The sequence below is a fragment of the Pseudorca crassidens genome, chromosome 15 (genome assembly GCF_039906515.1).
Source record: "Pseudorca crassidens isolate mPseCra1 chromosome 15, mPseCra1.hap1, whole genome shotgun sequence".
Lineage (NCBI taxonomy): Eukaryota > Metazoa > Chordata > Mammalia > Artiodactyla > Delphinidae > Pseudorca > Pseudorca crassidens.
The window spans coordinates 6442589-6580271 of NC_090310.1; the positions used below are offsets into that span (position 1 = coordinate 6442589).

Sequence of the window (137683 nt, forward strand, 5' to 3'; positions counted from 1 at the left end):
ATACTATACAGCTATTAAAATGATACTTATCCATTCTGTGTAGCAAAATTTTCAATGTTAATGATATGATATTAAGCTTTTTTAAGTAGCATGCATTATTTCACATCAACCACATTGGGCTTTTCTTTGTGGCAAGGAACAAACTGAGACTCTTTTGTTGGCAAGGGATTTATTCTAAGGACACACGGGGAAGTAGGGAGACAGGATACAAGAGCATCTGCAGCAAAGTCAAGTGGTGCAGAGAATAAAACTTTGGGACCTGAGAGTTATTCAGGCTGTCACCTCCTTATGCTGTGGGTTCTCAGCACTAGGTGGCTGGGCTCCCTTCTGTGAGCCCTGCCATGTGGTGCATCAGACCCTCTTGGTCTTTGTTTCTATAGCTCAGTTGAGTTTTCTCTACTGAAACCACTGCTTACCCATGACACTCACGGCTTTGTGGCTTCTGTCACCTAATGCCTTCTGCTGACTGATTTCTGCTTGGCCCCAGTTTTCTGTGTGTCTCACATTTGAACTCCCCAAGAAAGGAGATCTAGTTGCTTTAGTTCCCTACTGTCCCATTCATCAGAGCTCTCAGACCAGACCATCTCAGCATATAAGCTGTGCTTCCATCAAGTGCCCAAAACTGTTCCCATCAGCTGTGGTCCAAAAAGTGGCCACACAATATGAATGTGGCAAGTGCTTCAAGTACACCAGCCACATATCCAATACAATCATAGTTTTGAACCATGTTTAAAATAATAAAAACATATACATATGAAAACAGATAGGAAAGGGATACATTAAAACCATCATAGTTGGGTTACGATGGAGGGATTACAGCTGATTATTTTTCTCCATTTTGCAATTTTCATTTAATGATACTGTAATTGCCTTTTAGTTTTCAAATATTTTTTAAAAAGTAATCTCTTCCAAGCAATAGGAGTCATGCAACCAAGCTATTAAGTTCAGTCTCTCCCCCAAACTTGCCTTGGAATATACAGCAAAGTCACAATCATTAAAGCCTGTGGTCACCCTTGTTCAGCAGGCAGAGTATTATTTCTGCTTTATCTTGCCAGGTGAAGGCCATAATTGTTGTAGGTTGTGAAAGCACCTTGAAGGCATAAGTGTCTGTTATTATTCTGAAAACTTCTTTCAAATCGCTATAATAGCATATCTCACATGAGCAGAACATAGAACCTGTAACTAGCTTGGTTGTAGAAAGACGTCCTTCATCCACACGCCAAGTATTTAAAAATACCACCCACTCAATTGTCAGACATCTTCAGGGCCCGAGAGAAACTACCACGGCAGTTTTGTGAAACCAGCCACCGCTGGCTTCACTTTGACCTTCCTCTGTGTACACCCTTCTTTCAGCTCCTCTGCCACAGACATACAATTATTAAGTATTATTATTGCTTGGTAATAACTATAATTACTACAAGGACTGCCAGAGATGAAAAAGGAGAAATCGAATTATCAGATGGACTGGTGTCAGAACTGGACAGTCTGTTTGTATCTCGAAAGGCCTGAATCCCTTCTCCTTCGTTCCCAGCCTTCACACGGGGCGCACAGGCTGAGGGCGGAGACCCCAAAGCGGGAGATGGGACCACGGCAGGGCACGGGACTGGTCCAGCGTTCGGGAACCGAGATTCCAAAACCTCCCGCGCTCCTAGAGAGGACACGGAAGCGCGGCGCAGTCCCGGAAGACGAGGTGCTGACACACTTCCGGCCTTTGTGACTCATTGTGTCTGTGTCGAGGCGTCAAGAGGGCCTAGATCCGTGCGCGGCGCCCTTCGGCCGGCCTGAGCCCCAGAGTCAGCTCCCCTTGCTCGCCCAGCGCCCCTAGGCCGCTCCCGGGGCTCACGGTGAGAGGTGGGGCCGGCCTCTGGGGGGGGGCGGGCGGGGCCGCAGGGGTGTGTGCGTGGGGGTGGGCTCTGCAACTGAGGCCCCGGGGTCCCCTCCGGGCGGCCGGGGCGCAGCGTGAAGCGAGTCCGTGCCAGCGTCCCCGCCCCAGGCCAGGCCGCCCCCTCCCCACCGCGGGCCCAGGCGGGGAGGGGTCGACGGTCCTTGGCCGGGGGTCCTGGGAGGCCGTCTGCGGGCCCCTTCCGGGCCCCTCTCCTGCAGTGTCGTCATCGTCGCTTGACGTTTCTGAGAACCGGGTCGCGAGCGAACCGACCCCTGTCTGAATGTTCTGCTCTGCTTTCGTCGCCATTTGCTTTGATTCCAGTGAGAGATTTTTTTTTTCGGGGTCCTTGCAGGACCTCGAGGTGAAAAATGCGGAAGGCTGAGAGAAATGGACACGTTTCAAGGTGCCGCATACGTGTTTCCAGATCACCTGCTTCTCCGCACCCCACCCCCACCCCCGAGCGGTGATTAAAGAGCTTTTGAAACCTAGTCAGAGTGGGTAAAGAAATGATTCGGGTCTGGTAGAGGTTATATGTACATCCCACTCTCTTTCAGCTTTATGGACTATTTCGAAGGCTTTTGAAAACGAGCTGTCCGGTAGATGAGGTGGATTTTCCACTTCTGGGTAGTAGTTATTCTGCCTGACTTGGAAGGGGTGAAGAGTGAAAGGAATTTGTGGAAATTGCGCGGGGCCGTTAGGAGACTGATTAACTGAGTGACCTTGGATAAGATAAGACACTTCCGCCAACTCAGTTTTGTCATCAATCAAATTAACTAGGTTTTCTCCAAAGGCCCTTCCAACTTTGAGATAATTTGGTCAATGTAATTGAAAAATTCAGCTACAGTTCAGCCTGACACTGACCCCCTGCCCTCCGTTTCTTGCAGTGCCTCCAGTACTCAATAAGATACTTTCATCATAGAGAGCAGCTGTTACATGGCCTGGGACCAAAGAAAGCATTTATTGTACAGACTATTGCTAGGCGGATTGGAGGTGGTCAGTAAATAGTTGTCGAATTGAATTGTGGAGGATTCATTGTAACCAGCTAACAAAGCCCTGTTACTGTATTTGCCAGCCACGTGTGGAGAAATAGCTTTATTACTTAGGGAACCATAATGATCATTTGCCCCAGAATGTTTCTCCAAGTTTGTATTGTCTCTGAATTACCATGCACGATGCTTGTTCATTATTTCAGGCAGTCTTCACCAATCTTAAAATACAAACAGGGAAGCTAGCTACTTAATATCATAGTCTTTTGCTGATTCCCTACTTGATCTAAGCATTTAAATTTTTCCTAACTTTATATTGTATCTAAATACAGATGAGTGTTATGTTAAATGTTGCCTTTTCATTCTGAGTATCAGTATTCTTTGGGTAGCTAGTTGTCTTTTAAAGGTAGCTTTTTCATGTTTTAAAACGTCTTAGAGCTCTGTTCAGAAATGGGTGGGAGGCAGTTTAAACTTTGAAGACTATGCCCTGGAAAAGATACTGGCCTGTTTAGAAAATAGCCTTTGAAATAAACTGAGCTTGTAACTCCAAGCCTTTTTTGTAAGAAAATCTTTCGTATTTACCTTCGGGGAGAACCAGGTACTGGGGGTAATCTTATCTAAATCGGATAGTGTGTCAGAATGGTTTTCAGCTCATAGGGACCCCAGAGGTAGTTTTCTGCTCCTCTGTTCCCTCCCCCACCCCGCCCCAATTTGACAGATAAGGATACTGGATGTCAGAGAGGTTAAATAACTCACCCAGGGAGGGACTCACTCTTATTCATGGGAGACTAGAATTCAGGTGTTCCACCCTGTGCTACTTTCACTATTACAGGATTTCTCCTGTTGCTTAATCTTTTCAGCAGGCTGAAGATTGGAAAGTATAGTTACATCTCTTAAGTTTATTGAAAAAATTTAAAACACTTCTCTAGTGCCTACTAAATGCCAGAGACTGTTTGAAGTGCTTCATATATGTTAACTCCTGTAATCCTCACAGCAGCTCTGTGAGACAAATACTGTTTTTTAACCCAGAGAAGAAACATCTGTACTTAGAGTAACTAAACCTAAAATCAGCTGGTAAGTGGTGATGCAGCTTAGTGAAACTCTTCCACGCCTGTAATTTGAGGGCAACTTTGAATGCTATGTGAATGCGCCAAAAATAGTAACATTCAGTCAAGTATTTTTTAAAAACTAGTGCTTGCAAAGAGGTCATACTAAGTGTAGGTCTAAGAGGTACAAAGACGCATACTCTTAACAATAGTCTAGTCGAAGAAGACGGCATGAAAAATTAGATTACCAAGAAAGAACTTGAATAGCAAATGCTTGGTGGAGACCATCAGGGCATAGAGTTTAGAGAGAGGAGAAAAGATTGTGTGCGCAGATCCTCTGAAACCTAAAATAAAACCCAGCCCTTCCGCCGCTGTTGTGACTTTTCTCCTGCCCAAAGTAGGAGCAGAGAAATGTTGGGGGGGGAGGGTACCTGTCAAAATTGGGGGGAGAGGGACTGTGGCCGTGCCCTCATCTCTGTCCCTTTAGGTCTCACTTCCTCCTCAGAATCCCTTCCTGTTGAGTCCCACTGACCCAAGGAGCATCCTACTCTTCAAAACTGGCTAAGATGTGGGCACAAATTAAGATTCCTTTCCTTTAGTCTCCTTAAATGCCTAAGATGGAACAGAATTTTCATAAATGAGATTTCTGACACCAGACTAGATGCCACACTAGCTCTGCTCAGTTGTCTCTTTTGAAGGTCCCACCTGGTTAGAGTTTAGATGATTCCCACTTGCGTCTCCTGCTGTGTCTCCTTAGTCACGCAGCTCTCCAGTGAAAACTGGATGGCAGGTGAGGCCCATTCCTGAGTGGTCATCCTTCATAGGCCTTCCTCTTCAAAAGAATCCGTGTGTCCACAGAAGCCCTTCCTTACCCCACACGTTGGGACAGAATGAGTTTGGTATGATGGTTGGAGCTTGAGCTGAGGGGTCCCACAGACCTAATCTCAAATCCTCGCTCTGCCATTCAGTTGCTCTGTGACCTTGGGTATGTTATTTAACATCTGTAAGCCTTAGTTTTGTCGTTATACAGTGAGGCAACAATGGTGCCTACCTCCTGAGGGTGTTGTGTGAAATGCCTGGTGCATGGAAAGCACTCGGTTAACGTTGGTTCTTCCTGTAATGCCTACTAGAGAGAGGCCTCTTGAACAGATGAGGGGCACGTTGCATTTTAGCTTAGCTCGAAGGATAAGTAGGATTTGAAAAGTCAGAGAAGACTGGGAGTGAAATCCCAGGCATTATCGTGGGAGAAAAGGATGGTGTTCAAAATACAAGACATATTTAGGAAGTACTGAGTAGACTCATTTTGCTGGATGGAAAAGGTTCATGGCAGGGGAGGGAGAGAAATTCATGGGAAATGAAGCTTGATGGGGAAACTGGGACCAGGTGCTGGGGAGTATTGACTACAAGGCTCTAGAGTTTTATGAAGAAGATCTGAGAGCAAGGTGGGAGGTGAACTGTGGGGAGATGACGGCAGGGCACCAAAGAGAGGAAGCTGGCCTCCATGGAGCTAGACAGAAAAGTAAGTATGAACAAAGAAATACTTCTCCCTGGTGCCTGGAGACTGAATGCATGTAAGGAGAGAGGAGTCAAGGAAGGTGAGATTCTGCGCCTGAGTGATGAGATAGATGTTCCTGGGCTGTCTGATCACTAATTGCCACTAAAGGCAATAAGACGGCAGGGGGCGCTGTAATGGCTTGAGTTGTTCTTTTTTCTTTTCCTTTTCCTTTTTTTTTTTTTTTTTTAATATTTATTTATTTATTTGTCTGAGCTGGGTCTTAGTTGCGGCATGTGGGATCTAGTTCCCTGACCAGGAATTGAACCCGGGCCCCCTGCATTGGCAGCGTGGAGTCTTAACCACTAGACCACCACGGAAGCCGCTGAGTTGTTCTTATTTTTTCTGTGCTGTTCAACAGTCTCCCCAGTTCCCTAGAAGATAAATAAACAAAAGTCCTTGTTCTTGAGGGGTTTAGCTGGGAGGTGGAGATAGGAACTGCAGCTCAAATAATGATAATACAAGGAGAGTAGAAGTGCCTAAGATAGGAACAGAGAAAGTACCAAGGGTGTTCAAAGGAGGAAGATATCTTATTTAATTCAGAATGTCAGGAGACAGTGTACATCTTGAAGGGTGAGTGAAAATTTGGCCAGTAGAGGTGGATAAAGGTGGGAGATTGGTCCCAGCAAAGGGGTGAAGATGCAAAGTCACACCCTATGCTTGGGGAACATTAATGGGCCCAGTAGGCTAAAACATAGGGGATCACTTAGTAGTGATGGGGGTGGAAAGTAATGGGGGTGGAAAGGTCGAGTGGGGTGTGTTGTTTGAACACTAATCGGTAGATGTCAGGGATTCATTGACAGTAACTGAGGGGAAGGAGGGAATGCCTAGAAGCATACTTTGGCAATACTAAGTTGACCTTGGTATGTTGTTCGTATTAGAAAGGGGAGAAATGGACGCTAGAGAAAATGTATGGAGCTAAGGCCCTAGTCTCGGCAGGAGATGTGGAGCCTGGATTAGGGTGGTGGAAGACAGTTCTGGGAGGCATAGCTGGAAAAGATAGTCTTGCTTTTCACTTTTCAGAATGAAATAAAGAGACTAAGCCTTACAGGAATTATTCAGCCTCCAGCTGGGAGAAAGCTAGCCAAAGGAGTGATCTCTTGGACTCCCTACTCGCTGCCTCTTCCTCTCTGGGTCCCAGCTCCAGGGGGGCTGTTTCCTGGAAGCTGCCTTGTAGCTGTCAGTCACTCCTCAGGGCTTCTCCAGCACTCAGGTTGTAACCTCCTTAGAACTGTTGGCACATCTGCTTTGTACTGTAATTATTTGTGTAAAAATAGGAATGGTGCTTCTCATCTTTTTATTCCCATCAGTCTAGCAGGACACTTTGCATACTGTAGATTGCAGAAATGGTTAGGAAATTGAATACTCGTAACTGTAAGGACTTTCCAGGTAAAGCTGGTCTGAAGTTAAAAAACAAAATATATTTCCTGCAGCAAGGTGGGTGGAGTGCAAAACAGGTCTGAAGGAGTGGATGGGAAGGGCTAGAAGATGGTTTGCAACAGGACTTTTACCAGTTTAAAATCATTGGAGAAATGACTTAATTCCCACAATGTTTTTACATTTATGTAGTAAGCGTTTTTGAATGTAATATTCTTTATTGTTATTATAGACTGCTATTTTAATAAGGATTTCTGGTTTTCATTAAGGACCAAAGAAAGAGGAAAAAAAACTAATCCTGTGATAAATCTCAGATTAAAATCATATTCTTTGCGATTAGAACAGTCATCTCCAAACTTTTCTGGTCACACGTCCCTGTCAGTAAAAACTATTTAGAAAAATTATATACATGTACCAGTGTTTTGTATAATTAAAAAAATACATTAAGTTGTGCTATTCTAGAAAAAAATTTGTGCTTTCAACGTACATGATCCGTTTTCCATCAAAATTACTAATAATTTTTCAGTGAGAGCCATGTAATTAAAAATACTTTGCTAGTTTAAAACTCTTGGCTTATCTCTTTGTTATAGAACAATTGGATGCTCTGTCTCTAAAAGTTGAATTTGATGCTTAATTTTGATGGCCGTAGAGGTGGGGAAAAAAAGATGCTTCACAAAGATTTGTCAGTTCAGATGGAAGCGACACATTGTTGCCTCTGCTCATCAACTCATGATTGAGCCTATCCACCAACCATGTTAAATTTTTGTTCTTGAAATTCAGCTACTTTCTCACTTATCGGTTGACTTCTTAAGTTTGATTTAGTTCCACATTTGTTTTTACCTTCTGACCTGGCTGAGTTAAAAATTGCTGTGCAGGGCTTCCCTGGTGGTGCAGTGGTTGAGAGTCCGCCTGTCGATGCAGTGGACACGGGTTCGTTCCCCGGTCCGGGAAGATCCCACATGCCACGGAGCGGCTGGGCCCGTGAGCCATGGCCGCTGAGCCTGCGCGTCCGGAGCCTGTGCTCCGCAACGGGAGAGGCCACAACAGTGAGAGGCCCGCGTACCGCAAAAAAAAAAAAAAAAAATTGCTGTGCAGTTTTCTTGTTTGTGTGTATTTGCATCGTTAGTGTTTCCCTAATTGTAGTTTCTCTGAAAGAATCTTTAAAGCTGCTTGTCTGTCTTTTTTTTTTGAGATGTAATTGATATGTAACATTATATTGGTTTCAGGTGTACAACATAACGATTCAATATTTGTGTATATTCCAAAGTGATCACCACAGTAAGTCTGGTTAACATCTGTCACCATAGTTACATTTTCTTTTTTTCATTTTTCTTTTTATTTTATTATTTATTTTTGGCTGTGTTGGGTCTTCATTGCTGCACACAGGCTTCCTCTAGTTACAGCGAGCGGGGGCTACTCTTCGGTGTGGTGCACAGACTTCTCATTGCGGTGGCTTCTCTTGTTGTGGAGCACGGGCTCTAGGAGCACAGGCTGCGGTAGTTGTGGCACACAGGCTGCGGTAGTTGTGGCACACAGGCTCAGTATTTGTGGCTCACGGGCTCTAGAGCGCAGGCTCAGTATTTGTGGCGCACGGGCTTAGTTGCTCCAAGGCACGTGGGATCTTCCCAGACCAGGGCTTGAACCTGTGTCCCCTGCATTGGCAGGCGGATTCTTAACCACTTTGCCCCCAGGAAAGTCCCCTACATTTTATTTTCTTTTGATGAGAATTTTTAAGAACTACTCTCAGCAGCTTTCAAATATGCAGTACAGTATTATTATTAACTGTAGTCACCATGCTGTACATTACATCCCCAGGACTTATTTTATAACTCGAAGTTTGTGTCATTTGACCCATTTTGCTCACACCCCCCCCACACACACTTGTCTCATGTGTGACATGTGGCAGTTCAGCATTTAGACCAAGTGAGTTTGGTAATGTCCATTTGTACATTAAATATGGTTTATTTTTTCTCACTTTTAAAATATAAATAGACATTTTGATATTTTCTTTCTCTGTCCAAAGTGGATTATCTCGTACTGACCAAGGCACCTGTAAAAATAATAGAAATAGCTAGATGGTGGGTTAGTAAGTCCTGGCCTTCACGTTTGGCTTGAGTGTTGACTGCTAGGTAGGTAGCCTCCTGCTCCTGAGCAGATCACTTGAGTCGTCCGAGCCGCAGTCATGTCATCTGTGAGATGGTGCTCCAAGCGTGTTGTGGGAGGGGGTAAGATGGCTAGCGTGCTGCTGAAGCGGGTGCCTGGCACCCCACTAACATTCCGCTCTCACTGGGCTTAGCATGTAAACACATGATGTCATAGCCTGCCCTCCTCCTGGAGGGACGGTGCTCAGGCAAACACCCTGAGGGGGGAATTTGCCAGTTGGAAGTTTGTTTGCAAACCTTAATATCTAGAGTGACAGGGAAAACAGTGTGGCTCTGGAGGCTTTTTTTTCCCCCTTTGCTATTCAGAGGCATTTTTTAAAATTAATTAATTAATTTATTTTTTGGCTGTGTCGGATCTTTATTGCTGTGCGCAGGCTTTCTCTAGTTGCGGCGAGCGGGGGCTACTCTTTGTTGCTGTGCGCGGGCTTCTCATCACGGTGGCTTCTCTTGTTGTGGATCACAGGCTCTTAGGTACGCGGGCTTCAGCAGTTGTTGCACACGGGCTCAGTAGTTGTAGCTCACGGGCTCAGTAGTTATGGCGCACGGGCTTATTTGCTCCACGGCACGTGGGATCTTCCCAGACCAGGGCTCGAACCCATGTCCCCTGTGTTGGCAGGCGGATTCTTAACCACTGCACCATCAGGGAAGCCCCCAGAGGCATTTTTAATGCCTTGAGGTGTAGCCTTGTATGAAATATTAACAGCACAGGTCACTTTTCATAAAGGTACCAATAACTTTTTTTTTTTTTTTTTTTTTTACTCCTCCAGGAATAGTACAGAAATAGATATCAGAAAACATTTCCCAGGACAGAAAGGAGAGCACAGACCCTGTTTGGATCAAGTCAGGTCCCTGAGCCTGAATGATGACTGCTGAGTCAAGGGAAGCCACCGGTCTGTCCCCCCACGCTGCCCAGGAGAAGGACGGCATCGTGATAGTGAAGGTCGAAGAGGAGGATGAGGAAGAGCACATGTGGGGGCAGGACGCCAGTCTGCAGGAGTCTCCTCCTCCCGACCCGGAGATCTTCCGCCAGCGGTTCAGGCACTTCTGTTACCAGAACACTTTTGGGCCTCGAGAGGCCCTGAGTCGACTGAAGGAACTTTGTCACCAGTGGCTGCGACCAGAGATAAACACCAAGGAGCAGATCCTGGAGCTGCTGGTGCTGGAGCAGTTCCTTTCCATTCTGCCCAAGGAGCTCCAAGTCTGGCTGCAGGAATACCGTCCCGATAGTGGAGAGGAGGCTGTGACCCTTCTGGAAGATCTGGAGCTGGATTTATCAGGACAGCAGGTAAGAAGAGGGGAAACCTGTCATGTGTGAGCAGCACGTGGACTTTGAGACTGAAGCAGAGAGAAAGTTACTGACTTAAAGTTCGTATTAATAGTCCTTGTGGTGCTTTGATCCTCTTCTGCTTGGATATTAAAAAGTATATTTTAATATACTGGTATATTTAGTGTCTTTTTTTCACTTGTTTAAATTCCTGTTTAAAAAGTGATTTACCCACAAGCCCACCCTGTTTGTCCTCAGGTCCCAGGTCAAGTTCATGGACCTGAGATGCTCGCAAGGGGGACGGTGCCTCTGGATCCAGTACAGGAGTCCTCGAGCTTTGACCTTCCTCATGAGGCCACCCAGTCCCATTTCAAGCATTCATCTCGGAAACCCCGCCTCTTACAACCACGGGGTAAGAAGCAAGGTTTCACATGGGGGGAAAGAAGCAAACTATTCAGGATGGGAGTGCCCTCTCTGTGTTGCTAAATGCCTGTAATAGAGAAACATGTTTATTTCTATTGTCATTATTACTAAACATCAGAGGAAATACAACTTACAGGCCAATTTCAGGCGTTAAATAATGTTACCAAGGAGGTAAGTGAGATGTGCATAATGAACTTGGGTGGACATTATATTATTTGTTGAATTGTTAGTATTCTGGATGTCTAGCAGGTTTTTTTTTTTTTACAGGAAAGTCCTAGGAAGAGATGAAATATAGCCAACACCCTAGTATGTCATAAATTATCTTTAAAAGGATCATTTATCAATTCATTTTATTTAAAATGTATAAAATACTGTGTAACATCACTCTATTTCTAGGTTACTTTCAAAAATTCCAAAGAATGGGAAAAGGATGGAAAAAATATTTTGTTTTTGGTTGAGGAAAATGAGGCAAAAAAAATCACTTCAGGGTCATATAAATAAAAATCAGTTGAATTTTTTTTCCTTTGAGGGAAATATTAACAATATTTTTAACCAGCTTTAAAATCAAAATTGATACCTAGAATATCAGTAAAAGAAAAAAAAATAACATGCTAAAAGTATGGTTGTTCAGCAAGAGTTGACAAAGGCACAGTCCTTAACCAGTGTGTTTATTTATGATGACATTCAGGATAGGAATATTAGAGCTTAAGGAAGTATTGTCTTCCGTGCATTCTGCAGGATAGCCAGCACTCGTAAGCTGGAGAAAGCCTTGTGAGCCAACCAGTGCGCTGTGATGTTTATCCACCACTGTCCACCCAGTCCCGTTAGGTCCTCGTAGGGTTTGTGAGCTCTCTCCACACTCCACCAGGTGAAGTCAGGAAACGGAGGAGGATCTTCGTGGTTTTAAGTGCCAGATTAGGGCTGATTCAGGTTACCAGAGTAACAGCTTTCCAGACCCTGGAACATACAGTTGTTACGTCGTAAATAGTTCTTGAAGGAATTGAGGCATATGCACTTATTCTCAGTTTCTCTTTGTGCTGCTCATCTTCCAGAGCGTTTCCTAACTCTCAGCGGGTTAAAGTGCTAGGTACTTGATCTTTTTCTACATTTTGCTTTAGCTTATATTATTGCTGTATATTCTGAAATAGTTACAAGATTTACTAATTCCGTTTCAAATTAGTTTTTCTAGTATCTTTGCAGCACAGTAACATCATCTGTTCACCAGTAACATTTTCAAATCTAACATTACTTGGCACGGGAGGATTTTGATTTTGCCGCTTAAAATTTTTCCAGTTTTTCTTGCACGTTGCAGTTAATGTGACCCTATATTGTAGACGTCTTTTATTAGATGAGTGTCAACCCAGACCCTTATACATTTGTAAATGTCTCATTGACATTCGAACCATGTGTATGTTTTATCCAAAAACTGTGGCTAAGTGAGGGAGAAAAGTAGAGGGACAAAAAATGGCTGAAACTTACCCAGAAGTAAGAAGAGCCCCTTCCTTCTCTGTGTTTCAAGATATTACTACTAAAGATTTTTAAAACTGTTGCATTTTCCACAACTGAATGGGATTCTGAAGTCCTGGTATACTGTTTGTTGGACTGGAGAAAATTAAATTATGAGCCAGACTTGAATGTGGGCTGAGTGTTACCTACTTTTGTGGCTGAGAGTAGGAACCCGGGTTATAGTTCTGGCTCTGCCCTCTTAACAGGATGATGTTACGCAAGTTGTTTACCCTATCGGGGCCTCGGTTTCCCCTTCTTTAAAATGAAGGAGTTGGACCAGGTGATTTTAAGGGCCCTTTTATGACTCCTTGTTACTCCTGCTTAAGAACAGAGATCTTGGGAAGACACAGATCATGCCTTTTCTTTCTTCCATTCTCTGTAGTTCTCAGTTCTGAAGTTAAACACTGAACATTGGGCATGCTGGTACAGGAAAGAGGGTGCTCCTGGGCCCTTCTTTGAAGGGAGGCCCAGAGCAGAGCTGGCTTCACTCACAGCTCCTTTCTCCTCCCTCAGCTCTCCCTGCCACCCACGTTCCTGCCCCTCATCATGAGGGGGGTCCCAGAGACCAGGCGATGGCATCTGCACTGTTCTCGGCAGATTCCCAGGTGAGCTGTGGGCCCCTCTGCCCTCCTGAGTCCCTTGCATCTGCCTCTTCCTGGAGCTCTTTCAGCGGTCTTCACCAGGACACTGGCTCTTGACGTCCCTGCCCACAGAGTAGCTCCACTCCCACCTGTCCACTAGAGCCTGGCGTGGTCACCTTTTCTTTCCCAGCATCCTGTAGGTTTGCAGTCACCTCCGTCCCTGACTCCAGGTTCGGGCAGTGGGACTGTCCCTGGACTTTGGGAGAACTGAGTGTGGGGATCTCGTGTTATTTCAGGCAATGGTGAAGATCGAGGACATGGCCGTGTCCCTCATCCTGGAGGAATGGGGATGTCAGAACCTGGCTCGGAGGAATCTGAATAGGGACACCAGGCAGGAGAATTATGGGAACGTGATTTCCCAGGGTAAGATGGCTGCAGGATTATTGTCTGATAAGATTGTATTGCCTCTTTTTCTGTTAGTTCTGGGATCTCTGGTGTGGTAGAGACTACTGAGCCCGTTTCTTCAGACCAGATAGAGAAGGAGAACAATTTGAGTTTCTTTAATCCCAAAAGCCTGGTACTGGGACTTCCTGATTCCAGGTGGATTTTTTACCTCTAGGTATTTTTTGCTGTTTGAAAGCAGAAATAATTTTATGTTCTGAATCCCCACCTCTTCAACTACTCTGTCACCATTGAGGATTCTGCTTCATTCCCTGTGGATACAACTAAGTGCTTTTGTCAGGGGAGTGTCTGTATTTCCTATTATAGAGGGCCAGGTGAGAATTGATCATCAATCTAATCCTAACCTGGGACCATGTTCCTGAACCTACACTGCATCCTGCCATGGGCTTTCAGTCTTGCTTCCTGTGAGCGCTGCTCCACAACAGTTCTGTATAATTCCATGAACTTGCACCTGGTCAGGATTCCCAGATTCCAAACCTAATGGTGATCTTCTGTGAAGAGCTCTGGCTCCTGAGTGTGTAGTAAGAACAAAGAAGTTCTAAGAGGCATCAACCAGATAAGACAAGGTGACACAGTTGACAGACAGTCCCATTTGTCTCTATTAGGTCTTAACCCCTGGGAGATAGTACTGCAGGAAGCTCTCAGATCAGTCCTGTCATAGGAAGGCCACTTCCTAAGACTTCTGCCTGGGGAGGGCAGTGGTAGGGTGAATGAAGGGAAGTTATGAAGAAAGGATGTTAATACAGAAACCTCAAGTTTTGTTTTGAACCATAGAGGTAACTGGGGTTTGTTGTTTCTTAGTACTTGCTCTTTGGACGAGGTGAAAATTAAGCCAAAAAACTGATCTCTGTTTGTGAGCCGGGTAGTACCCACCCCTTGCTAACTTAAAACAAAGCAAAACAAAACATTGGGAACAGCCGGGGAACTATCCAGATCATCAAGGACCTAGGCTTGGAATTCAAAAGAAGTAGACCAGTTTCCTCTTCCTCATGATCAGGTCAGTATTTATGGTGATTTCATCACTCAAGTCAGGGGTTAGATACTCAACTCCTTCAGTGATTGCGTTGAGATAGTGCACACTCACGTGGAAAGGTTTCTTAAGGCCAAGTAAATAAAGAATAGATTTGGGATAGTTTTTTTCCTAGACAAATGTAAACATATATAAAATAGTGTTTTTGTACTGAATAATTTTTAGTCTATACTTAAAAAACAGGGTGGCACACAGAATGTAGCAGTCCACAATAAGAATATATTCCAGTGTTTTAACAGGCAGATTGCTAAAATCAGAGGATCAGCTTTGCATTCGTAAGATCTTGTCTTATATTACGTCCTTTGTGGGCTGTCTCCGGAATTGTTTTCAGTCTCTTTGTTCTCAGTAGTTATCAGTCGTTTGTCAGTGCAGGTTTCAGTTACATGTACTAATGCCCCAACCAGCTTCTTCACCCTCATCCCTGTTGCTTGAGCACTGTCCGCTCTGTGCTGCTCTCCCTGGTGGAGAGAAACTAGTTTCTGTGTCTGAAGTCCTGCGTAACCTGCCAGGTTCAGCGCTCCTTGTTTTGCCTGTTAACTATCACCTTGTCAATAAAAATCTCACAGAATTGGCAGAGTATTTGCTTTTTTTAAATTAATTGCATTCCTTTCTTTCTGGTAATACCACTTATCATTTTCTAGGAAAGACCTGTCCGTTCTCTCTTTTTTTTAACTCATAAATTCTTAATTAGAACTGGAACATCATTTTTTTAAAAAATTTTTTTTTTAGCCTCACAGCATGTGGGCTCTTAGTTCCCCAACCAGGGATTGAAGCCGCCCCCCCTGCATTGGAAGCACGGGGTCTTAACCACTGGGCCACCAGGGAAGTCCCTGGACTATGATTTTTTTAATGTGTGTTTATTCTTTCAGATTAATTACTGGGTGACCAAATTATAGAACCATGAGTTGTGACCTCTTACGTTCCTTAATTCCTCACCCCTTCCTTCTTTCCTCGCCTGGTCTGTTCCCTCTGCTCACTCCCGGCCTCTCTGCATGCTCCCTCCATTGTCCTTTCCACACTTCGCCTGCCCTCTCATTTCCCAGTTCTACTCCCTGTTGTCCCTAGGTTTTTTCCCTTTTTTTCCTACTATTTTATCCCCAGTTAATATTGTGAGGTCATTTTGCAGGCAGGTAGAAGCTTCCTGGAAAACAGTGTCACTTGAGTAACCCACATATTCAAAAGAAAAAGATGCTATTTGTATTTTTTATTTATTGTGTCAGGTTGTGAAAACAGGAATGAGAATGAGGAGTCCACCTCAAAGGCTGAAATTGCAGAAGACTCAGCATCACATGGGGAGACCACAGGAAAATTCCAGAAAGATTTTGGAGAAAAACGTGACCAGCAGGGCAGAGTAGTAGAAAGGCAGCAGAGAAACCCTGAGGAGAAAACTGGAAAAGAAAAGAGAGATCCAGGGCCAGCTACAGTCAAGGAAAAAAAAAACCCCAGCACAGGAGAGCGAGGTCCAAGGGAAAAGGGTAAAGGACTGGGGAGAAGTTTCAGTCTGAGCTCAAACTTCAACACCCCTGAAGAAGTTCCGACAGGAGCGAAGTCCCACAGATGTGATGAATGTGGTAAATGCTTCACAAGGAGTTCAAGCCTTATTCGCCATAAAATAATCCACACTGGAGAAAAGCCCTATGAATGTAGTGAGTGTGGGAAAGCCTTCAGTCTTAACTCAAACCTTGTCCTGCATCAGCGAATCCACACAGGAGAGAAGCCTCATGAATGTAACGAGTGTGGCAAAGCCTTCAGTCACAGTTCAAATCTCATTCTGCATCAGCGGATCCACTCTGGGGAGAAACCCTACGAATGTAATGAGTGTGGGAAGGCCTTCAGCCAGAGCTCAGACCTCACTAAGCATCAGAGAATCCACACGGGGGAAAAGCCCTATGAATGTAGTGAATGTGGAAAAGCTTTCAACCGAAACTCATACCTTATTTTGCATCGGAGAATTCACACCCGAGAAAAGCCCTATAAGTGCACGAAGTGCGGCAAGGCCTTCACCCGGAGCTCGACCCTCACTCTGCATCACAGAATCCACACCAGAGAGCGAGCCTCTGAGTACAGCCCTGCCTCCCTCGATGCTTTCGGAGCATTCCTGAAAAGCTGTGTGTAAAGCGAGAATTTGTCAATAAGCCATTTCCCCTTTTCGTTTCTAAAATTATTTCAGAGATGTGTGCCCATGGAGGGGGGAAAAAAGCCTCAGCAGGTTAAAAAAAAAAATCACACTAGTGGATCCTTACAGGTACATCAGCAGTGTTCTGCCTTTGCCTAGTCTGTGGGCATGTAATTCTTCCACAGCCCCTGCAGGAAAATGCTAGTCATAGGGATGGATAATCCACATGCTATTTCCACACAGGATAGAAGCACACACACAGGAAAATGTCAAGCTTTTCAGTAATGAGGAGACCTTTAAGGCGCTCTTGAACTCTCCGCAACCACAGTACATAATTGAAAGACTAAGATCGGCTCTGTGAAAATGACACTGAGGTTCAAAACCTGCTTGCCGCAAACACGCCCTACTTGGCCAACGTCTTGCTGAACCTTATTTCTCAAAAAAGAGGGACAGTTTGAACAAAAACTACATCGGCACATGCTGCTCAAAACTAGTTGTATATATACGGTAAGTTCTGTACAGTCGCTGGTAGCCTACCAAAGCTATAGAAATCTAGGACTGCGCTGTCAGTATCAAACCAAAGATTTCTATCTCTTCCTGAAAGAGAGGGCATGCGCACCAGTCTACAGTTCCAAAGGACGGCTGCAGATGTAGATGGTTCCCTCCTCATGACTGAGATAAATCTTACTGAAATGGCAACCGTGATTCAAAACACTTCTCTCCCTTCGCGAAATCCCCGAATTCCCTAAAGCACTATCGCACTCCTAACTGCGTTTCTCCACAGGTTAGCACTTGATTGCATACTGTCTTTGAATCTTTTGTTGTTCCGTGTGTGAAAGTTTTCATCACTCCCCAAAAGAGATGCTTCTCTCGTCGGGGGATATATTTATATCCCCGACAGCCCTGGACACAGTGCTGACCACATGAGAAGTGCTCATTAGGCCTGACTTCTAGCAGGATTTGTACATTCATGACAAGGCCTGTGAGTCACGAGTACCTGAAATACGGTAGCGTGGCCCAGCTTGTGAGCCCGAGGCGTGGCTAAAGCTCTAGGGTCGCATGCTATTTTTGTCCTAAATATAAACGAAGGGTGCTGGTCAGCTGCCAGCATAGACTATCTAGACACGGATCAGAGAGTAAATACCATGAAATGTCAAACGACTTTGTTGTCATCCGTCATCTTAACAATGTGAACACTTACTAAAGCAAAGATGGCAAAGATCTTAACCAGAATTTCTTCAGTCAGCTGCTGAACAACGTGATGATTTGGGCACTTTCTGAATCATTTGTAACTTTAAAGTTCAAAAGATGTGATTTCTGTTGCTTTTCAGAAAAAGGAACATTGGAGGGAGCACTTTTTTTCCCACACCTTCCAGAAACTTGTAAAAGACATTTGAGATCGTTAGCTGGCAATTACTAAATGTCCGTTGCTCTGAGAAGCTCACCAACGTGCTAAGATGTGGCTTGTCGTATTGTAGTCATACCGCACAATGTCTTTTGTGTTTCTCATCACTAGAGACTGAGGTGAGGTTATGAAACTTCGATCTTTCCCATCATCTATGCAGAATGATGCATTAGCTTCTGCGTGGAAGCCAGCGACAGACCATTTTCAGGTGCACACACAAGAGACCCAAGCAGCGTGGGTCACATAGGAAGTCATCAGGGCCTTGGGTAGAGATAACTGCTCGTGAGAGCGTGCAAATGATTGTAGACAGCCCTGCAGGGACTTAGAAACAGACTAAGAACACACCTGAAGACTAGCCCCATAATGGGAGACCCCTCACATAGAGTTTGAGATTTTCCGTCAAGAACTAAAACTGTCACTCGTCACTGGTTTGCTAGCCAGCAACCCAAGCCTGTGAGACAGTGTCACTTCACGGGGAACCATGGAGGTGGGGGCAGCTGTGGCCTCAGCTCCGGGCCAAACAGCACTTTTTCTCTGGCCTCTCTCTATAACTTGGAGCAACTTCCAGCCTCCCAGTAGCTCCTAAGCAGTTGCATCAGTGTTGCCTGGGGGAACTTTAAGGAAGTCAGCTGGTGACCAGAGTATTCTGTCCATCCAATTTAAGAAAAACAGGAGAGATACTCCAGAAGAGCACACCTAAATAGCTTTTTATAGTAAGGGAAGGTAGAAGAAATGCTTTTAGGAATTTTTTTCAAAGAGTGAGACATAGTGGTGGTCGCATAGAAAACTGCTGATGCTTTTGAGCAAAGACTTTTGCTGCCAGGAAGCAACTGAAAGCAGTGAGGTGCTTAACTCCAGACACCGATCGAAGCACCGACTGTTGTGAAGAGGGAAAGAACACTGGTCAAGTCCACCCACATTGGCTTTTTTATGCGGACATGATTCAGCCATCATTTCTTTTTAATGGAAGTTAACTATAACCTGTGCCCCACATTTAATTCTCATTTCCTGGAACATCGTACTGACTGTGGGATGGCCATGGGCGTTGCTCCAGATCTTCAACAGATGGACTCCTTGAAGCAGCTATTTGAAGACAAGTTTTCTGAAGAAAACCGGCTACCACTGTTTATTAAAACCATCTGCATTGCATTCATTTATCAGCTCTTCAGTGCAAAGTGTAATAGAGTCATGGCCCAAAAGGCTTACGACATCTAAATTAGTGCTCAGGATAGTCATTTGAAAGTTCTCGACTGGCTGAAGTACGTTAACAGTTTAAGTACTCTAGTTAACTGTTAGCATGCTAGTTGACCCAGTGGAAGTTTTTGAGGGGTTTTTAAAAATATACCTTAACCTTGCCAGGAAGAGAAGTAAAAGTCTTAAAGTTGTGGGGCATTTGTTTCTACTTCATCCTGGCAGGCAAGGCTAAAGCCTAAGACTACAGATGTATGAGGCATCTTGATATGAAAGGCACTTAGTATTTTATTAAAGGCATAAAAGTGAAACTTTGCTAAATATGTACAGAGAGGTTGACACGTTTGGTACCTAAGACAATTCTGTCTTACCTGGCGTCGGAGAAGTCATCCCAGGAAGGAACCTCTTGAATATGATAAATATGGCAAAGCCTTTAATCACATCTCAGCCCTTAGCATCAGAAAGCTCACACTGTAAATAAACATTATTAATATTATATGTGAGGAAAACTTTCATGTGTAGCACTCATTGCTTTGGACAGAAAATGAATTCCGTCAGTATGTTCCAATCATGTATTGAATTTCAGAAACACTGCAGAGGAAGCTCAATCTTAACTCCAGGGGATCCACAGAAGAAGAAAAAAAATGTGGGGAAATGCTAAAGAAATAGCAAAATGTACAACTTCTGACAAAAATTGTTAATGTTGGGTACTTCTATATATTTTGTATGACCATAATGTCAGTGTCTGTGTTTTGTACCTCCAGCCCCTGTTGTTATTCTGTATATTCCCTGTAAACAGTTAATGTATTTTTATTTTAATGTATTTGACAGAACACATCACTCCAAAAGAGCAAAGTTTTGGAGTAGTGAAGAAGTTGATGTGGTCATAGACAAAAAGTCAGTTCACAGAACTGAGGAAGGGGAAAACGAGAAAAAAACCTTCATAGTTTGGTGCTTATCAAGTCAAGAGCTTAGGAGATGAGTGAAATTGCTAGGAGAGACAGGCGACTAGGGCAGTAAAATGGAACAGTTCTAGAAACATCGGCAGCTTCCTGAAGTTGACCAGGAAGTTGACCGCTTAGCTGCCAGATCACCATTTCAAGCAAGGAGAATGGGTTCTCTGAGCTTGTCGGGGGAGAAAGAAGGTCTGCCCCCGTCAATCAAGAAGAGGGCATGTCCTGGGAGGGCCAGTGGGGCCACTTACCTTGACCCAATGGTGTGAAGCGTAGTCCTGTTTCCTCCACTAACTCTTAAATTTCTGTGTATAGAAAACTTGGGATAGGAAAACACCAGGATGGGCTCTTCCCTGGAAAAACAGACACACAGGCATCCAGTCCCTGGGATTGCAGGAAGGCTCGAGAAGCATTTTGCAATATTCCTGTCTCAGCTGTCTCCTGTGTACCCTCCTTGCTCCCACTCACTTCCCCTGGCCTGTGATTATTAGGAGAGGGGCTTGTGACGATTCATAGCTAGGAAAGAACTTTTTTCTAATTTTTATCCTAGAGTTGATCACCTTTTATTGCAGGGTCTCGACGTCCTCATCTAAAGCTAGCTAACCAGGTTCATCCTACCATCCTCACGGAAGAGTCATCGTGTGAATTGGAGTAACAGTATTAAAACGTAGTCACACAGTGACAGCAGTACTTACCAGCGGAGCCATGTGTTTGTGGGTCCCACTCTGCGCAGCTTCTCAAATACTGATGAGGGGGCTATGGTTCCCCAGCTGGGAAACCACGTGAAGGTCTGCAGATTGCAAAGTGAAACGTAGAATCAGAGAAAAGGAAATTAAGTGGTATAAATAGATCTTTTCCTAGAAGTTAGAGTAGATTTTTATTTCAGCTACTACTGGAGAATATAATAAAAAGTATTATTTGAAAAGTTTCCCTAACATTTAGGTTTCATTTTTAGAATGGACACACTACTGTACATTGAAAAGTAGTTACTTATTTTGCTATTCAAATTAATTTTTTATTATATCTAAAAATGAAATTATCTGTTTTACTTTTCAGAGCTTTGTAAAACAAACTTGAAGTTATAGGGAGGTAAGCCATCTCCAATTCTGCAGGTCAAACAAAAGTTTGGGAACTGTTTTGGACATCCCATAATACAGAATGTCTTAACATGAGAACTTAGTTTCATATTGTCTGGTTCTGTTTAACAGTGGATACCACAAACCTCATGTTTTTCTCTTATCCTAAAACAGTGGAAGGTAAAGAGTGGGCATTAGGTTGACTTCTGAACAATGGTCTGCTGTTATTTTAACAGGTTTTTTGTTTTTTCTTTTAATCGTTGAGATTCTCACCTCCATTTACTAAAGAATCATGACTCACTTCAAATTACATAGTAATCAGCAAAGTTAATTGGTCTTAAAATTAAATTTTCTCCCTTCAGCAAGGACTCATTAAGCAGCCAGGCTGAGTGCATTAAGATACAAAGAGTAAGTTCTGTGAGGGATTGAAAGGTGATGCTGAAACTGGGATTTCATTCCAGTTTCAGATGCGGGTTTCAAGTTCCTTTGGTCCAGGGAAGGGACCGGGCAGCTGCCCGAGTCGCTATTGTTTAGTCTCCCGACAAGGTCAGGTTTGCTAGGAAGGAGAATGCGGGGGGAGGGTTGTAGGGGCCAGACTCCCAGCTGCAGAAGAGTGGTGAGGGAGCCCTGTGGAGGGATAGAAGAGAGACTGCTGGGCGTGTGCTGGGGGCCAGTGCTCGCCTGCCTTCCTCATCCCCCTACCCCCACTTCAGCCACTTGACAGAGTAAGGTTTTAGTCCGCCGAGCGAGGACAAAGCGTATTAGATTTAGAGGTGCTTCTGCTGGTTGCAGGGGTTCTTATGTGAGAGGGCTGGGCAGGGGGAAGCAGGTTTGTGACGACACAGGAAAATCTTTTTCTAAAAATCTATGAGTTTAGGGGCAAGGGGCGGGATATGCAAGCAAAATCAGCAATTATTTTAACATGAACATAAATATTTTTATTAACTTTTAGTTAAATAGAGGTTATTACACCCAGGTCAACACGATAACCCTAAATCTATATAGAGAGCTAACTCAGGCATTGTCTTGTTTATTATCTAGACTGGGTAAAACAAACCTTTCCTGTTTTGTCAGTTCCTAGTTTCTTAGTTTAGAATAAATTAGACAAAAAGAAACTGACTTGTCTTTGTATATCCGCAGAATTAAGTTATTGCTGTTAAACCTGGCCTTTTCAGTTCCCTGGTCTTTGAAGCGTCCAGATGCTTGGTAGATGTTCAGTGAATGATTTTTAAATTGAATTTGTTCATTTAAAATCCTCATTAACATTTCTAAAATGGCTTCTTTCAGTAAATAATGGAATTTTAGAGGAAAAGTGAGGGGTTTTTTTAAAGCTAGGAAACTCCACTGAAAATAGTCATTTGATTGAGCACTAAAGTTTCAGTCATGAGAAATGGCAGCAAAATAAATTGGTAATGCATTTATAGTCAATGGTCCATTTTAGGAGGCCGATGGTGTCTGACAAATTTTAGAGTAGTGAGGTGGGGGAAGGAAATTGTGGGGATTTGTAATAAATATTCTCTTTATGTTGTTTCTCTTCAGGATCATGGTAAAACAATAAATTAATCATCTCTAGGTGGCAGTAGTTGTGATGTTTGTTTTTTGTTGCCCTTGGTTGCATAAAATGCGTGTTTTGGGTAAAGAAAAAAGTATAATTTCAAAGTTAAAAACTAGAACTGACACAATCCTCACCCAAATGACACGTTGTAGGTAATTTCACAAGCGCTTAGGTAGCTTCTTGGCAACAATGAAAAACCATGGAATAAAGTTGCTTTTTTTTTTTTTGAGGTACGTGGGCCTCTCACTGTTGTGGCCTCTCCCGTTGTGGAGCACAGGCTCTGGACGCGCAGCCTCAGCGGCCATGGCTCACCTGGACGCGCAGGCTCAGCGGCCGTGGCTCACGGGGCCAGCCGCGCCGCGGCATGTGGGATCTTCCTGGACTGGGGCACGAACCCGCGTCCCCTGCATCGGCAGGCGGACTCCCAACCACTGCGCCACCAAGGAAGCCCTAAAGTTGCTTTTTAATGATCCCCCAAAACAATTTTTTCATAGGATGGAATAATTAAAATAACCTTTGGAGACTGGGATTGACATATACACACTACTATATATAAAACAGATAACTGATAAGTACCTACCATATAGCACAGGGAACACAATGGCCTGTATGGGGAAGGAAGCTAAAAAAAAGTTGATATATGTATAACTGATTCGCTTTGCTGTACAGCAGAAACTAACAACATTGTAAATCAACTATACTCCAATAACAAAAACATACCTTTGACCACTTTATGAGACTTAAAAAATTGAACATGCTAATAGTAGGAGCAATATGTAAAGTTGATATTTTAGACCTTCAAACTATGAACTCTAACCTAATAACCTTGTTTTTGCATAACTTACTGAAACAAAATGTGATTTTTTTCACTTTGTCTCATTTAAATAATTGATTTTTTTCCACCCTATTTAGAAACCAGAGAGAAGTGCAAAGTGTTCTGTTTTCCTCTGCTCTTCAGTTTCCTTATCCTAAAGGAATACTAACCCTTGCCTCACTTGCTTTCCAGGGCTATGGTGAGATAAACAAATTTTTTAAAAAGTAAAAGTGGCACGTGTGAAAAAGCAATGTATTTTTACTTAGGTATCACAACCAAATCTTAATTCAGTAGTACTAAACCCTATACTGTCCAACAATCTTAGCCTAGTTTCCCTGAGAGCAGAACCTGAGGTCAGGGCTCGTGTGCAGTTGATTTATTTTAGGAGATGATTTCAGAGAACAGCAGGGTAGACAGAAGCTGGAAGAAGTCCAGTGCATTATTGAACTTGGTCACTGCTGTGGACGACGGGCCCTGTGAGAGATTCTGGTCCTGAGTTTATTAACGGCTGGGTGTGGAGAGGACCAGAGACTCCAGCGTCCCCAGTGTAGACAAGAGCCCCAGGAGTCGTAAGGGTCAAGGTTACCTCCCAAGAGCATCTCAGCCTTTCACTGTGTCCAGTTCAAACCCTGGTAGCTTCCTCCTCCCTCCATTCCTGTGCCTTAGTTACAGAAAGCTGCCCGGGGAAAATCTGCAGACATGGCCCCTCCATGACCCTCGCCCCTGCTAGCCTACCCTCCTCTCTGCCGTAGTCTTGGGGCCGCTGTCCGGGTGTTCCCTGCTCCCCAAGCTCCCAGGCCCACCATGGCCTCACCTCACCCTTTCTCAGCAGACCCCCCTTGTTATGCTCTCCCAGGGGCCTCAGGCCATCTCGACGCCTCGCTGTCTGGTCCTCCCTGCTCCCTGGAGCCCCTCCCCTGCTGCCTCCGAGGGATGTGGCCTTGCTCTCGAGCGCCTCCAGCCTCCTCCTCACCCCTCGGTACCTGTTCTCCATTTAAATAAGCACAAACTTGTAGCTTTAAGGAGCAAAAGCAAATTTTTCAAATCTTTGGTTTGACTTTGACCCTTCCTTTTAGCTACCAAATTCCTCTGCCACGTGAACCAGAACTGCTGTTTTCATCTCTTCACTGCTGATATCCTCCCTCTTAAAGCCCCTGTAACTCAGTTCTTTTTTTTTTAACATTCTTTTTTTTGTGTGTTTTTATTTTTTGGCCACGTTGTACAGCATGCAGGATCTTAGTTCCCCAGGGATCTGCCCCCTGCAGTGGAAGCATGGAGTCCTAACCACTGCACCACCAAGGAATTCCCTTGTAACTCGGCTCTCATCCCAGCCTCTTAGATGGCACCATTAGAGGTCACCAGTGTTCTTGACAGAGCCCTTTCTCTCGTCTTCATTCTCCCTTACTTTTCTAGAGCACTTGACATTTCCTTGAAACCTTGTGAGTTGTTTGCATTGCACTGCCCATCAACTCCTCTCTCTCTTCCTCCTTCACCAGGTCCTGAATAATAACAACCATGAGGTTTCCCTAATCCATACATCAACTTTGTAGAGACAGTTGCCCCATTATACAGATGTGGACACTGAGGCCCGTAACGTGAAGCAGCTGATCCCATGCATGAGTGGCAGAGCTGGATTTAAAGCGAGGTGTGTCTGACTCCAACAATCAGGTTCTTTCCACTACTTCATGTCCTTTCTGAGCTCAGTTATTCTCCCACCTGCATACGCCACCTCTGTGATCCCACAACTACGTTTATGGAGCAGCCTAGCATAGTGTTTACACACGCAGGCACTGGAGCCAGTGTGCCCAGGATCAAATCCTTCATCTACCACTTACGTGCTGTGTCTTAGTTTCCTCATCAGCAAAATGGACATAGCGTTATAAGCATTAAATGAGCCGTTACATGTAAGGCAGCTACAGCAGTGCCTGACCTATGTGTTCCAGATATACTAGCTATTATTTCCTCCATGGTCCTCTCACTCTTTCCTGAATATTAATTTACCCCTCACAAAGGTCTCCCTTCTTTAAGTGAAACATGCTGGCAGTGTCCTCCATCCCATGAGTCCCTAAAAGACATTACCTTGAAATCAGGTCTTTGTGAAAATTTGGGACCCGTGACAGTCCCCGATGTTATGGACAGAATTTCACATGGCCTCTGAGTCTCTCAAACTGTACTAATCCCTACTCAATTCTTTCCCCTGCCCCAATCCTTCTTCAGCTCTTGCAATTCCAAATCCTCCGGGGAATGGTATTTCCTCTGGAGTCATGGGCATTACTGCACAGGTTTAAGAGGCCTTTCTTGTCCCAAACTATGCACATCCCTTCACCAGTAGTCACCACCACTGCCTCCAAGTCTCAGGTGTCTTTGGCACGGCCTCCACTCCAGATGCTTGAACACACACGTGCTAGCACGACTCCCCCCATCTGGATCATCTGTCATCGTGCGCCCTGCGTTTGGGTCTGGACTCCACATTTTAAAAGAGAGACAGACCAACCGCAGGATGGTAAAACCCAAACCACCTCAGATGTGCAATAGAGGGTTCTGCCTGGTGAGGAGAACACGTATGAGAACTTGGCCTCTGCCCTCAAGCATCTAAAGGCCTGTCATGTACAAGAGGCCTTCAGTCTGTCCTGCATCCTCCAAGAGATCAGTCTAAATCCCTCTCAGCAAACATTATTGTCAGGCCATGTGCTGGGTGTCAGGAATAATAAAAAAGAAAGAGGCCCAGCAGTGAGCAAGGCAGGTAGGTAAAGCCAGCTCTTCCCAGCTGTTACCAGGACTTTGGACAAATTAGAAAAAGGCACCCCTTCCTCAAGACACTTGCCTGCCTTGTGCTAGTGAGTTGTGATAACCGTACAACTCCTGATAAGAGGATGACTGGTGGCCCCAGGGTTCTGCAGGGCCCAAGGTGCACACCCAGAAGGAATGGCCCTAGTGGAAGACGCTGGGAGAAGGAACCTCATTGCAGAGCCAGCCAGAGCAGGTGTCTGCATCGAATCAGGTCAGGTATGACACCCAGGGGTCCTGGGCAGGAAGGGATTTTGCAAGGGGGAGGGCTGGGCCAGATGCCCTTGGTGATCTCCTTCTACTCAGAGATTATGCGATTTTTTTCTGGGTTCTTCCACCAACAACGGGGAACAAGCCGGCAACCTGCTCTTGTAAAAGCTTTGGCGGGAAACTTTACTGTCTCTTGTTAAGAAGGCAAGTGGCCCTCTCCAGAGCAGGTAGGACAACAGCAACAAAAAAGGACCTGTGATGGGCAGAGCCACATCCTAGGACAGGGCGGTGGGGAAGGGCAGTGCACTGACATTAAAACGGAGATCAGAAATAGTATGGTAGCCAAGAGTTTTGAAGATGAAAATGTCCTTACTATTGGTACAGGTAATTACAAAGCTGGTTCACTCTCATGTGATCCAAATGCTTTAAAGTTCTCAGAGCAGGTTATTATTATGCCCATTTTCCAGATAATTAAGCTGCGTCTTCAAGTCCTCCAAGGCACATTAGCAACAGCGCTCCAGCTCTAAGATATGGGGTTGTCTAACTACATCACCTTTATTCTCTTTTCATTTTCTTTAGCTGAATGAATGTCTTTGCAGCTTCCCAACAGGCTGTACAGGTGGACTCCCTCTGGGAAGAAAAGAGGGAAGTTTTCAGAGCTGTGATGGGTAAGGGGCTTGCCTTATTCTAAAAGAAACGAAGGTTTGATCACCCTCTGCTGGCCAAGCATAGTGATGGCAGCAAAAGTAAGTGATGACGAGACTGAGCGAGGAAGATCCAGAAAGCAACCTTTTTGGAGAGAACCATGACCACCCTGCTGGAAGAGGAGGGAGGAAGCCCAGACCTGCAGTAACTAGCGTAGCTTTTCCCTTTCCAGACCTCTGCTACAAAGCGGGGTCTTTTTCTTTTTCAAACCAAATAATCTTTCAAGACAAAAGACTTCGTTGTACAGCAGAAACTAACACAACATTGTAAAGCAATTATACTCCAGTTAAAAAAAAAAAGACAAAAGAAAACCGAGTAATGCAGAGAAAGTTAAGTGGGAGAGTATGGAGGTCATTTAAATGAGGAACCGTGGACTCTCAGAGGGTCATTATACACTTCACATTCCAAGATTCAGAAGCAACTTTCAGACAAGATCATAGAACTGTTGTAGGTGGTTTTTGGGACAGTCACACATGGTAGTTTCCAAATATTTTGAAGGGCTGACAAGAACAACTACATGCATTTTGTGAGAGAAAATGATCAATCAAGACTAGGATCAATGTGGGACTTCCTTGGCGGTCCAGTGGTTAAGACTCCGCGCTTTCACTGCCGAGGGCCTGGGCTTAATCCCTGGTTGGGAACCTAAGATTCCACAAGACTTGTGGTGCAGCCAAAAAAAAAAGACTAGGATCAATGAGTTGAAATTACAAGAAAGCAGATGTTTGCTTTTTGTTTGTTTGTTTTAATTTATTTATTTTATTTATTTTTGGCTGCGTTGGGTCTTCATTGCTGCGTGTGGGCTTTCTCTAGTTGCGGCAAGCCGGGGCTACCCTTTGTTGTGGTGCGCGGGCTTCTCATTGCAGTAGCTTCTCTTGTTGCGGAGCGCGGGCTCTAGGCGCGAGGGCTTCAGTAGGTGTGGCTCGCAGGCTCAGTGGTTGTGGTGCACGGGCTTAGTTGCTCCGCGGCATGTGGGATCCCCCCGGACCAAGGCTTGAACCCGTGTCCCCTGCATTGGCAGGCGGATTCTTAACCACTGCACCACCAGGGAATTTCCCTAGATGTTTGCTTTAATCGAAAGAACTTTTAGCAAGTAGAATTCTCCAAAAGGCGGGAACTGTCCTCTAATAAACTCCCTGCCACAGAGCTTTGCATGTTAGGAGACATCACATTGTGCATCCCCAAGATGACACGTCACTTAGTCACCATTTATTGGTCTCGTCTGTATTATCATGGACCGTGTATTATTATGGACCATGTCCATAGTTATTTGTTTACATATCTGCCAAGAGCTACGTGTATTTTTCATTTTTCATTTTCTCCTTGTGCCTGAACCCAATGGCTGACACATTGTAGGTTCTTGGTTAGTGTTTGCTGAATGAATTCATTGGAAGAGTATGAGGTTCTTGTAAGTCTAAACTGTTCTGAAGAAGAAATGCAGAGCCACCAGCCACAACGGCTAACTGTTCCTTCGTCTGCTCTCTTGTGGTTTTGTCATATGGCCATGGTTATATCAATAGATGATAATGGATCATGTAAGTTAACTTATTTGACCACAGTCTGATTTGGATGGGAGCATATTGATCTTTTTAATCTGCTGAGATATAGTAAGGACACAGGATTGAATTAGAGCATCTGGATTCTACTCTCAGCTCTGCTACTAATTAGCTCACTAGTGTTCCTCGGAGCTGACCTCTTCAGGCACAGGTGGGTTTCTTCATCTGAAAACAAGAACTTAACCAGTTTTTCCCTAAGGTCTCTCTTGCCATCAGTATTTTGCAACTCTAGGCCCTCTGCTGTAGAAACAACAATGGGCTTGGAACGGGAAGGATTTCCTTTAAGCCTCAACATCACAACTTACTGGTTGCATGACTCGGCAAAGATCCTTTTGTCTAAGAGGTTGGACAGAGCGCTGCCAAGGCATCAATACATGTGTGGCTCAGAAATTCCTGGGTGGTCCAGTGGTTAGGACTCCGAGCTTTCACTGTAGAGGGCACGGGTTCAATCCTGCAAGCCTCACAGTGCGGCCAAAAAAACAAACAACAACAAAAACAACAATGAAACGTGTGGCTCATAGAACTATGCAGGTTTCTGAGGTTTCTGGTTTCCCCCTCAGCCTGAGTGACTCTGTTCTATCTAGCTCTTGGCCACATTGCAAAAGAGCATGTGGGATGGGAGTTGTGACTATTTTTTAGAAACAATCTGCTACACACATTTATCTTCAATTTATCAATCCTTTGAAACATAATCCTGAGAATACTTACCCCTGTGAAATATTAAAATCTCTGTTTTATAGATCAGGAAACATGGGCTCAGGAAAGTAAGTAACTTCTCCAGTGTCATATAAGTGACATGTGGGAAAGTCAAGATCCAAACTTGGCTCTTTCTTCAGAGTCTATATTTTTAAGCCCCTTACTGCCTCTGAGTTAGAAGAAGTCAGGATAATTGTTGTGTTTAAGGCACTAAGTTTTGGGGTAGTTTTTTATGCGGCAATAAAGAATTGAAACCAAGTGCTTAACACAGTACCGGCCCACAGTAAGTACTCAGAGGAGGTGTGTGGAGGGAGTGGTAATGGTGAATGAATGCCATTGGGGCTGGAGGTGAAGGGAAAAACTAACAGGAGTCTGGGGCAAGCTGTAGGTCATCCAGCCCCAAAATTCACTCTGCAAAACTCCTGTCCTCCCCATTCCCAGGGCTCTCCCACTTCAAAGCAGCACAAGATGATGCAGGAAGTGGCCGTTTTTGAGCAACTCTCTTAGAAAGTCCTTCCTTGTATTGAACTTTTCTTTCATTTCCATTCATTGCTCTTAGTTCTGTCCTCTGGGCCCCAGAAGACAAACTTCATTTTCAAGTGATGACACTTCACAAATTTGAAAACTAAGACTGCTTTGTCTCTCATTCTCCCCTTGTCCTCTCCTACCTAAGGTAAGAAAAATTCTCCAGATTCTCCTAGGTGGAATGGCATGGTGTTCAGGGCTCACACCTCCTGATGATTTCATCATTTCTGGATGATCACTGGGTTTTGAACACTCCTCTTAACGTTTGCCACCCAGAAGGGGCCCATCTTAGACGTCTGACCAGTGCGTGGGGGAATGAACGAAACAAGACTGACTGTGTGATAACTGTTGAAACTGGTCAGTTGGTACATAGGGGATTCACTGTTGATCTTTTGTATGTCTTTGAATTTTGTTTTTTAATTTAAATGATCATAGAAAACATCAGGGAAAAACGTCTCATCTCTACAAATTTATGGTGCATTCAGACACGGTATTCCCTGCGCAGGCACGTTGCTGTCCCTCAACATGTGTGCCTTTTGAGGGACCAGCCAAAAGCAAACTCAGTGAGGGCCAGATGGGGTGGGGCTGAGATCGAAAACATTGAGAATCTACAGTCCCGTAACCTGCAGTTGAGCAACAGCGGCGGGGGAAAAGGTAGGCAAGGACCTCTGTACAAAGTCCTGCAGCATCAGGAGCTTCTGGAAGGCGGCCTCAGAGACTTCTGCCCAGGAAGTTTCGAACCCGCAAAGCCCCAAGGGCACAGCTACTTCAGGTGGATGCCGCCGGGCATCTGAGTGTGATAACTGAATCTCGGGCTTCGTGGGCTAAGCGTGGGGCTCTGTCCATAAATGGGGACCGAGTTCTCACGCGGTGACCGGCCTGAGGGTCACAGGGGAACCGGCCTCTGAAGTCCACGAGGAGGACCAAGGCCGCCGCGCCGAGCCCACGCCTCCCCTTGGCCCGGGGCGTCGGGGGCGGGGTGCGAAAACCGCCAAGACTTCATCTGGTCGACCCCTCCTTGGTTAAAAAAAAGAAGGAATGGGAAACAGGTCCCCGCCTGTTCACGTTGCGAGGCCGCCTCCACTAGTCACTTTCGCTCCTCAGCCTCCCGAGTACCCGAGACACCGAGATGCCAAAAAAGACCTCCCAACTTCCTAGAGGGGCCTCTGCGGCCCCGCACAGCTCTCCGTGGGCGGGGCTATGACGCACTTCCGGCTGCGTCGGCGGCGGTGCGCGTCGAGGTGTTCCAGCGGCCCCAGCGGATTTTACTCACGGTAAGCCTCCCGGTCCCCGGTTCGCGTGGCGGGCGGAAGCGGGAGTGTCCGCCGAAGGGTGCGGGGAGATACGGGTGGGTTAGGCAGCTGTGGCCTGTGGGGACTCCCCAGACCGGTCCTGGGAGGGTGGTGGGAGGAGCCCCCAATCCCTGCCCAGCCCCAGACGGCGGAGGCGTTTGCTCCCTTGAAAGCATTCCCCCCCCACACACCGCGCACACCCCCAGGGGTTTAAAAAGGTGAAAGTTGGTTTCTTTCGTGTTCCAGAGCAGTTTTTCTCTGCGCTCCCTGAGCCGAACGGCCCGTCAGTCTGAGCGGGGCTGCTTTCTCTTTTTCCCTGGCTCTCGGTAGGCGGTCCGAATTAAAGGCTAATTGATAAGAATTCGCCCGAGGGGGTTGGGGACCTCGTGTGAGAAACTGGGCCTCAGAAGTCCTGGGTAGTATCTGTTCCAAGGGAGGGAATAGGGAGGGCTTTGTTCAGGTTAGAAAGCACGTATCAGGGATCTGCTCCAGTTTGGAAACACATTTTTAGAGGACCATTTATTTATAAATAGTTTGTCAAGAGAAAGGTGATCTGGTGAGTGAGGTACTTGGAAACTTCTTATATAAGGAGCAATTGAAAGAACTGTGAAGAAAAGAGAACTGTTTTCAGGTATTGGAAGCCTACAACGGAGAAAGTAAGTTTTGGTCTAGGACCAAACTAGGATCAGTGAAGAAAGAAGATAAAAAGTGATGCAGAATTTGGCGCAGTTTAAAGAAAACCTGTAACAATTAGAACTGTCCAGCAGTAGAAATCTGTGCCTCATGAATTATCAAGTTTGCCTGCGTAGGAGTTTTCGGGTACAGAATGAGTATGTCAGAAGCATTCTAGCATTAATTGGTAAGTCGTGTTAAATTGTTAGACTGTAATAATTTGGTTTATTTATGCCTCACCTTGTTCTAGAATGGATTTGGGGCACTTTGATAAGGGCATATAAGCTTTGGGAAATCGGCATAAAAGAGGGGGAAAAAACCTCGGAACAGAACAAAGGCCTCTGCTTGTAGTAGACCGTGAACTTTTCCTTGATGGGCCTCTCGTGCTAAACATTCTAGCGAGCTTAAAATAGTTCACTGTGGATGAAGACAGTGTGAGTAATGAAGCCTCTGTTTTCTATTCACATGCTTTTTTATTTTATAAGCACCTTATTAAAAATTCGAAAGCTAAGACCTTGAGGGCATCCCTAAATGAACCTTTAGACAAACTCTGCATGACCAGTGTGGTCATGACCAATACTGGCTTTGCTAGAGGCAGACAAGAGACAAGGAGATCTGAGAGGCAACAGGGGCTGAAATCTTTGAGACCTTGTTGGCCTTGTGATGATTTTGGCTTTTAATCTGTATGACACACAAAGCCTTGAAAGGTGTGAGCAGAGGAATGATGTGATCTGAGTTGTATTTAACAGGCAACAGATGATGGACTGGTGGGACACAAGTGCTGGAGGTAGCAAACTCTGAATCTCTTAGTTGTAGAGATTTGCTCATGAGTTGTGTGCATTCTGTGAAGGAGGAATTGGGTCCCCAGGTTTTTTTGGTCCGGAAAAAATGGTGGAGTTGCCATTAACTAAGATGAGCAGCTTTGGGTGAAAGATGGGAAGTACAGTTTCAGGCGTGTTAAACTTGAGATGCCACTGGACATGCTGGTGGCAACGTCAAGTGGGTAGTTTGTTATGTGAGTCTGGAGTTCAGAAGAGAGGTCCAGGCTGCAGATAAATTGGCGGCTGTTGAGTATATAGATGGTACTTAAAACCACGTGACTGGATGAACTCTCCAAAGAGAGTGAGTACAGTTAGGAAGAAGGCTTCAAGCACCCAGCCCTCCACTTGTCTGTGGCCTTGCTGAGGCATGAATTTGAATTGTGGGCACTGCAAAACTGGTGTGCTAGAATAAACCACTGAGCTACTGAGCGAGCCCAGCCAGTTGCCCAGCAGCAACATCTAGGGAAACTTTCTTCTTTAATTATGACTGTGTATGTGTTTTGCAAAGGCGATTGTGTGATATAGTGGCATCTGTGAGTTTGAACTCGCCAACTTCTGGGAACAGATCCCATGTGAACATGATACAGGACACTCACTGTTTAATGCCTCCTGTGCTGGGTTATAACTCCTAGTGTCTTGCAGAGTTTCCCAGGCTGGATCCCAGAAGCTGAGCAGTCTTTCCTGTTCTTGGGGTGCCCTCCTCTGAAGAGAGTGGGAAATTTTGTAACCAGTTATGTTACAAAGTTATTCCAACACTTAGGAGGTCCACTTGAAAGGATTTCTAAGGAATGCTCCCAGCGCTACTACATCTATATTTAGGTTATTTTAGCCTTTGGTGCTAATGCCTTTATTTTAAGAGACTAGATGACAGTGCTTCCCACCCCCCCACCCCCCGCTCAGTTTTCAAGTAATTCTGAACTTGGGAGCTTTCAGTAGTGTACTGGGTGCAGAGGATAGCATAAACGAGTGTTCAGTGCTGATGCTGGTCCACTGTGTTGGAATACCTGTTGGCACCTCATAGGATGCTTCAGAATTTGGGTACAGTAGAGGGGAGTCCCAGCTAGCATCCCAAGAGTTCTGAACTAATTAGCAGCTGATAATTATTGACTTTCTCGTAAAAGCAAGGTTACGTATTGAGGTTTTATTCCTAGAACCCCACTTCCTATATTTTTTTAATTACCAAAATTGATTACAAAAATAAAGGGGAAGAGTCATATAAAATACATGCTTTTAATACATATTTACTAAATGTGTGAAACTAAACATCTGATATAAAAGCTGTAACATAAATGTACCTTTTTTGGAAGGTCCTGCATGGGCTGGAATTGCTGCTTGTTTGTTTTTCTGGGTTTCTTTTTTTGAAGGGCATGGAATTTGGGCATTAGAAGTAAAATCTATTTTATTTATTAAAAACTGCTTATGATTCCTTTGGAGATTTTATGATTTTCTGGCTACAAAAGTAATAATACCCATTATAGAAAATGTAGGAAATAAAAAAAAGACTTTAAAAAATTGAAATCATTCGTAATTCTGTAACCCAGAAATATCACTGTTTGTGTTTTTATCTTTTTCCTTCATTGTGATTGTGTGTATATTATGAGTGTGTGTGCAAGATGATATTTCAAGTGCTCTCAAGCCAGATCCATGGAGATTGACACGCATGTTAGAAATTAGCATACTCAACTTTTTAAATGCCTTAGCTTTAGATTATCTGCAACTCCTGTTCCCTCGTCTTCAGCTTTTATAAGCCATTTATACATCCTTTTTATGTTCTCTACCATTGTTATCAATATAATTTCATGTAATGAACACCCACATAGATTTTTTACGTGTTTGGCTCTTTCTTGAGACTGCTGGAGTTTTCTTGGTCTAGATTATTCAAATTCAGTATGGGAACACCTATGTGACAGGAAAGGTGCTGCTTAGAGTTTGAAAACATGCTCATCAGGAAGGCCAGTCACAAGTGTGTAAGATTAATTAACTTACGTAGTTTTCTTTCAGAGTACTATATTTAATGAATGCCAAGAATGATAGACTGATTCTGTTGTCTGTTTACTCACTTCTTTTCCATCTCCCCCACAACTTGAAAGCTGTGTGAGTAGGCGTGTATCTGTTTTAGGCATCCCTGCAGTCCTAGCATCGAGCCCATGGCAGGTATTCAGCAAATGTTGAGTGAGTGGATTTCACTTTTTTGGCATATGAAGAAAATGGAAGTAATTATATTTACTATAGATGTTTTCAGTATTCTAATGTATCAGCTGACAGATATATATAATATTTAAAATTTAAAAGAAAAAATACTCTTAAACATCTTTTGTATTGTCTATTGTGGTTTAATTTTTCCCTTCAGTTTCCTCTCAGCAGTATGTGTCTCATCAAAAGAAATACCTCTGAAAGAACGTAGGTTACTTTTAGTCTAATCTCTTGTCATTCCACTGGTCTTTCTGTGAAAGCTAAACATAAATGGCATTTTAAAACAAGAGTATGCCCTGCTTAAAATGGGTCAAGTGAAGCTCAAATTATATCACTAACTATGCTCAATCATTTAAAAATATGCTAATTAATTCCAGGCTTCTAACATGATTCCTGGTTATGCTAACTAGCCTGTCATTTGACTAGTAAATTTTTAATGCTGAAGCTAAAAGTTGTAGGTTTAGACAGACTTCATTTGGCCAGTAGATGGTCTGTTGAGATCTCAGGAATTGTAAGATTCTGAAACAATTTTTGGAGCAAAGTTAATTTAAATTTAGTTTTAAGCTTACACCACAGTGCTTTTTTTTTTTTTCCCAAATCGAGGTATAGTTGATGTGCAATATTATGTAAGTTACAAGTGTACAACATAGTGATTCACAATTTTTAAAGATTATACTCCACTTATAGTTATTATAAAATATTGGCTATATTCCCTCTGCTGTACAGTATATCCGTGTAGCTTATTTCTTTTATACATAGTGGATTGTACCTCTTAATTTCCAGCCCTATATCGCCCCTCCCCCATTCTCTCACCCCACTGGTAACCACTGGTTTGTTCTCTGTATCTGTGAGTCTGTTTCTTTTTTATTATATTCACTAGTTTTTTTTTTTTTAGGTTTTGCATATAAGTGACAATATACAGTATTTGTCTTTCTCTTTCTGACTTTTCACTAAACATAATATCCTCCAAGTCCATCCATGTTGTCGCAGATGGCAAAATTTCACCCTTTTTTATGGCTGACTAGTATACCATTTTGTGTGTGTGTGTGTGTGTACACGTACACACCCCACATCTTCTTTATCTGTTTATCTGTTGATGGACACTTAGATTGCTTTCATATTTTGGTAATTGTAAATAATGCTGCTATGAACATTGGGGTGCATGTATATTTTTGAATTAGTGTTTTCATTTTCTTCAGACATATATGCAGGAGCGGGGTTGAGCCACAGTGCACTTTTTCAGAGAGTGGAGGCAAAGTCAAATCAAAATAGGATATCCTGAGCTGACTCCAGAAAGATATTTGACAGTCATTGTTATATGGTAGTTTTACGATGGCCATAATTTCCACAATTTCCTGTGCTAAAGGTGTGGCTATAAAGACCAAAAAGCATACATACTTTTTCTTTTGGTAATTTTATGGTAACCATATTTTCATAGGTTTAACGTGTAGCCCTAAAGAACCAGAAACCCAAAGGAACCAGTACTCCTGCTACACAGAGCCCCATTTTAGTGACACTGTTTCTGGAGTACCTATATGATGACCAAGGTACTGGGCATGGCCACAGTTCTGGGCCCTAGAACTCCACAAGAGCAGGGGCCTGTGATTGTGAAGGTCGAGGAGGAGGAGAAAGGGAAGCGCCTTCCCAGCTTGGAGACATTCCGCCAGCGCTTCAGGCAGTTTGGGTACCATGACACCCCTGGCCCTCGGGAGGCCCTCAGCCAGCTCCGGGTGCTCTGCTGTGAGTGGCTGCGGCCTGAGATTCACACCAAGGAGCAGATCCTGGAGCTGCTGGTGCTGGAGCAGTTCCTGACCATCCTGCCCCAGGAGCTCCAGGCCTGGGTGCAGGAGCACTGCCCGGAGAGCGCTGAAGAGGCCGTCACTCTCCTGGAAGATCTGGAGCGAGAGCTGGATGAGCCAGCACAGCAGGTAGGCTGGGGAGACCTTTTACTCTGTGAGGTCGGAAGCGTAGCAGTCCAGGCAGGAGCGGGTTTGTTCACACACTGAGAATAACTGAATGGACCTTCCGCTGAGTTAGACCATGTTTCCTCCTATTTTTCTTCTGCTGTCCTATATGGAATTAGGGAATTACCCTTGGGAGTTGAATGGGATGGATGCTTTTCTCTTTCCTAGAGGTTCTACATAGCTGTCCTGAGGTTTTCTTTTGTTCTGGTTCTTAAAGTGAGCTGTGCACAGACCCAGCCATTCCTAATTGTCTCTAGGCCTCACCGCCTCCCAGTGAACAGAAACAGTGGTGGGAGAAGATGGCATCCTCAGGAACAGTGGAGGAATCCCTGAGCAGCCCGCAGCCACGGTCTGTGGAGACCAGTTACAAATACGAGTCTTGGGGGCCCCTCTACATCCAAGAGACTGGTGAAGAGGAGGACTTCACTCCAGAGCTGAGAAAGATTCAAGGTAGGACCATCTGTCAGGCCCCCACTCGGTGCCCGGGCCTTTGTGGTTGAAGAAACACTCGTCCTAATTCCTGGTTGTGAGGTGGCCCCCCTAGGCTGACTCAACTGGTCTGGCTGACAAGGCAGAATGAGTTCCTTTCCTCCCTCAGGTGTGTCTCAGTCAGTCCTGGCGTGGGAACAGATGACACGCTCGTAAAGGGAGAGTTGAAGTGAGTTTAGTAAGGGGACTGTTCATGGAAGCGAGGACAGCTTGAATGAATCAGTAAGAGGTGGTGCTGGTTCATTTGTTAATGACTTAGTGAACCTGCTGTGATCAGTTCGGGATTATGCAGAAATGGTCCTGGTAATTTCTTTTTCAACTTATGCCTCATTAAGCTATTTAAAATGTTTAACTTTTCTTAAGTTATTTACTTCCCACACATAGTTCATGGCAACTTGAAGGGAGATCTGTACGTGTAGCCAAGTGACTGCTCATCATAGGGACTGAAAGGGATTTTAGCTGCTGCTTCAGTCAGCAGTGGACAGTGAGGAGGGGGTGAGCCTAGAAGCAGCTGGTAGCAGAGGAGGGAAATAGATGGTGGGTGGAGAGAGAGACAGGGACGAGGAGAAAGTGGCTTAGAGGAAAGTACCTTGTTGACTGAGGCTTCTGGACTTGCGGAGGGATGACAGTTCTCAAAGGGAGCCCATTTTTCAGTGTGAATTTCTCTTACTCCCCTTTTCTGTGTATGTGGATGGTTAGGTGGATTTTTTTTTTTTTTTTTTTTTTTTTTTTTTTGCGGTACACGGGCCTCTCACTGTTGTGGCCTCTCCCGTTGCTGAGCACAGGCTCCGGACGCACAGGCTCAGCAGCCATGGCTCACGGGCCCAGCCGCTCCGTGGCATGTGGGATCTTCCCAGACCGGGGCACGAACCCGTGTCGCCTGCATCGGCAGGCGGACTCTCAACCACTGCGCCACCAGGGAAGCCCTAGGTGGACTTTTAAGAGGTGTGACTGCCTCGTGAAGTGCTCTAAAAAAGCTAAACTGCTTCAGTCTGATTTTGACAGTTACTTTATAACTAAGAGAATGATAAGACATAGCCAATGTAGGTGAAATGATGAGAATTAAACCCTCATGGGAGTTAAGTACTGTCATTCAAATTAGTAAGGATCTGGGACTAGAATGATTATAAGTGGACCAAACGTTCTCTTTTATTGCTTTTATATTCAGCTTTTGTGAGAATAAGGATTTTGTGAGTTTGCCACTAGCCTCTTCTCCCTTAATTATCCTTTTTATTTTCCTTTATCAACTTTGACCCTTCCACAGTCTTTCTTTCTTGTTTCTTTCTACCTGAGCATCACCCATCTCCTTTGCTGCTGTCTCAGTATGCTTGGTTTTGCCTAATTGCCCTCTATACCCGAAGTTCTCCTGGCAGAGAACACCATGTACTTCTCATACCATGATAGCTTCTGGCAGGGGGCTTGCATGAAAGTTTGGCATCGTAAACTAGATCTGATAATGACTTATTTGTATTAGTGTGATACTGTAACTTCATAGAGCAATATTTGGTTACCCCTTAGAATCCATCAGTGTCACCTGGTGATTCTATTTCTCATTTAACAGTTTCTTCTCAGGACAGGAAACAACTGACATGTCCTTATTCTACTTACTGTTTCAGATCGTAAGTCGAACACCCAGAATGAGGAATCAACAGATAAGCAGGAAAGTTCTGAAGAATTTCACGCAGAAGGATTCAGAAGGGATTCTATTCCCATGATTATTGCCAACAAATGTGAGGCCAGGTTAGAAAGGCAGTGGGTTAACCTGGAAAAGGGAAGAGGAACAAAAATTCCTCTCCAAGACAAAGGTCCCTCAAAAGGTAGAGAAGTAATGACTAAACCTGCCCCAGCAGAGAGACGTTACATATGTGCTGAGTGTGGGAAAGCCTTTAGTAATAGCTCAAATCTCACTAAACACCGGAGAACACACACTGGGGAGAAACCATATGTGTGCACCAAATGTGGGAAAGCTTTCAGCCACAGCTCCAACCTGACCCTTCACTACAGAACACACTTGGTGGACCGGCCCTATGACTGTAAGTGTGGAAAAGCCTTCGGTCAGAGCTCGGACCTCCTTAAACATCAGCGAATGCACACTGAAGAGGCTCCTTACCAGTGTAAAGATTGCGGCAAAGCCTTCAGCGGGAAAGGCAGCCTCATTCGACACTATCGAATACACACTGGGGAGAAGCCGTATCAGTGTAACGAGTGTGGGAAGAGCTTTAGTCAGCACGCGGGTCTTAGTTCTCACCAGAGACTCCACACTGGAGAGAAGCCGTATAAATGTAAGGAGTGTGGGAAAGCCTTCAACCACAGCTCCAATTTTAATAAACACCATAGAATCCATACCGGGGAAAAGCCCTATTGGTGTAATAATTGTGGGAAAACCTTCTGTAGTAAGTCCAATCTTTCCAAACATCAGAGAGTCCACACTGCAGAGGGAGAAGGGCCTTAACTGTCAGGTATGCTCTCTTGATGGTTTTTGTTTTTTTAACTTCAGAACGTGAATGCTAGGGAGAAAGCCCAGTAATTGCAATGTAAACTCGGGGGTAGATTTCGTTTCACTCGACGTCGAGGGGACAGTGAGAGCTCAGGCGGGGACACGGCGGGTTCCTCACCTTGCCCGCTGGCTGCAGCAGGGTCCCCTCACCGCACTTCAAGTCCCATAAACCATGCGGACATTGCCTTTTGTATAGTTAAAGTGCTGTGTATCTGGTATAATTAAGAAGGAAACATTAAAACTGTTTAACTGTTTTAACATATATTCAAGAATTATGATTTGTAAAGAAATGAGCCATGTTGAACACAGTTTAATCCGATTCAGAATAAACTTAAAACATCTTGTGATGCCTCAGGACTATTTTATTAAAAAATTGTATGTTAGTTATTCAACACTATTCTAGAGAGGAAACTTCCTACTGGTTTTGCTTTTGGAAAATTTGGATTTGGGGTAAATAGAACTTTCAGTGATTGTGAGTGTGTGTGTGAGGAAATTGCAGCAGGGTGTGCAGGGTAGCTGCAGCTTAGTCTTCATCGTGCTTTTCCTGCATACAGAACACGTTTTTCCAGCATTTGGGAACATTTTGGCAGCCTCATGCTTTTGGGGCATGTATACTCGTGTCTCTGCTGAAGTCTGTGAAAATCTGACTCCTTGAGAAGCTTCCTACTAAATTCCAGAAGCCAATAATACACAATATGATTACCTTAAATCCATCCTGTTTTTTTCCCTGTGACTGCAAACTCTTTGATTTAAGGTATGGCTTTTGGCCAGTTGGTCCTCCTGTTACCTGGAAACCCAACAACTTCACTCTTTGCTCCTATCATTTGCTTATCTTCATATTGTGAGTTTTTTCCACCTCTTATTAGTAGTCACTGAAATATCTCTTTGTCTGCTGCTGCAGTCCTAGTGGTCACGCAAACCTGACATGCCAGGATTGGGGACAGCAAGAAAGTGTCATGTCTAGTACCAGTTCTGATCGCTGGAAACTGCCTCGTATGCCATCCTGGGATCAGATTAAACTACAGGTAATGAGTCTGTGCAGCAGCCAAAATATTAGGGCGGTGGAGGGGGGGGGGGTCATTACTGAAAAAGAATCAATAGTGCTTGAAATCTGAAGGGTTCTTACTGTTCTGGTGGCCTGCCGACGATCTGGACGTCCCTGCCAGCTCCTTTGACTGGACGTTTCGTGTGAGCTATCCTGTTTGTATATTAACCGTCCCGGAGGCCGCAGAGAATTTAGTGATTAGGTAGCAGCTGGCTCTCTGTAGGGCCCCCTCCGAAACTGCTCCAGATGAAGGCTGAGCCTGCTGAGCCCTCGTCCTCCTCTGCTGAGAGTGGACTGGGCCCCCCATCTGTCCTGCCACTCACCTTCCTGACTCTGCAGTGGTAGTTTCTGATGGGTGTTACTGTGACGCAAAGGTCCACATACTTCCTTTCAGCTCCCATTGGTCCATCTGCGAGCTGAAGTCTTCCTGTGGTCTCCTTGTCTCCAGGCTTTCAGCCTTATTCTTTGCAGACCCCTTGTCTAGACAAGTCACAGCCCGGGAGGCCACTTCTCCCTCCATGGAAAGTTGGTGCCAGATAGGCTGCTCACAGCTCTGCCCACCAGATTCCTTCCCCTCACTCTGGCCTTTAGGGCCACTCCTGAACAAGGCCGTGTGAATCAGCACATTTTTGGTTCACACACCAAAATATTGAGCTGATCCCTCTGTGAAACACAAACCCTCCTTGTTCCTTCCACCAAGTCAAAGGGGAATGAATCCACAGGTGTGAGCAGAGGGAGGCAGCAGGTCAGCAAAGGTAGGAAACGTGAGGCCTGAGCCTCCTGCTTACACACCTTGGGACTTCTGGACCTGCTCAGGTCGCCTGAATGACTAAATCGTGTTGTTATAAATCACAGTATCGCAGTCTGTATGTATTGGGGAAGGCGGGGACGGATCTTGAGGAGAATGAGCATTATCTTGAGAGGCATGTGCCTCAGGTGAGATTTTTGCATGGTTTCCAGGCAAAAAGAGGCTCCTTTCCTGTATCAAGGGAAGGGAGGTGCTTTTGTTAGGCCAGAGGGCTTGGGAATTTAGGGTTCCAGGTGCTCAGGCACACCTACCCAAGTGTCACATACATCAGGATCCCAGTCTTTCCCGATCAGGGCCTGGAATTTTGGCATCAGTGACTTGGTGAGGCTTTTCATTTAGCCACCTTTGCAGTTCCGCCACCCTGACAGTTAAATCCTGCGCCTGGTTTTCAGGCCAGTCTGCTCTCAGTACACAAGGTGTGGTTCTCCAACGCTGCCATGGAGGACTTCCGGCTGTCACAACAGGCCCTGAACTGGTAGTTGGCTGACCCAAGTCTATCATTTCCTTTCTTCAAAGCTTGAGAGAGAGAAGCTCTGCAGCCCTTATAACTGCCACTCTCCCAGTAATGCTTGGGTTATATAGAACTATTGCATAAGCTGATGCTTTCCCTGGTACCTGTACCTCATCTCTTGCCAGAACTAGTAGGAACAGTAGCAGCTGCCATGGGGTAGAGCGCCAGGGGTTGCCACCGTTACCTTTATCACCAGGCTCCTTTTTTACCATCTGACCAGCAAGTGACGCGCTCCAGAATCCCATCCCGAGGGCTCCATTTCTAGGGCACTCCCACTACCAACTGTCATAGTTCGGATTTCCTCTAAAACAGAGCCCAGGACCAGGGCATGGGGGCAGATAGGTTACTTAGGGAGATGACCAGAGGAAGCAAGGGGAGAGAGAGGAGGAATAAGCCAGTAAGAGACGCATTATTGAGCTGGTTCTTCTGTAGGCAGCCAGTGCTCAGGTCTGCTGGGGACCTTCAGAGACGTGAGATCACAAATGGGGGAAGCTGGTATACCTGACCTCTGCTCAGTCCCAGTTCCCCTCTCCCATGGTTAGGAGACCAGTTCCTGCTTGGCTCCAAGAGAGTGGTTGAGGACCCCTGGTGGGCTGGGAAGGACACTGTCCCAGGGGGCTGCGAGGCTGGCTTGGTCTGAAGATGCTTGTGAGTGTTGCCCCATAGGCCACACGCGGACACACATTTAGACACACACAGACACACATGTGCACTGGACCCCTGGCTAGGGCTGCCAGATTCAGCAAATAAAGCACATGTAGATTCCAGGTAAACAGTATATTTGGGACATACTTCTTATGCTAAAAAAATTATTCAATGTTTATCTGAAATTCAGATGTAACTGGGCATCTTATCCAGCAATCCTACCCCCAGTGTATGTGAACAGCGATGCTTCCACCTCTCTGTCTAACCTAATACAGATAACAAAAGCATAAAGAACCAAAGGAAATATAAGAGAAACTTATAAAGAAACTTATAAAGTACTTCCAAGGACACTGTCAAGAAAGTGAAAGGACAACTCACAGAATGGTAGAACATTTTTGCAAATCATGTATATATGATAAGGCACTTTTACGTTGAATATATTTTACAACTGAGTAATAAAAGAGACAACCAAGGGCTTCCCTGGTGGCGCAGTGGTTGAGAGTCCGCCTGCTGATGCAGGGGACACGGGTTCGTGCCCCGGTCCCGGAAGATCCCACATGCCACGGAGCGGCTGTGCCCGTGAGCCATGGCCGCTGAGCCTGCGCGTCCGGAGCCTGTGCTCCGCAACGGGAGAGGCCACAACAGTGAGAGGCCCGGGTACCGCAAAAAAAAAAAAAGACAACCAATTAAAAGATAGGCAAAGGATCTAAATAGACATTTCTCCACAAAAGATACAAAAACGGACAAGTACATGGAAAGGTGCTCAACATAGCTATGAGGGAAATGCAGATCAGAACCACAATGAGACCACACCATACCCAGTAGGATGGCTATAATAAAAAAGATAATATCAAGTATTGAGGATGCAGAGAAATCAGAAGCTTATATGCTGCTGGTGAGAATGTAAAATGGGACAACCACTTTGGAAGGCAGCCTGGCATTTCCTCAAAAGTTTAAATAGAGTGTTTGAGAAATTGCTACCCTAGATATATACCCAAGAGAAATGAAAACATTTACACAAAAACTTGTATACAGGGCTTCCCTGGTGGCGTAGTGGTTGAGAGTCCGCCTGCCGATTCAGGGGACACGGGTTCGTGCCCCGGTCCGGGAAGATCCCACATGCTGCGGAGCAGCTAGGCCCGTGAGCCATGGCTGCTGAGCCTGCGCGTCTGGAGCCTGTGCTCTGCAACGGGAGAGGCCACAACAGTGAGAGGCCCGCGTACCGCAAAAAACAAACAAACAAAAAACTTGTATACAAATGTTCAAAGCAACATTATTCATAATAGCCAAAAAGAAGAAAAACCCCAAATGTTTCCATCAGTGGATGAAAGAAAAAACAAAATGTGGTATATGCATACAATGGAATATTATTTAGCCATAAAAAGGATGAAGTGCAGATTCACATTACAACATACATAGATGAAACTTGACGTCATTGTACTAAGCAAAAGAAGCTAAACGCGAAAGGCCACATATATGATTATGAGTCCAGTTATGTGAAATGTTCGCAGTAGGCAAATCCATGGAGACAAAGTAGACCGGCAGTTGTCTAGGGCTGGGGCAGCTAGGGGGAAGTGGGGAGTGACTGCTGAAGGGTATGGGGTTTCTTTTTAGGGTGATGAAATGTTCTCAAATTGTGACGGTTACACAACTCGATACTAAAAACCACTCGATATGATGTATGGATTATTTATCAATAAAGTTTTTTAAAAACACACACAAACTCAAGCAAACAAATACAGAGCCTTTGCCGAAGGGCCAGCCTTGGTGGAGCAGTGAAGGATTCATGCTGAGGAGACCCATGGATGCCCATACAGGCTGCTGCTTAGTAGAAGATGCACTGGGGAGTCAGATGTGAAAAGACATGAAAAGATTCATGCCAGCAGTTACCCTTGCATGTAATAACTGTAGGGAAATTTTCCATCAGTTTCAACTGGATTGAGGATCAAGACTTCTGTGTGAGGGCTTCCCTGGTGGCGCAGTGGTTGAGGACCCACCTGCCAATGCAGGGGACAGGGGTTCGAGCCCTGGTCCGGGAGGATCCCACATGCCGCAGAGCAACTAAGCCCGTGCGCCGCAACTACTGAGCCTGTGCTCTAGAGCCCGTGAGCCACAGATACTGAAGCCCGCGTGCCTAGAGCCTGTACTCCACAACCACAGGAGCCACCGCAATGAGAGGCCCGCACACGGCAACGAAGGGTAGCCCCCGCTCAGCAGCGAGGACCCAGCACAGCCAAAAATAAATTTATTTTAAAAAAGTGCTTCCCTGGTGGCGCAGTGGCTGAGAGTCTGCCTGCCGATGCAGGGGACGCAGGTTCGTGCCCCAGTTCGGGAGGATCCCACGTGCGGCGGAGCGGCTGGGCCCGTGAGCCATGGCCGCTGAGCCTGCGCGTCTGGAGCCTGTGCTCCGCAGCAGGAGAGTCCACAACAGTGAGAGGCCCGCGTACCACAAAAAAAAAGGAATTCTGTGTGAGAAAACCGCCTCCCAAATGATGATCTGACTTTCAGAATGCAACCCTTTCTAGATCTCAATGCCCCTCGCTGTTCCTGGGATGTGGCAAACACGGTCCTCTTCAAGAGCCCTTTGCAGCTGCTGTTCCTTCTGCTTGGAATGCTTTTCCCCTGATATGAACATACTAGGATTTTAGCAACCAGGGAAAGGAGGGAAGGACACTGCAAACAGGGAACAGTACCAGCAAAGGCAGGGTGGAGAGAGTATGTGGCACACTCTTGAGAGAAGGTGCTGGTGGGTCCTGGGGTGGCTGGTGTGTGGAGAAGCCTTAATGGCAGATCGTGGAGTCAGTGACGGAAATCTGTGACAGGGCAGTGTGACAGTTCCTGGATAGGTGTGAGACATGAAGAAAATGGGGCGGGGCTACCCCCAGGGAATCGTGCAGCTGCTGGGGTTCGGTGTTTCCATGGTGTAATTAGAGCAGATAAGTATTACTAAGAAATTCTGTGTTCAGTTTGGGGTACATGACAGGTAATGTTAGTAGCTTTAAAAGCAACTTTTTTGTCACTTGCTACTCTTCATGATTCTGATGGTGCATCAGCTTCTTCCTGCAGAAGAGACGACATAAACTTTCTTTTCACTGGAACTTTTCACCTGGCGTCCACACTGTGACAAGGCAGATGGGGGCAGGTGGGGAGAGGTGGCAGTGGTATTTCATGGTTCTGGACAGTCTTGTCTAGACGATGCCTGCCTGCCCCTGGCCTTAAGTATCGTGCCGCACAGAACAACATGCAGCACAGAAATTTCTGGGCATGAAGGTGGCGGTGACTGTAATGTCGACATAGTCTGGGGCGGTATCCAGGGGAATATGCTGGAGTCTTGAGGGAAGGAGAGGTCACACCCTGCTGACTAAAAGAGGAATGGTTGTCTGTATTTACCAACCCACGTTCTCAACTCAGCTTTAATGCCGTTTCCTCAATGAAGCCTTTCATGACCACCATGTGCCTCACCCCTCCCCATGGGGAACACAAGCTAGCTTCTTTTGATTCCCCCGTTTCATTTGTAAAGAGAGAGTACCGTGGTGTAGTTAAGAGCCCAAGCTCTGGAGCCAGACTGCCTGGGTTTGAACCCCTGCTCCACTGCACTGTGTGTCTAGGTTTTCTCATCTGTAAAAAGGGGGGTGTTGGGCTTCCCTGGTGGCGCAGTGGTTGAGAGTCCGCCTGCCGATGCAGGGGACGCGGGTTCGTGCCCCGGTCTAGGAAGATCCCACATGCCACGGAGCAGCTGCCGATGCAGGGGTTCGTGCCCCGGTCTGGGAGGATCCCACATGCCGCGGAGTAGCTGGGCCCATGAGCCATGGCCACTGAGCCTGCGCGTCCGGAGCCTGTGCTCCGCAACGGGAGAGGCCACAGCAGTGAGAGGCCTGTGTACCGCAAAAAAAAAAAAAAAAAAAAAAAGGGGGATGTTAATAGGACTAACAGCACGTATGACTGTGTGACAATAATACTGACTGTATTGAAGACGGTCCGTGCTGGCGTGTAGGTGAGCGGTCAATAAAGGGCAGCGGTCATGATGGTTACCAGCCTCTCCTGGGGTCTCACTCTGGCTCTCATTAGGCTGGTGCCTCCTTAGTGCAGAACAATGGGTGGTTCGCCTCTGTGCCCCCCATGGCACTCGCTGAGCTGCTGGCGAAGAGCTTCAAGGATCAGTGAGAGGAGGTCTGGGGGCGACTGTGATGAGGGAGGGCAAGTCCGGGCTTTGGGCTCCAAAGCCTCTGAGTCTCACTGCACCATTTATTGTGCCTGGAGAACTCCTCTCCCTTCTCTCCTTCCTTTCTTCTTTCCTGAAGAAAAGGGAATAAAAATGGGGGAAATAATAGTACCTACCTCGCAGGATGGCTACGAGGATTAAATGAGTTACCAGCTAAAATGCTTAGAACAATGCCTGACACATAGTAAGTGCTCCGTGGCTGTTCCTTCTTACTACTTTTCTCTTTTTCTTGGTATATTTTTTTCTGATTATGAACGCCATACTTATTTATGGTAGAAAAGTGTGAAAACATAGGAAAACCCCCCACCATAGTGAGGGAGTCAGAGGTATGAGCAAACAAGTAAAAGATGGAGGAGGGGGGAGATGAGCACAATAATGAACACGTGTACAAGATGCAGAGGCAGCTCAAGGAAATGATGTACTTGGTGGGGGTGGAAGGTGCCGTCCCCCACGCCCTGGAAACACCCCACGGACAAGGTGAAGCTCACATACGAGGAGGTTTTCAAAGATGAATAGGAGTTTGTTAGGTGGACGAGGCAGGGAAGGGCATTAGCATGTGCAAAGGCACTGGGGCATTAAATAGCGTCTGCGCCACCGTCACTGTAGTTGTGCATCGCTCCAGTATAGTGTGTATGGGAGGGCAGGAGGGTGGGTGCTGGGGTGAGAGGGGTGCTAGGAGGGGGGACGGGGAAGTAGGCAGGGCCAGGAAGTGAAAAGCCCTGTGTCATGATGAAGAATTTGGACTTCAACCTGGGGGCTGAGAAGGGGCCCCTGGAAGGCTTGGACGGGCTGTCAGCCAGTTAGCATTTAGGAGTGATGACTCACTCTTAGCAGGACAAATGGTTGGAGGGGACTTTGGGAGCGAAGAGACCTACTGTAAGGCTGGTGCCAAAGTCTGGGAACAAGTCAGATATGGTCTAGGCCAATGCAGAAGTCCCAGGAATGGGCCAGGCAGGATAGGGAGAGACGTGGAGGGTGAGGAGTTGGTGGGCAGCAGTGCAGCCAGAACAAGGCCCAGGTTTGGGGCTTGGCTGACTGGGAAGTTGACGCTCTCAGCAACCAGAGGAAGGGATACACAAGGGAAACTGTGCTGTGGATGAAGGGACTAAGAGTCCTCTGTCATTCCTGAGAAACCACTCTGGCGACCATGTTTATCTGCATATGCAGAAAATGGTCCATGGGAATTTGGACTCATTTAAAAACTCTTCAGTTCTTCATTATTGATATATTTTAAATAATGTACCTGGGGATGTGTGTGTATGTGTAGCTGATTCACTTTGTTATAAGGCAGAAATTAGCACACCATTGTAAAGCAATTACACTCCAATAAAGATGTTAAAAAAAATAAATAAAGACAAGGTTGTAAAAAAATAAATTAAAAAAAAAATAATGTACCTGACTGGGCTTTCTTTTTATTTTTTGAAGTGGAAAAACACCTTAAGCTCTATAAGCAATTTATGAAAATGAAAAAAAAAAAGGAAATGTCTTTGGGGAGCTTTTAAAAACAATCTTTTAATTAAAAAGGAACGGTTTGTTAAGATGTTCTTCTCCACCACCACCCCGTGGCTCACATTCCTGTCAGCTGCAGGGTTCAGGTAAAACCAGGCTTTTCCTCTACTTGGAAACTTAACATCCTCTCTCAAAATTATTTCAGTTGGAGCTCGGACAGGCGTGACTTGGGGTGGGCGGGGGCATCAGGAATGAAATTGCTTTTGCCAGGACTGATGATATCCTTCGGAATCACTCCACAGGTGAGAAGGCAAAGCTAACCGTGGAAGGCAGAAGCTTACAGGGAGACAGCATGCAGCGCAACTTAATTTCCAGCAGTGAGAAAGCTCAAGAGTGGAATCACCTGCTTTTGCCTGGGGTAACAACAAGCCTCCCATCCCTAAAGACACCACAGAGACCCGAGAGCCGCCCGCCAGGATACTACTGTTTACTGTCTGCGCTGAGCGGAGGTTGAAGGCCGCCTTGAAACAGGCCCTCTTGGACTCTGATTTTCACTGGCTGGAGGTAAGGAACTGGAGCGGGACGTGGGAACACCGTGCGTGAACAACCTCACAGGCAGGATGTAGGGTGTGTTCGGGGCCTTGTTATCATCTTGCTATATGATGTGACAGAGATTCTTTGCTTGACCAAACCTTACTCAGGCTCCCGAACCTTTTCTTAGGCCCCTCTGTGCACTTCCTTGCAAAATCCAGTTCTAGCAAGAACCCTGCTAAGTCAGTTTAGCAAGAGTTCCGCATCCTTCACGTCTGGTCCCCCTCAGTCAGTATCTAGTCAGTTACCTCATCCTGCACCATCACCCCAGGGTGATGTCTGACCACCCTGGCCTTTCTTCAGCAAGAATCCTGCAAGTCAGTTTAGCCAAAACCCCTCTTACCCCTAAAGCTTCCCCTTAGAAGTTTTCTATCCACTGACTTCCGCCCTACTCCTTAGCTATAAATTCCCATGTGGCCATGTTGTATTCAGAACTGAGCCCAGTTCTACACTGAGGCCTCTTTTCCCCTATTATAATAGTTCTGAATAAAAATCTTTTACCGCCCTACTACCCACCTCTGTTTTCTCAAACATCTGGTTTTCAGATGTGTGAAGAGCAGTAAAGGAGAAGGCTGTACAGATATGTAGACACCAGCTCAAGGAAAGCCTGGACTATATGGCTAAGGAGTTTGAATTTTATCCTTTAAGGAGGGAGAAGACATTGAAACTTTTTGGTAAAGGAGTGACAAGATGGTTGTAGAGCTTAGGGGAGATTAACCGGAGAAAAAGTAAAGGTATTAATCCATTAGGAGATTATTTATGTGATCCAGAGGAAAAGTCATAAAGACCCAAACTCTAGGGTTCGCAACAAGGGAAACAAAGAGGAGGAACTAGGAAGGAGATGGTAGAATTGTAACTGACAGGACAAGGCAATTGCCTGGATGACGTTTGCTCTTCACAGCGGCCTCCTGACCTCACATCCAAGGCGTCTGGGCCATGCCCTAGGCAAGTTCAATTGTTTTCTCTTCTGTAAGATGGGGTTAATACTAACACCTGCCTCACACACAGGCTGCTGGGAGGATTAAATGATTTAATATATGAACACCACTTGGGAAAGGGCCAGGAAGAGTGTATGCCACGTCTCCACTATTATTACCTTCACTGGAGACCCCACCGCCTCCATGACTCAACTCTGAAACCTTCCCCTCTGACAACAATCTGTCTTTCCACGTCTTGCTTACTGACCCTGCCCAGGACTTGACACTGGTCAGATGTAGGAGGATGAGCATAATTAAAGAAAACTCAGAAGTTTAGACCCTGAGAGGTTTACAGAAAATTTGGGGCAGCATGTGGGGGAAAAATCATATTTGGTTTGAAGCAAATAATTTGCAACTTTAAGAGGCCCAAGTGTAAATGCCCCGCAGTGCGCTAGAGACCCGAGACTGGAGCTGGAGAGCGATCAGTACCCCACGCGCAGTTAAAATTTAATTGAATAGAGGTTAACAGTCGAAGCCATGGGAATAAATGGGTTCCAAGGATAATGGCATAGGAAGAGACCACCGATACAGTGACTGAACATTAAGGAATGCTCAATTAGGGACTGAGAAGAGGAATCATTAAGAGAAAAAGGAATGAACAATCAGGAGAATCAGGTGAATCGGATATTGTAGCTGTTTCAAAGATATTTTTTAAAAAACATATTTTTCACACAATGGCCCTGCTCAGTCTCAGGGAGCCCCTGAGATGCTCTGAGGAGTGTCACAAAGTCTTCTAGGGGCAGGGGTAGGGGTCGGGGTTGGGGGTGGTCAGAAGGCTGAGCCCTGCTGTGCAGTGACTGTCCATCACCCAGCAGTTCTACCTGTTCAGGGGTCTTTCCCAGAGCTTCACAGTTGAACCTGCACATGAGCAGCCAGGCTCAGGCCCACCCCAAACTGTCCTGCCTGGAACCTCCTCTCCTTTACACACGGGTCTTATAAGGCCTAGCTCAGGTTTCTCTCTTAGAAATTTCCTCCATTTTCTTACTATTTCTTCCTTCTCAGTGTAAATGTTTAGGCTCTACCCTCAGCAATTATACTTTATAGGTCTGACTTGGGGCTCAGACACCTGCATAACTAACAAGCAGCCTCGTGACCCTGCTATGATACTTCATGGTCTACACTTGGTCAATCTCAAGTCTGTGGCGGGCGTCAAAGAAGAGCCAAAAATGATGAGCTTCACGGTAGTTTTAAGAAATTAAAAACATATTAGTCACAATATATGATCCAAAATTTTTCAGAGGTCAGAATTCCAGACATTTCCTCGTCTTTTCCATCAGACTTTCATCTCAGCCTTCTCCATGACTGTAGCCTTCTACCAAGAGCGAAACCAAGAAATCTCAATATGCCTATTGGGTTTTTTTTTTTTTTGGGGGGGGCGATTTTTGGCCAAGCCATGCCGCTTGTGGGATCTTAGCTCCCCGACCAGGGATGGAACCCAGGGCCCTGGCAATAAGAGCACCGAGTCCCAACCACTGGGCCACTAGGGAATTCCCTCAATATGCCTACTGTTACCCAACATCCAAGTATGCTCTTGTCAAGAACCCCATACTCAGAAACACCTTTCTAGTTTTGGTTGCTGGTGTTAAGTATCGTGCAACACAGAATGCCATGCAGCACATGAAATCCTAAAGGTGGGTACGAATGTGTAAGCGGCTGTGTAAATGAGATAGTCTGTGGCAGTGTGTAGAGAAAAGGACAGAGTCAAGGGAGAGAGGTCACAGGTTTGAGACTAGAAGACAAACAGCTGTCTGTAAAGATTCCATTTACAGTCACTAATGTTTCTTGTTTAAACCGAAATAAATTTGGCCCCTGCACAAAAACACACTCCATCTGTCCTTCTGAAAAACTATTCTGTTTAATAGTGCATTTGATTTATGCTACAGGATGAGCAGGATTTGGAAAATATAATGAAAGGTCATCCCTTCCGCTGGGAAAACTCGGAGAGCTCCATCCTAAGCCAGCAAGGAGCCCTGATGCCAGGCTCAGACCCGAGCTCCCTCCTCTGGGCTGTGCTCTCTGCATTCACACTTGGCTGTTGAAGTCAGAGGTGGGGTCGGGAGAGGTCGGGCTGCTGGGGCCAGATGTCAGAGGTCATCGGTATAAGAGGGCAGGGCAAGCTGGCTGAGCGAGATCCTAAAAGTGTCCTTAGTTGTTAGGGGTTTAGATTAAATCACTTTCCATCACAGGAGTGGCAGGAGGAAAAGGGAGAGGAGAGGGGAGGGAACGAGACAGAGGCCAGTGCTAAATGCTTTTGATCCTTTCCCTCATGTTAGACTCACTGTCACAAAAGGGAAGAGTGAGTTCTCCACCCATATCGTCAGACTGCTCTTGGAAACTTGGTCTTGCTGCTCTAAGAGCCCTGAAGGATATACAGTCACTATAGAAAACCTCTCTTGGAATCTTCCCCCATGCCCAACAAAATAACAAATCCCTCAGCACCAGATTCCCATAATTAATGAAGTCAAAATAGCACATTCCTTATCCAAATTTAAAGCTGGATTAGAAGCAGTGGCTTTGAAATACAGCCTCCATTTCCCCTTTCTAGCAAACATGACCAAGAACATTCTTTCCACTTTCTTCTGTGCTGTCTACGCTGATTCCAATTAGAGGAATCCTTGGAATTTTATTCCTATTGTGCTTCCATCCCCACCTTGGAAATGGTGTGAGAAAATGGTCTAGTGCAAACTCCCTTCCCAAATGGAAGGAGACTGGTCCCAGAGCTTCCCTCTACTCCCAGCACTTAATCTGCTGCTTGCACCCTAATTTTTCAAGGCTGGTGTCATTCCTGGGAAAACTGACTAGGTTGCTAACCACTGTGCCAGGATGATTTGCCCAATATGCCCCATTCTCTAAGGCGAAAGGATGGAGTCGGAAGGGACACGTCCCAAATTGTTCATACTTATATAGTAAGGCAGGAGCTCTTGAAACTTAGAGGAAGTGAGGAAAACAGGCGTGTGGCTCTCTTTCACGTAGACTCTCTGATATTTAATTCAGCAGTAACTCGGAGAGAACTTTTGCTCACTCCCATTACATTCAAAGGCTTCTCTCCAGTGTGAATTCTCTGGTGGCGAACAAGAGCTGAGCTGTACCTAAAGGCTTTCCCACACTCACTACATTCATAGGGATTCTCCCCTGTGTGGATTCTTTGATGCTGAATAAGGCCTGAGCTATAGGTAAACTTCCCTCCACATTCCATACATTCATAGGGCTTCTCTCCAGTGTGGATCCTCTGGTGCTGATAGAGGTGTGAGCTCTGGCTGAAGGCCTTCCCACACTCGTTACATTCATAGGGCTTCTCTCCAGTGTGGATTCTCTGGTGATGAATAAGGGTGGAGCTCCTGCTGAAGGCCTTCCCACACTCGTTACAAGCATAGGGTTTCTCTCCAGTGTGGATTCTCTGGTGGTGAGTGAGGGTGGAGCTCCAGCTAAAGGTTTTCCCACACTCATTACATTCATAGGGTTTCTCTCCAGTGTGGATCCTCCGGTGGAGAATAAGAGCAGAGCTGCAACTGAAGGTCTTCCCACAGTCGTTACATTCATAAGGTTTCTCCCCAGTGTGGATCCTCTGATGCTGAATAAGATGTGAGCTCTGGCTGAAGGCCTTCCCACACTCACTACATTCATAGGGTTTCTCCCCGGTGTGGATTCTCTGATGCTGAATAAGGTCTGAAGTTCGATTAAAGCTCTTGCTACATTCATCACACTTATGGGGTCTGTCCCCCACAGGAAGTCTCTGCTGGGAAATAAGGTTGGAACTCACAGTGAAGCTGTTCCCCAGATCGCTGTATTTCTCACTTCTCCCTCCCACGGGGGTTCGCTTTTCCTCAACTGTCACTTGACCAAAATCCTGTATCTTCCTATTCAGTCTCTCTCCAGAGGAGCTCCCCAGCTGCCTCTTCAGACTGACTTCTTGTTCATAGGCTTCTTCAAACTTAAGACCCTGAGAAATATCCTTTTGGAATCTTCCCAATAGCACCCCGTGTGATCCTGTATCTTCAGAAATTTCTGGATCATGTTCAGTTCTGGTCTCACCATCTGGCACAATGCAAAACACAAATGTCACTTGTTCTTTGTGGGAAGAAGAATCAAAACCAGAGACAGTATAATCACATAATGTTCACAGGCTAAAAGCACATGACTCTTATCTGTGTGCAAAGAGGCCTACCCAGGCTGTACGTAGCTAAGGCAGAATAAGAGAACCGGGCCAAGGAAACAGGGAAGGAGAAAGGCAGGAAGGAAAATCGAGAAAAGAGGTGGAGGTGGAAGTATAGAGAAAGTTGGATCAGGCAGAGGCAGGGAACCAAAAACAGAAGAGACAGGACATACGGTTTAATGAAGTGACAAAGTCCTAGAGGTCAGAGACTGAAGATAACCTGGGAGATGGTGACTGCAGAACAGTTAGAGGATGAAGTGGGGAGCAGGTACAAGAAACTAACCACAGACGGTGTGAAGAAAAGTGGGAAGGTGATGAATACAAAGCGACAAGGGTGAAGCCCTGTAGCCCCAGGAGAAAAGGACACTCGGGTCTGTAGTCGTGGCACCTATATGCCAAGTCCATGGAAACAGGCCTGAGACAGAGGTCAGTCCATCTCTGGGCCCCAGGCCTAGAAAGCTGTGCTACGATGTGAGGCTATGTCAACAGTTTCCAGGTTTGCCTTCGCTATTTTCACTGCTCTGGGGTTTCGAAGGGAACTTCAGGCACAGAGGACAAGGGTAAAGGGTCCAGACTGTTAGCATTTTTAGTCTGTCAACATTGTAAGAATGAAGGCAGGGCAGTGAGTGTTAGGGACAGAAAGAGCTGTTATCTCCCTCACCTGAACAGGTACCTCTCAGGACCTCTCTGCTCAGTGCCCTTCAAACCCAGGACCCTTGGCTCTTCCTCTCACTGCAGCCCAGAGATCATGTCAAAATTCAGAAATGGGAATCCTGCTCACAGGGAAAGACATGGGACAAGGTTTATCCTGTTCATACCAAATGGCCCCAGAGCTCAATCCCAGACCCAGGATCTGCAGGGGACAGAGAGGAAATGCATGGGGAGTTCTCAAATGGGAGTCAGGAAGACCCCCTGGTCTTGCCCAGGAGAATGTCCTCACTGAAAGCAGGCGAGGGTAAAGGAATGAAGAGTCCACAGACAACAGGTTAAGAAGCTAACTGCTCCCTAATGCAAGTTGAAATTTCTACAAGAGCAGCAGTTACACTAGGTCCATCCACAAATCAACAGATCCCTAAAGGAAGTCCGACAGAGAAGGGGAGGAGCTAGACAGAGTTCCAGAATGTTCACTTGGGCACTGAGCAGTACCTCACATGTTTAGGGATCCCAATATGTAATCTTTTGGGAAAATCTCTGGGTTATATGTTAATGTTAAGTCCTAAGAATAACATGGAAAAAAGTGCCAGATTTAAAAAGAAGTATAGAATGAAAAGGCCAGGGCTCAAGTCCTGCCAGTCACTAGCAATATGACCGTATGCAAAGCATAAGATCTCTGAGCTCTCTTTCCTCGCCTATAAATGAGGCTAATTCCAGCGACCTCAACAGCTGCATCACTGTGAGGATTAAATGAGAGAGTATCTATGAACACTCTTTATGAACTGCAAATTACTGTACAAATGGGAGTTGCTACTATTGTTAGAATTTTCTGAGACTCAGTCAGTCCTTAGCTAATGATTTTCAGTGACTCAACTATTACTAGCAAACAAGGAGGCAGAGAAATGCCAAGGGAGTTTTACTGAGGAAGCATCACTCCTTACCCAGGGAGAACACGTTCCCGTAATTCTCCAGCATCACATCCCTATAGAGGTCCCTCTGAGCAGGCTCCAAACGCTTCCACTCCTTCCGGATGAAATACACAGCCACGTCCTCAAAGGTCACCAACTCCTGAAACAACATGTTCTCCCGTGCAATTTCAGGCTGCAGGATGGGACTGGCAGAGCCAAAAGCTAATCGGGATGGGGCTGAATAACGCATATTGGGAAGTGGGAGAGGAGGTCAGAGTGGAGGAGAAGAGAAGAGAGTCTGAGATAAAGCGAAGTTCCACTGTGTAGCAGGAAACGCCCACAGTCCTGACAGAGGGAATTGTAGGTTCAGGGCACTGAATGGGATGTTGCTACACAAAAAACTTCTGCAAAATGGGAAGGGAAAGAAGGATAAAGAAAAGCACAGCGTACCTGGGCCTTGGCCTTTAGCAGTGCAGCTGCCAACATCTCATCCCCCAGACTGTCCTTGTCGGAAAATGCAGGAACTTTTGAGGAAGGAAGAGCTGAGGACAATTAAAGGGTCCATGAGTCAGTCGATCTGCACTCGAGCCTCTCGACCTACAGAGAACTCACAGGTCCTGGGACAACCAAGGACCCACCCCCTCTTACATTTCTAAGTTCACTCCTTCTGCAGCTACAGGAGGTGCTTACACTTACGGCCAGCACGCTCAGCATGGGCCTTCCTGCCTGAGGAAAGACGCCCAAAGCCCTGGTGACCCAGGCTCTCTGGTCTGCCCCAGGTCCTTTTCTTTCTTTCCAGTCACTCTACTCTCCATGACATCTGCCCAGAACTACTGTTAGTGATTCGTGTATTCTCGTCCATCCTCCCAAGCCTGGCCAGAACACAGCTATCCTGTTCATGTCCCTTCCATCATTCTCCACATCTCAAACTCCTGGACAAAATTCTTGACCAGAGGAAAATGGGCTTCATCTCAGCCCTGACTGAAGACACAATGCCCACAACTGTTCTCTTTTTCTCTATCCCCAGATCAAATCTACACACTACAAATGTTTCCTGTTATCTGTGCTTGATCGTACATCTTTTCCTGTAATTCTTTTTTTTTTATTATTTATTTTGGCTCCGCCAGGTCTTTGTTGCGGCATGCGGGATCTTTAGTTGTGGCATGCGGACTTCTTAGCTGTGGCATGCGGACTCTAGTTCCCTGACCAAGGATCGACCCGGGCCCCCTGCATTGGGAGCATGGAGTCTTATCCACTGCGCCACCAAGGAAGTTCCAAGCTATACTTAACTAATGGCTTCATTCCGCCTTTCCCCACTAGGCGGGGAGCTAGTGAAAGGCAAGGACTATGTCCTATCCAGTCTGGATTCCAGAAGTTAGCCCAGCACTTGGTGAATGAGGGATTTCAACAGGTGATTGCTGAATGGCTGAATAAAAAGACGAGGGAACCCTGATTCCTTACCACTCTCAAGCAGGGCCTGAGGTTCCTGAGATACTCGATCAGCCTGAGTTTCCATGGGTCGGGCTTGAAGCTCGGATCTCTGGTCTCCTATTTGCAGAGTCAGCAAGAAGCAGGTTTTGAATGAGAATGAGGAAGCACTGTAGAAGGAAAAGTTCAAGGTTCAAAGATAATTATATATATATATATACATATTTTAAATTTTATTTAGTTTTGGCTGCATTGGGTCTTCGTTGCTGCGCGTGGGCTTTCTCTGGTTGTGGCAAGCGGGGCTACTCTTTGTTGATGTGTGCGGGCTTCTCATTGAGGTGGCTTCTCTTATTGTGGAGCACGGGCTCTAGGTGTGCGGGCTTAAGTAGTTGCAGCACGTGGGCTCAGTAGTTGTGGCTCAGCGGGCTCTAGAGCGCAGGCTCAGTAGTTGTGGTCCACGGGCTTAGTTGCTCTGCAGCATGTGGGATCTTCCTGGACCAGGGCTCGAACCCATGTCCCCTGCATTGGCAGGCGGATTCCTAACCACTGCGCCACCAAGCAAGTCCCAAAGATAATTTTTAAAAACCCTCTTGAATACAGACAGGGGAACTAGCATTTCAGTTAGTACCAGAACAGCAAAGAGGAAATGTAGCAACTGGGATTAGTCTTTTAGGTCAAAGGCCAAAGTTCCTGGGCCACATCCCACTTTAGGCTCCCCCCCAACACTGAGTGATATTTCTCACAACAAAAAATGGGGAACATGGGTGCCAAATGATGCCATTAGCAGAATGAAATATGAAGCAACTACACAAATGAAAAATATTAAAGTGAAAAAGAGTGTTACACACAGACTGCAAAATGTAAGTTATCATATCAACTTTTAAGAATACTTGGAATAATGGATAATGCTAATGTATACAGATTTTTTATTTTATTTTTGGCTGCACTGGGTCTTTGTTGCTGCACGCGGGCTTTTCTCTAGTTGAGCGCACAGGGGCTACTCTTCATTGCGGTGTACGGGCTTCTCATTGCGGCGGCTTCTCTTATTGCGGAGCATGGGCTGTAGGCGCACGGGCTTCAGTAGTTGTGGTGCGCGGGCTCAGCAGTTGTGGCTCGCAGACCCTAGAGTGCAGGCTCAGTAGTTGTGGCGCACGGGCTTAGTTGCTCCACAGCATGTGGGATCTTCCCGGACCAGGGCTCGAACCCATGTCCCCTGAATTGGCAGGCGGGTTCTTAACCACTGCGCCACCAGGGAAGCCCTATACAGATTTTTTTTAAAAACCCTCATAAATGTTAGAATTAGTAGAAGAAAAAGAAATTTACTGTGGTAAGTTTCTAGCTGTTATATTAAATGTAGATGCTATCCTTAGAGGAAGAGGGGCCATGAAAAAGCACCCAAATAAGAGAGACCATGGGGGAGTTTCCATAAGTTCTGTCTTAATTTAAAAACCCTGAGGAAACAATACCTGTCCCACAGAACCAGGGCAAATAGCTCAGATCTATTAAATTAAGATAAATTCAGGAACTCCCTGGCAATCTAGTGGTTAGGATTCGACGGTTTCACTGCTGTGGCCTGGGTTCAATCCTTGGTCAGGGAACTGATACCCCACAAGCTGTGTGGTGCGGCCAAAAAAACAAACGAACAAAAAAGATAAGTTTTCTGCTTCCAGTCTCAGTCAAAGGTGGGATGTTATTGAAGGATTTAGTCCCTTTTTGTGGTCCTTGTGTCGTCTCATCACAGGGGTGGGTGTATATATTCGCCAGGTTCTGAGAGACTAGTCCCAGTTGCTGTGTTTCCTCTCCCCAAGAAGGTAGCAGCCAACCTTCTTTTTTATCTCCCTTCTCTCATAAGAGATTTCCTTGGATCAGAATGTAAGTCCCTGAAGCAAGAACCAATGCTTTTTAAAAAGCATAAGATTATTTATTACTCCATTTTTGTCCCTACTAAGGTCCCCACTCCCCAGTTGCTGTTCTCTGTGGCTCCAGGGAATAAGATGTAACATTAGTACCTAGACTAAGGTTTGGATCTCAAATACAAGTTTGTTTTTCACAACTGAACGCTGTGGCAAGAATCAACAGATGGAGAATGGGTGCCGCAGCTGCTAGCACATCTTTACACTGAGGCAAGAACAGGGAAAACCCCTGGATTTTGTCTGCCTCCCTCTTTGTTCATTTGCTCGTGTAACAAACATTTGGTGAGTGCCAATTAACAGTGCAAAGCACTACTGGAAGGAGTTAGAAAATCAGCAATGCAAAAGGTATTTGCTTCATCATTACAGACTATTGTATTCACATTAAGGCATAAAAAGGGGAGGGGCCCTAAGTCACCCAGAGTTCAGAGAACTCTAGTCTTTGGGCAGCAAGGGGATGTAGAAGGCCCATCACCAGTGCCATTACACAGTGAAAAGCAATGAATCAGGCATAAGCCAGACCCACTGACAATCAAGGTGACACACCCTCTTGCCACCATCACCCTCTTGGCTGGGGCCCTTCAACCCTTTCTCAGAGCCAGCCATCTTTTTCTGTCAACGAACTTTACAATCTCCAGGATTGGTTATAAGCAGGCACCCCCAACAAATCCGCTCGCAGTCTAAACTCTCCTTTAGAAAAGAAGGGAAAGTAAGAGGCTCTGACTCCGGAGAAGAAAGCAACACTCCCTCCTCCCAGCTGGGTTAACCAAAGTTGGAACTCAAACGGATATTGTTGAGAACAAGTCCCCGGTGTCTGGATCAGTAAACAATGTTTCTCATAGAAAGAAAAACCTCCATTGTGCCCCAGAGCTTCAGGTCCTGGCAGGGCCCTTCCCCTGCTCCACTGCCAACCCCACTCTCTGGAGTGCACCTGGGGACTGGGAAAGATGACCTGGCAGTGAGAACAAGTCATGGAAAGCTTTACCTCCTGGATTCTTTCCTTCCTTCTCTGGAGTTGGTCTCTAAACGGCCAGAGTAGCAGTTACTGGGAACTTGGCAGCCTCTGTTCAAGTTCTTGGGAATTCTGACTTTAGTTGATGCCAATGCTGTAGGACTAAGGAAAAAAAAAAGGCATTTTAAATGTTTATGTAAACTTCACTTCTAATCTAGATATTTAGAGATAAGAGGAAAAGAGAGGGGACATACGCTAATAAATACTGATTAAGACCACAACTGGTATTTGTGTTGAACCCTTAGAGCTGAAACAGAAGTCAAGGTTCTCCAGGTCAACCTCCCACCCAGGGCAAGAAACACCTTCTCAAGTTCCTAAGGTTCTGGCAGCTAACTTGCTAGACACTCTCAGCTGCTTCAGCAGGGAGTCTGTCCCATTGCTGCACAGCTTAGCCATTAGAGAGGTCTTCGGATGGTAAACTAAAAACCTGCCCCTTGGACCTTCACCTCTCAAGAGGCTTAGTGCCCTATGGACCTTCAATGATAGAATCTTCTCCTTCCACAAAATTCTCCACCAAACACCTGAAACCAAATGATGCCCACTCCACAAACTTCTCTTCTTGGGGGTAAATACCTTCAGTTCCTCTAATTATCCCACAGACTTCAGGTTCAGCATCCTGCTTATCCTCTCCTGGAGTTTACACATGCCCTTCAGAATGGAAACACCGGTCGGTGTTCAGTCCCACTTGAAAAGCGAATCAAATCAGGGATCTATTACAACTGGAAATGGGACACAGTTGTACCACTCTACGAAAAAGACTCGATTTACTGGGCGCCAAGGGGATTATTTCTGGAATCTGAAGAGTTTTAACTGCGCACACTTCGTTGAACTCATTCTCTGGTCCTCAGACCCAGCCCAGTAAAAAATCGACCCTCTCTCGTGCCGCGGGCGCGGATAACTGTTAACTGTGTTAACATCAAATGAAAGCGTCTCGAGGAAAGACCAAGTTAGGGTCGTTGTCATCAGCTGTTTTAAAGAGAGGAACGCCTATCCAGCCGTACCAGAACTTTAAAGTACTCGAGTTGGGCGCTGTCACAGAACCATAACCGCAGCCCCTTTCCTCCCGCGACGCAGGGCCCGCTGGGGGGCGGGGTCCCTGGGGAAGCGGAGTCAGGACCAGAGCCTCCCGGCACCCTGCTCCGGGAGGGCCTGGGGACCCCGCGGGCCGCAGCGGCACGGACACCACCCCTTCCCCGGCGACCACTGCCTCCGTCCCACCGCGAGCCCCGGGGGCGGCCGGACTCACCCTGGGGGCAGGGACGGGAGATTTGGGGGGCCGGACACCGACCAGGCCCCGTCGGACCCTGTCACAGACCCACACACCGGGGACAGAACAAAGAACGGAAGTTCCCTCCGTTTCGCTTCCGGGTCGGTCCTATTCACCACCACCACCACCACCACCACCTCCCCCGGTCCCCCAACATCCACTTGTTCCTTCTAGGAAAATGGAAGGTCTTCGCCTCTCGGTGGTTTGCTGATTGGGCGCAGGGCCCCAGCACCGACGCGCCATTCCAGGCCTGCCGCACCGCCAGCTGCGACTCCTGCTGGCCAGGCCGGGTGGGGCGCCGCGCACCTGGTCCTCAGGGCGCATGCTTGGCCGGGGCGCGGAAGGCGGGGCGCAGGGGGCTGAGTGGGACCTGGCTGCGATCCCACGTGGTCTTCCGCGGGGCCGCCGAAGGCTGAGCCTTGCTCACCGTGTCCGAGGGATCTGAGTCCCAAGACGACACGCAGCAAACAGGAGGACGCTGGAAGGATTCAATATAGAACATTCACCCTTACTTGAAGTTTCCAAATAAACCAAGTTTATGCTTCCAAACAAACCAAGTTTTGTGTTTGTTTCATGTAAAAATGCCTCCTTTAAACTACTAAAATCTGAAGAAAACATTCCGGCCCATCAGAGAGTTCACATGAGCACAAAACCTGTACAAGGCAAGCAAGTAGAAAAGACTTGGGGAAGTTACCGATGTAGATCCATCCAGATCGTAGAAAACTGGTGAAGCCCCATCACTGTGAAGAAGGTGTGAAACACGTGAAATGCTTGGGGGAATGAGGAGCGAGGCTACGTGGCTCGCTCAGTTTCACTCACTTTTATGCCCTCACAGGAGGAATCCTGGTAGTGAGAGAATCAAGTCTTTCAGATGATATACAAAATGAACTCTTGTGATCTCCTGATTTCCCTTATGGTCCTGCCTCGCAGTTGATCTCAATTTTTACTGCCTCCAATATTTATAGTGCACCCATTCAGCTCTGCAACGTAACAGACCTTACTCTCCTGGGACTTCACTCTAAGGACAGTAATCTAATCAATTCCAAGAAAATACGGTAAGTGCTAAGAAAAGGTGATGAAGAGCAGGATCCTGTCCAGAGGTGAGAAGACTTTCCAGCAGTGATACAGGCTGCTGAGGGGAAGAGAGAGTGTTATCTGCACAGGCAGCAGCCAGGGCAAAGTTCCCGAGGTATGAGAACAATTCACAGGTAACAAAACTTGAGGGTGGCCTGAGAGGTGCAGGTGTATGACCCATCTCCAGTCCTTCCAGACCCCAGTGAGAATCTGAGCACATACTTGGAATAGCCAAGCCATTCAGTAGTCTCAGTTCCCCCCCTCACAAAGGCATTTTTTTCTTTTCCTCTTCTCAATACCTTATTCTTCCACTCCTCTCTCCAGGACAAGAACAGAGATGTAGGAGGAGGCAGTGGCAAGGAGAGGAGGGAAGGGTGGAGCAGAGTGATGCTCCTCAAAGTGGGATTGTATGTTTTGTAAACGTTCACCTAATGACAGTCTTCAGGAAACAGCTCTTAGATTCCCAGCACCGTCAATCCGATCAACTCTATTACTCTGGGGCCTAGAAGTCAGTTTGCAGCCGCCTGGTTTAATTCCCAGCAAGTTCTCAAAAGCCCTGCTATTAATGCTTTTCTTGAGTCTGTGGACCTAGAAGTGCCATGAGTCACGGAGGGGATACCCAAGGCAGTCCATCAAGGTGGGGAAGAAAACAAACTTCCATATAGCTTTAATCTAAAAGCAAGGAAAGAAAATAGAGTAAAAAATGTAAGCCTTGGTAAGCACAGCCACTGAGGCTTGATGGGCTCTGAGTAGTGTGTTCCTGACCTGGCTGGAGCCCGGGGCCCCCACTCGCCCCCGCCCTGCCCCTTCCTATCACCTGGGGCCAACGAAATGACCATTAAGAAGTGATGCCATGGGACTTCCCTGGTGGTCCGGTGGCTAAGGCTCTGCCCTCCCAATGCAGGGGGCCCGAGTTCCATCCCTGGTCAGGGAACTAGATCCCACATGCCACAACTAAGACCCAGCACAGCCAAATGAATAAATAAATATTAAAGTGATGAAACAGTCCATTTGTCCTAAAGTAAGCTGCAACTGTGGCTTTGCAAACAGATTAGAACAAAATTGTATCTATCTTGTCCTGTATCGCAGAAGAGACTTACACAAGAATTTATCTCTGAAGCCTAGAATTTGGCTTAGAATTGTTCATATCTCTATTTCCTCTTGAATCAGATTTGGTAGGTTAATTTCTTCTATGAATTTATCTGTTTCATCTAAAACCTCGAATCTTCCGGTATGATATTATTTGTAACATTATCTTATCTTTGAAGTATCTAATTTTGAGCAGTTTTCAAAGTATGTTCTGTGGACCTGTGTGGGTCCCTGCGACCAGGTGGTCTGGGAGGTCAAAACTGTTTTCATAAGATAGATTTTTTTGTCTTTTTCACTGTGTTGACTTTGCAGTGATGCTACAAAAGTAATGGTGGGTGAAACTGCTAATGCCTAAGCATAAATTTCAGGTAATGGCACAAAACTGAACTATTATATTCTTCATTGCCATGCATTCATAGTTTTTTTAAAAATCCAGTTTCATTTAAGAATGTCCTTGATGAAGCAGTAAAAGTATTGATTTCATTTTAAAAATAATAAGCCTTATCAGAGGTCCATAGAAGGAAGGGTACTGGTGGCTGTATGTGGGTCTCATGTCAGACTGTAGCCGTTTTCAGACAAGGATATGAGGACCTGGGGGAGGGGGCATAGGGAAGGGGGAGGGTGGAGAACACACAAATCTTCCCAAAGAGTGTGAGGACACAGCCAGTTCTGAAAGAATCAATTCCCAGATCCTTCTTTCTTTTTTTTTTTTAAGTTGTTTCAAACTAGCTTATTTAGGGGTTCCATTTTCACTCCTCAATAGATTTCATGTATTTCTCATATGCTTCTTCACTCATTAGGTCATCTAGTTCTGAAGGGTTACTGAATGTCATCTTGATCAGCCAACCATCTTCATAACAAGATTTGTTGACAAGTCCTGGATTTTCTGCTAGAGCTTCATTCATTTCTGTTACATCTCCTGATAGAGGAGAGTGGAGTTCTCTAGCAGCTTTCACACTTTCCAAAGCACCAAATTCCTCGTTTGTTCAATTTTGTCCCAACTTCAGGCAGACTACAGTAAACAACATCTCCCAAAGCTTCCTGTGCAAAATTTGATTCCCTCGGTTCCCACATCGTTTTCTGTTGTTACCCATTCATGTTTGTGAATTTACGACCCGACAGCAGAGCCGGGCCAGTGTGCCACGGCGACAGAGACGGTGCACAGGCTGCAGACCTCGGCCCTGCACAGTTCCCACAGCTTTCAGTGCCATGTTTGCCCCAGATCCTCATTTTCTATCTGTTCACGTTTAAAACTGCTCTCCTGGAAAGCATCCCAGTGGCCAGAGCACCCTCTTTCTCGGTCACCTTCCCCACCTGGCAGAAGATAGGCTTCTCGCCCCCAAATCTTGCAATGGTGCATTGCCTTCAGGGTGTCAAAACTTCTGGGGTACCAAACAAAAGGATTCTTTGGGAATCTTGCGGCCAATATATATATATTTTATTATTGGAATAAAATTGCTTTACAATGTTGAGTTAGTTTCTGCTGTACAATGAAGTGAATCAGCTATATGTATACCTACATCCCCTCCCTCCTACCCCCCCACCCATCCCACCCATCTAGGTGGTCACAGAGCACCAAGCTGAGCCCCCTGTGCTATACAGCAGTTTCCCACTAGCTATTTTACACATGGTAGTGTATATATGTCAATCCTAATCTCCCAATTTATCCCACCCTCTCCTTCCCCCACTGTGTCCACACACCCATTCTCTACGTCTGTGTCTGTATTCCTGCCCTACACATAGGTTCACCTGTACCATTTTTCTAGATTCCATATATATGCGTTAATATGTGATACTTGTTTTTCTTTTTCTGGCTTACTTCACTCTGTATGACAGACTCTAAGTCCATCCACATCTCTACAAATGACCCAATTTCGTTCCTTTTTATGGCTGAGTAATATTCCATTGTATATATGTACCACATCTTCTTTATCCATTCATTTGTACTTGGACATTTAGGTTGCTTCCATGTCCTGGCTATTGTAAATAGTGCTGCAATGAACATTGGGGTACATGTGTGCTTTTGAATTATGGTTTTCTCAGGGTATATGCCCAGTAGGGGGATTGCTGGTTCATACGGTAGTTCTATTTTTAGTTTTTTAAGGAACCTCCATACTGTTCTCCATAGTGGCTGTATCAATTTACATTCCCACCAACAGTGCGAAAGGGTTCCCTTTTCTCCACACCCTCTCCAGCATATATTGTTTGTAGATTTTTGATGATGGCCATTCTGACCGGTGTGAGGTGATACCTCACTGTAGTTTTGATTTGCATTTCTCTAATAACTAGTGATGTTGAGCATCTTTTCATATGCCTCTTGGCCATCTGTATGTCTTCCTTGGTGAAATGTCTATTTAGGTCTTCCACCCATTTTTTAATCGGGTTGTTTGTTTTTTTGATATTGAGTTCCATGAGCTGTCTGTATATTTTGGAGATTAATCCTTTGTCCTTTGCTTCATTGGCAAATATTTTCTCCCATTCTGAGGGTTGTCTTTTCATCTTGTTTATGGTTTCCTTTGCTGTGCAAAAGTTTTTAAGTTTCATTAGGTCCCATTTGTTTGTTTTTATTTTCATTACTCTAGGAGGTGGGTCAAAAAAGATCTTGCTGTGGTTTATGTCAAAGAGCATTTTTCCTATGTTTTCCTCTAAGAGTTTTATAGTGTCTGGCCTTACATTTAGGTCTTTAATTCATTTGGAATTTATTTTTTGTGTATGGTGTTAGGTAGTGTTCTAATTTCATTCTTTTACATATAGCTGTCCAGTTTTCCCAGCACCACTTATTGAAGAGGCTGTCTTTTCTCCATTGTATGTTCTTGCCTTTGTCATAAATTAGGTGACCATATGTGTGTGGGTTTACCTCTGGGCTTTCTATCTTGTACCATTGGTCTATATTTCTGTTTTTGTGCCAGTACCATACTGTCTTGATTACTGTAGCTTTGTAGTATAGTTTGAAGTCGGGGAGCCTGAGTCCCCCAGCTCTGTTTTTCTTTCTCAGGATTGCTTTGGCTATTTGGGGTCTTTTGTGTTTCTATACAAATTGTTAAATATTTTGTTCTAATTCTGTGAAGAATGCCATTGGTAGTTTGATAGGGATTGCATTGAATCTGTAGATTGCTTTGGGTAGTATAGTCATTTTCACAATATTGATTCTTCCAATCCAAGAACATGGTGTATTTCTCCATCCGTTTATGTCATCTTTGATTTCTTTCATCAATGTTTTATAGTTTTCTGAATACAAGTCTTTTGCCTCCTTAGGTAGGTTTATTCTTAGGTATTTTATTCTTTTTCTTGGTACCCCAAAACTTCTGGGGTACCAAACAAAAGGATTCATTGGGAACCTTGCTGCCAATATCAAGTAGGTGAATAAGTCCTTTGTGATTCAAGTGATTTCCTATTATTTCCCTCCAAAAAAAATGAGAGGAGGCCAAGGCCATCGCTGGTGATAGATCACAATATGATTTTGGCAGATAAAATTGACATTGTTATAACTATATTCCTTTCACCACTCATCTCACTTAAGTAGGGAATTCCCTGGCGGTCCAGTGGTTAGGACTCGGCGGTTTCACTGCTGGGGCCCAGGTTCCATCCCTGGTCGGGGAACTAAGATCCCACAAGCTGTGCGGGGCACGGCCTAAATTAATTAATTAATTAAAAACCAAAAGTAGCAGGGCGATCAGCTCCGTACTTTGCGATGACCTAGAGGGTGGGATAGGGAGGATGGGAGGGAGGCTCAAGAGGGAGGGGATATGGGGACATATGTATGCATATGGCTGATTCACTTTGGTGTAGAACAAAAACTAACACAGTATTGTGAAGCAGTTATACCCAAATAAAGATCTATTAAAAAAAAAAAACCCAAAGTAGTAATAGACATAATATTTCATTCCAGTAATAAGTAATGCCCATCTATTGAGAAAAACAAGACAGTTCCCTCCATCTCACTGAGATAAATTCTAATAAAAATAACTTTTTGTTACTCATAGATCAGATTTGTTATACATTTCTTTTTTTTTTTAATATTTAAGTTTTGGCTGCATCGGGTCTTAGTTGCGGCATACAGGATCTTTTGTTGCGGTGCACGGGCTTCTCTCTAGTTGTGACACACAGGGTCATTAGTTGCAGCAGGTGCGTAAGCTCCAGAGCAAGGGGGCTCAGTAGTTGTGGCACTCGGGCTGTAGGGCGCAAGGGCTTAGTTGCTCTGTGGCATGTGGGATCTTAGTTCCCCAACCAGGGATAGAACCCAAGTCGTCTGCATTGCAAGGTGGATTCTTAACTACTGGACCGCCAGGGAAGTCCCTATTGTACATTTCTATTTTGATCAATTGTAAAGTCCTACTTATCATGATAACCCAATCCAGGAGAAATTTTTTAAAATACTTAAAGCCTTATATTCACGGAAAACTTTAATTAAATTTCAGTTTATATACAATTTTTTTGCAGAGAATTATGGTAAGTCGATCAGTTATCAGTAGGTACCAATCTTGTTTCATCTGCAGTCCCACTCGTCCTCCTCCTGATTATTTTGAAGCAAATCCCAGATATAACATCATTTTTTGTGTAAATATTATTTTTCACACTTAAAAAAAAATTGAAGTAGAGTTACAATATTATATGAGTTTCAGGTGTACATTATAGTAATTCAGTATTTTTATGTAAATATTTATTTTACAGAATAATTACAGTATAATTGCCCATATGATAAGGACTCATGAAACATAGAACTATGAAACCAAACCTCTGAAGGACAGAATCGCCCCCAGCTGAGAACCACTGGGTTAGGGTGAAAAGGTCTCTCCCTGAGATTAGTTAGGATGGCTGCCTTCCTTCAGAGAACTGGTGAGGCTGGGGAAGGGCACCTTGGCTCTGGAAGTAGCAGCTGGAGCCGAGTACCAGATTCCATCACCACACTCCAAACGTGGCTTTGGGAATAGCGTTGTTTCTCATGTAGTTTGTCTCCTTTGAGAGAGATTCAACCAAGTTCCTCAGCTGACTGAGCTCAAGCTGCAGTCCCATCCCTGAGGGACAATTGACAAGGAAGCTGCCCCATCTTTTCTGCTCCAGGGCAACCTGGCTCCCAGGATGTAGAAAAAAGGTTTTAGCCTATTTGTCTGAGAGCTGCCTTCATCCAGTGACACACTGTGGAAAGAGCTGGCCTGCAAAAGCTGCTGCCCTCAGGGTAAGACCCTGTGCCAGGCCCCAAGGCCAGCCTGGGAGCAAGGACTTCCACTCCACCCTTGTGCTCAGGAACCACCACCAGGCCAGTTTCTTCCCATCACCTGGCCCCTCCTGTCCAACATCTCAATATAGGACCCAAGAGGACTCAAGACAGGTGTCTAGGGAATTACCTGGTGGTCCAGTGGTTAGGACTCCACACTTCCATTGCAGGGGGCACAGGTTCGATCCCTCAGGGAACTAAGATCCTGCATGCCCCGGTGGCTTGGCCAAAAAGAAAAAAAAATTAAATTAAATTAAAAATAAATAAATAAAAATAAAATGCTGCTTCTTTAAAAAAAAAAAAAATACAGGGTCTAAGTACTCGGGCATCCGGGACAGTGGAAGGGAGCAGGCTTGAAGCTCTGGAGAGGGACAGACAGGACATCTGGATGTCCTTCTATTCCAGCTCTGTGCGTGTGAGCATTCTTAGGGGATCCACCTGGACCCCAAACTGAATTAGAGGGGCATTCTAGTTAGTTTTTAGTGGTTATTGGAAACAGATGCATGATTCTATAGTTCTCTTTCACCTTTACATCCAGTGTCCTAAGATTCTGTACGGGGATGGCATTTTTTCTTCACATCCCTGGAATAAGAGAGCCCCCTTAATCCTGTCTTTTGGTCAGAACTGCTGTGCTAATCCCGTTGGATCACCACTTTACACCGCACAGCCCAGGGCAACAGCGGCTCTGGGGCATCCAGCTGTAAGCGTTTCCTGCTCAGTAACTGGAAGTTCCTGGCCTCAGGGAGGTGTTAGCGCTGCAATCCGGTGCTTCATCGCGCGTGTAATTTAGCCTCTCCAGGGTAACTCGTGCAAAGAAGGGGAAGGAGGGTGATGAAGGGCCCCGGACAGCACGCAGAATCCGAAGGCAGGATCCTTTTCAGAGTTGGGAACTCAAGGAACTTTAAGGGAAGCAGGCGCTCCCTAAGCGATCTGACCCAGCTTCCTCCTCTGTGGGTCGATTCCATTCTCCTCTCTACAGCCCACTCCGCTTACTCATGCGCATGCGCACAGGACCCCAGGATTAGTTAGGCGTCTCAGCCACCGTTTCTTGTCCGTACTGAAGGCTTCTCTGAGGCCAGAGGAAGGGAGATAATGTGCTTTTACATCCAGGAGTGAGTCCCATTGGTGGCCACAGGACAGGAAGGCCTCTGTTGGGAGGTCAGCTCAATTGTCAGTTATTTTCAGCGGTGGCAAAAATTCATATGGGTTTTTTGCAAAAGAAGTTTTCAATTTTGGATAAGTAGCCAGATTCCCTGGATGGCACATGCTATGAACGGCTATGGCTGGGCTGGAGCCCAGAGTCTGTCTGCTTCCCGTGGGTGGAGGGCGGGTGTCCTGCACCCGCGCCCGGCAGGTCATCTCCCAGGGGCCGCCACACTTGACTGCGGCCCTTCCGTTTATCTCCACGGCCGCTGCTTGTTCCAGTAAGGCCTGCCTGTAGCCCTCGAGTCGTGACTGGCTCCCGCAAGATGTTCCGATGAAACTCCAGGTAAGATTCATCCTCTGAAACTACAGGTGAGGAGATGGAGAGAGATGTATATAACAATCTCTAGGATTGTTAGAGATCAGGAAGTCGACGTAAGTTGTACCAAAGAACCTGTATTTCCTGGTAAGCAGGAGGCAGGGTGAGAGTGGAGGGGTCAGGGTTGAGGAAAAAGGGGCTTCCGACCAGGTGCCCAGCCTGGGTGCCTGGGACGAGTTACAGGTGATCAGAGACTCCTCGGCACTTGGATGGCCAGCAGGCTGCGTGGTTTTAGGGTGGCGTCGTCGCAAACGGGGAGTAGGAGGTTGGTATATGGGAGATTTCACAGAGGTAAAACCAAGAGCGCTTGGCAAAGGATTAAAACGCCCAGAACGAGGGACCCAGAGGACTAGAAGAGATGATAATTTTTTGACCTTCACTGCGTTGGGATCCACTCAGAGTCTTCTAGTTCCCTGCAACATTTGAATACTAGTCACTCTCTTTTTCTGGATTGTAACTCCCAGGGGAGAGACATGTGGGCAAATTTATCTTAGCTACCCCCACAGAGCCTTAATCAATTAGAAAATTAATGCTGCTTTATTTCTAGATTAAACTCTTCTGGCCACCTCCAGGCCTGCATGAAGGGTGAATGTGTATCCTCTCTTGGCTTATCTTCCTGGATAAAGAGCTCAGTGGGGTGTGTGTGTGTGTGTGTGTGTGTGTGTGTGTGTGTGTGTGGCGTTCCGGGGGGTGGGGGGTAGGAAGTGCCCAGGAGATGTGGCCTGCCCACAGCTGACTAGCATGTTGTGTGTTCCAGGAGCGTACTCGAGGCCGGAACCATAGGATTCTATGAACTGAAACTGGCCAGCTCGTCCTCTCTTCCCGCCACATGGGGGGCTGCCACAAGTGACCCAGGGGGCCTGTGCAGCCCCAGCCCAATAACAAGGCCACTTGTTTTCATCAATGTGGGTTTGGAGGGGGCAGTCATGGTGGCCTTGTGGGTCATCACCCCTCTGTGCAAGGCAAGGGTGTCCGGACAGGTCACCTTTCAGGCCACTGGCTTATGCCATTGCTGCCTAAGCCAGTGGCCTGAGTATCTGCTGGGCTGGGCTCACAACCCAGCCGCAGTACCTGGCTCCTGGTAGTCAGGTCAGGGTGCTCAGCACAGGGGTGGGCAAGGTCCTAAGGACTGCAGGGTGAAATGCAACAACATGCATGGGTGCAGAAAGAAAGGGGCCACCTGGGCTGGGGCATTTACAGGAGGCCAGGAGGTACCAACCCTCCATGCAAGGGAAGGGACAGCAGTGAATCGTGGGTGCTGACCCTGGAGTGCGAGGCCCAAGAAGGAGAAGCCTGAGGGTTCAGTTTCCCCTCTGCCGCCTCCACCATGCCCTGCAGGTTAGCTTTCCCCGCTGCCCTGCAGCTCAGCTGGAGGATTAGTGGGGTCTCCTGCTGGTGGTTATTGTTGTCCCTGGCAAATGTGTTAGATTTCTTGGTCCTTGTTCCTGTAGGGGAAGAGGTGTCTGAATTCAACTGATGCTTCTGCACCTGTATACGTAGCAGGAATTGATGGCTTATATGCTTGCACTTTTCCAGTCCCTTAAGTGTTAGAGGGAATTTTCCCATTCAGGGACTGCTGTATGTAGAGGATGACAGTGGAACACAGAGATCACGCCTCAACCCTCCTTCCTTCCACCTCCGATGGTCCAACAGAAACAATAAAGACTGTGAAGCAAGAAAGGGAAATCACAGCTTTTCTTAAAAACGGGATTGCTGCCTGTGCTCTCAGAGAGGCCCCTCTCGCTGCAACAGCGCCACCTGCTGACACAGCCACAAGGTACCTCTGCCACTGAAGAACTCCAGACCCAGGAGGCTTTGTAGCTCTCCAGCTTGATACCCCATTTTCGGATGAGTCAAGTCGAACCTGACAGTTAACAAGATGGGAAGAGCCTAAGAGGCCTCGCTAAGTCAAATAGAAATGGTATATTTAAAAGCGCAGTCAGCCTGGCCCTTGAGGGATTTTACATGAAAAAGTGGCAGCTACTTACCTTGGGAGAAACCACCTGAAACAAGGTCCTGATTCTGGGGCCCTCATGTGTCACAGGTTCCCTTAAATGCCCGGCCTTGGTCCACTGATGACTTAGCCAAGGTGAAACCTGATGGGTGCGTTGGGTGGCCACTGCCATCCAGCCTCATGGCCAGCTACGTAAAACCGAAAGTGGATGTCACGATGGGCAGAAGTCAAGGCCATTCTCATCCTGAGTCTGGCCAGCACTCCCCTTGATGAACCTTGTTACATTTTACTGACTTGGGCTACTAGCCAATGACCTGGCTGCTTGGTTCACTTGGAAGAGGACAGATATGGAGAATTAAAGACACACCCTTGGGGCGGTAAACTATGGAATCACACCTTGGTCCTATCTGACAGATGGGTCATTCATGTGGATGCCCAGAGTGGGCACCTGGTCTCTAAGACTCCCTGGCTGTTGATCAAGCCTGCACCGCCCAGAAGCTCCCTCCTGTTCCTGGTAAACTGACTCTATCGAACCTTTAACACCTGCTATGGGCTCTCTTGATGCTGGTGTCCCTGTTCCAGGCCAGTCGGCTGACTCAGGCCACATCATTATAGCCCTTGAAACTGTGTTATGTTTTAGGCTTTGCAGATCCTCTACAGTCTGATATTGATGCACCTTCTGTTACAAAAGCCACTCACCGGGGGCCAATAGTCAAGGTGTTGGATGGACATTCCACACTCCCTACCACCCACAGCATCTGGGTACCACGCACTGGAATGACCTCTTTCAAGTCAGCTCTACTACCCTCACTTCCTTCTGGTCCACACACTGTAGTAAGGCAGCCTGGTCACTGAATGTGGCTGTCCCTTCTTGGTTGGCCATCTCTTGGGTAATGATCAGGATGAAAGGGATGGGGGGCTTTCTAGACTTATTTTGAAAATCCAAGAGTCTGCCCTGACCACTTGTTGGTATGGCATTTCTTTTCTTTCCCCTAATAGCTACCCTAGGCCAGCCTGGCTGGTAGACTCTCTTGAGTACAGCCCAGCCAAAAGGGAGCCTAGAGAATTCCAGCTTAATTCTGGCCCAGCCATCAGGATTCTCTTGTTGGATTGATGTGGTTCTAGATCATGTGACTGAGGACACTGCTCTCTCCAGCTCCCCTATAGTGGCTCACACTTGCTGTGGCAGGCTAGACAGTGGCCCCAAGATTTCTGGGTCCTAATCCTTGGAACCTGTGAAGGGGATTTTGCAGATATGATTAAGTTAAGAATCTTCAGATAGGGAGATTATCCTGGATTATCCCAGTGGGCACTAAATGTAATCCCAAGTGTCCTTATAAGAGGGAGGTAGAGACAGATTTTACAACAGAGGGCAATACGATAATGGGAATAGAAGGACAAAGAGAGAGATTTGAAGACGCTGCTAAAATACTGGATTTGAAGACGAGGAAGAAGCCATGAACTAAGAAATGTAAGGAATGCAGTTCTAGAAACTGGAAAAGACATCAAAAGGGATTCTCCCCTAGAAGGAATGTGGCCCTGCAGACACTTTGGTTTCAGATCAGTGGAAACTATTTCAGACCTCTGACCCCCAGAACTGTAAGACAATAAATGTGTGATGTTTTAAGCCACGAAGTCTGTGGTAATTTATTTCAGCAACGATGGGAAACAAATACATGTGCCACGGTGGCCAGAGTAATGGGTCTTTGTAAATTTTGTAAAAATGCCTCGTCACTCACACCTGACCCTTCTGAACAAAAGGTCTGGAAATAGGGGATAATTGGAGAAAAGGAGAAGCCATAGTTACTGGGATGTGACATCCACCACCATCCATAGTTACTTTTTCTTGTGATGAGAACTTTTAAGATGTACTCTCGGGAATTCCCTGGTGGTCGAGTGGTTAGGACTCTGCGCGTTCACTGCCGGGGGCCCGGGTTCAATCCCTAGTCAGGGAACTAAGATCCCACAAGCTGCTTAGTGTGGCAAAAAAAATTAAAAAATAAAGGTGTACTCTCTTAGCAGCTTTCACATATGTGCCTTCTTTGCAGGCTCTCTGAGCAGACCCTCTGCTCTATTCCCCACCAGCCCAGTCACCTCCACTCTGTCTGTGGAAGGAAAAGTTAACAAAACAACAAAGTGATACAGTATGTTTAGTTTTGTTGGAAGGGAAAAAAAGAACAGTGGGATAGCTGCTTTAACACCATCATTTCAACCTGAGGTTTTAATGGTAGTTTTTTGTGTTTTTTTTTTTAATTTATAGTTTTGGCTGTGTTGGGTCTTCGTTGCTGCGCGCGGGCTTTCTCTAGTTGGGGCTACTCTTCGTCGTGGTGCGCAGGCTTCTCATGGCGGTGGCTTCGCTTGTTGCAGAGCACGGGCTCTCGAGGCGCACCAGCTCAGTAGTTGTGGTGCAGGGGCTTAGTTGCTCTGCGGCATGTGGGATCTTCCTGGATCAGGGATCAAATCCGTGTCCCCTGCATTCGCAGGTGGATTCTTAACCACTGCGCCACCAGGGAAGTCCCTGATGGTAGTTTTTTAAAATACAATGCACTTTAAAGAAATGCTCAGTTGAGCTTACTTCCAAAGCATGTATAAACAACTGATTCAATTTCCAAGTCATCTTTAAATTTCACAATAACAACTGTTTTATGTGTTGTATAGTTATCTGAACAATGTTTCAAAAGCATTTGAAACAACAAAAAGACAAAGGAATTCTCTAATGATTGAAACAGCAATGCAAACTAGCAATTTCAACACCAGAATAATTTTTTTTTTTGAGTCTTCAATCTAGCTGAGAAGCATTACAGTCCTCAGAAGCTGCCTATTATTTAAGAGATACATGTTTCTGACCTCACTTTTCCTAAGAGAAGTGAGGCATATATAGAGAAGTGAGGTTTTCCCATAACCCTCTCAGTTGACGGGGAGGTTTTTCACTCGTTGGGGATTAAAACGAGAGAAACTCTTAACTTCCCTTTGGCCAGAAGACGTCTCTCCCTGCAGGATTTCTCAGGCCCCTTCCTTTGAGGGCTGCTTGCCCTTTAACTTCCCTTCACTCAGGCTCCATTTAGGAAAGATTGCTTAATTCACAGAAGGCACCATTATCACCAGAAAACATCTCCTGGGACCTGCTGGTTCTGGGCATGAGTAGCCTCCATAGAGTCAAGATACAGGTCTCTACCTGCTCTCCAAGTGCTAACACTTTGGGTTCAGTGTAGACACACACTAAAAGAGCCAGCGAAATTGTAGGGGCAACAAGATGGAGTAAACGCAGTGTACACAACTTGCTTGGGTGCAGGGTTGGGGAGAGGGCTGGAGTAGGCCCGGTTTGCCAGAGGTGAGTTTGGAAAGAATGATGGAGATGGAGGGTAGAGGGAGGTTGGAAGAGGTTAGAAAACACTAGGGGGTGTTCCTAGTGCCCTAGGTAATACAGAAGGAGGAAAGATAGGACGTGTGGATGGAGCCTCTCAAGACCAGGCTCCACCGCCAAAGCATTCACTCAAAAATCATTTAGGTGCCCATGTTTCAGGTACAGTTTTGGTCACAGGGGTTACAGTGATGAAGGCGACAGAAGGCCTTTAGGTGGGGGTGAGAGAGGGGTGTGAAAGGAACAGACGTGAGGGCCAGTGTGGCTGAAGCACGGGGACCGAGAAGCAGAAAAGCAGAGGCCAGGGCCACCGGCAGGCAGTGGCCGGATCTTGCAGGGCATGGCAGGCCATGGTTAGAGGTTTGGGTTTTATTCTGAAGGCAGCAACGGGACGTTTCATTCATTCTGCAACAGCCTTAGGAACTAGGTAGTCTGATCCCACTTTTACTGACGAGGACGAGCAGGGTGGGGTTAGGTAATTTGTTCAAGGTCAGCTGAAGGCTAGAGGGGCTACGAAAACCTGCCGGCTCTCCCCACCCCAGGGCCGCCTGTGCCACCCCACCGAGACTAGGTAAATACAGCCGGCGCGCCCCAGGTTTCGGGGCGTGCGCGCGCCACGGCGACACTGCGCATGCGCCTCTGCCTACGGAAGCCGGGAGGGAGGGGAGGAGGGGAGGGAGGGGGAGGAGAGAGGGAGGGAGGGGGCGGGGCCGACGCTGGCGGGCGCGGGGGAAATGGCGGCGGCGGCGGCGGCGGCCCCTACGGCGAACGGGACCGGAGGGAGCAGCGGGATGGAGGTGGATGCAGCAGGTAATGGGCCGCGCGGGAGCGGCTTCTGGAGACTTCCTTGGGGGCGCGTCAAGGCCGTCCTGGACTCCCGGGAGAAGTCGGGAGGGCGGGTCAAAAGCGAGCTCCCTGGGTTAACTTGCGGGAGGGATGTATGGCCCGACTCTGCCGTCTCTCACTCCCGTCTCCCGGGAGGACTCTCACCCCCTCTTCCTCCTCCCTTAGTCGTGCCCAGCGTGATGGCCTCCGGAGTGACTGGCAGCGTTTCAGTCGCTCTTCATCCCCTCGTCATTCTCAACATCTCAGATCATTGGATTCGCATGCGCTCGCAGGAGGGGCGGCCTATGCAGGGTGAGTGTTCGGCGTAATTCTCCAGCCTCCTCTCCTTGGTCACCTCCCCCAAATGGTGGTCTTTCCCCTTCCTTTACTGAAGCCAGTTCCTCCTCCGCAGATCACCGTTTCCCTAATATTTGGTTCACACTGACCTCAGACCCTCGAGCTATAATGATTAGGGAAGTTTGGGGTTTCCTTACCCTCACCTCTTATGTGTCCTTCTCTCATCCAGTGATTGGGGCTCTGATCGGGAAGCAGGAGGGCCGAAATATCGAGGTGATGAACTCCTTTGAGCTGCTGTCCCACACCGTGGAAGAGAAGATTATCATTGACAAGGAATATTATTACACCAAGGAGGAGCAGTGTGAGAGGGGAATAGACGTGGGGGAGAGGAGTGGGAGTGGGGAAAAAAAGCAGAGTGGGGAAGATGGAGAGGGTCGGGAAAAAAAGTAAACAGGATAGGACGAGAACGGAGGAAAAGTGAAGCTAGAGTAGCTGAAGAGACCTTAGAAAAAGGACACATTCAGTTATTCCCTGCAAAGAAAGTGAGAAGACTGAGGAGATTAATTATTCTAAATAGAACCAACATGGGAAGGGGAGAAGCTGGTAAAAATACACCAGGAATTTCAAATTAAGGAAGGATGGTTTCAAGAAATATTCTGGCCCCTTCCTCTCCAGTTAAACAGGTATTCAAGGAGCTGGAGTTCCTCGGTTGGTATACCACAGGGGGGCCGCCTGACCCCTCCGACATCCACGTCCATAAGCAGGTATACACACTCACACTTGTGCATGCTGGGGCAGAGACTAGAGGATGAGGGGAAGATGGGCCCTGACACTTGTGTGTATTCTCCCCCTCTTCCAGGTGTGCGAGATAATTGAGAGTCCTCTGTTTCTTAAGTTGAACCCTATGACCAAGCACACAGATGTGAGTAAAACTGACCCCGTGCCCACTTTGTCCTGCTTGTCCATCACTATGGCCATCTTTCATTCTCATCCTGCTATCTTTAACTGTATGACATTTTTATTGAATTGAATCTCTTTTGCAGTTTACCAGCTGTGAGACTTTGGGTTAGTCACTTAACCTCTAAAGTGCATTTTCCCCGTGTGTAAAATGGGGTAATTCCTACTTCACTAGGTCCTTTGGAAGATTAGATGAGAAAATGTAATGTGAAAGGGCCAAGCCCAAGTTTTTGGCACTTAACATATAGGTTCAGGTGTGTTTGATGTCAGTAAGAGCTATTCTCCCATCTCTTCTTTACAGCTTCCCGTCAGCGTTTTTGAGTCTGTCATAGATATAATCAATGGAGAGGTAGGTAATGCCCTGCCCTTCAACCCTCAGATTCTGCTCCTGGCATTTCCTCCTTTTGACTGTGTGTGCCCTGTAGGCCACAATGCTGTTTGCTGAGCTGACCTACACTCTGGCCACAGAGGAAGCTGAACGCATTGGTGTGGACCACGTGGCACGAATGACAGCAACAGGCAGTGGAGAGAACTCCACTGGTAGGGGAGGCTGGAGGGGCTTCCTAAGTGGGGGTGGAAGGTGTGGCCCCACTCCTTCTCCACCTTGGCCTGTCCCTGTCCCCCTGCAGTGGCTGAACACCTGATCGCACAGCACAGTGCCATCAAGATGCTGCACAGCCGTGTCAAGCTCATCTTGGAGTACGTCAAGGCCTCCGAAGCAGGTAGGACAGGTGTCTCCCCGGCACTTGAACCCCTTTTCCTCTCCCTCCTGGGGAAGCGACAGCATCCACGTTAACGCAGCCTCTGTTGTGCCTTTAGGCGAGGTCCCCTTTAACCATGAGATCCTGCGTGAGGCCTATGCTCTGTGTCACTGCCTCCCAGTGCTCAGCACAGACAAGTTCAAGACAGACTTCTACGATGTGAGTGTAAAGCCCAGGACAGGGAGGTGGGGCTCGCACCGTCATTTCTGCACGCAGGACCTGGGACCTGGCTGTTCCCTGGGCATGCAGCGGGGGACCCAGAGCCCCTGGGGAACTGGCTCTTTCTGTTCCCTCGCAGCAATGCAATGACGTGGGGCTCATGGCCTACCTTGGCACCATCACCAAGACGTGCAACACCATGAACCAGTTTGTGAACAAGTTCAATGTCCTCTATGACCGACAAGGCATTGGCAGGCGGATGCGGGGGCTCTTCTTCTGATGAGAGGGTACTTGAAAGGATGCAGCACAGGGGTCGGACAGCTGTCGAGAAGAGGGTGCTACACTCCATTCAGAGAAACCTGTTGCTAATAAAAGGGGAGCAGCCCCTCCGCACCCCTTCTAGTGGCTCTGTCCTCTCTGTTAGGTGCCACGCTCTTTTGGATCTTAAAGCCTTGATCCTACAGGCTCAGTGGATGGCCAAGAAGTGTTTCTCAGTTACTGCAGCACTGAGTGTTTACCACAGGGAGGTATGTGCCTGAACCCCAGGAGGCAGAGGTACTCGTGTCCATACTTTGAGACTATGAACTGGAGCGGGGGAGGGAGTGGAGACCCCGTGCAGTCTCTTATCAGTGCCTGGCAGGCAGAGCAAGAACTCCCCTGAGTAGACTATGAGTGGCTGGAATAAGACAAGCATAAAGGGAAAAGACAGGAATCTAGAAAACTCAAAATACCCTGTTTTAACAGAAGGCAGCAAATCTACACACACTTTATTAGCAAAATGAATAAGTAAAACAAGTGCAGCTTGGCAAAAAGAAGGGATCCTCCTTTCCCCTCAAGGGCATCTCTAGGTCTTTAAAGTAAGGGGGATTAGGACCATATGCAGAGTAGATACCAGTGTCTCAAGCGACTCGAATCACACAAAAGTGACCCGTGTCCGGGCGGCATTGACCTGCCAGACGTTCAGCTCCTCGTACTCGTCTAGGGCCGCCTGGAACTGAGCAGGTGTGAAGCCGCGAGACACGCAGCGCTGCTCTGCCTCGGAATACCGGACACTGCGGCCCTCCGAGGCCAACTCACGGACAGTGGCAAATATCACATCCGCTGGTCTCTGGGTCCTGGAGGAAACAAGCATGGGTGTGCAAGGTCAGGGACAACAAGAACACCCAGTACCAACAGAACAGCAGTGGTCAGGGTTAGAATTCTGAGGCCAACATCACAGACACAGGGATGCAGAAGCCACAGGATAAATTTTCTGCTCAAGAAGGTCAAGGTAACTCCTGACATCCTTCACTAAGCCGCTCACCTGGCTGCTTGCCCCTTGTCACCCAGAAGGGAGTCCTTGGACATCTCCATTAGCCGTATGGCTTCATTCACATCCTCCTTCTCCACTGTGTCCACCATTCGCAGACGTGCCTAAGGGGAAGGTAGGGAGAGATGGGAACGGGAGGAGGGGGGTGGAACAAAGTCAGGGACCCCCCCCACAGCTCCAGCTTTAAGGTTGGGCAACCCACGTGTTCCTACTCACAAAGGAGTAGAGGCCCCTCCCCTCCCGCCAAGCATCCGCAGTGTGGGGCCGGCACTGTCAGACCGAGACAAGTGCAATGCCCAGGGCAGCGTCCAGCAATTGCCCAAGTCTCCGCCTCTCAACACTGGCCAGTCCCGGTGTTCAGCTGTCCTGTGAGGGAGACCAGACCCTTCTGAACTCCACTGGGCTCCCCACCACGACAGATGGAGCTTGGGGAGCTCAGCCAAGAAAGCAACTGGCAGAGAGGTAGTGTCCCTGGGGCTCGGGAAGTGCTAGCTCAGCAGTAGGTCAGGTAATCACACTACCTGCACGAACAGCACTTTGGAGCCCCCAGGACTAAGGTCCAAGATGTGAGGACAGAAATGAACGTTCCTAGCACAGGATCTGGGACACAGGGAGTGAAGTTAACTCATCCACCCCCTCGGTGAGGTCGGAGAAGCAGGGAGAAGGCCTTTCCCTCCACGGACGCTGGCCGTGCCCTGCTGGAGCAGCAAGTACCCACAGTGCGGTAGCACGGAGAGGACCGCTATCTGCACTGTCAGCACTTTAGCCCCGGCAGGGCCTGCGCGGAGGGAGGCCGCGAGAGGGGCCACGTTAAGGCAGGCTGCCCAGTACAGCCCAAATGGACCATCCTCCAGCAGGACAGACTGGCACTCACCAGAGCAGTGGACAGTCGCAGGATAGCCAGTAGAGTCCGGGCGGAAGTGTAGGTGGCATCCTTACTGGCCCAGGCCTCGCGCCTCATCTCCACATACGCTGCTGTGATGTAGTCGGCCAGAGACTCTGGCACCGTGGGCTGCTTCTCCTGGCACATAGCTATGTAACGTCTGTGGGAAAGCAGGAGAGAGGGGTGCAAAGAGTATGTTTTTTCTGCATTAAGAGTTTTACTTTGGGGGGGGGGGTATTTTTAAGTAGAAAAAAAATCAGCAGATGAGTATTTGCTTGCTTAAGTATCACTGATGGATTTCTCCAAATGCTGCATTTCAAATTATTCCCCAATTTTTAGGAAAATGGCCTTTACATGAATATGACAAATCCACCTGTCTTAAGAGGCGGTTTTGTTAACTTCAAGTGAATAGGTAAAAAGAAGAAAAACTTGAGGAATCCCTGGGAGTCCCTGGACAGACTCCATGGAGAGAATAGTGCTATCAAGTATCTGTACAGCAGGATGCAGCTTTGCCAAAAATCTGAACCTGTCTCAACCCTGAGATGGGCAGGTGGTGGAGGTAGCATGAAAGGCAGGTTCTGTGTCATGGTCTCCCGTGGCCAGGCTGGGGGGACCTAGACTCACTGTTCTTAGACTCAGGACATGTGGTGGAGGAGGAGTGAAAGCTTTTCAAGAGACGCACACACAGGCCAAGACACTGCCACCCATGGCACTTGGGCAAGTACACCAGTCCTCGCCCAGCTCTCCTACCTCATAAGCTTCATGTCCAAAGGTTCAAACTGGGCGGGGGGCTGCCGGCTGTGCTGGTGCACATAGGTGATGTGCTGGGCCAACCTGGGAAGAGGGGAGACAAGTAGGAACCCTGTCTCTTTGGTGCTACACGTCACACCCAAACTCTACATCTTGGCCCCTCACCTCTCCACCTCACAGCCTGGCAGGGACAAACTTTCAACCCTGACCCACTCTAACAACTGCCGACCAGCCCCTGCTGTATGAGGGAAAGGTTGTGGAGTTTCCATGAGCAGACAATGCGTTTTCCAATTTCTCCTCCAACTCCAGAGACTGTTACTAAAGGGTGTCTCCTTGAGTGCTGAGCTGCATTCACCTCAGGTCGTTGTCTCGGTCAGGCCGGTCCTGGATCAGCCAGAGAAGGTCAAATCGGGAGAGCAGCGCAGCAGGAAGCTGTATGTTCTGCTCCAGGCTGCGGCGAGGGTTGTAGCGCCCATAGGCAGGGTTGGCGGCAGCCAGGATGGAGCAGCGGGCATTGAGCGTTGTGAGGATGCCCGCCTTGGCAATGGAGATGGTTTGCTGCTCCATGACCTCGTGGATGGCCGTGCGGTCAGCCTCCGCCATCTTGTCAAATTCATCAATGCAGCACACACCCTGGTCAGCCAGCACGAGGGCGCCACCCTCCAAGGTCAGCTCTCCACTCATGGAGTCTCTCAGCACAGCTGCTGTGAGCCCCACTCCGGAGGAGCCGCGGCCTGTTGTGTACTGGCCTGAACAAAAGGGCCAGGGAGAAAGAAAATAGACATGTTTAGGAAAAGCAGAGAACAAGGGAGCAACAACGGGGCAAAGGACAGAAGAAACAGGGCTAGTGAGGCAATGCCTGTACTGAACTGCTCTGACCCAGCCAGGCCTTCCCAAGGCAGCTGCAGGTCTGTGGGTGGTGGCACTGAATCTCCATTTCCCAACGCTCCCAGAAGAGAACAAACACGGACGCGTGGTGGTCCTACTCCTGCCCTCAGTTTGCCTTTCCCAGGATCTGACTACTCACTGCGGGGGGCCAGGCGGTCAATGTAAGACAGGAGCTGAGACTTGGCCACACCAGGATCCCCCATCAGGCAGATGTTGATGTTGCCTGGAGGAAGGGAAGGAAGCCCCTGAATGACTATTCCTTCAATGCAAGTCGTCCAAACACAGAGAAAAGTGCTTTCGAGATCTGCCCCCATCATGCCCAGCACCATTTCTTTTAATCCCACCCTGTGCCCTGGAAGCCAAGACGCCTGCTCTTTTATTGTGGCCTATGGGACACGGGCCCTGGTCACCCATCCTTTCTTCCTGAACGCTGCACTCACCCCTGATCTTCATGCCTCGAGGAGACTGGTCCACCCCTCCCACCAGCAGGAGCAGCAGTGCCTTCTTCACATCCTCGTGCCCATAGATCTCTGGGGCGATGGAGGCTGCCAACTTTTCATAGAAATCCTCCTCTGTGGGAAAGGGAAAAGTAAAAGCGTTTTCTGGGGGATAAAAAGTGCTCGGATGAAACTCACATTCCCAGTCTTTCCCCCGACCCCTCACCTGCAATTTGCCTCAGTTCCTCCCTGCTCAGTTCTCCTGCCCCAGACTCATCATCCTCACTCTTACTCATCTTCACAATCCGATGGGCTTCCAGGTAAGTTTCCGAGAGTAAACCCTTGGGCAGGAAGATGCCAGGGTATGGATGAAGTTCTTTAACTTGCCCATCCACGTGATTCCCTCAGGAGTTCCTAACAAAACCTTTCGTTCTGCTTTGGTGTCCTGCTATTGACACTCTTCTCTGTGGGGCTGGATAAGAATAAGGGGATAAGAAGAAAAAGGAAAAACCACCTCCTCATTTTAAACTCCCTTTCTCACCTGGACCATCTGTCGGAACCCAGCGCGCAGGACTGGCAAGAAGATACCGGTGACGCTGACATGGTCCCCGGGCTGGGCAATCCTTGTGTTCTCTCCTTCTACCAGCACTGTGATGCTGCGAGGGATATTTCCCACGGGCACTTGGTCGCTCTGGGGGAGAAGGGTACGTGAGGCCTCCGAAGACTAACCTCCCCTCCCCAGGCACACTGCTCTTCCGCTTCCTGGCCTGCTCGGCCTCACAGAAGCCCACAGGAGGGAAGCTGAGCTCTCCTTTACCTCTTCCCAACTTAATCAGAAAGTTCCAGTTAAACTTCCCTGCTGCTCTTGATGACTTCTCTGCCTCAGCTCCTCTCTCGCTTGTTCTAATTTCTTCCTCCTACTCCAGTGGACTCCCAAGCTCCACCTTCCCTGGGTCCTGGACCACACACCCCAAACTCACATGTTCTTGCATCTTCATATCCTGGAATTTGATGAACTTGGAGCCACGTGTCTGTAGGTACAGCCGCCCTCCTGAGCGGTTGGTCTGGCACTCCTGGCTCGGGCACATGATCAGAGGCATGAAAGTGGGAGACTGGATCTAAGATACAAAAAAGGAAACACCAAAGGAAATCATAAGAAAAGGAGCCCCTTAGAGTCAGTTACTTGAATCACATTCCTCTTTGTCACAAAAGCCAAGGAACTTTCGAACGTCTTACGTTATCCCTAGTAGATGTCAACAAACACAAAAAACATAGAATGTACAAAAAGACCACTCCACGCTAAAAAGAAAATGAAAGGTGAACACACCAGCATGCTTTACAATAATCAGAGAATGTAACAAGTGAACGTCAGCAGACAAAACTAGTTCTTACAAAATGCACTGTTCGTTGCTCCATACATACCGGCTGATAGGTCTCTGCCCCACACTGGTCACACGTGTAAGTGGCCACCACCATCCTGGGTTTGACTTCAGAGACACGAGTGACAATTCCACGCACTGTTACCAATTTCCCCACAGAGTCAGCCCGTACTTCCCGGATCACGCGAGGCTTGTTACTACTGGGACCTTGAAAATACAGCTCACTAAGGGAAAAAACTGTCGTTAGCAAGGCTCTGGGGATCAAACCCCACACCCTTCCCAACCGAGACCACTCACAATCTGCGCATAAGTTCAGGAGGATACTGGTTCTGGGGGCTCCGGGCTGCCCCAGGGTCCCGGCTCCGCTGCTCCATCATCAACCGGTGCTCAATGTAAACGTCCAGAACATCTTTATTTACCACCTAAAGGAAAAGGCAAAAACCAGGATGGTGAAAGGACAGCACGTAAAGGGGGCCAGCAGAAATCACTGCCCCCTTTCTGCCAGCTTGGAAAGCCAGCTTTCTGCCCCCCCAAGAACCTTCTCGAAAAATACCTAAGTTCCATGCCCTGCATTTTTCTCACCTCCCTCTCCTTGTACTGAGGCAGCAGCTCTTGTATAGCATCAGCGAAGAGCTTAGCATAGCGCTTGGTGTTCTCACAAATTGAATCCACCAGCTCAGGGTCATCCTCAGCTACATCATCTAGGTCTATGTACACTGCCACTTGCTCCCGATGAGCCAATCGAACCTGGGGTGGAGAGGAGATAGCCACGGGACCAAATTTACCTTACCAGTGTTGACAAGCAAAAATCTGTCACCACAAGCTCAGCACACAGGTCCCAGGCCCCACATGGGAGAAACAGCAGTGTGAGACAGAACAAGACTCACTTCTCAGCCCCCCAACCCCTGAAAATACCTTAATTATTGTGAATCTAGTGATACACTGGTATCAGGTATAGTGTTAAGCTTGTAACTTACACAAAAATGCATTTGCTAATAGCTCTTATAGCTTAAGTCACTGCCCCATTCCCTCTACCCAACCTTAGACTTACCAACTGGTTGCCATACTTGAACTGCTTCTTGCCAAATTCATCATCCTGGTAAAACTCTTGTAGAAACTTCTTCACCTTTTCTATAAGAAAAGCGTAAAACCGTAAAAGTCAACCTTTCTTCAGATACCTTACTGCAAAACCCGTCTGAGAGAAATCTAAGAAACTCACCTCCATTTAAAATCAGATCGATGAACTCATCAATCGAAACAACATTCAAATAAGCCTACCTAATTCTCCCCAAACAGGGCAGAACTCTTTTTCACAAGCCTGTTTTGGCCTAGGGAAGAAAAAGCGGCCCCGGGCAGTTTAAAGTATTAACCGATACCCTCCCCGCAGGGGAATTCCACTCTCTGCCTTAGTTAGAAATCTCAGTACCGGTTCCTAAGGGCCTCCCACAGCCGGCAACACACTCAGGTCTCAAGGTTCTCAGCGTTTCTTCCACGCGTTTTATTCTCCTTTTCTTTCGGTCCCCTAAACCGCTGCCCTCACTGGGATCTCCGCCACCAGGCCCGTCCTCCGCCCCACCCCCTCTCCCGCCACGGCTTCCGCTCTTAGTAAACAAAGAAGCACATGGGCCCAGATGCCGCCGCCTCACAGCCCGGGATTCCTCCGCCCAAGGCGGGAGCCCGTCCGGCGATTGGCCGGCTCGTCAAGGGCCACATCGTCCCACCCCACCACTCCCTCCCTCTGCCTCTGATAAGCACCCCAATTCCAGGCAGGCCCCCACCCTCAGCAGCTCTCTCCGAGGCCACCGCGCGGAAGGACACTGTTTACACACGACACTCCTTCCAGCGGCGTCGCGCAACTTCCGCCCGCCTCCACTTCCGCTTGGAGGTGGGCCTAACGCGGCCAATCCCGGAGCGCAGCGGCCGGCCTGCCCGCCCCCCGAGCTTCGGCGCGTCTCTGGCGCTCGGAGCACCTAAGAGCGCGGAGGGAAGTGGGACTACGGGTGGCCGACCCTGAACCTTTTGACAGGGTTCCCTGAGATCCTGGTCTCCCCTTGGCGCGACCCTTCCTTCTGGAACTTACAGCCGGGGTGTCCGCCCACCCACCACGACCCCTACTTCTTTTCCCGTACGCGGTTACCAGCTTTCCCCCGACCTCGGCGCCCCGTGCGCATCCCAGGCACCCCGTGCCTCCAACCCGCCACCTCCCGACCCTGCCTCGGGCCTCGCGCGCCGAACCCGGCGCCCCGGACCCCCGCTCACCCAAACAGGTGTTGACCAGGAAACTTCCCGCGCAGGACGCCCCTCCCACACTTGCAGACCCTCACCTTTCTCGAGCGCGTAGTCCTTAAGTGCCATTGCTGCTGAGGGCTGTGCGGCAGCAGTTCGCGGGCTCTGAGCTCTCACTCCCCGGACAGCTAAAAACGTCCGCGCGGCGGACTGCGGGCGACCAACCGAAATTGGCGCGAAACGTCGCTCCCCACGTGACCAGCGCCGCTGAGTGCGGGCCAATCGGAGAAGATGCCCTCCGCCCCTCCCGCTCGCCACGGGCCCCTGCCACGACCAATCAGCGGGCGAATCTGGGCTGAGTGACGGGGGAGCGGCGCGGGTGTCAGAAGGGAAAGGCTGGGCGAGGCTTGGGCGGGCGCCGGGTTTCCCGCGGTCGAAGGAGAATCGCTCTTAAAGGGCCAGCCCACTCGCGTCCTTTTGTTCCGGGGCCGCAGGGCGGGGCAGGCCCAACTTTCGCTGTATCCTGGTCTACTCTCCAGAACGGCCATGATTTCCCAGTTCTTCATTCTGTCCTCCAAGGGGGACCCGCTCATCTACAAGGACTGTATCCTTGGCCAGCGGGGCCGGGGGGAGGGGCTGGGTGGGACTAGTGCCCCCGAGCCAGCCAGTGTCGCCAGCTCCTTAGCTGTCCTTCCACCCGGTCAGTCCGCGGAGACAGCGGAGGCCGGGATGTGGCCGAGCTCTTCTACCGGAAGCTGACGGGACTGCCTGGAGACGAGTCTCCGGTTGTCATGGTAACCACTGGCGGGGGTGGGGTGGAGGGGATGCGCTTGGTGGGTCTGGGTGGGGGGCGCCTCCTCCCAGGGCTGTTTCCTTGAGAGCTTCCAGTTGGGGGGTACATTCCTCTAAATAATATTAATAAAAGTTTATTGAGCGCTCACAATGCACCAGGCACAGCTCCCCGCACGTCTCAATCCTCAGCCACTCTGGAATAGGTACTATTATTAACTCCATTTACACATTAGGAAGCTGGGCCCTGGGGAGGTTTCGTATGTGGCACAAGCACGTTGCTAGTAAGTAGGGGAATCAGGATACCAGCCCAGGTCTCATGGGCCAGGAATCACTACAACTCTTTCTTGCTAATGCTTTTTCCCCCTGCCTCTGCCTCAGCACCACGATGACCGTCATTTTATTCACATCAGACACAGCGGCCTCTATTTGGTGGCCACGACTTCCGAAAACATTTCTCCCTTCAGCCTCCTAGAGCTGCTCTCCCGGTGAGGAGGGCGGGGCTGGGCACACGGGTGTGGGGGTCAGAGAGGAGGAGGGTATGCACACTCCGTCCTGTTCTGCAGGCTAGCCACGCTCCTGGGTGATTACTGTGGCTCCCTGGGTGAGGGGACCATCTCCCGCAACGTGGCTCTGGTCTACGAACTTCTGGATGAAGTGCTGGTGAGGTCCAAGGATGTCCCTCCCTGTCCCCCGTTCCCTGAAGATGCATCCCATGGTTGGGAGGCTGAGTCCATTCATTTTCACCCCTTCCCCCCCGACCACCCAAAGACTGCCCTTCTTTTACCTATAGGACTATGGCTATGTACAGACCACATCCACGGAGATGCTGAGGAACTTCATCCAGACGGAGGCTGTGGTCAGCAAACCCTTCAGCCTCTTTGACCTCAGCAGCGTTGGCTTGGTCAGTCCACGGACAGATGAGGCCAGGATTGAGGAGGGTTAGTGGGAAGTGTCATACGTGAGGATTGATTGCTTTGGATGATTTCCAGTTTGGGGCTGAGACACAACAGAGCAAGGTGGCCCCCAGCAGTGCAGCCAGCCGCCCGGTGCTGTCCAGCCGCTCTGACCAGGTGAGGGAGGGATTGATGGGTTCAGATCCTCTGGTTTTTCTCTCAGCCCCCAGAGTCCAAGATCCCAGCATATCTTTCCACTTTCTCTAGACGTGGATGATCCCTTTCCTTACCCGCGTCCCCAACCCAGGGCTCCAGCCTCCACTGTCCTGTCCTTTCTGCCTGTCCGCGTTAGAACACAGGCTGATCAACCCCCAAATCCCTCTTTCCTTAGAGCCAAAAGAATGAAGTGTTTCTGGATGTGGTCGAGAGATTGTCCGTCCTGATAGCCTCTAACGTAAGTTTGGGCCCCCAGCCCTGCGGCTGAGGACAGGCGACCTTTGGGAAGTGTGTCGGGGAGGTCACGTCTGGGCATTGACCTCCTGTCACTCTCAGGGCTCGCTGCTGAAGGTGGACGTGCAGGGAGAGATACGACTCAGGAGCTTTCTGCCCAGCGGCTCTGGTGAGCAGCCTGCAGGCTGGACCAGGGTGGGGTTTGGGACAGGCTCCTTGGTGGCATGTATGGGGTATTTGGCTGCTGCTTCTGTTCTTTCCTCTGACAGAGATGCGCATCGGCTTGACGGAAGAGTTTTGTGTGGGGAAGTCAGAACTGAGAGGTGAGAAAGTGGGTCTTTCTCTCCTAGGTCGAGGTCACTGTCAAAGTTTTCATGGAGGGAAGTTAGAGACAGCTCCCCACCCCCTCCCAAAATATGGGTTAGGAGAGGGGTCTTTCTCTCTTTCCAGGTTATGGGCCAGGAATTCGGGTGGATGAGGTCTCATTTCACAGCTCGGTGCATCTGGATGAGTTTGAATCTCATCGAATCCTCCGCCTGCAGCCACCTCAGGGTGAGGTCAGGATCGGGCTGGCCTAGCATATTCCACCTACCGAGGGGAAGGGAGGCAGTTCAGGTGTGAGGAGACCAAACTCACCTCCATTCCTCTCTGGTCTCAGCTGACGGTGATGAGGTATCAACTCTCAGATGACCTCCCCTCCCCGCTCCCCTTCCGGCTCTTTCCTTCCGTGCATTGGGACCGAGGCTCAGGCAGGTGAGACCGTTTCCCCGTTCTAGAAGTTCTCTGGAGCCCAAGCCAACATGTGTACGCATGTACGTGTGTGTGCACATATATACACGTATCTGTTTACCCCTCGGACTGGCTGTGAAGGAGTGGTGGTGGTGGTGATATTGGCTCCGAGTTAGTAAAAGCACCCTCCCCCACAAGTGGACCCAGCTCCGTGAACGTAATGGCTCGTGGAGTTGGGTGGATTTCAGCCCTTCTCTGTCTGTCTTGGGGCAAAATCCACGCAGCCACACGTGGGGGCCCTGTGTGAGGGATGGTGAGATGCCGGTAGGATAGGGCCTGAGTAATGGTGTTGTGCCCTCCCACCCAGGCTCCAGGTTTATCTGAAGTTACGATGTGACCTGCCCCCAAAGAGGTAAGTGGGGGTAGCCAAGCTTAGTCCAGCTACGTAGGGTAGGAGACAAGGCCAAGATACCTGCTGTTTCCACCTTCAGGTGCGGCCAACCAGCCTCAGAATCCAGCTTAGAGGCACTAGAGTTTGGGAAGGGGGTGGGGTGGCACTTGTGCAGAACTCCAGTCATGACAGTAATGAAGATGGGACACGTCACGACCTTCCTGGGGCTGACTCTGGTCCTTTTTTCCTTGCAGCCAGGCTCTCAACGTCAGGCTGCACCTTCCCCTGCCACGGGGGGTGGTCAGGTGAGCATGTGTGCACCGTGGGCCCACGGGTGGGTTTACCAGCTTCTCCGGACAACAGGACAGCACTGGGGGAGGAAAGTGGGAGCTGTGGGATGGCAGGGGCTAACCCAGCACCTTTCCTCTCCCAACTCCAGCCTGTCTCAGGAGCTGAGCAGCCCAGAGCAGAAGGCAGAGCTGGGGGAGGGAGCCCTTCGCTGGGACCTTCCTCGGGTGCAGGGAGGCTCTCAGCTCTCAGGCCTTTTCCAGGTATCAGCCGCTGAGTCTCAAAGGCCCTCTCCTCCCACCTCCACTTTCAGCCCTGACCCATAGCCTCCTAATGCGGTCGGTCTGCGTGGTCAGCTTCCTGGCCCCTCGGCTCCCCTGCCCTCCTTCCTGTTGATGCCTTCAGCACCCTCCTCCTGCCTCTGCCCCTCACAGATGGACGTCCCGGGCCTCCCTGGGCCTCCCGGCCAAGGCCCCTCCACCTCGGCTCCTCCTCTGGGGCTGGGCCCCGCCAGTCTCTCGTTTGAACTTCCCCGGCACACATGCTCTGGCCTCCAGGTTCGCTTCCTCAGGCTGGCGTTCAGACCATGCGGCAACGCCAATCCCCACAAGTGGGTGCGACACCTAAGCCACAGCGACGCCTATGTCATTCGGATCTGAGCCTCCCAAACGAGGACACAGGTGGCAAAGGAGGTGATCTGTGCATCAGGACAAGGACAACGTTTCCTCTCCCAGCATCCTGGCCTGTGGCTGTGGCTCTGGCTGGAAGGGTCCTGAGTCCTAGAGAGCAGGGGGGCTCCACGGGTTCAACCGCCCGTCCGTGGGATCTGACCCAGGAAGGACTGAGGTGGATCACAATTTAAAAATCAAACTTTTATTCTGAGGAACTGACTGTACAATACTGAAAGAGAAAGTCACGTGGGGGAAGCTGACTACTATTTCCTTTCACCCAGCGCGCGCGCACGTGTGTGTGTGTGTGTGTGTGTGTGTGTGTGTGTGTGTGTGTGAGAGAGAGAGAGAGAGAGAGAGAGGGAGAGAGGGAAAGAGAGAGAGGGAGAGAGGGAGAGTGAGTACAGGGGAGAGAAGAAGGTCAGCAGACGTGTGACAGCATCAAGGCGCAGGCGGAGGGGAGCCACATCCGGGGGGCTGAGAGCCATTAGCCTTCGGAGTCCCTGGAGCGGGAGGGGGGCTCTCCCCAGCTTCCGGTTTCCCCCCACATAGGGCGCTGACCCCAAGCGGGGAGGGGGCTGAGGTCGGGGGAGGGGCTGGAGAAGGATGGGAGGTGGGGCCTCCTTTGCCCTCCCCTGTGGGGGGAAGAGAGACCACGATGTACTTCTGGACACTCCCGGGACCAGAGGGGGCAGTGCTGGGGGGCGCGCTTGTGGCGGTGGAGACCAGCTTGACGATGGGCTGCACGCTGGGGACGGTGGTGGTGACAGGAGAGGTAGTGGTGGAGCCTGAGCCAGGGGCCGAGGTGCTGAGGGACAGGACCTGGGCGGGGAGAAAGGCAGTGCCGCTTGCCTTGCACTCTTCCCACACCCGAGGCCGGGGGATACTTCCCTTGCTCCAACCAAATAATCGGTGACATGGTGACACAGTCCCCACCACCCCTGGTCCCACACGGCTCCACATACCTGTTGGGTGGATGAGGCGCTGGAGGATGATGACATGACAATGAACTTGGTTGGGGGAGGGGAAGGCTGAGGCGGGGCAGCAGCTCGAGCAGACACCAGTGTCTGGACAGGCAGCGCAATGGAGCCAGGGACCTTCAGCAAGCCAGGGGTCCGAGGGCCAGGCTGGGGGGCCTGTGAGAGGGTCAGCGTGGGCCGGGGCTGTAGGAAGAAGCAGCAGGAAGAAAACGTCACCATCTATGAAAGATACCAGCTATGAAAAGAAGGGCTCCTCTTGCTCCTCGTGGGTCTCACTGGGTTTGGGACATCATCACAAAGGGGGCCTGGACACCCCCAAAGACGGCTGACTCAGGGGGCCTGTGTTTTACAAAAGTCAGTGTGTGTGCCCGAGTTCGTGGTGTGAGTCCCGCCTGGATGGGAACCACTGCCGTGTTTTTCTTCATTTTCACCTTACCACTTGCTCACCTGTCCTCCCCGGACCCTGTACTGACCTGAGTGATGGTCAGAGTGGTCCTGTTGACCTGCTGAGCCTGCAGAGCAGCCTGGGCCCGGGCCTTGACAACGTGGGAGCAGAGGAGGGGCCCGAGGGACCCAAATTCTGCCCGATAGGCATCCTGATTGTCAGGCGGTGGGCGCAGCTTTGCCAGAACAGGGGCACAGTGTTTCTGCAGAGAGAAGGCAAAGAGCAGCCAGGTAGAGGGAGGGCAGTGACTCTGAGAATCGTGATGGGGGAAGGGGTGAGAAAGGAGGTCACCCACTATTTCAGTGTTCCTGCTGGAAGCCAGGCTGTGCTGGGTTATCAGTGTGTAAGGAATGCTGTGGTTTTTCTTCATAGAGAACTTGGGCACTAGCTGGTGGGAGTGGAGAACTTGCTGAGTAATTACGCTGGTGATATCTAAGGTCCACAGGGCATGTGCCTTGCACAGAATGGGCCAGAGTGGTGCAGAAGCATCAGGGGCAGTGCAGGCTTGAAGTCACAGGCTGAGAGTTAAGACTCTTATTTCTTACTTAACCCCTTAGTGCCTCAGTTTTTCCAGCTGCGAAACAATATGGGACTCTGAGGTGTGCCCTGAACGTAAGAGGCGAAGATGGGATAGATGAATGAAAGATGCTGTATGTTTGCTAAACATTATCCTTGTGTGTGTGTGGTGGGGGGTGGAGAGGGGGATCAGCGGGAAGAAATGGGGGAGGGTGGGGGTGGGGCTTTGTCACCAGGAGGAGGCTCTGCACGTGGTCAGCCCCTATGCGGTCGATGTTGCTCAGCACAGGGCCATCCAGGACCCCGCGGATCCGCTCCCCCTCCTGCTGTAGCCGCGGCAGAATCAGAGTCTTAATCACCTGTTGGAAGAGAAGGGGAGAAGCCGGGGCCCTGGGGTCACCACAGTGTCTCCCAGGTCAGGGGGCTGTTGCCCACTCTGACCTCACGATCCCTCCCCTCCCCCAGGGCTCCCCCCCCCCCCCGCTGGGGCCTAACATCATGTCCCAGCTCTGCCAGGCCTGCGATGGAGCCGTAGCGCGTTGTCCACGGGGTCTTCTCATCCACCCAGCTCTGTAAGGGGATGGAAAATAAACCCAAATAAAGGGGTGTGAAAAGCTAACTACTAAGGACCAAAGTCTCTCATACACAAATTTTCCTAGTAAAACCATTAAGACATGACAGCTCCTTCCCAGCCACCCTCTCCTTCCCAAAGTAGCCGCTATTCTGACCTCTACCACCAGAGATTAGTTTTTCTGGTTTTTGAACTTTAAGTTAATGGAATCACACAATTAGGAAAAAAAAAAAAAAAAAGACACCAGAGATGCAGCTCAAGTCCCAGTCCCTGTCCCCCTGCCCCCTTGCCCCTGGGTTTCAGCATCATTTCCTGCAGCCACAATGGTTTGAGTGAAGCTCTCATTGTTCTGGTGACAACCCCAGGTAGTGATGGGAAACGGCTCACCTTGGTGAAGGTCTTGGTGATCCGGGACTGGATGTTGTTAGTGGTTGTGCTGAAATGCTTGCAGATCTGGGCCACCAGGCGGGCGGCGAAGTCCCGGAGCGCCCAGTGATTGTCCACATCTGGCCGCAGGCACAGCTGTCTGCTCACGATGCAGGTCATCACAGCCGGGATCAACTCATGCACCTAAGGGAGAAGCCTCGAGTCAGCTGATTCTGACAAATGGTCTCCTGTGGGTGGTGGCAGGGTCCCCAGAGCCTGGGATGAGAGGTGGGCGGGCAGGTCCACTCACGTATTTCTCTAGATACAGAGTAGGGTTGTCCATCAGCGCCTTCACCATGCGCATCAGGTAGATGAGCAGGGCCAGGTTGTTCTGCACCACGTTCACGCGCACCTGGTTGCAGGGAGAGAAGCGATGGGGCAGCGGGACCCTTCCGGTGAGCTTCCTCTCCCTCCTCCTCACCCCGGAACCTTGTCCTAGGTCCCCCCCTCCCGCGTCCTCTCACCCCCTCTGAGATGAAGGTGCTGAAGCGCGGCAGCATCTGGTAGAGCCCCGGATCCGTGGCGATGCTCTGCAGAGCCTCCTGTGGGGGGAGGGGAGCGAGTGAAGAGGGGCCGACACTGCGGGGGGCGCGGGTGGCCTCGAAGGGGTAAAGCCAGGGCCGGGTGGCGGGGCCTCACCGCTCTCTTGGCCTCACATGAGCCCACACAGGCTTCTGTGATCTCCTTGTAGTACAGCTGCTGCTCCACAGACAACTCGTGGATGCTTCGGGGCTTCAGTCGCAGAGGTGCCCCCTCCAGCAGGGGTGGCGCCTTCTTCTCTTTCCCTGTGTGAAGTGGGAAGACAGGTTTAGAAAAGAAAGCTCCAGAGGAGGCCTCAGCGCCAGACACACCTCAACCCTCACCTCCCCCACCCAGGGAGACCCGGCTTCCCTGGGGCTTCTTGATCCTCTCTGGGGCTCCTGGCCTGAGGTCTTGCCCTCTGCCCTGACCTCACCCACTTCACAAATGACCATCTGGCTTTGGGGCAAGAGGCCTGGCCCAGCAGTACTGACCTTTGCCATCAGCTGGAGTGGCCCCCTGACCTTTGCCTTTCAAGGGGCCGTCTTCCTCCTGGCCCGGCTTGGCTGACTTCAGGGGTTCTGTGGCCTCAGCCTTCTGCTGCTCTTTGGGAGCTGGTGGGAAAGCAGTCAAGGCAGGAGATGTAAAGGGAGGAGGAGGGAGAGGGGTGGGTGCTGGACGCTGGGCACGGAGGTTACCTGGGGGTGGGTTCTCTGGAATAGCTGGCTGGCAGCCTTCAATGCTCAGCCAGTGAGCTGCGAGGAAGGAAGGTGTTAAGGTGAACTGCTGAGCGCAGACATCAGGAAGTCACTCCACACCAAGGGATGCGTGCTTTCCTTCCTGTTCCTCACCAGGGATCTCACACTGAGGGCTCCTTCACCGCGTGCTTCCTCACACCCATACACATTGCTCCTTCCCCTCCCTGCTCCCCATCCCCTGCTCTCCCCTCCCCTCCCCCAACCTTTGAGGCAGACATCCAGGGGCACTCGGGGCAGAGGGGTATTGATGATGTCGCTCAGATCAACCTCCTTCTCCTCGTAGAAGTAAAGCTCCCGGCCGCCACCAGAGGCGAAACGGAAAGGAATGAACTCCTGAGCGTGGAAGCCATACAGTGGCTACAACAGGACGGAGAGACACTGGGATGAGAAGGGAGCCCAAGCAGGCAGGTCTGGCTGAGGCAAATGTACCGTATGGGAGGTCTCAGTACCCTGCCCCCTCAGTCCTGTGCATTCCCATCACCTCGACGTTCTTTAGCTTCAGTGCGTAGTCAATGTCACTGGTGGTGAGCTTCTGCCGCTTCCCCATGTGCATAAACTTCAAGGCATCCTAGGGATGGGAGGACAGATGTCAGCCCGAGACCCTGGGGAAGAAGGCGGCCTGGGCAGCACCCTCCATACAGTGCAGTGAGGCCAGGGTACCTGTGCAATCTCCTTGATGCGGTAGCTGACCTCATCTGTCAGCAGCTGGCAGGTCTCCTCCTGAATCTGAGCGATGCCCATGGACTCGGCCACCACCTTCATGGACTCCGAGGGCAGCACGGTGTTGCTCAGCTTCAGCTTCTTCTCCTCAGCCATTCTGGAGCCCCTCCTCCCCTCCCCTGAAGGAAGATGCCCCAGGGCGGAGAGATGGAGACCCTGGCAGGGGGGTGAGAGGAAACGTGAGAGGGACATCCCAAGAAGAGGGGCTGTCCGTTCAGGAGGGGCCGCAACAAAGGGAAAACAGTGGAGATGTGAGGGGGGAAGGGGCTCGGGGGGTGCCCTTTGTCCATCCCCATGTGAACAGCACCGGCTGAACAGGAGGAGGTAGCACTTGGACCCAGTTCGACACAATTTATCGAGTTGATTCTACGCCAGGCACAGTACAAGGGAGGTATAGTGGAATGATCTCAGCTCTCAGTTTAAATCCCACCCCCGGCACTACCTAGCTATGTTACCTGGGCAAGTTACTTAAATTCTCCCAGCTTTGGGTTTCTTCTCTGTAAAATGTGGAAAGCATCTTTTTTCCCTAAGGTTGTTAATGTGCCTGCTTTCATGTGTCTTGCTCCGTCATGCATCATTATTCACACTTGACAAAAATACAACATTGGTTAAAAACAACTCTCCCTGTCTGAGCCTATGTGCCCTTACAATTGAATGTGATGAGAAAATGCACAACCATCCTGACCAATGTGCACTTTTTTCATGGCCACGAACTTCAAACGGGCCCTTAATGCTGCCTGATGGTCCTACATTTCAGTGCACCCAGGTTCCTTCTGTCTCATCTGACACCTCTTCTCCTCCCTGATTTTTGGCCATCAGAAGAGACCTCCCCAGGCTCCCACGACCACGTGCACCCGCTGAGCAGCAAGGGCGCCCTCATGCTCTGCCTTCCCTTTCACTGTAGAGATTCTGGTCATGCCCCTCCCAACTCAAGCATCCCTCCAGCATCCCCCCCCCATCCCTGCATCATCGTCAATTCCTCGACCTACCAGATCACTCCCATTAGCCCTACAAAATGCAGTTATTTCTCCCATCTTCAAAAAACAAAACAGTGGTCCACCCATACCATGGAATATTCTTCAGCCTTAAAAAGGAAGGAAATTCTAACACACGCCACAACACAAATAAACCTTGAGAACGTTGTGCTAAGTGAAATAAGTCAGTTACAAAAGGATAAATACTGTATGATTCCAATTATATGAGGTTCTTCGAGTAGTCAAATTCATAGAGACAGAAAGCAGAGTGGTGGGTGCCAGAAGCTGGGAAGGGGAGAAGGGGGAGTTATTGTTTAATAGGTACAGTTTCTGTTTTACAACATGAAAAGCGTTCTGGAGATGGATGGTGGTGATGGGTGTGAATGTACTTAATGCCCCTAACGTGTACACTTAAAAATGGTTAAGATGGTACGTTTTATGTTATGTGTATTTCACAGTTAAAATTTTTAAAAAAATCTTGGACTTCCCTGGTGGCGCAGTGGTTAAGAATCTGCCTGCCAATGCAGGGGACACAGGTTCGAGCCCTGGTCTGGGAAGATCCCACAGACCGCAGAGCAACTAAGCCCGTGCACCACAACTACTGAGCCTGTGCTCTAGGGCCCGCGAGCCACAACTACTGAGCACGCGTGCCACAACTATTGAGCGCACGTGCCACAACTACTGAAGCCCGCGTGCCTAGAGCCAGTGCTCCGCAACAAGAGAAGCCACCGCAATGAGAAGCCCGCGCACCACAATGGAGACCCAACACAGCCAAAAATAAATAAATAAATAAATAATTTTAAAAAGAGAAAAACATCTTTTCTTCATCCCACTTTCTCTACTAGCGATACTCTGGGGGTTTTTGGCTCTTCTTTGCAACAAAACTCCCTGAAAGAGCTGTCTTATCTCTAATTCCTCTTGAACCTACTCTAGTCAGGCTTTTGACTCCATTAGGTGCCTGAAACCACTCATCAAGTTGTGACTCTACATTGTCAAATCCAAAGTCCCATCTCCTTCCCCATCTTCCTCGACCTCTCAGCAGCACAGGGCATAGTTGCCTACTACCTTCTGGAGACACTGTCTTGACACCACTGCTACTCCACCTTCTCTTGGTTTTCCTCCTCCTTCACTGGCCACTTTCTCCACGTTTCCTCTGCTGCTGCTTCCTCTTCTCCTCGTCTGCTTGATGTTGCAGTGCCCTGGGCTTGGTCCTTGTACAGCTATGAGCTATACTTATTCCCTTGGTGACCTCAACCATTCTCACAGCTTTCAGTATCGCTTATAGGCTGATGATGGCAAATTTATATCCCCAGCCCAGAGCTTTCTTCCTAGCTCCAGACCTGTATATCAAACTGGCTACTTAGAATCCCTTCTAAACTGAACTCCTGATGACCCCACTCCACCAGCTCCAGCCTCGGCTTTTCTCATCTTCATAGCAACACCATTCATCCAGGCGGGCATTCATTATGTGAGCCCTCAAAGCTAATCCACCAGGTGATCCAATCTGATCCTCCACTCCCACTGTGTGACCAGCTCCCAGCATCTATCCCCTGGGGAACTTCAACAGCCTCCTGATAAGGTCTTCCTGCTTCCATCCTTGCTCCCTACATCTATTCCCAACATAGCAACCAGAGTGATTCTTTAAAAAAATAAACCACTTTGGGTCATTTCTCTGCTCAAAACCCTGTACTGGCTCCCAATGTGCCACAGTGTAAATTCGAAATCCTTATTATGGTCTACAAGCTCCTTTGTGATTTACTCTCTCCCCATCACATCTCTGACCTCCTTTCCTTCCTTCTTCCACGTTGATCCAGCCTCACTGTCCTCCTTGCTGTTCAAACCTTTGCTCTATTCCCTCTGCCTGGAATGCTCTTCCCCAGATGTTCCCTGGCTGCCTATTCCCATCACCCTCTTTAATACTGCACCCCACCCCCACTCTGCTTTTTTAAAAAAATTCCCATGGAATTTAACATCTGCTGATACATATTGTATTATTTCTTATTGTTTATCACCACCACATCTCCGCTTCCCGCACTGTGTGGACAGGGATCTTTGTTACGTTCACTGATGTATTCTGAGACCCCGGACTGCTGCCTGAGACACACTAGATACTCAATAAATACCTGCTGAATAAAGGAATGAACTGTAAGGCTTAGGAATTAGGTGCTCACTAAACCCTCAAGTACCACTGTTATCAAGTGAACAAGATATAAGCCCAAGCTTGGAATCTACTTTGTGTCCAAAAGGAAAGTGGCTCGCTTCAAGCTGGCATTAGGAAGACTAATGTCAAAGGTGTTTTGGACTGACTGCGAGGTGTACGTGGAGGGCGGGTGTGGGCCTGTTGGAGGGGCGGGAAGATGGGAGCGAAATACAAGTTAGTTCTTCTCAAACCATCCCAGGTCTCCTCCCCCGCTTTTATAAGTCTTATCTGCAGGGAACACATTTATTCAACATACTCTGTGCCTGGAGCCGGGTATACAGGAGGCGGTCATGTCCCAGTTCCCTGGCGAACTCCTACTACTCCTTCAATACCCCGCGGTACCCTCTGCCAGTACAGGCTCAAATAACACGCCACGGCCTCAGGAAATCTCAGGTCAGTGGAGTCGGCAGGAAGGCTTCCCAGAAGAATAACTTGACCTAGATCCGTGTAGCAGTTTCCCCAGCAGGGAAGCAGGTCTAAGGTCCCCAGGCAATGGGTACAGCGAGAAAGAAGGCGTAGAGAGCCCACCTCATCCCCCCAACATCCCTCCAATGCAAACACACAGAGTCCCCACGCGCACGGACACACAACCAACCGTCCTCCTCCGGGTCCCCACACGGGCCCTTCAAAGGGTCTAGTCCCGGGTACCACTCAGACCCGCCCCCGCCAGTCGAGCGCCCAGCGCAGGAAGAGCCTCTCACCGCCGCTCACCCGGCGCTCGGCGCCATGTTGGCCCCGCCCCCTCCAGGAGCAGTTCCTGGCAGAGACCGAGAGCAGGTCACTGCCCCTTCCACGAGCCGGAATAAGCCCCCTAGGCTCACGGCCTGAAATTATATAAAAATGCTGTCTCTGTGCCTACGTGTAAGGAGCACACCCTCTTGCTGTAATTACTTCAGTTTATTCCTTCACTATCCGGCAGCCAGGACCTTTGGGAGGCGCCACAAAACCAGGCGGGGAAGCCCGCAGCGCCGCGAAGCCCCGCCCCCTTCGAGCCGGCACTGCGCTTGCGCTTCCCATGCCAGGCTGGGTTAAAGTTGCAGCCGACAGCCTTGGGATTTAAAGGGCCCGCTGCCTGACCGAAGTTGGTTTGAAGGCAGGAGGTGGTTGGCTGTGGACGGCACTTGGTCATGGGACCTGTGCGGTTGGGAGTGTTGCTTTTCATTTTGACTGTGTCTGGGACGCCGAAGGAGGAGGACGATGACACAGAACGCTTGCCCAGCAAATGCGAAGGTATCTAAAGGGAGTAGCCCCTATTCGCATCCCTCTGCCCCACCTCCGTCTGGGCCAGACCAAATGGACCGTGATGGGTGGGTCACCTGACCTCCTTCAGGACCTGAGGGAGGTTCTGATGGAGCCTGGTGGAATTCGAATGGGGTCAACGGAGGGAACGCATAGCGCTACCCCAAAACTATGGCACTACAATTCCCATGAGACATCCAGAGGGAGCCCGCTTTTTCTTGCTGGTTTGGGCCCCCCAATGGTTTGTGGGAATTGTAGTGCAGAGACTATCGGCTCAGGACCGACCACTTTACTGAGCATCGTGTGTGTGTGTGTGTGTGTGTGTGTGTGTCTGTGTGTGTGTGTCCTCCATGCCACCAGACCTAAATCTGAAGAGACTGCAGGAGTGAGGTGTCAGGCTCATTACCTGTGGACATCCTCTACTCCACCCCAGCGGAGACGCTCCCAAATTATAGGCCCCACGCCCTCCTGAGGGGTTTGGGAGTGAGTACGTCAGCCTTTGAAGCTCATAAAAGAAAGAGGAGGCCACACAACTGGGAGAGTTTCCCCATAATTGTGAGGTTTTGCAGAGGGTGTGCACTGTATGGATTTTACCGTGAGCAGCATCTTCTGTGACTGTATCACCTATGGGGCCCATCTGGGAGGGGGCACTTTAGAGTGCCCTGGTCCCCTGGTTTGTTGCCTCCCTGGCTTTAATTTCTTCCTGGATTCTTTTCCCCTTCGGCTCACTCCACGCTGCATTTCAGTAGCAATGTTCCTCCTGACTTGGTCCTCATCTCTCCTCTCCTTTCATTTGTGTCCCTACTCTTAACCCCCTACACCTGTCAGTTTTTCTAAACACAGACTCAATTGTGTATGTCCTCGCTTTAACACCTCTTCAGGCCTCCTGCTGTGATTAGACTACAGCCAGCGGTTTTGGCAGAGCATCCAAGTGTTTGTGGTCTGGCCTCCATCTTTCTTACATTTCCATACCCCACCTCCCATCCCCGAAGTGCCCATGCTTCAGCCATATTGAACCTCTCAGTGGTCACTGAGCCTGCCTCATCCTCTCACACCTCTCTGCCTCTGCACATTGTTTTTTTTCTTTGCCTGGAATGATCCTTGCCCTTCTGGTTTTGGTTCTTCAAGACCCAGTTTAAATGTCACCTCCTTTGGAAGCCTCCTTCCTTATCTGTCACCTCCCACTGCATTGGAGGGAAGGAGAGTACCTGTGTCTCCCTGTGTATCCTTAGCATAGTGCCATAGGCACATTTGGGACACTTTTGCTCCTTGCCCCTGTGTTTAGTTTGCTTGGCACTTCTGTATTGGCCTGTCATTTTCTTGGGACCCACTGGTGCTGGGAAGACAGTGGTGGAAGAGACACAATGCTCATCCTTGAGGAAATCGTAGGCTAGTAGGAAGTCCATGAATGACCATTGAATGAATTTTGCATTTCCTAGTGAGATTAAGTCTCTTGATAGAGTCCATTACACAATATTGTCACCACCTTTTTATCTATCCCCAGAGACATTGGCAATGTCCTGTGGATAGATCATGGGTCTTATTACTCTCTGTATTGCTATTGTGCATCCAGAAGGGGCTCAACAAATAACTGCAGAAAACAGCAAACAGTTAGGCAGTGCTCACCACGTGCCAGGCACTATTCTCGGGGCTTTACATAGATTGATTGATTTAATCCTCACCACACCCCTGTGAGGGAGGTACTATTATTATCTTCATTTTAGAGGTGAAGAAACCAAGGCACAGCAGGATTGTCACCCAGCTACTAAGTGGCTGAGTCAGGATTCCAGCCTTGCCAGGCTGGCTCCAGAGCCTGCACCCATAACCATTGTGCTCTGCTGCCTTTGCTTATCTGCCGAATGAGTTGCTGCTTTGTTTGTTTGTCTTTCACGTCCCCTTGGATATCTAGTATGTAAACTGCTGAGCCTGGAGCTACAGGACGAGCTGAGTCGCACTGGCCGATCTCGAGAGGTGCTGGAGCTGGGGCAGGTGCTGGACACAGGCAAGAGGAAGAGACACATCCCTTACAGTGTTTCGTGAGTTCTTCTTGGTGTTCTTCCACCTTCCAATCCCCGAAGGAGCCCTGGGAGCGCCCACAGCATCCAGGGAGTCTTTGTTTCCCCTCTTCCCACAGAGAGACAAGGCTGGAAGAGGCCTTGGAGAATTTATGTGAGCGGATCCTGGACTACAGTGTTCATGCCGAGCGCAAGGGCTCACTGAGATATGCCAAGGTCAGACTCTTCTCCAGGGCAGGATCCCATCTCTCAGAAACTACAACCTGTACCCCCTGAGGTCCTCACGATGTCTGCCCAGCTCCCCACAGCTCTGGAGTGTCCCCTCCCCATCGTAGACTCCCTCATCTCATCTCTATGGAACTCACCGGGGTCTCCAGTAGTTGACAAAGCTGATATGGCAAAAAGGGGAGGAGGCAGGGCAGTGGCCTGGGCTGATCTCAAATTCCCATCTCTCAGGGGCAGAGTCAGACCATGGCAACGCTGAAAGGCCTGGTGCAGAAGGGGGTGAAGGTGGATCTGGGGATCCCTTTGGAGCTGTGGGATGAGCCCAGCGTGGAGGTCACGTTCCTCAAGAAGCAGGTAGGATAGGATACTGCACTGCCCAGGAAGGTGAGAAGGGAACCTGAGACGGGAGCTAGATCCTAAGGAAGTCCATCTTTGAGCAGAGCAGGGACTCTGCCATTGACTGAAGTGGGCCCAGGAGCATATCAAGAAGTAATAATGGAGGCTAATGATATATACTGCCACTTACTGAGCACCTACTGTGTGCCTGCTTTGGGGCCACAAACTTTCCAGCTGCTGCCTCATTTAACCCTCACAACAACCTGATGTGGTAGGTACTATTACCACTTCCCATTTTACAGGCAAGGAACTGAGACTCAGAGTATAATACTTACTTGGCAGCGTAGGTGCTGGTAAATGTCTGTTGAATGAATGAGGATCACACATCTAATAGGCCAAGTTTAACCTCCTGGTTCCCTGCCTTTCCGAAGTGGGGTGGGGAGACAGGGAGTGAAGAGCAGAGAGGAGGGTCTGCAGAGGCCAGCAGAGCAGATACCCTTCTGACCTTTCCACCTGATCAGTGTGAGACGATGCTGGAGGAGTTTGAAGACGTCGTGGGAGACTGGTATTTCCACCATCAGGAGCAGCCCCTACAGCATTTTCTCTGTGAAGGTCATGTGCTCCGAGCTACTGAAACTGGTAAGCCTGGCGGCTGGCCCCTTTCTTGCCAGGTCACAACCTTCCCTCTCCCCAGGACCAATATCTAAATTGTTTTCTATCACCCAACCTAGCATGTCTACAGGAAACTTGGACTGGAAAGGAGAAGATCACAGATGGGCAAGAGAAGACAGAAGAGGAGGAGGAGGAGGTGACTAACACACCAGGCCACCCCAAGCATGACCCAGAGGAACTCTGAACTTTGCCTTTGAGCCCCCAGGAGGGACAGGGGTCTTGGAGAAGAACCCTCTGAAGTCTGAGCGCTCCCTGCCCCACAGCTTTCAGAGTGTGTGTATGTGCGAGTGACTCCACCCTAGAGCTTGTAGCTCTTCTCTCCCGTGTAGTCTCAGGCAGGATCCTGGTGGTGCAGCATGGCATGGCTATGGGGAGAAAGGTGGGAGCAGTAGGTGGAAGCCCGGCACCGACAGATGAGTCCTCCACCTGCCATTTATCCCCTTGTCAGGTGTGTGTGGTGACAGTATTGAGATGTTTAAACATGTCTGCTACTCCCCACCGGACCCAGAGGTCAACATGGCTTAGAAGCGGTGGACCTTGGCAAAGTCACTTTGCCCCTCGAGGGTCTGTTTTTAGACTCATAACAAAGAAGCTGAATGTACATTCTACGACCTATACACGCTGCCGGCGTCTAGGAGGCTACATGCCAACAGTCTGTGAACGGGAAGGGGACACTGGATGGGGACGGGGTAATATTGATAAGTTAGGTGGGGTAGACACTTGGTCTACATATTAATTTCACTGCAGGGCCACTACGTAATATCAAAGGTGCCAAATTTTCTATAACGCTAGTAAACTTTTTTTAAAATATCAGCTGGGCCCCAAATTTCAAACAACTGCCGTGCACACATCTTAGCTGGCCGGTACGGCAGCGCCCAGTGAATAGGGCCGTTGGTCGCCGTCCTGTTAAAAGCTAACGGTGCTTTGTAGTTTTGCAGCCCAAGGAGGGTGGCATGGATCAGGGCGTTGAGACAGGTTTCGGGCTTGGGACTGCGCAGCCGCGATCCGCGCATGCCTGAAAACGCGACGGAATTAAGTTACGTGCGCGGCGACGCCTGGGCCGCCATACTTGGGTGACGGGAGCTCGCAGAGGACAAACTCCCACGCGCTTTTCCCGTGTCTCTTCTTTCCTCAGAGTGAGGCAAGACCTAAGAGGAGCTAAAACTAGGTCCAAGGTAGAGAGCGGCTCCAGTTAGAATGAAGAAAATAACAAGGTTATCTCCGGAGGGTGGCGGTTGAGGACCTCACACGCGAGCTGGGTGGTGGCCGAAGACGCTGAGGGACGAGTGCATTCTCGCCGAAGTTCAGTTGGGCGATGCCAACTTAAGGGTCTGAGAGGGGTGGCAAGGAACTGAGATTCACTCCGCGGAGGCTGGGCGAGTGTGGAAACCCGAAGGGAGCGGACAGTCGCCGAAGGCCCCACTTCCTTTCCCCAGCCCATCCCTCTCCGGCCATGAGCGGTGTAGTGCGCACCGAGCCGCTGCGCGGGGAGCCTCCGCTGCGGGTGCCCGGCGACGCCTTTTCTGTGGTGGTTTTGCTGCAGGGCTACGCGGAGCCCGAGGGGGTCGGCGACGCCGTGCGCGCCGACGGCTCCGTGACCCTTGTTCTGCCCCAGGCCTGGGGCCCGGCCTCCGGCCACCGAGAGCCCCCGCCCGAGGGCTACGAGGCGAAGACCGCCCTGGAGGAGGCGGCCCGTGGCCCCATCCTCGTGGACACCGCGGGGCCCTGGGCTCGAGAGGCACTCTTGGGGGCCCTGGCGGGGCAGGGCGTGGCCCCGGGAGATGTGACTCTCGTGGTGGGGACCCACGGACACTCGGACCACATCGGGAACCTGGGGCTGTTTCCCGCGGCGGCCCTGCTGGTCTCGCACGACTTTTGCCTCCCCGGGGGCCGCTACCTCCCCCACGGGCTGGCTGAGGAGCAGCCTCTGCGGTTGGGGCCGGGACTCGAGGTGTGGGCCACGCCAGGCCATGGTGGCCAGCGGGACGTGAGCGTGGTGGTGGCTGGCACGGCCCTGGGTACCGTCATGGTAGTGGGCGATGTGTTTGAACGTGATGGGGACGAGGACTCGTGGCAGGCGCTGAGTGAAGACCCGGTGTCCCAGGAGCACAGCCGGAAGAGGGTCCTAGCCACTGCCGACGTGGTCGTGCCTGGTCACGGAGCCCCCTTTAGGGTGATCAGGGAAGCCTCGGCGCCAGAGACAGAGGGTCTGGGGAACAGCCGGCCAGATCTCGTGATCGGAGACAAGGAGCCCACGGTGCACCGATAAACCCCAGTCTTGACTGAATGCCTTTCAGGGACCCCAGCCCCCCACCCCCAGACAAGAAACTGACGTCCAGGACACGAGAGGATGTGTCAGAGAGGAGTCATGGGTTGTCACTTCCAGCCCTCGCAGGAGGCCAGTTTTCCAGCGAGGACAGAGTACTTTTGCCACAGCTGTCACCAGTATCACTAGGACCAAGGACTGGCACAGCTGTGTGACACCTCTCGGGCTTCATTAGTAAAATGGCAGAATGTTCTTGGGAGAGTCTTCCAAAATAAAAGTAGAAACTGCATTGAAAATCATACTGCCCTTCAACTATTCTCCAATAAAAAATAAAAAAAAGTCATACTGCCCTAAATGTAAATGTGAAGCGTTCATAGTGATAATCATGCAGATATAATCCAGCAAGTGCAACAAGGAGACACTTTGGCGATACATCGCCTGTTTCTCAGAGGAAGCAGCTTGCTGAGAGAAGGTGCAGGGCAGACAGGTATTCTAGTCATCTGACTTTAAGTTACTAATTCGTTCAATGAATGCTGCTTAACACACCTGCAATGTCTCAAGCACGGCTCGAGGTCACGGGGATACAGCAGTGAGCAAGCCAGACAAACTCAAGGAGACAGGTAAATAATAATAGTAGTAAACCAAATAATTACGGGTTCTGGTTACTGATATGCAGAAAAAGCAGGGTGAGAAGAGTATAGAGTGCTGGGGTGGGAGAGTGGTCAGGAAAAGCCTCCAAGGTGATGTTTGATGAGAGAACTGAATGAGAAAAAGCTGGCCACACGGAGGTCTGGGAGAGGGGCATTCCAGGCACTGGAACAGCAGGTATAAAGGCCCCGAGGCAGGCTTGACCTACTTGAGCAGCAAGAGGACCTTGGGGTTGGGTTGCAGAGCGCTGGGGAAGAGTGGCAATAAATGAGCCTACAGAGTTGGGCAGCGACATCTTGCAAGGCCTTGGTAACCATGGTTAGGGGTTTGGATTTGTCCTGAGATAGAAGGCTTTGGCTTTATACTGATACAAAAGACCAGACCGTTGACCTGGTTTCATTTACGTTTTAAAATAACCACTCTTGTTCTGAGTGGAGAAGGGTTGGAGTGGGGCAACAATAGAATGGGCTGGACTAGATCGAAAGCCATTGCGGTCTTCAGGTGGGAGAGCTTGATGGCACCTGCCCTTATCCCAGAAGTCCTGTTGTGGCTGTGGTCCTCTTCACAGCTGGGTTCCTGAGCTTGGGTCTTCCGTTCGCACAGCCCCAGGGTGGACAGAAGCACTCAGTTGGGAAGAGGAAAGAAAGGAGGAAGTCCACCTTGTTGTGGACGATGAGCCTCTCCGGGTGGACGCTGTCACGCAAGGCCAGGCTGGAGGTCATTTCCCAGGCGTCCACGAAGGCCACATGGTCAGCAAAGGCAGCTCAGAGGAGCGCGTTCACCTGGAGGGTAAACCAGTTGCTGCTTTACATAGACTTGTAGCCGGTGTTGGCCAGTTCGATGATCACCAGGGTTCAGGGCTCCCAGGCCAGCAGTGCAGCCACGGCTGCCCAGATGCCTGCCAGTCGTTGCATAAAGATGGACAGAAGAAAGGTGGTGAAGTGGGTGCCCAGGCACCACCATGGTGTGGGGGCCCCCAGCCAGGCCCCCCCCCCACTTCATGGGCCACCAATTGTAATGAGGCCACTGGTGTGTGGAGGGAGCGCAGGGGCCAGCTGTGCGTTCCAGTGCCGCACTATGCCCCGAGCAGTGTCCACGGCCATCAGAGAACCCAACTGATACGTGGTGTGTAGATCCACTGGCTTCAGGGCTGCACGGAGGACGAGAGAGGAGGGGATGGGTTATTTAGAGCTGTACACTCTCAAGTTATACAGATAAAAGTTCCAGTCTTGACTTACTTTCTAGAACATGGATATCCTGCCCTTGACTCAGGGCTGGTCACCCAGAGCAACACATCCCTTTGGCCACACTGATTGTCTCCAGGATGGATGGGTCACCTACGCTAGTCCAGTCTTAGTAATCTTAGGGGTTTTGCTGGAGCTAAGGGAAAAAGTCTCGTTCTTTCCTGCAAGACTGACATGGGAGGATGGGTCATCTTGCCCCCTTGTTGGAAGAGCCCGCTGGTGCTGGGGCCACCAAAGAGGGACTGAGAATGAGAGAATGAAGCTGAACGGTAGGGGGCAGAAGTGGGCAGTGAAGAGAAACAGACCAGATGACAGGTGTGAGCACGGGAAGCCAGGCTAATCACCTGGGCTAATCAACTCCTTTCGTGCCTAAGCTGTTCTGACTGTGTTTTCAGCTGTTTTCAAGATGAGTTGTGAATGGATACAAACACTGATGGAAATGATCCCTTAGAGGCAGGGAGTGAGGACAACAGCATGGGGAGACCGCTGACAACAGAGGGAAAAAGTGCTTAAGATATTAGGAGGTTGGGCCCAGAGTGATTGTTTCTTTCAAACTTCTTTTTTGTGAAAACTCTTAGGAAAACTGGACCTATATGATCAGCTTCCTCTACTCACAAGTCATTGGCAGACATTGGCTGCAGAATAACCCAGGCTTTCTTGCCCAGTGCTCTCCAAGAACAGCTCTCCGCTCCAGTTTGGGTGACTGCCCACTGCCTTTCAGACACCCACACCCTCCTCTCCTGCGGGCCTTTGAGCCCGCTCCCCCTCCACTCCCCATCCTCTCGCTTTTCTCCACCATCTCAAACACCCAGGCTCAGCTCTCTCACCTCCTACAGAAAACCTCCCCTGAATTTGCCAACCTTATTTTAAACTCTAGCTATGCCTTCTCTATATTGTTCACTTAGCATTAGGTGATACCTGGTGTTGGTCATTATTTTTGGAAATGTCCTCTCCCTACTGTGCCGCTTGAGAGCAGAAGCTGCAAGGCCACTTGAGGTCTAGGCTTAGAAATTGCAGAATATCACTTACATCACATTCTGTTGACCAAAGCAGGCCAGCCCAGATTCAGGGATGAGGAAATAACCTCTCCATCTTGATAGAAGGAGCTGCAGAGAATTTGTGGCCATTTTTTTCTGTTGCAACGTACCACAATGGGTTAGTGCACAAATTGGTGATGCTAAAAGTTCCCCTTTTTTGGGAGGTGGGGTGGTTATCCTAGGTTCTATTTTTATTTTTTGATTTTTTAAATTGAAGTATAGTTGATTTATAATATTATATTAGTTTCAGGTATACAACATAGTGATTCAATATTTTTATAGATTGTACTCCATTTAAAGTTATTACAAGTGGCTGTATTTCTCTGTGCTGTACAATACATCCTTGTTGCTTATTTATTTTATACATAGCAGTTTGGATCTCTTAATCCCATACCCCTATTTTGCCCCTCCCCCCTTCCCTTCCCTCACTGATAACCACTACTTTGTTCTCTATATCTGTGCGTCTGTTTCTGTTTTGTTATATACATTCCTTTTCTTTTCCCCGCTTTGGCTGCGCTATGTGTCTTGTGGGATCTTAGTTCCCAGACCAGGGATCAAACCCAGGCCCCGACAGTGAAATTGCCAAGTTCTAACCACTGGTCTGCCAGGGAATTCCCGTGTTTTGTTATATACATTCTTAAATGCAATTTTTATGCCTTCTCCCATTGCCCAAAGCTCCTGTCAATCACATCACATCATTCCCTCTTCACTTCCGGAAGGGGGCAGCACTTACTTCACAGAGAAAGCAAAGACCGTTGTCCCACCTATCTCTGCTTCAAGCCACCTTACCAGAAAACTCTGCATCTGCACCCAGGCTCACCTCCAGAAGAGGGGTGATTTACCCATTTATTGTGGGTAGCTGTAATTCATTCATTTTCACATGCGTAGTATTCAATTTTGTGAATTACCATGTAGTGTTGGGAAAACCAGTTATCCACATGCGAAAGAATGAAATTAGACCCTTATGCCATACACAAAAATTAACTTAGAACAGATTGAAGACTTAAATGTAAGACCTGAAGCAATAGACTCCTAGAGGAAAACATAGGGGAAAAGCTCTTTGACATTGATCTTGGTTGTGATTTTTTTGGATATGACACCAAAAGCAAAGGCAGCAAATGCAAAAACGAGTGGGACTACCTCAAACTAAAAAGCTTCTTCATAGCAAAGGAAACAAAATGAAAAGGTAACCTACAGAATGGGAGAAAATATTTGCAAACTGTATACTTGGTTAATGTCTAAAATATATAAGGAATTCATACAACTCAATTGCAAAGAAGCACCCCAATTTAAATATTGTCAAAGGGCATGAATAGACATTTTTCCAAAGAAGACATACAAATGGCCAACAGGTATATGAAAATGTGCTCAGCATCACTAATCATCAGGGAAATGCAAATCTGAACCACAATGAGATACCACTTCACACCTGTTTAGGATGGCTATTATCAAAAAGAAAAGAGATAACAGGTAATAGCGAGATTGAGGAGAAAAGGGAACCTGTGTGTACTGACTGTTAGTGGGAATGTAAATTGGTATAACCATTATAGAAAACAGTATGGAGTTTCCTCAAAAAATTAAAAATAGAATTACCATGGTAATTACCATTACCATATGATCCCAATCCCACTTCTGGGTATCCAAATGAAATGAACTCAGTATGTTAAAGAGATATCTGTACTCCCATGTTCACTGTAGCATTATCCACAATAGCCAAGATATGGAAACACCATAAGTGTTCATTAATGGATGAATGGATAAAGAAGATGTGAGATACACATATGTATACACACACACAGAGGAATATTATTCAGTCTTAAAAAAGAAAATCCTGCCATTTTTTGGCAGCATGGGTGAACCTGGAGGACATTTTCTAAGGGAAATAAGTCAGACAAAGAAAGGCAAATGCTGTATGATCTCACTTGTATGTGGAATCTAAAAAGTTGAACTCATAGAACCAGAGGATAAAATGGTTGCCAAGGGCTGGGGAGTGGGGGAAATGAGGAGATATTGATCAAAGGGTACAAACTTTCAGTTATAAGTTCTGCGGATCTAATGTACAGCATGGTGATTATACTCAGCCCTGTATTGTATACCTGAAATTTGCTAAGTGAGTAGATCGTAGGTGTTCTTGCCACATACACAAGAAAAGGTAACTATGTGAGGTGATGAATGTGTTAATTAGCTTGATCATGGTAATCATTTCACGATGTATACATACATTAAACCATCATGTTGTACACCTTAAAAAAATCACGCTATACAACCTAAATATATACAATTTTTGTTAGTTTTATCTCACTAAAGCTGGGGAAAAATAATTTTAAAAGCAGTTAATTTAATATTAGATATTGGAATGACAAATTCAAGTCAAAGCTGCTAACAAGAGCAAAAAACTAAAAGAAGAAATTGGAAAGATGGCCAAAAAGTAACAAATGGGAAAGCTGGTTTGAAGGCCACAGAGACTGTAAGGAACAGTAAATGGATCTAAATCATAAGCATGTTTGGCTCTGGGTTAGTTACCCCTATTAACAGCAACACCTTATGGTTAATTTAAATGTGACCCAAATAAGATCCCTTGCTCATTAGTCTGGTATTAAATTTTCTATTAATTTGGTACTGAATTCAGAGTTTACCAAATAGGCATAGAAGAATCCCATCTGATAGTGGGCTTCTCCAAAGAAAATTTTTGCTTCTGCCAAAAATTTAGGCTAATAACTTCCTAGAGTGTGTTAAATTAACACAGGTTGAGATTTTTCAGACCAATGGTTCTGTGAATTTGGACTGCACATCTACCTAAGGGCTGGCTTGTGGGTATAAATTCTCCAGAAAGAGTTTTCTCTGTCTGTTCTGGACCAAGGTCCAAGACAGTCAAATTCTTCGAAATCCTCTGCTTGAGTGTGGCGTGGTGGTCTCCAGGTCACACAATATGAGGGTGTAGAACTTTGAGACCCTGACTTTATGCCAAGCAGGCAATTTCCTATTAGACTCACCACATTGTCAAAGACTTTGGGGTCTGTATCCTGCTCTTGGCTTCCTGAACACCTAATCGCAAGTTTCTTGAGCTTGGCAAATGCCCTCAAGGGGAAAGCAGTCTTTAGTGTATTACTCTCTGAGTTCCCAGTTTCGTTTAGATTTTGCCCTCTGATAATTCCTTTAAAATTTGACAGATTATCAATGCATTTATTTATTTAAAGTAGATAGAATGTGGTTTTTTTAAAAATTTATTTATTTTTGGCTGCATTGGGTCTTCATTGCTGCACGCGGGCTTTCTCTAGTTGTGGCGAGCGGGGGCTACTCTTTGTTGTGGTGCGCCGGCTTCTCATTATGGTGACTTCTGTTGTTGCAGAGCACGGGCTCTAGGCATGCGGGCTTCAGTAGTTGTGGCACGTGGGCTCAGTAGTTGTGGCGCACGGGCTTAGTTGCTCTGCAGCATGTGGGATCTTCCTGGACCAGGGTTCGTACCTGTGTCCCCTGCATTGGCAGGCGGATTCTTTTTTTTTTTTTCATTTTGATGTATTTTATTTAACCCATGTATCCAAAATAATGTGTCCATGTGTAATCAATATTTTTAAATTGAGAATTTTGAGATTCTTTTTATTGTACTAAGTCTTCAAGATCCTGTGTATTTTACACTTAACAGGGCATCTCAATTCATATGCTACATTTTCTTTCTTTTTTTTTTTTTTTTGCGGTACGCGGGCCTCTCACTGCTGTGGCCTCTCCCGTTGCGGAGCACAGGCTCTGGACGCGCAGGCTCAGTGGCCATGGCTCACGGGCCCAGCCGCTCCGCGGCGTGTGGAATCTTCCCGGACCGGGGCACGAACCCGCGTCCCCTGCATCGGCAGGCGGACTCTCAACCACTGCGCCACCAGGGAAGCCCCATATGCTACATTTTCATCGGAAATACTTGATTTGTATTTAGATTTCATAAAACTTACAGTTGCAATTAGATTCCCATACTTAAGTTGTTCCAAACATACTTAGAAGTTGTCCGATAACTGAATTGAACGTCAGGTTTTTCTAAATTGATTTTTAAATTTTCTTTAATTTTAATTAATTTAAAGTATGGAATTTTAATTAAGGTGTGATTGGGGAACTGAATTTTAAGTTTCTTTTAATTGGATTCAGTTCCTCAGTTGCACTGAGTACAATTCAGGTGGTCTACAGCACAGGTCTCTTGGCATTAAGAAATGAGACAGCTTCATCCTCTCCCAGCTCTCACTTCGTGAGGGTTACTTCCCGTCTCTGTCAGTGAGATTCCTTTTGTGCTGCCATGAACCCAAGGTGATCCTCAGAGCCTCAGATTTGACCAGATCTCGAGACCTGCCATGAAGTTTGTCAGGTAGAAAGGGGTGCAAAACTAGCCCAACTTTCCCTTAAAGTCTTAAGACTGAGATTAACTGACCTTAGAAACAACTGATTCATACGTTCTGCCTCTCAGTAGCCACTTGTCTGCTAGAAACATTTTAGGCAAAGATCTTTCCCTTCCACCCTGCTCCCCCAACCTACATGCATCCTCTCTGTAGGTTCACCCAGAATCTGTCAGCATTCCATCGAGAAGTCAACGACTCGATGAAGAATTCCACTTACAGCGTGAATAGCAATGATATGAGCTGACACCTCCTTGGACTCTACCTGTACAGAGCAGCGTCCCTTTGGTCTGGCCCAGAGGGGCGAACAATTACACTGGAGAGGGCCTGACTGATCCTGGCCCCCTCCTCCAGGGGTGTGGGGAAAATGGCAAAGGTCAACTAGCTTCTTCCCCAGGGAATAGGGGTGTGAGTGCACTCACTAGGGGGGCAGGGCGCTGCTGGTTCCTGGGGGATTGGGTGGGAAGGGTGGTGGGAGGAGACAGAGACACAAATGTGTGAGACTCCAGCCCTCTCCTCCTGGGGCCGCCCACGGGGAAAGAACCCCAGTGTCCTGTCACAACCTGCCTTGTATAAACATGTACATTTTTTCATAACATTTTGAACAAGGTTTATATTGACTCAAGTTTAAAAACAAAGTGTGACTGAAACTTTTTTACAGAGTCTAGTGCACCAATGCTGATGTGAGGGGTTATGTATGCGAGTGAGGAAAAAATGTGTATTCTGGTGGCCTGAAGCTTTACTGGACGAGGATGTGTGAACGTGCAGGGATATATTTAGTGACACAGTGTAGAGAGGCAAAAAGAAAAGAAAAAAGTAAAAATTCCAAATGTATATTTTTTCTTATACCCTTTCCTTGCCCCCCAAATTATCACTTCCTGTTACTGTATCACCCTTGTTATTAGGAACTCTAAGCCATGCGGAGCACCATCCCTCCCCCTTCAACCCAGGTGCTGCCCTAGGTCCCTTGGCCTCTTGCGGTGACAAACAACTCCAGCTAAAAGTGTTTGGTGTTCTTCGCTTCATCCTCTTTCCCACTTTGCTTATCCCCATCCTCAGACCCATGGCCTTGCCCTCCTCCTGGGATGAGAAGACAAGCAGAGCCTTCAAGGCCAGAGGGGAGGCCTGTGGAGGGGCCGCCTGCGGGGAGTCTCAGCACCAGGAGAGCGAGGACCAGGCTCCTTCCGAGGACTGAGGAGGGTAGGGGCCTTCCCCAAACCCGCCCACCCCTGCCATGACTGACACTTCCTTTATCAATCTGGCTTCTTTTCCTATATTGCAAAAGGGCCTCTCTGTGGTCAGTGCAAAGGGAACCATGACCTAGGGCTCCCTGCCCCCCTCTGCACACTGAGGGGCTGGTCCTGACCTGGGCCAGCTGGGGCCTCTCCTCTCTCCCTCAGCTCCCTGCCTCTGCCACCCGCTTGGCATCTCCTTAGGAGTCAGCCTCTGTGTCTCTGTGTGTCTCTCTCTCCTTTTCTCTGCTTCTCTGAGTGTCTCTCTCCTCCCAGGGAAAGGGGTGACAGCAGGACCAGTTCAGGCTCCTTCAGGGAGAGGTCCACGGCCCTGAGTCCCTGCCCAGCTACAGCCCCTTAGAGAGGAGGAGGAGGGAGCTGCTGGTGGTCAAGCCTCAGCCCCCAGCTCAGGCACCAGGGGCACCCAGCATGCTGGTGGTCTCTCTCTCTGCAGGTAGGGGACACTGCAGTGCCCCCCTTCATCCCCAGGCAGAACCAAGGCCCACCAGGCCCCTCCCGCCCTGCTCTGCTCCCTGTGTGCAGTCTCACACCCTCCCTGAGTTGAGGTGAGGGTGGGCGCAGGTTCCCACCTACCCAGAAGGTGGGCCTTCTGGAGGCCACGCCTCCACCCAGAGATGCAGGACTGGATCTGCAGGGCCCTCTGTCCTCACACTCTACAAGGAGGACACCGGGGCTCAGACACGCCCTGCCCCACGTCCAGGACTCTGAGGTGGCAGGTCCAGGACTTGAACTCCAGTCTTGCTGAGCCCACAGAGCCTTCTGCTCCTTCTGGATGCTTCCTCCTGGCTGCACCACAGAATCTCTGGGCCTCACCCTGTGAGTGCAGAGCCCTGCGGGGTGAGCCCGGAGGCTGTATTTAATAACGCTTCTCAGGGGGTTCCATCTGCAGCTGTGCGACCCTGGCTCATCCAGAGCCTTCGCTGGACAGAGGGGATGAAGGTCAGAGCAGTCATGAGCCATCCAGCTGACAGTCCCTGGGACCCCCTCTGATGGAGGCCCTGCCCGCCTGTGACTGGTGGTGGGCGGGGTGAGAGATTGGGGGCTGGGAACTTTGGTGGCCCCCCAGGGCTGGCTGGGATGGAGGCTCTGCTCACCCGCTCTCCAGGATGACGTTGGCATTGGTTCACAGAATGGACCATGGGGGTGGGAGGACATGATTTGAACTTCCTTTTTCCTTTTCTCAGTTTCTTTCCCAATCCTAATAGGTGTTTTCCACAGTTCTCTCGTGGCCAGCCAGGTAGTCCTGGCTTCCTCTATGTGCCTGTACTTATAGGCCTCAGAGGACAGAGTCTGCACTTTCATGGAACCCTCTTATCTGAGTCAAGCCCTAAACCTGCGTTTTCTCATTTTCAGCTTTACAACATTCTGTGGTGATGTATCCTTATGTTCATTTTACCCAGGGAGAAACTGAGGCCCAGAGCCTTAATGTCATGGAGAGTCCCAAACTCTCCCATTCCTGTTGGGGGAAGGGAGGATGAACTCCTGTCACCAATTCAGCCCAAGCATCTTTCAAAGTCCACAGGGAGGTGACCTCACTTACTCTGGTTCTCTCCAGGTCTGGATTTGGACCGCACTCAGGTCTGTCTGCCTCGTGAGCTTCATGCTTACCCAAGATCGCCCCTCCCCCACCAAGCACCCCCATTAACCTCCCTCACTTCCCCTTCCTTCCACAGCCCATCCTGGGGGGTCATTCATTGTGCTTCATTCAGCTGGCCACTTCTCAGGGTCTGGGGAAACAAAGGCAGGAGGGATGTGAGTGTGGCCCCTGAGGTGAGGCAGGACACATGAGGCAAAGAAAGAGCACAGGGAAGGGGGAGGTACGAAGGGCAAGGTCTTGGTCTCTGCTCTTTCCCATGGGCTGTCCACGGGCCTCTGCCGACATCAGCACTCTGTTTACTTCCTCTTGTTTTGCAGGCAGGGAGGGGCCCAGAGAAGGCTTCTCCTGCCCTGGTTGGGTGCAGGCGTGCAGTGAGCCCTCCAGGAACTAGAGTCCAGCTGGGAAGGGAAGACTCTCAGCTTGCTTCACTATGTGAGGCAAGTAGAGGGAGACCCAGGCCCCACAAAGTTGAAACAGGCAGGGATGACATCTCCCACTTCCTGTGTGTCGGGTGCTTTGCACTCGTGTTGGCCATGTTTTCTTATTTGCTGTATTCTTGATGCTCTGACATCTGGGGCCTCACTGACCAGGGAGAGACTGTCCCTCCCAGGGCTGCCAGTTCTTAGAAGAGCAATGGACGTGCCCAGGAGCTCACCTGTCATATGCAAACCAGCCAGTCCAGAGCCCACACTCCCCACCACCTCCTCCATCTGGCTCTTATGCTCCAGGAGGCCCATGTTCTTCTGCCGTATTCATCCCAGGGCCAGGTACCAGGCAACTAGGGACAGCCCCTAATCCCCAGAGCCCGCAGACATTATTCATACCAGCTGATCCTAAACCTGCCTGCTCTCCCTTGCCTTGTCTTTCTCGCAGAACCTACAACAAAGGCTCCTGCCCATGTTTCCCCCTCCCTCCCTCCGCCTCCTGACTGACCCTAGTGCCTCCCTGCATGGCCCTGCGTGGAGTGCTGGGCATCTTGTTTTTATGGTTTTGTGAATATAAACTGCTTCCTTCATAACAGTCATTTGCATGTGTGTCTTACTATACCTGATTAAAACACATCCAGGTTATGTTTTAAAATAGCTCTTAACTCTCCCAGCAGCCCCAGGAGGTAAGCAGGGTCTATTTTGATCCTCATTTTTTTTTTTTTTTTTTTTTTTTTTTGCAGTACGCGGGCCTCTCACTGTTGTGGCCTCTCCCGTTGCGGAGCACAGGCTCCGGACACGCAGGCTCATTGGCCATGGCTCACAGGCCCAGCCGCTCCGCAGCATGTGGGATCTTCCCGGACCGGGGCACGAACCCATGTCCCCTGCATCGGCAGGCAGACTCTCAACCACTGCGCCAGCAGGGAAGCCCTGTAGATGATCTTTTTTATTCGAGGATGTGAATACTAGATTTCTATGATGCTCAAATCTCTTATATAAAATGGCATAGGTATTTGCATATAACCTACACAATCCTCCTGTACTTATTTATTTTTATAGAAATATAGATGATATACAATATTACATTGGTTTCAGATGTACCACATAGTGTTTTGACATTTGCATACATTATGAAATGATCACCATGATAAGTCTAGTAACCATCTGTCTTCATACAAAATTCTTACATTACTGAACATATTCCTTATGCTGTGTATTACATCCCCATGACTTATTTTATAAATGTAGATTTGTACTTCTTAATCCCCTGTACCTCTTTTGCCCTCATCCCCAAACTTCTCCCCTCTGATAACCACCCATTTCTTCTCTGTTTCTGTGAGTCTGTTTTCATTTGTTTTGTTTGTTTTATTTTTTATATTCCACATATAAGTGAGTTCATATGGTGTTAGTTTCTCTCTGGCTTATTTCACTTAGCATAATATGCTCTACATGCACCCACGTTGCCACAAATGGCAAGATTTCATTTTTTTTATGCCTGAGTAATATTCCATTGTTTATATATACCACATCTTCTTTATTCATCTACTGATGGGCACTTAGGTTGCTTCCATATCTTGGGTAAATAATGCTGCAGGAACATAGGGGTGCATATACCTTTTCATATTAGTGTTTTTGTTTTCTTCAGATAAATACCCAGGAGTTAAGTTGCTGTATCATATGGCAGTTCTATTTTTAATTTTTTGAGTAATCTCCATACTGTTTTCCATAGTGGCTGCACCAATTTACATTCCCAACAGCAGTGCACGGTGCGTTTCCTTTTCTCTACATCCTCCAACACTTGTTATTGGCGGTAGTTCATTATGGTTTCAATTTGCATTTCCCTGATGGTTAGCGATGTTGAGCGTCTTTTCATGTGTCTGTTGGCCTTCTCTATGTCTTCTTTGGAAAAATGTCTATTCAGGTCTTCTGCCTGTTTTTTAATTGGGTTATTTGTCTTATGGATGTTGAGTTGTATGAGTTCTTTGTATATTTTGGATATTAACTATTTATCAGATATATTATTTGCAAATACGAGCAATTTCATTTGGGCAGGGCGGTCGCGGTGCCCAGGGCCCAGCGCTTCATCTGTTCCTTGGGTTCTTCCCAGCCGGTCCCTGGAGGAGCCTGCAGGCCCCTGAAGGAAGCTGCCTGGAGCCTCCACCCGGGGTCTGGGGGTCAGTACAGGGCGGTTGTGTTAAAATGTCGGAAGCCGAGAGAGGCCGGATGGGCGGTGGGCTACCCGGAGGGTTGGGAGTGGGCGCTGGGCTGTGGCGGGCGGGGAGCTTCAGGCCACGGGGACAGGCGGCGGGACCCCCGGGTGGGGAAGAGGGCTCCGGCGGGCTGGGGACAAGGGACTGTGTCAGGGTCGGGCCAGGGGGCGAGCCTGAGGGTGGGTGGGGCTGGACTGGGGAAGGAGGGCTCTGGGGTCGCCGAGGGGCAGAAGGACGGGGTGAGTGCCTTCTCGCGACCCGCTGCTGGATTGCAGTGGCGTGGGGAGGGGATAGTCACGGGGGAGGGAGGGTCCTAAGGACGGTCGGGGGAGGGTTGAGCTCGGGTCCCCGCTGCTGTCCGGGCTGCTGGGCCAGCTGCAGTGGGCGGGGGCGGGGCTTAGGGACCCAGCACGAAGGGGTTGGGGGTCTTGGACGTGGGTTGGGTCACAACTCTGTCCTCCTCCCGCGACCCCGACAGCGTCTCTCAGGACGCTCTTCTCTCCGGCGGGGCTGGCGTCCTCTGCAGAGGGACCCCTTGGGGGCCGCCCGCCATTGGGCCCCTTCGCGGCGGGTGTCAGTGGCGTCACCTAGTGGCGACCCCACGGCCGGCTCCTCGCTCCGGGCGCCCGGTTCAAGATTCTTTTCTACAACACTTTACTTCATTGTCACTGTTGTAATAACAATCTGAATCTTGTTCCTTTGTACACGACTTGCTCTTACTTGGAAAGTTCTTAGAATTTTCTTTGTATTTGATGTTCTTATCTTTCATTATAATGCATCTATATGTTTCTCTTATTTCTTTGGTATACAATGGGCCCGTGCAGTCAGGCCATTTCTCTTTTTAAATTAAATAATTGAGTAACTTTAGTAAATTCTGGGAGATTAGTTTCTATTTGTATCAGTCAGGGCAGGAGACAGATGACATTCTCAAATTGAGGGAATGGAGGAGAGTTTAATAAAGGAACCATTTCTAAAGGAATGGGGAGGATTATGGGACGCCGACAAGGGAGGTGGAGCATCTTGGGCTAGCAAGAGTGGAGTCCTTGTTGCCAATATGCTTGAAGGAGCAAAGAGAGGGAACAATTGCCAGAAACTGGAATAAGTAGCCCTAGTTGTAGGGGGAAGGCCTTTGGTGGAGGAAAACAGCAGCCCAAGGTGATTCAACAAGGAGGGGATCCCCTCCCCTTGATCAGCAGGTGTCTCCCATTGGCAGGTCCCAATAGGAAACCAGAGGGCAAAGGCACCTGGGTGACGTGGTCCAAAGGAATCAGCCTCCTGGGGCTGAGTAATATTTCATTGTATATACACACCACGTCTTCTTTATCCATTCATCTGCCAATGGACATTTTATTTATTTATTATTTTAAAAGGTGACACTTTTTTTATAAAAAAGTTATTTACTTTCTTGACTTTTTTTTTTTTTTTTTTTTTGGCTGCGTCGGGTCTTCATTGCGGCCTGCGGGCTTCTGTCTAGTTGTGGCATGCGGGTGTTCTTTCTCTAGTTGTGGCTCGCGGGCTCCAGAGAGCATGGACTCTGTAGTTTGCAGCACGTGGGCTCTCTTGTTGAGGCGCACGAGCTCAATAGTTGTGGTGCCCTGGCTTAGTTGCCCCATGGCATGTGGGATCTTAGTTTCTCCACCAGGGATCAAACCCTTGTTCCCTGCATTGGAAGGTGGACTCTTTACCACTGGACCACCAGGGAAGTCCCCTGTTGATGGACATTTACATTGCTTCCATGTCTTGACTATTGTAAATAGTGCTGCTATGAACATTGGGGTGCATGTATCTTTTTGAATTATAGTTTTCTCCGGATATATGCCCAGGAGTGGGATTGCTGATCATATGGTAACTCTATTTTTTGTTCTTTGAGGAACCTCCAAACTGTTTTCCACAGTGGCTGCACCAATTTACATTCCCACCAACAGTGTAGGAGGGTTTCCTTTTTTCCACACCCTCTTCAGCATTTATTATTGTAGACTTTGTGATGATGGTCATTCTGATCGGTGTGAGGTGATACCTCATTGTAGTTTTGATTTGCATTTCTCTAATAATTAGTGATGTTGAGCATTTTTTCATGTGCTTCTTGGCCATCTGTATGTCTTCTTTGGAGAAATGTCTGTTTAGGTCTTCTGCCCATTTTTTGATTGGGTTGTTTGTTTTTTTGGTTATTGAGTTATATGAGCTGTTTGTATGTTTTGAAAATTAAGCCCTTGTCAGTTACATTATTTACAAACATTTTCAACCGTTCTGTAAGTTGTCTTTTCATTCTGTTTATGGTTTCCTTTGCTGTGCAAAAAACCAAAAGTTTGATTAGGTCTCATTTGTTTATTTTTGCTTTTATTTCTACTGCCTTGGGAGACTGACCTAAGAAAACATTGCTACGATTTATATCAGAGAATGTTTTGCCTATGTTCTCTTCTAGGAGTTTTATGGTATCATGTAAGTTTATGTGGTATCATTTAAGTCTTTAAGCCACTTTGAGTTTATTTTTGTGTATGGTGTGAGGGTGTGTTCTAACTTCATTGATTTCCATGTGGCTGTCCAGCTTCCCCAACACACACCACTTGCTGAAGAGACTGTCTTTTCTCCATTATGTATTCTTGGCTCCTTTGTTGAAGATTAATTGACTGCAGGTGTGTGGGTTTATTTCTGTGCTCTCTAGTCTGTTCCATTGATCCATATGTCTGTTTTGAATACTGTAGCTTTGCACTGTTGTCTGAAGTCTGGGAGGGTATGTTTATTTGATTGAATCCTCTCTCCCGACTATACATGAGAGCAGAGGCTGTGCTTGCTCTTGCTCTCTGTGGCATCCCCTGCACATTGCGCAGAGCCTGGCACATAGTAGGTTCTCAGTCAGTATTTTTGAATAAATGAATAGAAACCAGAGAAAGCCAGAAGAATGGAAGTCCACAGGACTCTATGTCTGAGCAGTTGAGAATTGGGAGCTTTGCTTTACAAGTTTCAAAAAAATATATGCATTTTTGCCTTTTGAGTTGAAAGGCAAAAACTGTGAATAAATTTTTTAAAGTGTCTTTTGTTCTTATAAAAGAAATCTGGAAGAACCTGAAGCTGACACAGGCATCATTTAAGACCCAAGATGTGAAGGTGTGGGTGTGACTGTGCCAGGTTGTACCTTATTAAGGGAAAAGAACTCTCTCGCATAAGGATCGAGAGTGGGGTTCCGCATATATGTGAAACCATACGATACTTGTCTTCCTCTGTCTGACTTATTTCACTTAGCATAATGCTGTCAAAGTCTATCCAGGTTGTTGCAAATAGCAAGATTTCCTTCTGTTTTATGGATTAATATTCCATTATGTATATACACCACATTTTCTTTATTCATCCATTGATGGACACTTAGGTTGTTTCCATATCTTGGCTATTGTAAATAGTCCTGTATGGGGCTTCCCTGGTGGCGCAGTGGTTGAGAGTCTGCCTGCCGATGCAGGGGACACGGGTTCGTGCCCCGGTCTGGGAAGATCCCACATGCCGCGGAGCGGCTGGGCCCGTGAGCCATGGCCGATGAGCCTGCGCGTCCGGAGCCTGTGCTCCGCAACGGGAGAGGCCACAACAGTGAGAGGCCCGCGTACCGAAAAAAAAAAAAATAGTACTGTATGAACATGGAGGGGAGATCTTTTTGAGTTAGTGTTTTCCTTTCCTTCAGATAAATACCCAGGAGTAGAATTGCTGAATCTTATCAGTAATCTCTTATCTGACTGAAGTTTGACTTTTGTTGTTCTTTTAGAAAGTCAGCTGTATTTCCTGGATTATCACATATTTGAAATGTTGGTCTGTTGCCTTCACAGTTGTGTAATACTTTAGCTGAGTGTAAAATTCTTTTTTTTTTTTTTTTCAGGACACCTTTCTCTTTAATGAAATTGTTCAGATGTGCAAGGGATTACAGTAAGTGTGATCACAGTAAGTGTCCTGAGGTTGGAACCACACAACAGACCAGAAAAAAAAGATGCTATAGTCTGTGCCCATTCATGCTCTTCGTTCTCCTTCAATATTAATAAAATGTAATGGAGAGTCCCTACCTTTTGTTGAACTCATAATTGAGTTTTAGCATTTTAATGATTATTCTTTATGATTTGTAGGGGCCACATGGCCCATAATGCACAATTAGAGGTTAGATGCCCTTTCCAAGGTCATTGGCTCTATACAACTTTTGTAAATATGACTGGTACATTACTTTTATTATTCAGTTAGCTTTGGCAATCAGGAACTTAAGACATAATTGGATCACGTCAAGTACAGTTACATTGCACATGAATCCAAGAAAAGAATGTGATGAGTACACCACAAGTTTAATTCAGGGTTTTCTAATTGTTTAATCCTAAAATACAGTTCCTCTCATCTCACTGGAACCCACACACTAAATTAAGGACTTCTGGCTGCCAGAATTCATTTGTGTTCTTGGATTTTCACTTTGAAAACTTCCAAAGGAGCCAAGGAATCCTGCTGATAGCAGAGTAAGCCTCAGCTATGGAAGTCAAACTGGTGATAAATATGAAGAAAACCGTAATCAGTTTTAATGATACAAATAGCATAGTGCCTGGACCAGGGGAGTCCAGGGAAATGTTCAGCGTAGTTCATGGGTGGAATTCAACAATTTTTTTTTTCATACACACACACTGTATTTTATTTTTACAAGAGATAAATAGACTGACACCGAGCATTGTAAATGGATGACCACAACAGAAGCAACAATGACTGCAGTTACCAAACACGAAACACACTCACACTATGTCATAATATTGACATTCAGTCCAGGAATCCTCCACTGTAACAGCTCCTTTACTTTGCAGTGAAAATTGATTTGTACATTTTTTGCCTCTGAGTCCTTGTGGGATTTTTTTTTTAATTCAAACAGAAAGTCACAAAACTTATAATCATCCTCATCAGTTCACTCAGTCCCGTGTAATTAATTTTTTTTATCTTGATCTTTTGTTAGCACTTTTATGAGTTCATCAGTTTTCCATTAGAGTTCTGAAAATGCTTATTCATTCAGTTCAGCAGTATAGTCAGTTACCAGAAACCTGTATTTGTCAGTCTTTTCCATGAATTCCTTGAAGATGTGAGTGTAAAATTCTTGGGTGTTTTTGTTTTGTTTTCTTATAGTTTGTGGTCTTTGCAAGCATTGTTCCACTGTCTTCTAGTGTTCAATGTTGTTGTTTATTAATCTAAGTCAATCTTAAATTTTCTCTTATAGGTGACTTAAACCTATTTTGCTTAAATGCCCAAAGGATTCTTTCTTTATTTTTAAATGTCAGTGATTTTACAAGTGATGCCCTGATGTTGGCTCTTTTGTGTCAGTTTTTTTTTGGTATGCATGTAATAATACAGATTTCAATCATGTGAAAGAAAAATGGTTTGAATTAGAATAAGCTGAAAAATCCACAATTGTGTGAAATATGGCATGGATTCAGCTCTGAAGTACAGAAACAAATAAACAAAACCCAGGAGCTTAAACAAATTAGAGAAAAATTGTGTGTCTCACATAAGGAGAAGTCTGGAAGAAGGCAGCCTGGGTGCGGGGGCACAGCAGACCTGTGATCCCAGTAGGAACCCTGGCTCCCTGTAACTTTCCTTTCAACCAAACTTAGCATTTGCTTGTTTCCTATGGTCACAAGATGTCTGCTCCCTCCCAGCACCAGAGCTGCATCTTAGGAGGTCAGGAAAAGAAAGAGAAAAGGGCAAAAGACATTCACCAGCCAAGTCTCTCTGCCCGTTAAAGAACTTTCCTGAAGCCCAACTCAGAAATGTCATTGGCTTGAAGTATGTCACATGGTAATCCCTAGTTGCAAGAAAGTCTGGGAAATGTGGCTTTTTCACCAGCCACTTTTGGTGGGGGCGGTTCACATGCAAACTCTATTTATTTTATTTATTTATGTTTTTAACATCTTTATTGGAGTATAATTGCTTTACAATGGTGTGTTAGTTTCTGCTTTATAACAAAGTGAATCAGCTCTACGTATACATATATCCCCATATCTCTTCCCTCTTGCATCTCCCTCCCTCCCACCCTCCCTATCCCACCCCTCTAGGTGGTCACAAAGCACTGAGCTGATCTCCCTGTGCTATGCGGCTGCTTCCCACTAGCTATCGGTTTTATATTTGGTAGTGTATATATGTCCATGCCACTCTCTCACTTTGTCCCAGGTTACCCTTCCCCCTCCCCGTATCCTCAAGTCCATTCTCTAGTAGGTCTGCATTTTTATTCCTGTCCTGCCCCTAGGTTCTTCATGACCCCTTTTTTTTTTTTTCAGATTCCATATATATGTGTTAGCATACGGTATTTGTTTTTCTCTTTCTGACTTACTTCACTCTGTATGACAGACTCTAGGTCCATCCACCTCACTAAAAATATCTCAATTTCATTTCTTTTTATGGCTGAGTAATATTCCATTGTATATATGTGCCACATCTTCTTTATCCATTCACTTGTTGATGGACACTTAGGTTGCTTCCATGTCCTGGCTATTGTAAATAGAGCTGCAATGAACATTGTGGTACATGACTCTTTTTGAATTATGGTTTTCTCAGGGTATATGCCCAGTAGTGGGATTGCTGGGTCGTATGGTAGTTCTATTTTTAGTTTTTTAAGGAACCTCCATACTGTTCTCCATAGTGGCTGTATCAATTTACATTCCCACCAACAGTGCAAGAGGGTTCCCTTTTCTCCACACCCTCTCCAGCATTTATTGTTTGTAGATCGAATATCCAAAGTAATCTTGAGAAAGAAAAACGGAGCTGGAGGAATCAGGCTCCCTGACTTCAGACTATACTACAGTAATCAAGGCAGTATGGTACTGGCACAAAAACAGAAATATAGATCAATGGAACAGGATAGAAACCCCAGAGATATACCCACGCACAAATGGTCACCTTATTTTTGATAAAGGAGGCAAGAATATACAATGGAGAAAAGACAGTCTCTTCAATACGTGGTGCTGGGAAAACTGGGCAGCTACATGTAAAAGAATGAAAGTAGAACACTCCCTAACACCGGACACAAAAATAAACTCAAAATGGATTAAAGACCTAAGTGTAAGGCCAGACACTATAAAACTCTTAGAGTAAACATAGGCAGAACACTCTATGACATCAATCACAGCAAGATCCTTTTTGACCCACCTCCTAGAGAAATGGAAATAAAAACAAAAATAAACAAATGGGACCTAATGAAACTTAAATGCTTTTGCACAGCAAAGGAAACCATAAACAAGACAAAAAGACAACCCTCAGAATGGGAGAAAATATTTGCAAATGAAGCAACTGACAAAGGATTAATTTCCAAAATTTACAAGCAGCTCATGCAGCTCAATATCAAAAAAACAAACAACCCAATCCAAAAATGGGCAGAAGACCTCAACAGACATTTCTCCAAAGAAGATATACAGACTGCCAACAAACACATGAAAGAATGCTCAACATCATTAATCATTAGAGAAATGCAAATCAAAACTACAATGAGATGTCATCTCACACCAGTCAGAATGGCCATCATCAAAAAATCTACAAGCAAACTCTATTTAGTATCTAACCTCCATAACACACTAAGTTCATCTTACAGAAAATAAAAATATATGTATTTAAAAATTGATCTGAAAGAAGAACATAATAACTGGAACAGAAATAAACAAGTCCCAAAAGAAACAACCATAACAATACTTAATTTTGGAAATGTAATTTTCCCTAATATAATTAATTTATGTTTATGATTCATGAACTGTTCCTTAATTTTCTGCTATAATTCTGTACCATTTGTGTAACAAGCAGAAAAGTTCCAGTTTATGGGAATTACAAGAAATAGAGGACAAACTAAATGCCACCATAAGGAAGCAATCAGAAATATCCAAAGGTGGAACATTTGACAGGACAAATGGCCCTGGCTTTTCCATGCAGCAGGGCCAAGAAAAGAAAGGACTGGCCTGTATTTCAAAAAAAAATCAAGGGGCAGAACACCAGATCCTGGAATGGATGTGGATTTGCAAAAACAATTGTATAAACTCTTGAAGGACAATTGAGCAAATTTGATTATGAACTGAGTATTAGATGCAAAGAATCTACTTTTGGTTATGTTTAAAGATATTCTGGTTTTTTTTAAAGGTATATACTGAAATATTTGGGGGTGGAACATCATGATGTCTGTAATTCATTTGAAAATACTTAAGCATGTGAAAATAAAGTAAAAAGTAACATGTCTATATGCTAATGGGAATGTGATGGAAATAAGGCTATTGAGAAGGAAGATGATTTAGGAGGGAGAGGGGAAAATTGGTCGAGTGATGTTCTTTTTTTTTTTTCTTTTTTTTTTCGAGTGATGTTCTTGAATAGGCAAGAGGGAATGAGGTTTAGAGCTGAAGTGGAAAGACCAATTGTATTTGGGAGCACGGAAAGTTTTTTCTTCATTTTGCCCAAGAAAATAGGTTAAGTCATCAGCTGAGTGTGAAGATGAGGAAGGTTTCAGGAGAGAGAAGTACAGTGGGATGAGTGCAGTGGCTCTAAAACTTCAGTGTGCATGAGTCATCTGGAGAGCTTGTTGAAACACAGACTGAGCTCCTCCCCAGGATTTCTGATTCAGTAGGTCTGGGGTGGGGCCTGAGAAGTTGTATGTCTAACAAGCTCCCAGGTGATACTGATGCTGCCGGTCTGGGGATCACATTTTGAGAACCACCATGATTATTGTGCAGCATTAGGCCCCCTTGAGGTTTTAAAGTGAGAACATTCAGTGTGGTTGAACTTTTTCTTCATGCATGTTCAGCTGCAGAGCTGTAGTTGAAAAAGAGGCAGAGGGTTGCATGAGACAGAGATGATCACCAAGATCGTCACAGAGCTGGCTCCTTATTGCTCTGGACTCAGCCCAAATGAAACAGCCTCAGAAGCATCTTCCTCCCTCCTCATCATCTTGAACTTTCACATTACTTTTTCTCACAAATTTTTTCATTCTTCGGAGTCGTATGTATATTTATTTTGTTACTTGTTTCTGAGTCTTTTCACCAGAGTTTATGCACCACAAAACAGGAATCTTTTTTTCTTGTTGGTCACTGCTGTTTTCCTAGAACCTAGAACACTGCCTGGACATCACAGGTGCTTAATAAGTATTTATTGATGAAAAGTAGAAAGAAAGAAAAGAAAAAGAAAGAGAGAGAGAAAGAAAGAGAAAGAAAGAAAAGAAGAAAGAAAAGGAAGAAAGAAAAAGAAAGGAAGGAAGGAAGGAAAGAGAGAGGAAGGAAGAAAGAGAGAGACAAGGAAATATGAATCACTATACAAGAAACTAAATCACAGTATTAGTTTTGACTATGAAGAGAAAAATATACAATTATAAAAATATATAATTATAAAATATATTAGACACAGATTACTATGTCTAAAATTAATGTAAATACATTAGAAAGATGGGAAGCAGGGGCTAGCTAGTTGCATTTTCTTTTCCTGAAGACAGTGTTTCCCAAATTCCCTGTTTGGACCGTGAATAGGTTGTGGTCATTGGAACTTGGGCAGTGAAGATGCATACCATTTCCATGCCTGGACATCAAACATCTCATGCAATCCTTTGTTCTCTGTCTCTCTGTCTCTGTCTCTCTTTCTCAGCTCATCAGTGGGCTGGGTGCAGAGGACAAGTAGTGACCTCTGGGGAGGCCCTAGGGGACAGTGGAGACATAGAATGAAAGGGACCTGGGTTCTCGAGTAGCAGCTTGGAGGACAGCAGTGTGGAAGGCTGCTCCCAGACACTGGCTGGACTTCAGATGAGTTCAAAATAAACTTTTGTGTCAAACAGCCACTGAAATTCCAGGGCTCTTTTTATTACTGCAAAAAAGAGAAATGTCAAAAAAGGGATTCAGGGCTTCCCTGGTGGCGCAGTGGTTAAGAATCCACCTGCCAATGCAGGAGACATGGGTTCGAGCCCTGGTCTGGGAAGATCCCACATGCCACGGAGCAACTAAGCCCGTGCGCCACAACTACTGAGCCTGCGCTCCAGAGCCCTTGAGCCACAACTACTGAGCCCACGTGCCACAACAACTGAAGCCTGCCCGCCTAGAGCCTGTGCTCCATAACGAGAGAAGCCACTGCAATGAGAAGCCCGCGCACCGCAACGAGGAGTAGCCCACGCTAGCTGCAACTAGAGAAAGCCCGCACACAGCAACGAAGACCCAATGCAGCCAAAAATAAATTAAATAAATAAATAATAATAATTTTTTTAAAAAAGGGATTCATTAGGAACTACTAATGTATCAGTCTGTGTCCAGTCAGGATAAAGAAATCACACATTAATTGGAACAGGGAAAGTTAACATAAAGAATTATTAACTGTAGAAGAGTAAAGAGAATTCTAAAGAATACTGTAGCGATGAGGAAGAGAACCTGAATTCTGAAATAAATCTTTAGCTGATTTGCTCTAAAGTGGTATTCATTCCACTCTTTATTCCATCTGCTGAATATTCTTAAAGAATATTTCCATTTGCAAGATATCTACTGGGTTCTTTGTAGGGTATAAAGAATTCAAAGTAAGATATACACTAATCAAAATAAAATTGACTCCAGGAGGGATCTGAGCTTCTGTTCCCACCTGGCAGCGAAACAGCAGGAAAAAATGGAGTGAAGAAATGCTGGTTGGCACTGCACTCCCCCACCCTGATGTCAGTAGTGCGAAGTGTGGACCTGAACTTCCCCCTTCATCTGGAGGCAACAAGGCCATGGGAATTGGTGCTCCACTTACACCAGGGTGGCATCAGCAGGGCCCAAAGGGAGCTGAACATCCCCCCCCCAACCTGGACCTACATGCTACACCTAAACAGGGTGACTGCCTGCTAAATAGACCTGGGGTCTCACAATATACTACCTAAAATGTCCAGTATACAAGAGAAAATCACTCATCATACCAAGACCCAGGACAATCACAACTTGAATGAGAAAAGACAATCACCCAGTGCCAACACCAAGATTACTCAGATGTTGGAATTATCTGATGAGGATTTTTAAAGCAGCCATCATGAGTGTCCATCCACAGACGAATGGATAAAGAAGGTGCGGTATATATATGTAATGGAGTATTACTCAGCCATAAAAAAGAATGATATGATGTCATTTGCAGTAACATGGGTGGACCCAGAGATTATCATACTAAGTGAAGTGTCAGACAGAGAAAGACAAATACTGTATGATATCACTTATATGTGGAATCAAAAAAATACAAATGCACTTATTTACAAAACAGAAATAGACTCACAGGCATAGAAAACAAACTTATGGTTACTAAAGGGGAAAGGGGGAGAGGGATAAATTAGCTGAACTTTTCTCAAAAGCATGATAAGCAAGTGCTACAATTAGTCTGATGCCAACTTTACAGTTGAGTTCACAGAGATCATGGTCACTGAACAACTGGCTATAGCTTTTCTATTTTACCTTCCTACTCTTCAGGTACCTTCAAGACTTGTACTTGATTCTGGCTGCTTGGCATATACTTTTGTTTAAAGTAATCGCTATAGATATTGTGTCTGTTTTTCTTTTCTAAATGGGAGATAAGTCACAAGTCCTGTGATAGTTTTCTCTTTTCCATTAGTCTTTTTTTTTTTTGGCTGTGCTGTGTCTTTGTTGCTGCTCATGGGCTTTCTCTAGTTGCGGCGAGCCGGGGCTACTCTTTGTTGCGGTGCACAGGCTTCTCATTGTGGTGGCTTCTCATTGCGGTGGCTTCTCTTGTTGCGGAGCATGGGCTCTAGGCGCGCGGGCTTCAGTAGTTGTGGCATGCGGGCTCAGTCGTTGTGGCTCGCAGGCTCTAGAGCGCAGGCTCAGTAATTGTGGTGCACGGGCTTAGTTACTCCGCGGCATGTGGGATCTTCCCGGACCAGGGCTCGAACCAGTGTCCCCTGCATTGGCAGGCGGATTCTTAACCACTACACCACCAGGGAAGCCCTGATTGTGGGCAACTTTTATTTTCACCTTTTTGCTTATGCATGTTTCCTAATGTTGCTACAATTCTTCTGTATTGTTCGGTTTTTAAAATAGGTTTTAAAATGTTAACTGCCTTCATCAACAAACCTCCTCCATCTCTTTGCCCTAGGGATGCAGTTTCATTTAGGGACCCTACACAAAACCCATCATGCTTTCTTTTCCTTCCCATTTTTGCACCTTTTGGGCTCCAGTCTCCACTGTCCTAAGCTGCATCTAGTCCTAATGACAAAAGAATTAGATGTCACTATTTTCCTTAACCCCAAGACTCAACTTGTTTCCTTTCCCCCTTACCTCCTCTGCCTTCATTTCTCCAAGAGAAATAACCTCAAATCCATCCTCTAGAGTTGTATGGTTGAGGAGCTAAATGTGACTATTGACTTAAAGAGAAAAACAGAAATGAAACCCACCCCATCCCTTCCTAATTCCTGAATATTTTACTTCTTCCTTTTTTTGGGGAGAGGTGGATGGGTGGGGGTGGTCTTCTCCTTTCACAATCTTTTTCCTTTTCTCTGCAAAGAAATACATAACACACCTCCACCACTCCCCTCAAAAACCCTGGATTCGGGTCATACCCACTGTTAATATCTAGCTATTTACTGCATATCTTGCATAACTTGCTTAACTTGTTTCTTCTGTAATGAAATTAATCATACCTACCTTATTTACATTACAAAGTGGTTGAGTTGGTAAATATAACCTGAAAAAGCTCTGAAGACATAAAATGCACATTACAAATTCTGAATGAGGCATGATTGTTTGTTCTTTTTCTCCTCCTCTTATTCTTCTACTTCCGGCCTCCTTTGATTACTAGTTAGGTTTTCTTCCTTTTCTGCTCTTTCTCCTTTCCTCTTTCTCCCTCCTCATCAATCTCTTTTCTTATTTATTTATTTATAAAAATTGAAGTATAGTTGATTTACAATATTGTGTTAGTTTCCAGTGTAGAGCAAAGTGATTCAGTTACACGTATATATGTATATATCTATATTCTTTTTTTTCAATTCTTTTCCATTATAGTTTACTACAAGATATTGAATATAGTTCCCTGTGCTATACAGTAAATCCTTGTTGTTTATTTTATATATGGTAGTGTGCCTCTGTTAATCCCATACTCCCAATTTATCCCTCCCCGCCCCCTTCCCCTTTGGTAACCATAGTTTGTTTTCTATGTCTGTGAGTCTGTTTCTGTTTTGTAAATAAGTTAATTTGTACTATTTTTTTGATTCCACATATGAGTGGTGTCATATAATATTTGTCTTTCTCTGACTTACTTCACTTAGTACGATAATCTCTAGGTCCATCCTTGTTGCTGCAAATGGCATTATTTCATTTTTTTTATGGCTGAGTAGTATTGCATGTATGTATGTATATATACATATGTAAATGTATATATATCTTCTTTATCCGTTCATCTGTTGATGGACACCTAGGTTGCTTCCACGTCTTGGCTATTGTGAATAGTGCTGCTATGAACGTTGGGGTGTATGTATCTTTTCTTTTTTTTTTCCATGTTTAAAAATACATTTTAATATGAGAAATAAACTACATCAAAATAACAATAGTGGGGCTTCCCTGGTGGCGCAGTGGTTAAGAATCCGCCTGCCAATGCAGGGGACACTGGTTCGAGCCCTTGTCCGGGAAGATCCCACATGCTGCGGAGCACCTAAGCCCATGTGCCACAACTACTGAGCCTGCATACCACAACTATTGAAGCCCGCGCACCTAGAGCCCGTGCTCCACCACAAGAGAAGGCACCACAATGAGAAGCCTGAGCACCACAACGTAGAGTAGCCCCCGCTCGCTGCAATTAGAGAAAGCCCACACAAAGCAACAAAGACCCAACACGGCCAAAAATAAATAAATAAAAAATAAATTAATTAACAAAAATAATAATAGTGATTGTAGCTGAGGTCTTGGGACTGTTGGTGCCTTTTCTCCTAATTTCTACGTCTTTTATAATATGAACAGATTTATTTTTTTTCACATGTATAAGAATTTTATTGTTGCATTGTTTTTTAAAATTTTTATTGGAGTATAGTTTCTATTGGAGTATAGATTTACAATGTTGTGTTAGTTTCTGCTGTACAGCAAAATGAATCAGTTATACATACACATATATCCACTCTTTTTTAGATTCTTTTTCCATATAGGTCATTAGAGTATTGAGGAGAGTTCCCTGTGTTATAAAGTAGGTCCTTATCAGTTATCTATTTTATATATGGTAGTGTGTATATGTCAATCCCAATCTCCCAATTTATCCCTCCCCCGCTTTCCCTCCTGGTAACCATAAGTTTTTTTTCTACATCTGTGACTCTATTTCTGTAGATAAGTTCATTTGTATCATTTTTTTAGAATCCACATATAAGCAATAGTGCATGGTATTAGTCTTTGTCTGACTTATTTCACTTAGTATGATAATCTCTAGGTCCATCCATATTGCTGCAAATGGCATTATTTCATACTTTTTTATGGCTGAGTAATATTCCATTGTATATATCTATCACATCTTCTTTATCCATTCATCTGTCGATGGACATTTAGGTTACTTCCATGTCTTGGCTACTGTAAATAGTGCAGCTATGAACATTAGGGTGTGTGTATATTTTCAAACTATGGTTTTCTCCAGATATATGCCCAGGAGTGGGATTGCTGGATCATACAGTAGTTCTATTTTTATTTTTTTAAGGAACCTCCATACTGTTCTTCACAGTGGCTGCACCAATTTACATTGCCACCAACAGTTTACGAGGGTTCCCTTTTCTCTACATCCTCGTCAGTATTTGTTATTTGTGTTCCTTTTGATGATAACCATTCTGACAGGTGTGAGTTGGTATCTCACTGTGGTTTTAATTTGCATTTCCCTGATGATTAGTAATGTTTAGCATTTTTTCATGTGCCTGTTGGCCATCTGCATTTCCTCTCTGAAAATGTCTATTCAGTTCTGCCCATTATTTAATCAGGTTGTTTGGGGTGTTTTTGATATTGAGCCCTATGTGCTGTTTGAAAATTAAGCCCTTGTCAGTCACGTTGTTTGCAAATATTTTCTCGCATTCTATAGGTTGTCTTTTCATTTTGCTTATGGTTTCCTTTGCTGTGCAAAAGCATTTAAGTTTAATTAGGTCCCATTTGTTTATTTTTGCTTTTATTTCCATTACTCTAGGCAACGGAGCCAAAACGTACTGCTGCTATTTATGTCAGAGAATGTTTTGCGAACATTCTCTTCTACGAGTTTTATGGTGTCCTGTCTTACATTTAAGTCTTTAAGCCATTTTGAGTTTATTTTTGTGTATGATGTGAGGGAGTGTTCTAACTACCCACCTCTTTTCATTTATTCCTTCTGCAAACATAGATCAACGGCTGGGTCAGGCACGCTGCTAGAATGCTTTGAAGAGCTCAACGCTAAAGCGGGAACCCAGCTTACAGACTAGTAGCTGCAGTATGATGCTGTAATTTCTAGAATAGCACAGAGGACCCTGCGATTGATTCTGGGCACAGGAGAGTCTTCCCAGAGGAAGTGGTGGTTTGAAGAGGGCTTTAAAGAATGAAATAGTTCACAGATAGGCAGAGGAGGGAGGGAAGAGCATCCCAGACAGAAGAGCCACCTGCAGAGAGAGAAAAACGGATAATCCCAGGAAGACAGAGGCAGAAGATGCAGCCAGAATGGAAGATTACAGCCAGATCACGACGTATTTTTTTAAACCTGACTAGAGGGTTCAGACTTATAACCGAATTCAGAGTTTGCTAGCTTTGTTTTCGTTGTGGTCTTGGGAGAGGGCTTACAGGATCACTGAGAGGTCTCCCTGTCAGGCGAGAGGGGGTTGCAGGGCACCAGCTGTGTGGGAATAATTAGCATCTTCTCATCCCAAACACTTCCCAACCCTGACCTACTCACTCTTTACTTCTCTCTTGCTTTGTTTTTCTCCCTCCTCGCTACCCTACTCCCTCTCCTTTCCCTACTGCCCTTCACCACTCTGGGCCCTCAGTGCATTTGGGGCAGGAAAGCATGGTCAATAGCATTAGGAATTCTGTGCAAGTGCACTGGTGCCCACGTGGTGGGTGTGAAGGGGAGGAGGTAAAACGGGTCCCCCACCGAGGATCACAATTACTCACTTGGTCATGGGGGGAAGTGAAATAAAGCACAAGGGAACAAAAAATGAGAGCAACGGGCATGGGATTTGTGGGCGGGGTTTTCCTACCAAAGAGGCAAGAGGTAAATTCATGTCCACGTTCGAATTTTTTTTAATGTATGAAAAAAAAGTGGGTCTGAATTATGGGTTGTGAGAAAGTAAAGTTTCCTTTGCTCCTGCCAGGGTCCTGAGCAGCCTCTCAGAGTGATTCAGGGCCATCACCCACCACCCCAGGATGTCCCCCAATTGTGACAGGCAGGACCAACTATAAAATTTCACTCAGAACATATATTCTCAACAGGAGCAGTATCATCTCCAAGGAGATAAAAGTGGTTTGGGGCGGGGGGCAGGGAGTGAAAAGAACCTTGGATATTATTGTACAACGGTTAGTGGCCCTCCAAAGGGCCACTGTACATAAACAAATATATGTTATATCTGTGGTATTAAGATTTTATGAAAGGATAGCCATTAGGAAAATAAAATTGTCTAGAAAGTTTCCTAAGGGGCATGATAATTTTTAAAAAGTTGACAACCACTAATTCAGAGGAAAACATCAAATTCCTACATATGCCCCTATGAGATCAGGCCTATTACCTCCCTGAACACAGAAAGTTCCACACTGGCCTCTGCCGATTCTCCAGTACATCAGGCACACTCATCCGTGCGCACACTGAGCCTTGGCATTATGTGACCTCTGCCGCGGATACTCTGTCCCGGGTTTCCTCCAGGCGAACTTCACCTCCTTCCGGTCTTCGCTCGACTCTTCTCAATGTCTCCTCAGAGAGACCCACCATGACCACCCTATTTAATACTGCAGCACACTCTGGATCCCATTTGCCCTGATCTACTTTTGCTTTTTTTTCCCCATAGCACTTATCATCTTCTTTTCATACATTTAATTCATATATGCCATGTCCACGTATAAATTAGTAAGATTTTACTAGACATTGCATGTTAACTTTTTTGCATCATTACTGCCTATATATTTTAACTTTACCAACAACAACAGACAACAGCAACAAAACCTTCTCTAAAGACTACGGACAGTGATAAGACAGAGCAGTCGTCACTTTGCTATGCTCAAGTATATGGAAGTCTTCTGTTGGTGATGAAATACACAACCCTCTCCCCTCACTGAAGAGTATAGCCTGAAACAGAAATGGAACAAGTTAAAAGATAATACAAAATGACGTGCAGTTTTAAGACAACTAAAACTAGATGTAGGTCCAAAGTCGTTAAACTTTCCACCAACTGGTGATGACTGGCTGTGTCAGAATCATCTCGGGGAACTTTTGAAAAGAGTGTCCTGAGACACATTTCCCAGTTTTCAATTTTAGTATTGTTCAGGGTGGGAGCAGAGCTAATCTCAGGTATTTCTAGCACACAACAGATTTAAGAACTACAAGCTCCATTTTATTAAAGCATTTTTTAAAATATTTATTTATTTGTTGTGCCGGGTCTTAGTTGTGGCAGGCGGGCTTCTTAGTTGTGGCATGCATGTAGGATCTAGTTCCCTGGCCAGGGATTGAACCCGGGCCCCCTGAATTGAGAGCACAGAGCCTTAAACACTGCGCCACCAGGGACATCCTACAAGCTCCATTTTAGAATTAATCAGAAGCACCACAGCACAAGCCAATTTAAAAATTTACATGAGATAAGGACCCAATTTAGTAGCTTTTCACCGAGTCACTGAAGCAGACATAAACATTGTCTTTACACAGGACTACATAGATAGGTGGAACAAGATGAAAAGGAGGCCACTTGCTACAGCAACTGATGGCAGTGTTCTACCGTCTGATTTCCCTGGTCCACCAAGTAGGTTCTAAAGCGATGCATTATCAACTTTTCAAACAATTAGACTGAGTGGAACCATAGCAGCGAGGATGCATGCTGCTTCTACCAAATCCACAGGGCCCCGAACACTGGTGACACCAGTGCACCTATATATTACTGAAACAAAAGTACCAAGAAATAATTACATAAGACGCACCGATAGTTTCTGTGTGGGGCAGGGCTGGGGCCGTGGGGGGAGGTGTCAGTGATTAATGTTGATCCTGAACCGCTGAAGGGCTGCAATCCAGAATTTGAAAAACAGACCCACTTCAATACTTCACTTCATAGGTAGGAAAACACGAGTCTGTAGATACGCCATTTCACTATCTCAGTTAAATCTTCCGTGTGACCTTTCGTTTACCAAACTCCCACCATGAAATCTCTCTACAACATAACCTCAAATGATGTCCATCTCCAAGCTCTGCATTCTCTTCCTGCAAAGGCTGGCTTCCACCAAAGGACCTAGAACAAGGCCACCAAACCTCTCACCTTACAAGCCCTGTTGCCAAAGAAAGTGACCCATACTTTCTCCTCGAGGGCAAAAATTCTAAGACAACATAAGTTAGGTAGATCATCCATTACATATGCAATCAACTGGAGCAGTTGCACAGGAATGTCCATTCTAGCCATAAGTAACCAGGAGGAAAAATAGAGCATGGGGCAGACAATGGATAGATGTACACTAAAAATGATAAAACTGTTTTTAGAGACATTTCTCTTGGCTATAACAAATAATTTAAAGTAGGCTGCTTACAGGTAAAAATCACAATGAACAGCATTATCAATTAAACAATTCCCAAAGCTAGTGATTTTAGCTAAATAATTATACATTGGAACCTTCTAAGAAGGCTGCTAATAAACTAAACTGTGTCAAAATTTGCAGTTTTACAGTCAGACTTGAAAGCCAAGGTAAGCAACTACTTTGTATAGCTATTACCTCTGATCAAGGCATAAGAATTCACTCAGACAGATAACATTCATAACCTACCTAAAAATAGGATAGCTCATAATTTTTCTAAACTGTTCTTCCCTGCTGTGGACAGCCCTTGATCTCTGACTATAAAGCTTGGCAAGCTTTGTCAAACGCTGTTAGTTTTATAAGTTACTAAAAACCTCTATAAATAAAGCCTCATTTCTCAAATCTGGACAGTTCTCTCATTCTGAATGTCTAAACATTTAGGTCACAAGTTGAAATACCAGTAGAAGAATATTCGTCTTTAGGCAGGTTGTATAGTTACCACATGGCAAGAAACTGACAAGAAAATGTAAACATTCAGAGCATAAAAATACTTCAAAGCATTATGAACTTTGAACTTAGTACACTTTCCTAAATTTTCGTATTTCCAAATACAGGAAAAGCAGACTGCTGTAGGATCTTAGATGATTTAAGCTAACTTAATAAATGAATGAATCTTTTCCAGTCCTGGGAAACGTATAGTCCTAGAAGGAACTATA

The 137683-nt window shown here is 47.3% G+C and overlaps 8 protein-coding genes and 1 long non-coding RNA gene across 28 annotated transcripts; 6 read left to right on the forward strand and 3 right to left on the reverse strand.

The window, feature by feature from the left end:
• Positions 1–1699: 1699 nt before the first annotated feature.
• ZKSCAN1 (zinc finger with KRAB and SCAN domains 1) lies at positions 1700–40135 on the forward strand. 5 transcript variants are annotated; one of them, XM_067705640.1, is made up of 7 exons: positions 1701–1844; positions 9776–10293; positions 10531–10684; positions 12715–12806; positions 13079–13205; positions 15495–16335; positions 39146–40135. In XM_067705640.1, exons 2-7 carry the CDS (start codon positions 9868–9870, stop codon positions 39741–39743), a joined length of 2238 nt encoding a protein of 745 aa, XP_067561741.1. In that variant the 5' UTR covers positions 1701–1844; positions 9776–9867; the 3' UTR covers positions 39744–40135. The 5 variants fall into 5 exon arrangements, with proteins under 5 accessions (XP_067561737.1, XP_067561741.1, XP_067561740.1 ...); XM_067705636.1 differs by lacking the exon at positions 39146–40135 and having other exon boundaries at positions 1700–1851; positions 15495–22594; XM_067705639.1 differs by lacking the exons at positions 15495–16335; positions 39146–40135 and adding an exon at positions 24881–25029.
• An 11732-nt stretch (positions 40136–51867) lies between these two features.
• Positions 51868–61651, reverse strand: ZNF3 (zinc finger protein 3). Its single transcript, XM_067705670.1, has 6 exons — positions 61348–61651; positions 60075–60203; positions 57213–57349; positions 56202–56293; positions 55785–55911; positions 51868–54071 (listed from the first exon to the last, which is right to left on the reverse strand). The coding sequence occupies exons 3-6, from the start codon at positions 57265–57267 to the stop codon at positions 53002–53004; spliced, it is 1344 nt and encodes a 447-aa protein (XP_067561771.1). The 5' UTR covers positions 57268–57349; positions 60075–60203; positions 61348–61651; the 3' UTR covers positions 51868–53001.
• Positions 61652–67290: 5639 nt separating this feature from the next.
• LOC137206693 (uncharacterized) lies at positions 67291–73851 on the forward strand. The gene is made up of 2 exons (XR_010934804.1): positions 67291–70235; positions 71720–73851. It is a non-coding gene; the product is annotated as an uncharacterized lncRNA (long non-coding RNA).
• A 2445-nt stretch (positions 73852–76296) lies between these two features.
• On the forward strand, positions 76297–78980 carry COPS6 (COP9 signalosome subunit 6). 2 transcript variants are annotated; one of them, XM_067705684.1, is made up of 10 exons: positions 76297–76393; positions 76595–76720; positions 76935–77066; positions 77381–77469; positions 77565–77627; positions 77964–78011; positions 78088–78202; positions 78292–78384; positions 78482–78582; positions 78722–78980. In XM_067705684.1, the coding sequence occupies exons 1-10, from the start codon at positions 76318–76320 to the stop codon at positions 78860–78862; spliced, it is 984 nt and encodes a 327-aa protein (XP_067561785.1). In that variant the 5' UTR covers positions 76297–76317; the 3' UTR covers positions 78863–78980. The 2 variants fall into 2 exon arrangements, with proteins under 2 accessions (XP_067561785.1, XP_067561784.1); XM_067705683.1 differs by having other exon boundaries at positions 76318–76393; positions 78464–78582.
• A 337-nt stretch (positions 78981–79317) lies between these two features.
• On the reverse strand, positions 79318–86686 carry MCM7 (minichromosome maintenance complex component 7). Of its 5 annotated transcripts, none has more exons than XM_067705685.1 (15): positions 86553–86686; positions 85280–85359; positions 84811–84975; positions 84526–84650; positions 84272–84452; positions 83830–83967; positions 83391–83540; positions 83076–83190; positions 82853–82984; positions 82552–82635; positions 81880–82273; positions 81525–81608; positions 80766–80934; positions 79886–79995; positions 79318–79697 (listed from the first exon to the last, which is right to left on the reverse strand). In XM_067705685.1, the coding sequence occupies exons 1-15, from the start codon at positions 86581–86583 to the stop codon at positions 79496–79498; spliced, it is 2160 nt and encodes a 719-aa protein (XP_067561786.1). In that variant the 5' UTR covers positions 86584–86686; the 3' UTR covers positions 79318–79495. The 5 variants fall into 5 exon arrangements, with proteins under 5 accessions (XP_067561786.1, XP_067561788.1, XP_067561789.1 ...); XM_067705687.1 differs by lacking the exon at positions 86553–86686 and adding an exon at positions 86007–86063; XM_067705688.1 differs by lacking the exon at positions 86553–86686 and adding an exon at positions 85655–85883.
• Positions 86553–99689, reverse strand: TAF6 (TATA-box binding protein associated factor 6). 9 transcript variants are annotated; one of them, XR_010934805.1, is made up of 16 exons: positions 99031–99479; positions 95541–95756; positions 95362–95448; positions 95084–95237; positions 94821–94877; positions 94617–94736; positions 94243–94388; positions 94068–94145; positions 93854–93955; positions 93565–93747; positions 93102–93176; positions 92840–92965; positions 92119–92292; positions 91631–91828; positions 89791–90079; positions 86553–89177 (listed from the first exon to the last, which is right to left on the reverse strand). XR_010934805.1 is itself a non-coding variant. In XM_067705693.1 (16 exons), the coding sequence occupies exons 2-16, from the start codon at positions 99064–99066 to the stop codon at positions 91107–91109; spliced, it is 2133 nt and encodes a 710-aa protein (XP_067561794.1). In that variant the 5' UTR covers positions 99067–99211; positions 99486–99620; the 3' UTR covers positions 90849–91106. The 9 variants fall into 9 exon arrangements, 8 of the variants coding, with proteins under 8 accessions (XP_067561794.1, XP_067561793.1, XP_067561799.1 ...); XM_067705693.1 differs by lacking the exons at positions 86553–89177; positions 89791–90079 and adding exons at positions 90849–91487; positions 99486–99620 and having other exon boundaries at positions 99031–99211; XM_067705692.1 differs by lacking the exons at positions 86553–89177; positions 89791–90079 and adding an exon at positions 90849–91487 and having other exon boundaries at positions 99031–99211; positions 99370–99494.
• Positions 86922–90923, forward strand: AP4M1 (adaptor related protein complex 4 subunit mu 1). Of its 2 annotated transcripts, XM_067705704.1 has the most exons (15): positions 86922–87058; positions 87160–87248; positions 87625–87731; positions 87810–87906; positions 88037–88147; positions 88236–88316; positions 88531–88593; positions 88692–88758; positions 88859–88912; positions 89040–89146; positions 89248–89342; positions 89686–89730; positions 89964–90014; positions 90149–90260; positions 90432–90923. In XM_067705704.1, exons 1-15 carry the CDS (start codon positions 87001–87003, stop codon positions 90654–90656), a joined length of 1362 nt encoding a protein of 453 aa, XP_067561805.1. In that variant the 5' UTR covers positions 86922–87000; the 3' UTR covers positions 90657–90923. The 2 variants fall into 2 exon arrangements, with proteins under 2 accessions (XP_067561805.1, XP_067561806.1); XM_067705705.1 differs by lacking the exons at positions 90149–90260; positions 90432–90923 and adding an exon at positions 90311–90429.
• Positions 99690–99761: 72 nt separating the features above from the next.
• On the forward strand, positions 99762–104074 carry CNPY4 (canopy FGF signaling regulator 4). 2 transcript variants are annotated; one of them, XM_067705707.1, is made up of 6 exons: positions 99764–100004; positions 101923–102049; positions 102148–102244; positions 102485–102607; positions 103111–103228; positions 103321–104074. In XM_067705707.1, the coding sequence occupies exons 1-6, from the start codon at positions 99902–99904 to the stop codon at positions 103443–103445; spliced, it is 693 nt and encodes a 230-aa protein (XP_067561808.1). In that variant the 5' UTR covers positions 99764–99901; the 3' UTR covers positions 103446–104074. The 2 variants fall into 2 exon arrangements, with proteins under 2 accessions (XP_067561810.1, XP_067561808.1); XM_067705709.1 differs by lacking the exon at positions 102485–102607 and having other exon boundaries at positions 99762–100004.
• A 135-nt stretch (positions 104075–104209) lies between these two features.
• Positions 104210–105870, forward strand: MBLAC1 (metallo-beta-lactamase domain containing 1). Its single transcript, XM_067705706.1, has one exon. The coding sequence runs from the start codon at positions 104715–104717 to the stop codon at positions 105528–105530; it is 816 nt and encodes a 271-aa protein (XP_067561807.1). The 5' UTR covers positions 104210–104714; the 3' UTR covers positions 105531–105870.
• The last annotated feature ends 31813 nt before the right edge of the window (positions 105871–137683 follow it).

What these genes read in the sequence shown, in the direction of transcription:
- TAF6 (XM_067705693.1), bottom strand. Translation starts at nt 99,066, where the DNA reads ATGACCGCCTCCTGTATACCCGGCTCCAGGCACAGA. An exon ending in TCCAGAGAACCCACCCCCAG is followed by an intron (nt 94,737 to 94,820) that starts GTAACCTCCGTG and finishes CTTTCCCACCAG; the next exon opens with CTCCCAAAGAGCAGCAGAAG. An exon ending in GCACCTTCATCTCAGAGGGG is followed by an intron (nt 93,956 to 94,067) that starts GTGAGAGGACGC and finishes CCCTGCAACCAG; the next exon opens with GTGCGCGTGAACGTGGTGCA.
- CNPY4 (XM_067705707.1), top strand. Translation starts at nt 99,902, where the DNA reads ATGGGACCTGTGCGGTTGGGAGTGTTGCTTTTCATTTTGACTGTGTCT. An exon ending in GCTCACTGAGATATGCCAAG is followed by an intron (nt 102,245 to 102,484) that starts GTCAGACTCTTC and finishes CCCATCTCTCAG; the next exon opens with GGGCAGAGTCAGACCATGGC. An exon ending in TCACGTTCCTCAAGAAGCAG is followed by an intron (nt 102,608 to 103,110) that starts GTAGGATAGGAT and finishes CCACCTGATCAG; the next exon opens with TGTGAGACGATGCTGGAGGA.
- MCM7 (XM_067705685.1), bottom strand. Translation starts at nt 86,583, where the DNA reads ATGGCACTTAAGGACTACGCGCTCGAGAAAG. An exon ending in GGAACTGAGGCAAATTGCAG is followed by an intron (nt 82,985 to 83,075) that starts GTGAGGGGTCGG and finishes CCTTTCCCACAG; the next exon opens with AGGAGGATTTCTATGAAAAG. An exon ending in GACAAGGGGCAAGCAGCCAG is followed by an intron (nt 79,698 to 79,885) that starts GTGAGCGGCTTA and finishes TGTTTCCTCCAG; the next exon opens with GACCCAGAGACCAGCGGATG.
- AP4M1 (XM_067705704.1), top strand. Translation starts at nt 87,001, where the DNA reads ATGATTTCCCAGTTCTTCATTCTGTCCTCCAAGGGGGACCCGCTCATC. An exon ending in ACGAGTCTCCGGTTGTCATG is followed by an intron (nt 87,249 to 87,624) that starts GTAACCACTGGC and finishes CCTCTGCCTCAG; the next exon opens with CACCACGATGACCGTCATTT. An exon ending in AGCTCTCAGGCCTTTTCCAG is followed by an intron (nt 90,261 to 90,431) that starts GTATCAGCCGCT and finishes TGCCCCTCACAG; the next exon opens with ATGGACGTCCCGGGCCTCCC.
- ZKSCAN1 (XM_067705640.1), top strand. Translation starts at nt 9,868, where the DNA reads ATGATGACTGCTGAGTCAAGGGAAGCCACCGGTCTGTCCCCCCACGCT. An exon ending in TGTTCTCGGCAGATTCCCAG is followed by an intron (nt 12,807 to 13,078) that starts GTGAGCTGTGGG and finishes GTGTTATTTCAG; the next exon opens with GCAATGGTGAAGATCGAGGA. An exon ending in TGGGAACGTGATTTCCCAGG is followed by an intron (nt 13,206 to 15,494) that starts GTAAGATGGCTG and finishes TTATTGTGTCAG; the next exon opens with GTTGTGAAAACAGGAATGAG.
- ZNF3 (XM_067705670.1), bottom strand. Translation starts at nt 57,267, where the DNA reads ATGGAAACTCAGGCTGATCGAGTATCTCAGGAACCTCAGGCCCTGCTT. An exon ending in TGCTAAAGGCCAAGGCCCAG is followed by an intron (nt 55,912 to 56,201) that starts GTACGCTGTGCT and finishes ATGTTGTTTCAG; the next exon opens with GAGTTGGTGACCTTTGAGGA. An exon ending in CGGGAACGTGTTCTCCCTGG is followed by an intron (nt 54,072 to 55,784) that starts GTAAGGAGTGAT and finishes GCATTGTGCCAG; the next exon opens with ATGGTGAGACCAGAACTGAA.
- COPS6 (XM_067705683.1), top strand. Translation starts at nt 76,318, where the DNA reads ATGGCGGCGGCGGCGGCGGCGGCCCCTACGGCGAACGGGACCGGAGGG. An exon ending in TAGATATAATCAATGGAGAG is followed by an intron (nt 78,012 to 78,087) that starts GTAGGTAATGCC and finishes TGTGCCCTGTAG; the next exon opens with GCCACAATGCTGTTTGCTGA. An exon ending in CAGTGGAGAGAACTCCACTG is followed by an intron (nt 78,203 to 78,291) that starts GTAGGGGAGGCT and finishes GTCCCCCTGCAG; the next exon opens with TGGCTGAACACCTGATCGCA.
- MBLAC1 (XM_067705706.1), top strand. Translation starts at nt 104,715, where the DNA reads ATGAGCGGTGTAGTGCGCACCGAGCCGCTGCGCGGGGAGCCTCCGCTG.